Source organism: Limanda limanda, chromosome 13 (assembly GCF_963576545.1).
Source record: "Limanda limanda chromosome 13, fLimLim1.1, whole genome shotgun sequence".
Lineage (NCBI taxonomy): Eukaryota > Metazoa > Chordata > Actinopteri > Pleuronectiformes > Pleuronectidae > Limanda > Limanda limanda.
In genome coordinates this window covers 10,949,040-11,092,913 of record NC_083648.1, presented here as the reverse complement: position 1 = coordinate 11,092,913, position 143,874 = coordinate 10,949,040, and the positions used below count along the sequence as shown (strand labels likewise).

At 41.9% G+C, this 143,874-nt stretch overlaps 7 protein-coding genes across 10 annotated transcripts; 3 read left to right on the top strand and 4 right to left on the bottom strand.

The window, feature by feature from the left end:
* Window positions 1-46,627: 46,627 nt before the first annotated feature.
* efcab14 (EF-hand calcium binding domain 14) lies at window positions 46,628-54,360 on the top strand. The gene is made up of 9 exons (XM_061083801.1): window positions 46,628-47,323; window positions 48,275-48,423; window positions 48,574-48,719; window positions 49,445-49,543; window positions 49,624-49,731; window positions 51,708-51,860; window positions 51,947-52,055; window positions 52,142-52,282; window positions 52,866-54,360. The coding sequence occupies exons 1-9, from the start codon at window positions 47,148-47,150 to the stop codon at window positions 53,042-53,044; spliced, it is 1,260 nt and encodes a 419-aa protein (XP_060939784.1). The 5' UTR covers window positions 46,628-47,147; the 3' UTR covers window positions 53,045-54,360.
* A 126-nt stretch (window positions 54,361-54,486) lies between these two features.
* On the bottom strand, window positions 54,487-55,706 carry znf830 (zinc finger protein 830). Its single transcript, XM_061084718.1, has one exon. It carries the CDS (start codon window positions 55,638-55,640, stop codon window positions 54,582-54,584), a length of 1,059 nt encoding a protein of 352 aa, XP_060940701.1. The 5' UTR covers window positions 55,641-55,706; the 3' UTR covers window positions 54,487-54,581.
* Window positions 55,707-55,807: 101 nt separating this feature from the next.
* LOC133018069 (ankyrin repeat domain-containing protein 13C-like) lies at window positions 55,808-65,281 on the top strand. Its single transcript, XM_061084363.1, has 13 exons — window positions 55,808-56,584; window positions 56,725-56,766; window positions 58,084-58,188; window positions 60,242-60,327; window positions 60,537-60,582; window positions 60,742-60,808; window positions 61,000-61,144; window positions 61,245-61,376; window positions 62,069-62,230; window positions 62,339-62,418; window positions 62,558-62,656; window positions 63,709-63,809; window positions 63,902-65,281. The coding sequence occupies exons 1-13, from the start codon at window positions 56,236-56,238 to the stop codon at window positions 64,030-64,032; spliced, it is 1,545 nt and encodes a 514-aa protein (XP_060940346.1). The 5' UTR covers window positions 55,808-56,235; the 3' UTR covers window positions 64,033-65,281.
* Window positions 65,282-66,483: 1,202 nt separating this feature from the next.
* LOC133017697 (serine/arginine-rich splicing factor 11-like) lies at window positions 66,484-73,515 on the bottom strand. Of its 2 annotated transcripts, XM_061083850.1 has the most exons (12): window positions 73,218-73,515; window positions 72,152-72,285; window positions 69,653-69,768; window positions 69,248-69,325; window positions 69,108-69,145; window positions 68,864-68,997; window positions 68,624-68,702; window positions 68,414-68,533; window positions 68,241-68,330; window positions 68,042-68,125; window positions 67,200-67,365; window positions 66,484-67,114 (listed from the first exon to the last, which is right to left on the bottom strand). In XM_061083850.1, exons 1-12 carry the CDS (start codon window positions 73,337-73,339, stop codon window positions 66,923-66,925), a joined length of 1,353 nt encoding a protein of 450 aa, XP_060939833.1. In that variant the 5' UTR covers window positions 73,340-73,515; the 3' UTR covers window positions 66,484-66,922. The 2 variants fall into 2 exon arrangements, with proteins under 2 accessions (XP_060939833.1, XP_060939834.1); XM_061083851.1 differs by lacking the exons at window positions 72,152-72,285; window positions 73,218-73,515 and adding an exon at window positions 70,000-72,118.
* Window positions 73,516-75,981: 2,466 nt separating this feature from the next.
* rpe65a (retinoid isomerohydrolase RPE65 a) lies at window positions 75,982-79,698 on the top strand. Of its 2 annotated transcripts, none has more exons than XM_061084882.1 (14): window positions 75,982-75,992; window positions 76,310-76,392; window positions 76,490-76,640; window positions 77,178-77,285; window positions 77,417-77,558; window positions 77,663-77,810; window positions 78,144-78,225; window positions 78,305-78,437; window positions 78,534-78,673; window positions 78,744-78,873; window positions 78,958-79,072; window positions 79,171-79,265; window positions 79,348-79,459; window positions 79,553-79,698. In XM_061084882.1, exons 1-14 carry the CDS (start codon window positions 75,982-75,984, stop codon window positions 79,696-79,698), a joined length of 1,596 nt encoding a protein of 531 aa, XP_060940865.1. The 2 variants fall into 2 exon arrangements, with proteins under 2 accessions (XP_060940865.1, XP_060940866.1); XM_061084883.1 differs by having other exon boundaries at window positions 76,310-76,396; window positions 76,494-76,640.
* Window positions 79,699-81,004: 1,306 nt separating this feature from the next.
* Window positions 81,005-86,111, bottom strand: LOC133017726 (RING finger protein 11-like). 2 transcript variants are annotated; one of them, XM_061083889.1, is made up of 4 exons: window positions 85,932-86,111; window positions 85,466-85,614; window positions 85,006-85,175; window positions 81,005-84,004 (listed from the first exon to the last, which is right to left on the bottom strand). In XM_061083889.1, exons 2-4 carry the CDS (start codon window positions 85,586-85,588, stop codon window positions 83,833-83,835), a joined length of 465 nt encoding a protein of 154 aa, XP_060939872.1. In that variant the 5' UTR covers window positions 85,589-85,614; window positions 85,932-86,111; the 3' UTR covers window positions 81,005-83,832. The 2 variants fall into 2 exon arrangements, with proteins under 2 accessions (XP_060939872.1, XP_060939871.1); XM_061083888.1 differs by having other exon boundaries at window positions 85,466-86,111.
* A 2,379-nt stretch (window positions 86,112-88,490) lies between these two features.
* Window positions 88,491-138,391, bottom strand: cacna1eb (calcium channel, voltage-dependent, R type, alpha 1E subunit b). The gene is made up of 48 exons (XM_061083995.1): window positions 137,985-138,391; window positions 132,933-133,193; window positions 129,734-129,839; window positions 129,179-129,318; window positions 119,080-119,183; window positions 118,611-118,769; window positions 117,424-117,614; window positions 117,247-117,350; window positions 111,256-111,371; window positions 109,593-109,646; window positions 108,537-108,617; window positions 108,154-108,363; window positions 107,913-108,025; window positions 107,556-107,668; window positions 107,337-107,468; window positions 106,927-106,996; window positions 106,391-106,508; window positions 105,923-105,990; window positions 105,396-105,463; window positions 101,798-102,568; window positions 101,113-101,333; window positions 100,763-100,877; window positions 100,547-100,676; window positions 99,060-99,119; window positions 98,817-98,923; window positions 98,286-98,297; window positions 97,628-97,724; window positions 97,381-97,541; window positions 96,865-97,002; window positions 96,327-96,528; window positions 96,061-96,225; window positions 95,370-95,480; window positions 95,190-95,270; window positions 94,810-94,929; window positions 94,635-94,700; window positions 94,160-94,251; window positions 93,886-94,060; window positions 93,665-93,792; window positions 93,189-93,285; window positions 92,928-93,033; window positions 92,681-92,788; window positions 92,493-92,593; window positions 91,869-91,975; window positions 91,690-91,789; window positions 90,355-90,459; window positions 89,836-89,971; window positions 89,548-89,711; window positions 88,491-89,015 (listed from the first exon to the last, which is right to left on the bottom strand). The coding sequence occupies exons 1-48, from the start codon at window positions 138,389-138,391 to the stop codon at window positions 88,491-88,493; spliced, it is 7,116 nt and encodes a 2,371-aa protein (XP_060939978.1).
* Window positions 138,392-143,874: the final 5,483 nt, after the last annotated feature.

The window sequence follows — 143,874 nt, the reverse complement described above, 5'->3', positions numbered from 1 at the left end:
AATTCACATCCAGGAGCTGCACAACTTCAATAAATCATAATCCCACAATTGAGTCCTTTTTTCAAACATCTGACAATCTGGAGAATAGCGACTAAATTTGCCTTGTGGAAGAAAATGCAAAAATCCAAAGGCTTTCAATTTAAATTGCATCAAGGGCAGATTAACTCAAATCTACATTGGGGGGTGATCTTTTGTGGCCGACGCAACTTCGTGTTAATTAAAAGTCTGCAGGCTACACGACTCAGAAATAACATTACACACTACACACAGGGGCTGTGTATCGATTTCCTTCGCAACAGTTTCAAACTGCTGGAGGAGTCCGTGGGCCCGGTCCCTGACATTCTGCCTCATCCTACCTCGGGAGTGTAAATAAATGGGATCGATTCCCGCAGAGAGGTAAGAAGCCAGCATCTCTGGAAAAACACTCAAAACATCCGCTTTTTTTTAAAGGACTACTTACCGCGGTGCTCCGTGCCAAAAATATGGATGCCGGCTCGCAGTGTGAATTTTAGATTCAAACACCAGGATCCCCCCACCCCCTCCTCCGGTGTCCTCTCCTCCTTCTACAAGAGGCCCCCAGAAACTAGGAGACGTCTGGGGCTCGGCTGCGGTGCTCACTGCGCACGGATGGCGGGGTTTCCCGTGGCGGGGATCTGAGCTCCTTCCAGCCGGCACGTCCGACCCCGGGCCGGTAGCTCCATGTCGAGGTGGATCTGTTCAAAAGTACCGAACGCTGCCTCCTCCTCCTTCTCCTCCTCCTGTGCAGACTGGATAAAACCACGGGATCACTTCAAGGAGACACGTCGTTCCCTCCGGTGCTCCTCCTCCACACGCCGTGCAGTCAGTCGGAGCTGCAGCCGGGACTGGAGGCTTGCGAGGCGGGGACAAGCGGAGCTCCGGTCCCCTGCTCTGCAGCAGCTGGCTGGGGGAGCTGCCCGGAAAACCCGGAGCGGATCCACGGCAGAGCGCGGACCGGAGCCTCTGGGTGCTAATTATGACAGCTCCCCAGTACAGAGATGGTTCACCCCAAAAGTGAAGATTCACCCAGTATCTGATCACCACTAGGCCGATGGAGGTGTTTGAGTCCTCTAAATGCTTTAGGGGTTTCAGCGTTGCAGCCGAATCCAATACAGTTGATGTAAATGGGGACCACGTCTTACTTCCCACCCTATACTGGTCCTGTGGTGTCATCCAAGTGTCTGAAAGCCTCAACATTCAAATTTGAATCAAAAAACGGCTTCATTTTCACCATGATTTAAGCCTGAGTGTCCGCTACCGAATGGAGATGCTAACGCACACGCCCTTGGGCGAGAGCTCGTGTGCATTGTGGGCGTGAGAACATGACCGCGGCTCCAGAGGAGGATATCAGTGGACGTGCAGGCAAAAGATATGGTGTAAATGATGCTGTTTCCAGTCAAATTTCAATATCAGGGCTTACAGACACTTGGGCGACACCACATGGGCAGTACGGAGGCATTTATGAGTCCCCAGTTACTTCAATTGTATTTGATTTGGCTGCAACGATGTTTACCCCTGAAACTCCAATAGTTGTTTTTGGACTCAAACACTTCACTCACCTCTCCATCGCCATAGAACTGAGTAGATAATGAGTGAATTTTCATTTTTGGGTGAACTATCCCTTTCAGCCCTGATATTAAAGGTCAGGTGTGTAAAATCTAGGTGAAATGGATCTATTATAAATATGAAATAATCCTAGTGATGATTTCACTATTGTGTTTTATCTAAGTTGTACTAATTGTTGTTTTCTTTACCCTCGAATGGTCCCTTTTTTATTTAAATACTTTAAATTTACATTGTTAGTGGGTCCTCTCTCCTGAGGCCGCCATGTTGTCTACAGTAGGCCAGACTGGACAAACTAAACACCTTTTGAGTTTTTATCACAACTAATGGCTACCACAGGTTCTCTGTCATGTTTGGAAGGGGAGGGTGAGGTGAGGGACGTTCAGCTGCAACATGCAACTTCTATACACTTTAAAACCTCTATCTCATGTGTTCACATCTCGTGTTAAGGCACAAACAAGTGCTGCTGTATTTCAGCCAAGTTTCTGGACTTTAACAATCCACGTTTGATCGTCGTGAAATCAGAATTCCCCGCTGATCAATCAGGAGAACAGTGTAAAGAGAGCGAGAGTGCTCATTAACAAAAACGTGTTACTGAAAGCAGCTCATATAAAAGACACACTTATTCTAATTCTCTTATAAATTCAGTAGTGCAGCCAGTAGTTTGTATCTGGACAATTACTGTAATATAATACAGAGAACAAACAAAACAAAGTACTGGGGCAGAAAGAAGATTTGTTTTAATCGCGTGACTCCAAAGTCTTTGTGGATAAAGTAATAAATGCAAAAATGCCTCCTAACGATGTGAAACTCGTCTTTTATTACTTTTTTCGAATTAGAGGAACTCTGTATAACAAGGCCGAGTTATCACCGAGGGAAACTTGAAACTCATTCTATAACATTAGAATCAACCTTAGTGCCATCGCGCCAGCAGCAACAAAGTGAATATAAACGTATGTAAAGATAACTGAATAAAAAGTGGAGGGCAAACAAAACCTCTATTACTACAAAGAATCACCCGTTTCTGAAATCTCTTCAAACGTTGCTGCATCTATTTTTTACACGTGATTACTGATTTATTCATATTTTGTCATTGTTTAAGTAAAAATGCAAATATTGTCCTGTCCAGCTTTTTAATCATGAGGATTGTCTTCTTGTCTGATTTGACAATTGACTGAATATTTGTAGATACTCTGATAGATGCCACATTGAGCTTTAGATGAGCACTTTCTAGTATTTTCTAGATCAATCTATGAATATAGTGGTCTAAAACCATTCATTAATAATGGAAGTAACAATGCAGTATAAAGAAGGCGTGACGTATAGTATGTAGGATTGTAGGTGTGATATCATGGAAAGAGCCAATGAATGGTGTTTACAGTGGGATGATTCTGGCTATGTCATGTACAGTATAACTGCCAAGCGAGTATGTAATATGTTCACAGTAATATAATTCCTGGGGAGGAAAATGTCAGGGATTAACCCCCAACCTCAACCTTGTAAAAAAATAAATAAATCCAGAAGTCCTATAATCAGACACATGCACCTAAAGTCCCAGTATAATCAGTTCGTCAGAGCAGATGCTGACACACGTTTCGGGTAAACATCCATCCATATGTTCGTGGGAAAGATATTGCAATATTCAGCGCCTCGCTTTGAAATTTACTCTTGTCGACATGGAAAAGCATCTGCAGCGGGATTAAACTGCGGCGCATTACAATCCTTCACTGAAACCCTGGATAATACTGCTAATAACATAGTCATGGATATATTTAAATATGGGTAATTTCATTTACGTCCTTTGTAAAAGTGTCACATGTTAAAACCTCTCTTGTGAATTCACAGCATGCATGTGAACACATTTCTATATATTATATTATATATTTCTTATACGCAAAGCCTTTCTTTCACAACCCAACTGCAATGTATGGATATTTAAATATATATATATATATGACTTTATATTTCACAAATGGAAACTTAAAGAACCTTCAGAGCGTTGGCAAGTTTTATCTTCTACAATCACTTCTATTTAAACATTTCACAGATTTTTTGTCCCAAAGTAGATTTGTATTTTTCCTCGTGTTCCTCGCGGCAGTTTTCTTTTAATCTCTGTGTGGTATGAAAATCAATAGACAAACTCTTAAAACATGTTTTGCAACATTATTTTTTTCCTGCCTTCTTACTATTGGATTCTACAGCGTGGTTTGCAAATTGAATAGCTTGTATAAACGTTTTGCTGCAAATGGGCTGTAAGATGAAAAACAACGATATATTCCATTGATTTCACATTTTTTGCTCAAAACTCAGGCTGATTTCCTCATATGACCTTTTTTAGTGCTGTGAATATTCCGTGAAACAATCTGCATTACTCATCCTTGAAGCTGGATTATGTTGCCTAGTTGATATTTTTGAGGCAAAAGGAAATAAATCATAAACTGCTAAATGTCCCACTGGAAAATTCTAAGATTGTGACGGGATATAAAGAGAATGTGCATTTGTGCGTTCGTGTGTTGAGGCCAATACGAAGTCACTATCTCGTGCTGCACAAGTCCTTATAAGAATATTTTGAAAATGACACACACATTTTTCAAACCACATGGTCTTTATCTTGGGTCGTTGTGTTTTTACTGAACAAAAACAACACTGTTATGCAAATAGCTTTGTATAATGTATTGCCACAGTTTCCACAGTCTCTTGGCTTTAAGTGAGAAAAAATTATCCAGATGCAAAAAAGGAATTTTCTGTTGCACTGACCCGGCCTCCCTCTTTCTTTTGAAGCCCACCATGGCTCCTTTGTCGGTTACAATGGAAAGGGGGCAAAGTGAATCCTGATTTTACGGTCGCGAATGGAGACCCGATCGGCGACTGACTCGAAACCTCCCCCCCAAAAAAACATAAAACTAAAACTGAGATCACTGGCAGAGATTCGGCTTTTGTCGATAAAATTACACTTCAAAGCTGCAAAAAAGCCCCTTAGGATTTTTTAGTGTAAGCTGCAAAACATTAGCATCAAATTGCCATTTGTGAACAAATATGATATAATCTTAATGACAACGTGGACAACAACATGTTTGTGTAAAGATCTTTAATTATTCAGTCATGATTTGTTGACTGTTGACAGCTGCGGGCTACATACGCTACTTCTGTCTCGCAAATACAGCAACAAGAAAAAAGAATGTATTTCACAGTGTTCTGATTTATTTGTCACTACGCACAGGCTATCATTAGAAATCATTAGACCTGTGATATGCCATCGCCGTGGAGCACACTAATGCTTTATGAGATGTGTAATGTCAACCTGTGCTGAGCTACCAGCTGTGTCCCTGTTGTGAGCAGAGGGATCTCAGCACAGCCACCTTTCTGCTCAGGAAACATGACATTTTTGACGAGCTGTCTGAGCTCCGCCATTAAGCCTCTAAATATCCTGCGAACTTTCTGTTGTCGTTCGTCGACAATCAACCCACTGGAAGGAAAATGATCTGCTCAGCTGGAAGCAGGTTTATGGCAACATTTTCCTCCGTTTTTTTAAATTCAGCCCCATGCAGCTTTCTTTTGAACATGATATTTTACTGTTAGTCGGAGCTTTCACTCTTCCCCAACACAATTACTATTTTTAGATCCTTACTTTTCAGCACTGTAATAAAAGAGCCACCTCGGTGGAGCAAATGCAGGCGAAAGACATATTTGCCTGAGAAAAGTCCATCTAAGAACAAACACTTTGGAAATATTAATATCCTAAATATCACTTCACTTTTCGTCCCTTCATGAGCCAAAGCACATAGCCAGGTCAGTGGTCTCCGTTACACGTGGCTTCAATAAAAACAGTCCCCTGGCCGCACAGGGGAAATGTGAATTTGGGTCAAATTCACCAGGTGGAAAGCGAGAGGATTATAGTGCAGAGCTCGCCTGCTTTCCGTGGCGTAGTTTTACATAATAAAGAATATCCAAGTAAAAGAAAACAGATGTAATGATGCTGATCCACTGGCACATATTCCTATTTAGAAAAACAATGTTTATGTATGGCCTACCACTGAAAGTGTAAACTCTCTGTTTCACTTGAACTGACCCAGGAGAGCCCGGCTCGCTGGGGTTTTGTTCATTGTGGTCAGTGCAGTATATATGTAAATACACACAGCCGGCCCTTGTCTCTGTTTTTTCTTCCTCGTTTTTTTGAGGACTGATGAAGTTCTCAGAAAACGCTTGGCTCTGCTCTTTCGCAGCAGCCTGTCGTTCCTGCCTGTGTTCGCCGTGCAATCTAAACCCGGCGGTGACAGCACGAAAGGACTAAAAGTGATATGCAGTTTTTGCTGCTGACTCGTGTAGAGAGTATAGATAAATTTTACTGTGTGAGATCAGACTTTATTGAAAGAGGAAACTTCATGCTGTAAATTATAGGTCTTTATGAAGCTACGGTTTAAGCCATGTTGAATTTATAGCAGTGACGAAACAGCACGCTCCCTTGTTTCTCCTCCCTCACACTTGAATCCCACATTTGACCATTGTGATTTCTTCTTTAATTTGTGTTAATAAGCACCGGGGAGAATAAATGAACATGTATGTATATTACGTCACCTACAATTCACAGTGATTGCTATGTTTTTCTTTGCGCTCAGTAAGACAAAATGAACCCTCCTATACTGGTTTATCCTGTTCAGCACCAAGTGAAGATTTATGTTAGCTTCATTAGTTATTCATCTATTACAGTGTCTCATACATGGCAATGCTACACACAATGATTTGATATATTCATGCTGCTTGTTCTTTCCAGCAGAATCTCCAGACGACGACAGGCCACATGCATTTAAATGCAACGTCATTTCCATTTCTTGCGAATCCAGACTTCAAATGTTACGATGGATTATGGGAGTGATAATTAGATTTTCTTTTTGATGGCAGAGTTTTTTTTGCAGCCACAGCGACCCCGCAGACAGACACGGCCTCAGCATTCAAATTCCTTCACCTCTCTACATGGTGCCTTTGATTTTAGTCCTCTCATGCTTTGTGTGTGTTCCCCCACCAAATGTGCCATTCAGATTACGGACAAAAACCTCATGTAATAACGTGTGGTGTTTCAGCAAACATTCATGCGGTAAATAAGAGGGTAGCTGGGAATGCTGTGGTAAATACTGTAAGTCCTGAGTCATTATTAGGTGGTTTTGCTCATTAAGATCAAAAGCCGCAAATTCAGAGGCAATCTCAGACTTTAAAGGGGAGAAGCCATTTACTGGAGGGAGAAAAAAAAAATCAAAAGAACTAGACCGGGTTTCCTGAGGATTTTCTCTGGGATTTGATGTCTGCTCTTACGCAGACAAACAAATTCAAGGGTTTTTTTCCTGCATCAAGCGGGAGCCGATTGTTGGCTGCATCCATTTCCCAGCCTGTTGGTTAGAGCAGTTTTCTATAGTTTTGTAATCATAGGGAAGCCTGAAAAAGGGTGGGAAGTATCATGATCTTTATAGAAATGCCGGTTCCCATGAAGGAGCAGGCTCGATTACAAGGCTCAGCCGCAAGTGTACTCCACCACATTCATGATAAGACGATGCCTTAATTCAATGAGGACCTGGAGAAATGGCTTGCACCAGCTCTTCAAATCCTTAGATTGTTTGTACAGACCCATCTATACATCTTCAGTTATAACGAGAGCTACAGCTTCAAACATATTTACTAAATCAGGCTTCACCATCAAAACTAAAACTGTCACAAGGAAAAATCTCAAGCATCCATCATCCAATCAGAGGAGGTCAACATATGCAATGTAAATTCCAAGAAAAGCAAATTTAGGGAACAAGCAAAATGGATAATTACCAACCAATAATGATTATTACTTATTTTACCAATACATACATTGAGAGAGATATGTTTCTAAGTTGTGCAGTTTAAAATGAGTGAAAAATATCCAGTTATTGTTATGCTAAGCAAGGTGACAGAGATCACGGGGTCACATCTGTCGACCATATTTTTCTTCTCCTGACTGAATAGGTCACAAAATGTATGAATATGTCAGCATGTGTTAGCTAATGCTAGTTTTAGCTAACATTAGCTCTTCAACAGTTGGCTACGCTTGTTGTAAATGTCTAGGCTACTTTTAGAAATCTCTTTTAATTATCTTTATGTAAGAACTAGTTGTTAAAGTAATTGCTCTGCAACCTGTTTTAATTAAGTGAATTATAAATCTCCCTAAATGCTGACATTTGCATATTAGCAGGCTAAGTTTGAACTTACGAAAACCTGGCACATCCACAATCCATGTTTGTCTGTGAGACAATTAACTAGAAGATATACTGCATGCAAAATGTTTAAATTCAATATCCCGAGCATGGAAACATAGGTATATCGGACATCAAACTAAATAACTATACACACATATTTTTTATTCTTTGCAAAATTCCCTCAAACCAATGTGAACAGCCACAGTATATACAGCACTGTCAGCCATAGTATAAATAGCTTGCTCAATTATTAATTAAGGCCTTTAAAGTTCCTTTGGAGGATGCTTTAGGTTCCAGGACCATACGATATATTCTCCATTCTGGAAGTTATGCAGTCCTCCCCCCCCATGAGACTTGTGTCGGCTGCAGACTTTTCTGACAGAAGTTATATCAAGCATAAAATCTGACAAGCAACATGGATCCAGACTTGTCTCCTCTCTAGATCTTTTTGGCTTAGAAAACCGTGCTTTTCCTCCGTCCTTGGGACGGCTGTGAAAATGCTCTTATATGGGTAAAAAGCTCCGAACAAATAAATGTAATGTACCATAGTCGCTGCTTTCCAACTGTGTGATTTGCTCCAAAAATATCGGTACGTCTCAGCCCAAGAACAAGCCTATCTGAAGGAGGCATCTCAATCCATGCGAGAGCATTTTAAAGCACTCGGAACATTTGTTTCAACGCAGTTTCCAATGGTGAATGTTTATCTTAGGGTGTAGTTTTAAACGTTGTTGTTGTGCAGCGAGTCTACCCTCCTCCACATATAGGCTCAAACACCGAAAAATGGAAACAGATGCTCATTGTTTCAGTGTGAAAAGGCAGCGAAAAAAGGGACAGGAAGAAAAAAAACTGATTTACAGCGTTTAGTGATTCCACTCACTGGAAGCTGATGGTTAGGTTTTCTTCACACTGTTGTGTTGTTCACTCGCCAAGCCAAACCTTTTTTTTCAAGAAAAAATACACACAGCGGAATAAATCTATATACCACTAAAAACATCTTATAAATAATTACTCTGGCAGAAAATACTGTAGCGGAATAAGGCAGTAAATTTGTTTAAATAACAACATAAAGAGGGTGGTTAACTTTGTAGGAAAGAAAAAAGAAATGGGTCATCTTTGCGTGCCAGCAAAAGGAATCCTGTCAGTCAGGCAGGAGTTCTGGGACTGCCTCTATTTATAGCACCTCCAGCTCAGACGCATACCATACAGTTTAGCTCTGACACAAACACAGACGCGATAAATAATAAATCCACCAAACAGGGAGATATTATCCTCTCATGGGTTGGTTGGAAGTAATTAATTTGCAAAGCAGCTCACAGGGAAAATTGGGTGAAATAAACCCTTAAAGCAGAAACACCTCCTTTCTAGGATAACCTTGTCTTACAGTTCTCATGAAGTACTCTTGGTTAGTTCTCTGTCTAAATAGCCGAAGCCGAAAACATATGGGGCTTTATTAAATTTTTTAAGATAACCTATTGCTCTTGATAAAACACCTTGTCATTGTAATCAAGATTAAATGATAGGAGGTGTAAAGGGCCTGGAAACCCTTGGCACAACAACACATGTGTTTTCACTTATTATGCCCAATTAGATCTCTTGTCAGAGCTAAGTGTGCGTGCACAGACTCTATGGCCACGTCAGAAATCATGCCCTCGTTTACTCCTTCACTGCGACTTATGTAACAGATACTCAGTTGTTTACTCTGTGGTGAGAAGTAAATAAGACATTTTGGGACATTTCTAAACCAGCATCCCTGACCGGTGTGATGTAAGTGTTGGTGTACAAACCACAGATATCACACTTTGTATCCCTTGCAGAAACATTTTTGAGGTGGCCTTGCTGTGCATTGATTTCCCTCTCAGAATTTGGGCACTGAAATAAAATGAATAGAGCACTCTCTCTTAGTTGCCTCACAGAAAAAAGTTTGCATGTTTGAACCTGGCGAGCGACTGGGGACTTTTCTGCAGAACTGTTAACTGGAGACTGTAAATTGTCCATAGGTGTGATTGGTTGTTTGTCCATCCATCCATCTATCCATTCATCCATCCATCCATCCAACCATCCATCCATCCATCCATCCCTCCTGCCCAATGTCAGCTGGGGTTAGGTCCATCCCCCCTGCGACCCTCAAAGGATAAGATGGATAGATGGACATTGGTAACATCTATTCTCCTCCATTTTTTCTCCGTTAAGTAAACATAAGTACTGTGACAAAGGCCTATTCCAGACAAAGCCTCATGCAGCTTTGACATGAGAAGAAGACCTTTCAACCAGAAAAGGTGTAATCAAAAATAATGTCATCAGAGGCAGTAGCAGTGAGACAGCAAAGGTTTTCTAGGACATAGTCACAACTGTCACCAACATTTTCCACCTTTGTTGTTCCAAAGTGCATCCACCCAAACAATAAGTGAGCTAATTGTTTAATCTAGAACAGCACAACATGTCTCTGCCATCCCCGACTTTGACAACCTCTGTGTAAAAAGTTCCTTCATGCTCAAGTGAATGTGTTGAGAGGACGTGACTCATTTCTTGCCTGCCACTCAGTGGTTACAAGCCATCAGCTCGGCACTGCTCCTTTCTGCACGACGTTGGCTCAAATGATAATGATAGCATTTCACAGCCGCAGGTATGTCAGCGTGCAGAGAGTGTCGCCAAAAAGAGGCTATTGCAGCACAGCTTTCAGGCGGTGTGTGCTCTGAGTGCAGGCTCTTGTTATCTGAAATGCTACAAATTGATGGAAAATACAGGAACACTGTGCTACCTGGTGCGAGCGGAGGCCGAGGTATAGCATAATATTGATTTGATAGCTCCATTATTTATGACATATGTGTGAGGTAAAAATACACTGAGAAGTGAACATGGTTGGGGCACCTTATATTTACCATGTTTCAAAGAAAGTTATGTTTTTAATACAAGTGCAACAAAAAAGATGTTTTGTTGGAAAAGTTTTCGCTGGCTGGATTATGTTTTTTTTTAATTTTTTATATGAGTGAAGTGTTACAATCTATGCAGACACCAGGGGGTATTTAGCACGGGTTAAGGCACAGTGGGGTGGGACAGGGCTAGCGTGTAGAGCGCACAACTGTCTCACCAGGGGTTGGAATCCAGAGTCTCGATTAAGGTAAAGGCAACTTTGAATGAGGTTCGGGAAAGATTGTGGTTTTGTTTCAAAGTAAATACACACGTTGTGTCCAAAATCGCTGCAAACTCCATAACACCAGCCCATCCCTCCCTTAGTGTCATAAACATCAAATTGATTGAATAATACTACAGGTGGATATTATGTTGCTTGATCGGATATTTTGACCGAAAGCATTTCACTGATATGTATCAACATATTTGTGATTTGCCAAATACAGAAAACATATCCTTATTATGTTAATCTGTTCGCAATAACGTTTCCTACAAAATGCTTTTGCTGTTGTAGTTTAGTCGTGGCATCTACTTGTAGCTACCTTAAAAGCAAAGGACTTGAGTGAAAGCTTGTGTCCTTGGACAAGATGCTGACCGACAAATTGCCCCTCATAGAACAAAGAAGTGCTGCTAATAGATGCCCTGTATGAATGTGTGAATGGCAAAACTGTACTGTAAAATGCTTTTAGTGGTCAGCAAAACTAGAACAACTCTATTAAAATACCCCAAAAAATGTTTTTGTTTTGTCATGTATCTTTTGATGTTACGGATAGGATTGTTTCCATCTCTCTCCTAACCATGCCATGTGTGGAGGTCTGTGGAGGCACTACTGTGGCAGGAGACAGGAACAAGGCATCATGACAGATACTTTACACATGCCAGACTGTTAGACGATAGAAGACTGTGAGACAACGATAAAATGTTCATATTAAAAGCATTAACCCCTCTCCGGGCGCCAGCCTGTCTGACACTGGCTCAAATTGATTCCTAATTGGGTTTGTATGGACTTTGGATCTACTGTTGATGAGCCCAGTGAAAAGTGGACATCTCCTGCTTCAACTCGGGCTCTGCAGAAATGCGATAACACAACGGACCTGGCTCGGGGAGGAAAACGACTTCTGATAATAATAAAGAAAAAAAGTAATTATGAAAGAGATAATCTGCACATCTTGAAAACAGATTTATAAGAATGATCCATCATCTCGACACAGAAGAACAAAGCTACTGACTCAAAGGGTTGTCATTACTCATCACAAGTCACAACCAGTTGGCATTAACCAGCTGTGTAGCTGAATGTCTTTTCGGGAGACTTTTTTTTGGGGGGGTGGCAATAAATCACTCAGAGTTGCTGTGGAATGTAAGCCAGTCCTCTGGAACAGCTTGGTCTTGGTAGAGGTGATTTTCTGTTTCTAGGCTGACATTCCTCATTATCTATTTTGGCTTGCCGTGCGTGCAGACTGGGTCATCGAAAAGATATGGTTAAAAACTGAGCATGAGTGGGAGAGGGGCCTGAATTCTCCCCCGTGCCCTCCTACTGCCCTACCCTCTCCAGTGAAGCTCAGCATGCCTCGATTTGAAGGGGAAGGGGGTAGAGGGTATGCCCCTACCTTCGCCTCACTTATGAGTTTTTTTTTCTTCTACCTCGGCCACAGACGAGGCTTGTTACCAGAGCGAGCCGACATGGTGGAGAGCCACGCTGCAAATCTTTATTCAAGCTGAGGGGAGAATCTGCTGTGGATTAAGTCCTGTCCACAGCCTGGTCTGGTCTCAATTTGACTGCTTTAGTTCAGTCAGACTGCAGGGGTGCTTCTGATTACTGTCTGTACCTTTGAAGGCTCACTCCAAATCCAATAATTATAGTCATAATAATAATAATAATAATAATAATAATAATAATAATAATAATAATAATAATAATAATAATAATAATAATTACATTACACTACATTTCATTTAACTGACGCTTTTATCAAAAGCGACTTACAATAAGTGCATTCAAGATGTGTAAACTTTCTGATGTCTGGATATCGATGGGGAGCTCATTCCAGCATTAATAATAATAGTAATATTATAATAATAATAATAATAATAATAATAATAATAATAATAATAATAATGCAATGTATGAACAATTTTAAATAATAACACATTTGATACTGTAGGCTATAGAGTTGCTGATAAAAAACACACACAATGGGACTGAATGGTTAATGCAAAATACAAATTATAACCTTTACATTCTTTATGATGAGCCAGTGTGTAATAATACTATTATTCAGATCTATCATTAATATTATAATAATAATTATAATGCGATATACAAGTGACTGTTGCAGGATTGCAATTCTAAGAAAGAGATGCTGACTTTAGGTGTAATAAGCGGTCAAAAGCACAGCCCTAAATGGAAGCAGGAAATGGTGGAGCAGGTGTATGACTCAGTCACTTGCCTTCTGAAGTGTTTACAGTGCAATCTCCCCCTGTAGGTGTCATAAACTGGCCAAGGCACACTGGGCTGTGCAGCCTGCTGGGGTGGTCCTGCACCAGCCCCATGGCAGGGTGGGCTCACGTCCTCCTGCAGGCCCCCTGGGCTCATCAATGTCGCTTTGCTGCTTCTATTCTGGTCTCAGGGTGAAGAGGAGTAAGTGGCTGAGGGTTTGGGTGGGAGTTTAAAAAAAAAAAAGAACCTGTTGCGAACAAAGGTATGTTCAAGGCCCATGGTGGTCTCTTCGTTGTCAGAGCGCTGAAGTGCATTCGAAGCAGGCGCAGAAGAATTTACAAGGTGATGCCGCAAATCGCTTCCGTTTGACGGGGGGGATTCACCGACTGATTTTGCACAAGGGTCAAGTGTGAGCCGCAAAAAGCCTCAGTGGAGCGTCTGGCTATCTGGCAGGAGGAAGTGGCTACAAGGACGTCGCAGCCTCTAAAGCTTATCTCCCTCCTGGATCTAGATGAACAGATTACCACACTATTGTTATGTCTTCGTCTGTTTAGAAATGCCTTAGTCATTTATCATTAAATCAGACATTCACAACCACGATTGTTGCCAATAAAGCAAGATTTGGGTGTTTTCCCAGCAGTGGGATTATTGTTATATTAATCTTTGTTAAGCCATTTTTCATCCGTGCTAAACAAAGGAGCGAAGAGACGCCAAGTCCAAATGTCCAAATGTTTCTGTTAAAAAGACTTCTCTTATGATTATTTCAGTTTTTAATGCAACACATTTTCAAACATGAGAATATTATGTTATAAATATACCCGATTAATTCCTATGCAAATAACAAGTAGTAAAACTGCCAACATGGTGCTGTCTCCACAATCTGTTCCAAATTAGAACTTACAAGTTGTACGGGTTTCTTTCTACTCTGCAGACAGAACATTCCTAAGTTGTGTGATAACCCAAACTCTACTGCATGATGTGACCACTGCTTTCTTTATATGCCATAAATGAAAAGATTGTGATCTATTTGTTCCTTTACATCCCTCAGTTGGTTCCGTGACTTTCTTAGATCCTCTCTGTAAAGTCAAATTTGGCTTTCTTTTAAATGCCCTTTTATTGCATTCCTGCGATGACCAAATTCCTCTTGTGCTTTAATGGGTTACGATCCTCAGTATTTTCGCTGAGAAAAAGCTGCTGCTGCCAGATTTGTGGCCTGTTGTGGTCCAAAAGAACAGCACCGCGGGGAACTTCAGAAAAACTCACTCACATTTCAGTTTTTAAAATACAGTCTGGCCTAGGGTGGGAGGGGAGGACAGCATCTCCCAGCCCAATATTTCAAATCAGAGATGGAGTGGTACTTTGCTGTGGAAAGAAGGGGGAATCACCTCCCATGGAATAAAGCACTAAATAACACGGAGCCCCCGAGTACGATAGGCCGGCTGCGTGTTAGTGGGTGCACATGGTTACCGGCTGACACTCCAGTAACCCCTTGACAGGTGCTAAAGTCTTATGTCTCTGAAGGGCAGCTTAAGAGTTTTCTGCCTTTTTACAAGCCCAGCCTTGGTGTGCACACCCCACACATGGCAGTGTTTTACAGTGCTTAGGCAAATGGCGAGACAGGACTGCAATCCATACCGCCACAGTGTCAACGGCGTGAACAGAGCCGCGTTGGATGTTTGGATATATATAATCATTTACAGCTTATTGTACAGTACACTTTATTGTATTATATATTTTTTTGAAGTTTTGCGTTAAGCCAGTGTTTATGTATGTTCTGGAGAACCCTTAAAGGACACTGTAAACGGAAGTTGATCTCGTCCTTTATTCATAAGCATGAAATGAGGTGAGAGAATGGAGAAGACACGCGGCAAAGGACCGGGTCGAAATTGAATGTGCGGTCACTGCAGGAGGGCTCAACCCTCCAGGTTCCAGAAATTTAAAAGATGGCTTGTTGAAGTAGTGTACATGCAGAAAAACAGCCTTCTTTGGTTTCTCGCCCGGAGTTAGATGGGAAGATCAATATCACTCTCGTGCACAGCAGGCTAAACATGTAGCTGGAACCTGCAGCGGCTTAACTTAGCTTAGCATAAATGATGGAAATAAGGGGAGAACACAAACCTGGGTCTGTCTGAAAGTGCCAGCACCTCTAACGCTCACTAACACATAACTATGTATAAATGAAAAGTCGTGGTTTAATTTTTCAGCATTTGAAAAGTTTATTTGAATGGATGAAACTACATAAAACGTCTCATAGTGGTAGGTTGACTACCTCCAGCTAGCTGTTTCCCCCTGTTTCCAGTCTCTGTGTTAAGCTAAGCTAACAGTTTCTTGGCTGTAGCTTCATATTTAATGAACAGATGTTAGTGGTATCAACCCTGTCATCTTACTCTCTGCAAGGAAGCCAATGTGTGCCTTTCTCAGAATGCTAAAAAGCAAATCCATGTCAAAACCCGAGCTGTGTACTTTTGGCTCTATTCAGCTTCAATTTTTTTTTTTTTTTTTAATTGTGTATATTTTCACAACATAATCAGAACCTGGAGGCTGCAAACCCCTGAAAGCACGTTTTCACACAACACATACTGTACAATGGGAAGTAGCTAAAGAGAAAGATTGTGAATTGTGAGAAATCCACCAAGACTCTTTTCGTTCGATATCAACCCATTCAAGACTAAAGTGCTTTATTGTACACTAAATGTGACTAGATAAAAACTAAACATTACATTTTGAAAATGTTTTTGTTGACTCCAAAAGAGTTATAAACTGTGGATAGTTGCATAGTCATGTGTGTATTCATTGTCTGAACTCAAAGTGTCTCTGAAACAGGACTTGTACAGACTCCTCTAGTGTACTTGTCATACAGTACATGTACATTATATGTAAGAGAAGCAAGAAGAATCTGGTATACATTGGCACACATTGATTAGTTCCTGCATGGGAACCATCTCGGCCTCTAATGTTGCTCATTGGAAATATGCTAATGAGATCCGTCACGATTGCTGATTCCCTTTGAACTTTTTATTTCGTCACGGGCTGTCTGAAATCACAGAGGTAGAGAGCAGGAGGTTTTCTGCCGCGAGCCCACAGCCCCTCTTCCACCATCTGCCGGACCTCATTTCATTTGAATAATAAATGATAGACTTTTTTTCTAGACTTTTTTTTTTCCTCCGCTACAGAGAGAGGGAGAGGCTTTTCGGGCTCCTCACATGTTTTTGCAGTTCAAGGAAAATAATGGCTACCGGCCATGATGGGGGATTGTTGTCTCTCACTGTAAAGCCCGGCCCAGGGTCCACAGGCCACACCACTCCGCAAGACGCTCACCAAGCCAGCAGCAACAGCAGCAGCACACACAATTTACACTGGGGTTCAAAGCTGAAATGTAATTCTTCAAAGCTTCATAGTGAACGGATCGGATTCTTCTTTTATTTTGAGAAACTGCACATGAATTGAAGAGCTTCGACATCCTGTTTTTCTTGCGAGAACAAAAAGATACTGAAAAGTATTTTCATGCTGGGCCAATTCCCTCAAATGAAAAAAGTCCTGTCCCTAAGAATAGATTTTATCAGCATGATACGCTCATATGGTTACATTCTTGCTCTTGATGGCTACAGGATAAGAAGAGGAGCCTATTCAGTCGTTGGTTCATGACAATTTATAGACTAGTCATCCAGTGCAGAGGATATGGAACCTACCTGTGGCTGTAGAGCTGATGCTGGAGGCTTTAACTTTTCTTTCGCTTGATAAGGTTCCTTACTGTCAATTTACAGAGTTCCCAGCTGGAGAGGTGCTGAAGCAAATCTAATTCAAACTTTTCAAACTCTGAGACACACAGCAGTGCCCCAAATAGCAATAAAGCCACTGGCCTCTGCCCTATGGTAACTTCCCATCTCCACACTTTATAACCCCAGCTCTCAGTGTTTGGATTGAAACATGTGCTCACCAATGGATTCAAATAGAGTCAATAGGAGCCTCTTTCCACTTCAGCAGGCAGCATGTGGATTTCAAATAGCAAAGCAGTGTGATTAGCATGCACATATACTTGGTTAGAATTCAGTCCATTATATTTCCACTTCATATGAAACAGATTCAGGATATAAATGATAACAGGATGCTAATCCTCCTTTTTGCCAAAGACCAAACAAATGATTCCAGAACCTTTGGCACATACATTTTCTTTGGGGGAAAATATTCTACAGGACTGTAAAAGCTGCAGTATTTATTCAAAATAAAGTCAGTGGCCATTCTGTCAAAGATAATATGGAGCGAGAGCGTAAATCTAGTCCCCTGCTGTGCCCCTCCACTGGCTTTTACAATGCTTGACCTCTGCAGGTTTCCAGTAGCCTGGAAACAGGGAATGCCCTTGACACAGGAGGTATGAGAGAAGAAAGAAAAACTAGCTGAAACCCGGGGGATCAGCGCGGGCAGTGAAGCAGGTTGTTCCATTTCCCCTTCGTTTAAAAACTACTGCCAAGCTCCGCGTAGGCTTGGACCCATGTGCCTGGCCAGGAACAATGAGAGCCGGCAAGAATTAATGAAACAATTATCGGCAAACCTCGCAATTAACCAGCTCTCCCAATTCTTCTCTGCATGAGTTCCTGAAAGAATATCAGTTTGAGTAAAATACACATAGGTGCCATAATAGAAAAACACAGACGCTAATAGCCTCAGATGGTCTCTGGGGCTCCGGGGACTCAGGGAGGGGCCTCCCTTCCCTTTTCTTGTTTCCCTTACTGATCAAAACTATTAATAGTGATAATAGCTACGCATGCTTCCCAGCTGCTGCCCTGCACTAGAATTTCAATTAGCCGGGTGTTTTAAATCTTTCATTATCATAGCTAAAGTGTGATCACTGGTCTCTGCCGAGGGACCCTCCTCTGACGCCAACGTGGTGTTGATCACTGGGGAAAGCTCGAGCCCTACTGTGCAAACATTCTGCGTTGTCACCTTTGATCAAGTGCGGGCGGAAGCGTGAGGTGTAATGGAGCTAACATGAAACAGCAGGGGTTGCAGCCGATTGCAGCATTTGGTAGCGTTTTGAATCACTCCTGATCCCGAAACGGGGTTTCAATGTAATGTGACACCTTGGTGCAGCACGTCTGGGTACCTGGGAAGTGTAATTTCATGGTGAGCGCGGCTTGTTAGCTCGACCGGTCAAAGTGCCAACACAGCGTAGCATGCTAGACATCCGTTCTGTCCTAAAGACGCTTTCAACATATCTAGTTAAAACTGAGACCTGAGACTATCTGTTCTGGCAATATTACATATGATAATTGACTTTAAATTGAGTTTTGATCATATCATACACTTACGCTACAGATGTATGCACATATGTAAGTGATATGTGCATAGGGTTGCCAACCGTCCCTTGAAAAACGGAATCGTCCCGTATTTAGAAACAAAAGCACCCATCCCGTATTGAGCTCAAAAGGGACGCACTTTGTCCTGTATTACTGTGAGATTTAAAAAATGGTCAGTAAAATGCCATATGAATGAATAACAGGGCGCTTTATATGAACATTTACGGTAAACTTGTTCCCAGGCAATGTCCTGCTCTGGGATCAATGAGCTGACAGAATATTCACACACGAGTACGATGATACATAATAAGCTCATCCCATTGGTCGAGGAGGTGCTGTTGCTCGCGGAGAAGATAGTGGAAGATAAAAGCAAACACCTGGGTGGAAAATGTGCGCGGAAATATCTATAAAGCGCACTGCACAGTGTGCGCAAGACAGGTTTCTGTTTAAGAAAGATTCTTATTTTATTCAGTTAATTTTGTTTATTATTAAAGTGAATTGTTGGATAATAATTAGTTTTTCATGTGTTCATGTCACTCAAAAATATGCATCTAATTCAATTCAGGGTCAAACAGTTAAAAAATCGTTTTACTCACAAAAAATGGGGCTTAAAAAAATTCACCCCCCCAGGAAGGGTGAAGGCAATCGGGTCGGCCGGCCCTGCCAATGAGGTGTCCCTTATTTATTTTTCAGGGAGTTGGCAACCCTATATATGCATGTTTGATGGGAAAAAAATGCACCTAAACTGCTTAATATACTGTTACTCTGTCCTTCAGACAAAGCAGCTACAGCAGTGGACACATACACCAGTAAACAACCATGCAGACATTGTGTTTAATGCCATGCAGTCAAACTGTTCAGGTGATTTAGTCTTAACTATCCTTTAGTTCTGTGTTTCGTCTTGCTTTACTGTTTTCGATGAATCTGAACCTCTCTACCGCGCCTCCAGGTTCATGGTCTCTGTGTACGAACCCAAATTGAATCGCGAGTGTTGGCACACATTTGTCTGACGGTCCAGAATTATAGTATGCACACTGGATCCGGGCAGGAGGAAAGAGAGAGAGGGAGATCGAGAGGGCCCCCGGCAAGCTGCCCTGGCTTTGTTTACAACAAAAAGCCATTGTTTGATGTGGTTGCGCAGCCGGCTCCAAAGCTCCTGCTCCCACAGGATGTGCTCTGGGTAAAATGCCAGACGGAGGCCACTGCCGGATGACTTCGACCTCGCCATACTGGGACTCCGAGCAAAGTCGTCCCGAGGCCTCCAGAGACTCAGGGAAATGTATAAAACAATGACTGTTTGATGGGTTTTTGTTTTGTATCTACTAGGAGAGAGTTGTGCAAGGGACACTGTCTGTGTGAGTATCAATGGAGTTTACATGTTGGTTGGTTTTTTCAAAGAAAAGTTGGGGAAGTAATATTCATAAAAGTGGCAATTCCAAAAAAATACTTACCTGTATTCAAAACTTACGTAAGCAAAAAAAGTATTAGCAAAAAAAAACACAAGTAATGGGATCTGTCATTGTTATATGTATTGATGGTATTATATTTTACTATTATTGTTATGTATAAATATTAAATCACAAATATAGTATGTATTATTCCGTTGCAGTGGAATTAATCCAGACGGCTTAATCTTATAACAATGCATTGTTTTTCATATGGCTTTTAAAATTGTCACCGTCAGCTATCAAATAAATGTTGTTTAGTAAAAAAGTATAAAGAGTTATATTTTACTTTGATACGCCGCGTAAAATAAAATATCTCACAATCGTAATATGTACTTTGTTTCAAATATGTGGAAAAAACTAATTTTGCAAATCAGTGGTGACATTTCCATTCCACATATTTTCTATTCACAGTGTGCACTCCCCAGAAACGTAATTCAATTCCTTTTTATTTGCCACTCACTGGAAGATTTCTCTCTCAGTCACGCTCTGCCTGACGCTTCCTTTCTCTCCCAAATCATCAGCCCAGCCCAGCCACACGCCACCAGTTTACAGAGAGCCCTCATTGTGTTTATGATACAACTGTTCAATCGAAACAAATGTGGGACATGCAGAGGATGTGCCGCCAAAGGAAACTGCAAGAAATCCCAAAGCTTTATTAATCTTTCATCACGCACAGTGTCCTTAAAGCAGTGTCCGCATGAAGGCCAAGCTCGACATCACATAACGAACAGTGAGAAAATGGCTCCCAAAAGAGCAGAATTACAATATAAACAAACGACACTGGCATTTTTATTTGAGTTGCTGAAGTGGCACAATAAAAATAGGAGGTAAAGGATAATCGTGCAGCCTACACAGGTGAAGCATTTCAAGCTAAAGCTCTTTAAACGTCTTCCAGCTCTGCTTTGCGGATGTATATTTTGAGTGTAAATCCTCTCAGAGCCGTGTCTTGATGTTTGTGTATATTTCTGCCAGTGACGTGAAGTGGAGACGGGGCTTCGGTTGCATAAATAAGGAAGGACAGGTAGGGAAAGGAGAGTCTCCTGATACGCCAATCAAGATCTGGCGTGGCACGCGGGCCACAGCCGGTAACAGGAGCTGGTGAATGGTGATAATCTGTGCCTTGAGCGAGACTGGGCAAGCAAAGAAACATGTGTTGGCGAGCCAAGCTCAAATCCCCTCTGACCTTGCCCCCTTTCCTGCTGCAGGATGCCATGAAAGGGAGTGTTGATGCCTCTACTGCCCCCCAGAGGAGCGGGCTTCATAGGCAGGAACTGGGAAGCATCTTCAAGGCTAATCTTCAAATACATCACTAATGGCTCATATGTTGCTCTAAGTCCGTTTTGGCTGATGAGGCCTGAGTTATTAAACCCAGGCTTCAACGGCGTCGCGTAGTGAGTTACTGCTCTTGGAAAAAGGATCTCCACAAGAGGTTCAACATATTGTAAGTCACAGCTTTTTTATGCAGGATCCGTTCCTTTAATTTTTCATGTCAGCTGAAGCGCAGACCGAGCACTAAACCCCAGAAAAAAATGGACTACCTGTAAAGTCCTTGAGGAATCCCAGGAAACAGTCCTAAGTGGACTGTTCAGACATGAAATATGTTCCCTGCCCTTCCTCTTAAGATGTGATGTTTCTGGCAGAATTGGGGGAAATGTAGCACCGGCGATGATAGAGGAAATAAAAATCACTGACACAAAGAGCATCTGAGCACGGCTGTCCTTCCTTTCCTTCTTTCTCACAACATACACGTTAGTCAGGAGAGTCTGGGGCCAGATGTTCCATCCTCCAGCAGCAGTCATGGCTGGAATTAATAGACACTTAAACACACACAGCTGTGAATCTTTTTTTCTTCTACTGCGGCATCAAGAAAAACTGCTGGTGTGGCCGCGTTATTTCATCTCACCGAGAACAAGGCAGCAGACAGACAGCGCCGTATGCAAAGTCAATAGAGAAACCACATTGTTCTGTACGGAGCTGGTGACCTTGCATCTGTTTCGTGTGGTTGTTAAAGAAATATAATGCACACATGAAGCCGCGCTCACTGACATCTGATTGATATCTCATGTGGATGCGTTTGAAAGGATGAACACAAATGTAAGCATTGTGTCAAGTCTGTATACTAACACAAAGGTTTCTGTTTGAAACTGTCGTATGTAAAATAATTGATTTGCTTATTGTTGACAGAATGCATGAATTTCTTTATGCAGAAGCACTTTTAATACTTCCTCCTGCACCCTGATGAGTCAGGGTAAATCTATACACTGAATATAAATAAGATTGCTCCTGCCGCGCTCTGTAGTGTCGATCTGCATCTCCTCTCTCAGCGGAAGCAGACTCTTCACGCTGTTGCAACAGAAATCTGGGAGCCTGAACTGTCAGTGACCTGAGCGGCGAGCGGCTCCTGCTGAATCTGGGAGCCTGAACGTGTAAGTGTGTGTGTGTATTTACATCAGACTTGTAAGTCTCACCAGGATCCTGTTTTGCCACATGCTGTCAGGACAGCTGGCTCTGAACTTGTCATGACAACACGAACCACAAACAAGCTTTTCGCTTCATGATCAATACACAATCGGCTGCTGTGCAACCGGCAGCACCACGCTGCCGGAGCAAGCCAGCTTCAGTCAACACCTCCGTCAGCCCTCGGCACCTCTCCCCATTAAAAATGATCCCAAATTAAACGGCTCAATCACATACAGTTAGGAAATCATTACTACAGACAGAGATGTTGATATAAAAACTGTCTGTCAACATTTTATTAACAATGTCTGCGCAATCTGCTGCAATTCAGTACAACAGCATGAACCCTTAAACGGTATGAAGCTCATAATATTTAGTTTGTGTTGATGGAAATGTGCAAATTCATTATATTCTTATCAATGATATTATAGTTAAAGCCCTTATTTACACACATGAGTGCAAACTATGGAACTAAATAGACTCAATGCAATAACATATCAGTGAATTAACATTTGTATGACAGCATGATACGTAGAATAAGCCGTGTTAGACTAAATTATGTGCATACAAAGATTTAAAGAGATAAATATTTCCTTTAACTCTCAGCAGGTAGGTCAGTATTTCACCTGATTAGAATTAGAAACAGTCTCAAACCACTGCTCCAACACCAGGGGGCGGGTTTTTGACTAATGATTCATGTAAATGTCTCTGCCATGGTATTGAGGGAGGGCTGTTGTGCCTGCAGCCTTGTAGATGGGCTGATGCGCACTATTCCCAAATCTCAGCGTGTTGTGCAGACCTGTGCGTCAAAGCAGGTCGACTTGTTGTTTTAACTTGTCAGGAGATGCGTTCAAGAGACAAAAAAACGAACATTAAGTTGCCGCATTCAAAAATAAATGAAACAACCATGGGAACGTATCCAAGCAACACGTGTAGATGCTTTCCTACCCGCAGCCGGGAGCTCATTTACTTGCTGTAAGCGAGCGTTTTTCTTCTTCTTTGCTTTGTCTCCTCGATGTTTCATAGATACATCACAGCACAAACGCTGCTTTAACATCGTCCCAGAAAAGCTTCAGTTGAGTGAAACTCCAGAAACAGGAGGATTGTTGACGACCTGTTTGCCGCAGAGCTGCCGGGTGGTTGCTTCTCTTTCTGCTTTTTATCTGGGGTGTTGTGAAGTGAATAACATTCTTCCAACATTCAGAAATAAATATGTAAATATGTCTTCAAGAACATAAGACTGGTTCTATCCCCCTGCGCATCAACGTAGTTGCACAAGTGGGTATTTTTTCATCGAAGTGTGTGTGGATGTGTGTGTGTGGGACAGTGTGTGTGTGTGTGAGAGAGTGTGTGAGTGTTGTGTGTGTGTGTGTCTGCAGGATATCTCAAGATGTTTATCTTTTGGGGGTGATTGGTCAAAGGTCAGAGTCAAGGTCAACCAGAATATGGTCTGAAAAACTAATTTTTCAAGATATCTCAACAAATAACAGAGCTCCAGAAACATTGAATGTAATAATATGATATATTAAATCACTCAACAAATCCTCAATTGTTCCAAAATGATTTTTTTTCCTGGTATCTCTGGAACCTGTACGACAATACACACAACCTTAAGCTTATATTTGTGATAATATGGTGTAGGAATGACCTCATCATGTGTGATTATACATTAACTTTTAAACCAGAGACATGATCTATATCTTATTTAGATAAACCATCATTTGTCATCACAAAGGATAAATTATATCGTAAGGGCGTCATTACGAAATGTCATTACATTATGTTTATATAAAAAGGTTAGCATTGCCTGATCGGGATATCATGCATCACACCTCCATTGCTTTTCATTCCACACTGTATTTGTTCATCTTTCTCTGCTAGATGAATTCATCTGGTTTGTTTCATTTTATGCGAAGGTGCCGTACAATAACTGCACACAGCACCAACACAACAACAACTTATAATACATAATAAGCCAGGATAAATAAATTAAAAATAAGAAATTATGAATATTTCCCTTCTTTGTCGTTCTTTGAGTAACTAATTATGCCTGGTCTGTAAAAAGGTAATCGCAGGTGTCACCGAACAACAATAGAGGGCTCCTGTCTCGCCAATATGTGCATTATCCTGCGTGGATGTATTTGACAGCTCCCTTGCTCTTAAAAGTACAATTAGACTAATTATATAGGACCAGCTTTCAGCCGAAACTGAAGAGAACCTTGAATATCAATCAGGCTTATGGAATCATACGTCAGAAACTTTGAAAGAGAAAATAAGAAACTTTATTATGAAATTTGTCTGAAGCTAGGCATCACTTTTGCAGTCAGAGTAAACCCATGTCAAGCAGCAGAGCAATACAACATAAAAAGAATTGATGATACACAAATCTCTGTGGAACCACATCCATATCAAAGCAAATGATTATGTGGGCAAAGCCTTGTCCGATTGCAATAGCAGCTAGAGAGGAGATGAAAGTACAGTGTACCATGTGATGCCTACCTACGTGTCTTTGAAAATGCATTGAAACATTGCATGTGATATATGAGGTCGATAGCTTTCCCCTTTAAGTGGTGTCAAAGAATGTGAGACAGGGAGTCAAGCAGGACGTTTTGGCATCAGTCAGGTAGCAATTAACTCCCACTGGGCTGACAGTGTTGGGCAAGACTGCAAAGTTAACTGGTTGATAGTGAGGGAGGTAAGGAGACGGATGCATAGCTGGGCTGTGGTTGAATAGACGTTTTTGCAGCAGGTCTGTGCAAAGCAAAGGAGACTTTAGAAGTTACGTCACTTCATATTTCGGTATTGTTCACTTATTCTTGTGGTTCTTAAAGAATTTGTTGGCTTATATTTAATAGATGTGAGTTCTATACGGAAAATCTACAGAAGCTGTTGACATTAATATTCACTGACACGGATCCTAGATCAAGCATAATTTCAAACGGCCATATGCACGCACAACATTCAAGCGTTAATGTGCGGTTTCTGCAGTGAAACTGTGGAATTCTCTGGACAATGATTTTCAAATATTTATGATATGACGATGGCTATTGATTAATATCTCATTTGAAAAGTGATTTGTCAAAGGAAAAAGAAAGAAAATATTCTTTATTTGTTTTGAATGAACGGCAAACAATGTAAGATTTTTCTTCTTCGTGCTTCTTTTTCGTTTATCGAATGTGTATAAGTGCATTGATATGTAAACGATTATTGGGATAACAGTCAGATAAACAAAATGAATGAATTAAAACAATCTAATTTTTTTGACACAACTTAAAATAATCAATTAAATCAAGTCTAAACTTAAAAATGGTTAGCACAGGTTTAAACATCTTAGGTTGAGCTGGGTAGAATATTCCCATTAAGTTAAGAAAGAAAACTCTTCTTTGTAATTTAGGAAAACTAGAAATAATGGATTTGCTCCACCTTCAGAAAATATTAATGAAACGGAAAAAACATTCTTTGCATGGAGTTAAAGTTGAAAACTTTATCTGATTGAATATTTTTTTATGTTGATCCAATCCTCAGCCTAAGAGCTGCTGGGATTCTCTAAGGAAAGTGGCTTTGGTGCTTCCCATCTCCTTTAGGAAGCACTGGAGCATTCTTTACAAAAAGGAAAGTGGGTAATTCCAACATTTAGAGTGATGCAACACCAAAGTTGCACGAAGGCAGACCCATTTAAATGTAAAAACAACAGAGCAGCTGTTTTATGCTTGTGGCACGATCCAAAACTTATGGAAATCCTTGCACGATTGGCTGAGCTCCAAACCATAAATACAGATTTCTCCTCTTTCATATCTGTCCAGTTAGAAGTAACGTTGAAGAGCAGGCATATTGAATTTCTTTCTCAAACCATCATCATCAATAACAAAATACTATATGCATGAATGCTGATTCAGTGGCCCCTTCTGTTTTGGACGGGGAACCTGACCTGAATTGTAGTTTGTTATCTTTTCGTTGGTTTACAAAAAAAAGAAGGGCTTAGTGTAAGAGCATTTGGACTCTCTTAGCACCACAACTCTCTTTTACCAACTCCTTATGAATTCCCCTTAACATCTTTCATTGATTTCATGACTTATATCCATTGGGGTTAAGGGATAATGGTTGGGAAAAGAGATTTTTGACTTTCTGACCTCAGCCCTGGATTAAAAGGACAAAATCATCCTTTGTTTCCATGGCTGTGGATTCATTAGTCTTCTGTTCTCTGTTATTCTCGACTGCAACTGGAAATACATGAGAAAGAGGACATGACACTAAAGCACATTTTAATTGAATTGAAAAGGAGTAGAAAATGAGACTGAGGGAGGTAAGTGCTGCACGTTGATGTCCCCATAGAGTCAGTTGCTTTTCATCTTGCATCTTGCTCCATGATATTAGGGATTAGCAAATCAAATCTATTTAAAGTATTTCACTCGGATAATATTACATTTGTCACGTTTTAGGAGGAAGTGCATCTCATGTTTCTGTCATGCAGTGACCACAGACTTTTGTTGGTATAACCAGGACATGCTGTGTCATCATTTCTCAGGAGATACTGTGTGATTTGTATTAAAGGGTTAGGGTTTGATTCATCCTGTGATTCAGATGGGAAGATACTCATCTTTTGTTCATTCAATCAGTGTCGGTTTACTCTCGCTGGTGGTTTGGAAAGCAGGGCTGGTGTGAGGGCGTTGGATTTGATTTGATCAAGAGCCGCTGACAGATGAAACTCTGCAAGATGTAAGAAAAATATAAATGTTCCTTTGTATTGCTTACAATCAGTGTGGCTAACAGCTAACGTTGAGGGGAGTGAGCTGGAGGTAAGGGCAGTGGAATCTGCCAATCCTGCATTGGACCTGGACCCCCTCACCCACAGAGACAGCCACCCCATCACTGCCAGATGATCCCGGGGTTCTGCACTACAAACCAGGCCCAACACTCCAGCCAGAGCATTTTTAGCCTGAATTTGACCATGTGTTTGGTTCATTTGAGCTGTGACTGACCGCTGCCCTTTGTGTTTGCCGGTGAGTTTCAGCAGGTTTACAGTCTGCTGCCTGTGGTCGGGCTGGCTGTGCATCACATCAGAAAATAATGGAAATCAGCAGATCGGCTGAGCGACCTGTTCTCGCTAGAGCTCCACACAGAAGTGGGAGGGAGGAGATGTGAAACCGATGGGAAATGGGCTTTGGTGCTTAAAACCTTAAATACATCTTCTTATTGATGTCAAAAAGTCGAATGAAAAACAGGTTAAGTGTAAAATGTGGGCGCTTTAAATAGAGCTGGAGATAAGCCCCCTCTCTCTTGAGTAAAGAGATGTGCAGCGCTGTTGCCTTTTTCCCTTTAAATATATTACTGACATTCATATGTGTACAAATATACGATATAAAGTTTATCTCCTACAAAAATGTTGAGAAATTTATGATAATATTGACCCAGAACTTTTAAAAATCAATAAAACATGTACATTTTTAACCGCTCCTTTCCTGGGGGCGATGCTTAATTAGTGTGTAGCATATAAACGTGGTCAGTTTGATGATTTTGTAAAAAGAAAATGTGCCTTTTACTCAGGGCATTGTGTTCCATGGGGAAGGAATGCTGCAGAAACACTTTCACCAGGTTGCTGCTCGCACAAATGCCGCGGTAATTATCAGGGTCTAATTTATCTCCCCTTACGTGTTATAGGGGGAATAAGCCCCCCGGCTCCAGATCAAAGGGAAGCCACCTGACGGAGGAAGAACTGGAGCAGGGTCTGTCTCCGCTCAGGGCTGCTGTGTTTCAGCATCTATGTCCTGGTGACGTCAGGTCCAAATGCTTCATACTGGTGTTCAACCATTCTTCCATTGAAATAAAGGAAAGCAGGTTTAAATCTTTTCTTTTTTTTTTGTAATTGTTGAAAGGATTTTCCATCTTTTTTGAATTAGTTTCTGTCCATAATTGAGATTGTTGGGTGAAATCTGCTCATATAGTTTGGGATCCTGTGGGAATTCTGTAGGAAAAGTTATTTTTTTTTGATTGTTTAAGTTGTTCCATCTCCCCGTGATCTAATTTGATCTAATATCGATAACAGTGAATGCACTAATGAGAGGGGGGGGCTTGTTTCAGAGATGGCATAGTCGACTGCACTAATCCCAAGAGCTGAACTATATGTGGACCAACCCAAAGAGTCCCTTTTCATCTTGCTTCTAATTAATTTATACCATACTGTATACAGACCCTAGGAGGGAAAGAGATGCACTTGTTCTTTCACCATTTTGTTCACAAGCAGATCATGCCTGTGCCAGTGGTTGGTGGTAGAGGTGAGGCGTGGAGGATGGATCAAAGACGTAGCTAGAATACATCATGTCAGAATTACATTCCGCTCTGGCATTTTGGCTTTCAACTTATACTTATACGGCCTGGTATAGATAGATGTTTTGATGGTCTGGGGATGTGTTTCTATCTTTGAGGCAACCGTTTGGGGAAAGACCATTATTGCGTTTGCTGAGTAAGAGTTCGACTGGCCCAGTACGTTTGAGATGGACTGGAACCCGCATGCAAGCCAGAAACATATTGTACAACATCACTCACCGATGCTCTTGAATGCAGCCAGGCTCGTACGCAAGGGTGGAGCTGTGAAGGGATCCTTTGTCAGTTTAGCTGAGCATTGGTCGAGGCGAGGGTAATCTTGAAACAATGCTGTCGGCTACATTAACCATAATCAGCTGATCATATTGTATACAACAGATGTGACTCATTTCACATGGTTGCTCAGCAGCAAATCCAACAAAACGTAATGCAGCGCTTCATAGTATAACAGAAACAGCAGGTGCTGTGTCAGATACAAGTGTTTTCTGCAGGAGAAACGCGTGGTGAATTGTTTAGAACAGCTCGCGCATTGAATTTTGAGGCTTTTACTAAAGTAGAATGCAATGTATTGATCGGCCCGTAATAGACAGACAGAATAATCTCAGTATTAGAGGTAGATAACAGTCGTAAATGTGCCAGTGCGGTTGTAGAGAGGTTCACATAGCAAACAAAGGGAAAGTTGTTAGTGTTCATTGGCCCGGCATCTCTGCAGAGGCCTAAGGATAAGCCCTAAGCCAGAGCACAGCCGATAGCCAGGGGTGAGGTGAAAGCTCAGACAATGGTGTGGCTAGGCTGTGAGGCAAGCATCCTGCAGCAAAGGCAGACTACACCGGATAATGTGTCACACAGCAGTATGTTGGTGTTGCGAACAACAAGATCCTTATTCACACTGTCAGGGGAGGCTTCATGGAAAGAATGAGAAACTGCGCAGAGAAGAGTCTGAGAGGGGGAAGAGAATAGCAGAGCGGGGGATGAAAATCTCTTGAGTGGGATCTTAAGAATAGGTTAGTAAAGGTGTGATGCTGCTGGCGCAGAGAATACATGCAGATTCCCTCTGTCATTCCCTGTGATGGAATTGGAAGGGCTGGCCGGATAATATAATTGGTTCCAGGAGCGGTGAGTGATGCAGGGAGGGACTTAAACGTACCCCAAGAAACCTGACAGTACATGCCGGAGAAAGAAAAGAAAAAAGGAAAACAAAATAAACGCAAGTTGACAGGCAAAGTGGGGGACAGTTAGGCTTAGTGTTATTACCATGACAAAGAGAAAAGAGCAGAGTGTCTACTCCCTGCACGGAGGGTGAAGAGGTTTAAGGACAGAGCAGCAGGAGATGAGGAAGTGACACACTGGGCATGTGTGTGTGTGAGTCTCTGTGCCCTTGTGTTAGCCCGCGGATGTGTGTGTGTGAATCTTTGTGTGCTCCCTGTCGCTCTCTGTCTCCCTCTGTCATGTGTATGTATGTAATCATACCGCTTGCAAGGCGTAGCACTTTGTCTGCTCTGATATTAATACTCTCCAACTAGAACATAACTAGGGAGGCTGGCAGAGGAATTTCACCACTTCTAACGACAGAAATGATTTAGTATGTTTGTTACATGCTCACGCAGAGCCCGAAGTGGTGTTACAGATTGAATCAGCTGCAATAGAGACAACTATCAAAGACTGATAACTCCTGAGGGGCCCTTCGGGCATGCAGGAGACTGATTACTCCTCTGCAGGGCAAGAAGTGACATCATCCCTGGCTGGAAGCTGTTAGGAGGAGGGCTAGCAGAGAGCATGCTTCATATACCATCTTCCACTGCCTCACACATAACTCCGGGCATTAACAAGGATCGTGATTCGTGTCTTTACACACTCGGCTGTGCCGCTTTACATCAGCCGGCCCCATCAAACCGAAGAGGACAGGGTTAATCTCTCCCCATGTAAATGCCCAGAGGCTCCTGCAGAGATGCAACTTTTCGGTCTGCGAGCGATCCTCCCTGCCGTATATAATGACACGGCCAGCTGAATCCCTCTCTCACATTCCCCCCTGTTCAATATTGAACATAGCATAATTCATTAATAAACAGCAAAGGAAATAATTGTATGAATCTGCATCAGAGTGCAGCCAGTGAAGAGTTTCATTCCAAGATTAGATTTCCACACGGCATAAAAACGTTGCTGTTGACAACTGCTGCACGAATTACATTCAACACAGCAACAGGATTCAACCATTTGTTGTGTTTTTCAGGGTTTTGAACTTTAGGCAGACAATTAGAAAAATGACGTGAGTGGATTTTAAATTTAAATATAATTTCACATTAAGATCAACAAACAGATATGGGAACAACTGCAAATACTAAGTGGTTGATTAAAGACTTAATTAAAAAGTATGTTCTGTTAAATATTTTATTAGCTTTTATTATTTTTATCTCATCAAGCTTTGGGTTGTGGGGGCTATGGAGCAACATGTAGTTTGAGAGCTTATCAGACGCGACAAAATTCCCCCATTAGCCCTTTACTAAGTTATACAACATGCATCTGTCTTCGTGGAATAATCTTTATCCTCAAGTGCTTGTGTCTGGTTTCTTTTCGAGGACCACGACAGAAACAAGTCCTGGACGTTACTGTATCATCGTTGACATTTTGTAGATTCGATATGTGATTTATGTATTAAGTAGCTATAGCTAAGTAGCCACTGTGCTCAATGTGTTTAACAGTTACACTTAACTATAAGTCCGCCAAGTTGATATTTATAACCAGGATATTTTAAGTGTTTATTAATGAATACACAATGTTAGTCTTTAAAATGTAATCTTTCCAATTAAGACCATATTTAGTGTAATTGTGTGCATTTTAATATATTGTCGTTCATTTTCTCTCCCAGATGATGTAATTGTTCACAAATACATTAATAAACACTATTATTATGAACACGCACATACACACACACACACACACACACACACACACACACACACACACACACACACACACACACACACACACACAACATATAGTGATTATATAAGAACATTAGGAATGTGTTGAGGTAGATGGGGAAATAATCAACGTATGCCACTAGCAAAAAAACTAGAAAAATTCAACGAAATATAAAATACTATAATATAATTTTATCACAATTTTAGTGGACCAAAATTAAAATTGAAAACAACTTTGAACTGGTTATTAATGCATTTATTTATTTATTTATTGTCTGAAAAACTGTTTACTACATTTGATCAGAACCTTTCGTGTTTTGTCGAATTGGCAAAAATATAAAAATGACTCAATATTGGGCAAGAGTGGCTACTTGTGCAGGGCACTCCCTTCCTGGGTTATCTATTATGTTAACTAATGTGGTGCATGGAGGATGGCTGGCTTGTCCCCATCTGATAGCACTTTGCAGCCCTGCATAAAAATGTTATTACATTTTCAAAATCAAAATTGCACAGTTATCACCAGCTGTGACAAACACAGAAGGGTAATTCATTTTGTCAATTTCTGGACACAATTATCTGATTAGGCGTTATGTGTTCTTGTCGGTCTCTGTTGTGCACATGCTACAGAAATACACTCACCAAAATGTGATATTTTTCGCCCACCTGCACAGATTCTTGCGGCTGATATGTTCCACCTGTATGGATTTTCTTGCCCTGGGTATTAGCAGAAGCCGAAGTTCTTTCCACAACATATCGCCCAAGACAGACGGGTTAGGTTTTTTCCTAAACTCTCATTTTTGAGCACCACACAGTGTGACGAAATCCACTCCACAAATCCAAGTGTGATCCGCAGAAAGTAAGTACGAACAGCAGCAGCACATTTGAACAGAAACACTTCCCGGTTGGACTTTTCCAGATTGACCCATCAATATGAATTTCAGTGTATACGCCAAACTGAGCACCCAGTGCTGCTTCTGCACTGATTATACAGTAAACACCGAGAGTTACAGGACACCCATTACAGGAATTATGTTACTGGGAATATGACAGGTGGTGACAACATGGGGCGGTATGGATTTTAACATTGGGGTGTGCACTCACTGCGGGTAACAGACCTCCACAGTTGTCTTAACAAGATACCTGACACTAATATCAATCAATTGGGCGATGTTGTGGTGTACTGATCATGTTTCAGCTCCTTGTGGCTAAAGTGAACCCCCTGCACCCCCCCGACTTGCTAAACAAAGTTAAGCGGCATAGTGCACATTGCATACGAGTATCAGAAGACAGTTTACACCATAGGCTGTATGGTTTACACCCACTGACAGTTCAGTCTCTAAGTGCCCCAATGTTTGCCCAAACACAGGATGGTGGAGGGACGATCTGGAGGGTGTGAACAGACGAATGCGTTGTGTCATTATCAGCATAGCATGTAGCACGGAGGTGGCACGGTGTGAATTATACAAGCAGAGCGACATTTAGGAAGAGAAGCAGGGCAGGAATCATGTTGCAGAGTCCTGGGGAGCCTCGGAATAAGTGTCAAAGATATTTCAGTCACAATTATCGTGTTTGTTGAAGCTATTGTGAATAACTTATTATTGACACTCTAGTTTATGATTATTTTGATCATGAAGAAATGAATCCACACCTCCTTTCACAATTAAGAAGAACTATGGTTTTCTCGGAATTTTTGCAGATAAAACGCGGTGTGAACAGCAAAATTGAATATTGCAATATTTTGTACTTTTGTTATGGCATAACACATTTTTTTCAATTTCTTTTCAACATAACTTTCATGAAAGTAGATTTTATTGGCATACTTTCTGTTTTAGCTTGATGTACCTAATAAAACAGAGTGTAGTTATAGAGTTATGTACATGCACTTTGATTCTGTCTCACAAACTACATTCATAAATGAGTAATGCTAAAAAAATATAATTATACTATTTAAGATTTTATTTTCTTAGTTTTATTATAGTCTTTTCATTTTTATTTTAGTGTAGATATACAGTTATCCCTTCTCAAATCAGCAGATTTGAAGATGCCATTTTTCAGTTTTATTAAATGTACCTACTGCTATTAATACCAGGACTAATACAACAGTGTGACAGAAGTCTGCCGGAGGCGTTTGAAGTGTTTTACTCTTTTACCTGTGAAAGACCAAAGGCTATTTTTGGAAGGTTTTACTATAATATAAATGTTAACTATGACAAAGGAAATAGAAAAAATAAAAATAAATCATCTTCACTCTATTCCGTCTTACGTCTCATCACGCAAAGGCTAACCTTCTTCTGTGGCTAAAAGGAGGTTATGACAGAAATCTGCACCACCGCTGATTATTAAACGTAGCTGGCAAAATTACAGAAATGCAAAACCTGACGTTAAGGAGAAAAACGTTTGACATTCTCTTGGCTTTCGTGTCGATTTCTATAAGCTGTGATCTGCGACGAACTATGAACAAGAGCAGAGAGGCAGCTCATAACCCTGAGTGACAGGGAGCCGTCTGACTGAAGCCTGTATCTAAAAAAAAAAGTATAAATCTCAGATCTCTCTCGTGAAAGCTTTTCCTAAATTTAGGTTTGGCCATTCCTTCACCCTGTAATCAGTTCGCAATCGTCAGGCACATCCGAACCATGTGACCAACACCTGAATGGTGAACGCCTCTTGCAGCAGCAGCAGCAGCAGTTTGATTCAAATCCAGTTTGAGACTCGTAGGAAGATTTCACTTGCTTTGCCAACTTCTTTTGTCACTTCTCACCCACATGACAACAGCGTAGAGACAGTGAACATCATGACCGTGGTTGAGAAACACGCAGATTAATGGTTAACACTTTTGTAGCTGTGATGAATTGAATTTTTTTTTTCATTTCTCACCCTGAGAGGAAAAGGCAGAGTCTCTCTCTCTCTCTCTCTCTCTCTCTCTCTCTCTCTCTCTCTCTCTCTCTCTCTCTCTGTCTCTCTCTCTCTCTCTCTCTCTCTCTCTCTCTCTGTCTCTCTCTCTCTCTCTCTCTCTCGTCTGTTGTTGGAATTTCCATGGAGTCCAAGGTTCCTTGTGTTTGACTCTTGGGCATTGTGCCAATTGCAGGAATACAGTAGGTGAAAAAAAACACCAAAAGAAATGTGCACATGTTTGGAGCCTTTAGTTCACACAACAAAAGAGGAACATGTTTTCATACAATCAGACTTAACACAGAGACGTAAACACCGCGGCTGCAGAGAGACCATTTAACTGAGCTCTTGTCACTTATTTATACTGTAATCCAATTTATCAAGGCTTGCCCTTGAATAAAATATATGTTTACATCGAAAGCAGTTTACTGAGAGTTTTCTTTCATTGTATTTCATATAGAATGTATAAGTAATACCAAATATTCCTAGGGGATGAATAAAGTTTTAGAAAAGCTCCTACAGCAGCACTCTTTGTTTTATTAATTCATCCTTGAACACACATTCAATGATCTGTTCAGCGGATTTCCACCACACATTTTTCTACATTAACTTACACACCTGCATCGTCTCCTCACTGACGTTCCTATTCACTGTTTTCACTGTATGTCAGTATTTCACTGTACAGGAAGCAGCACATTAAAGCCTCAGAGATAATGAATGGATGGATTGTCTGTTTTTGTCCATCAGGTCTTGAAAAACCTTCATGATTACAATTCTGAATCGTTTTGTAAATGTTAAAGACATTTCTTCTACAGGATGGAAAATAATGTGATAAATACATTTCTTATTTGCTGCCAGCGATAGAAGTGGCGCAAAAATAGTATAATTAATCAAATATAATAAAAAGTCATGAAGAAATTATTATTATTAAATTAGAACTAGAAATCCTTTTCATTTGATCAAATTAATGATAATCTCTTTGATTATTCATTTTGTAAATGTCAGAAAGCAAAGGTTAGTACAATCTTTTTCCCCATTTTATATACGTCTTTTGGGGGGTAGTTCTTCCTCTCTCTTTTCAAGGGTCAAAGGCGGAGTCTGTTGCACCTTTTGAAACCTACGAGGTGATATGTGAATATGGGCTGTATATATAAAACTTGACTGATTGATTGGGTTAAAGACATATCCATCTGAATTTCCAAGCCGACGTCCTGTCAAATGCCGTGTTTCATCCGAACCAACAGTCCTAAGCTCAAAGAAGTTTAGTTCATAATCATATAAAGCAGAGAAAGGGAGAACAGCTGGGACATTGGAGACTCTGGAACCAGAACAGACAGACTCACAGCGATTAATCAATTATGAAAAATGCTGCCGATTCATTTCTTATTGATCAACCAATCTAAATGAAACGATTCCGCGATGGAGAATGAATACATATTGTATCTCCATTAAGAGTTTTCACATTGAGACATTGTCAGAGTTTTCCGATAGAAGCAGAGGATGTCGACCAAAGGCAGCAGTTGGGGTTCTGCCTGACAGCGATGGTCTATTTCTGTTGCTTTTCAAATTAGATACACTGGAGGCCTGATTTCTGTCCCCTATGGAAATGACCCGCATGGTGTAATTTAGGAAAAACGCAGTAGACGCCATGAATTCTCCGCCTTCCCCCATAATCCCTCTTGCTGCAGATTGTCAGTCGAGTCTGAACGAATCGTCTGCACCGATTCACAGGAATGGTGGAGCTGCTGTGTCTTTATTGTTCATTTTCCTATAATCCACTGGAGAAGACACTTTAACAGCTCAGTTTGAATAAAACTGGCTCTGTAAACTCTTTTCTTTATATCTTATCTCTGCCGAAATCCAAGGATACAAATCGTTTCAAGAGATTTTCTGCGTCTTGTATTGACTATCACATCACCTGCTAGTTGTAAATCGAAGAGGGAGAGTTTTCGATTTAAAGACGGAGAAGTGGTTAATGGAAGGAGCAGATTCTCTCATTATTGTGTGGCTCTGTATTTAGAAGGAGATAAATCCAGCAGAGTTTGCGCTCAGGCTAATAACTATTTTAAGTCCCAATAAAACCCAAACATCTGATATGACTTAGATAGAGACTTGGCAAGGGGGAGCTCACACAAAATTCTGGAACACTTACGACAGAGTCTTCCTGCTACAAAATCCAAACAGACATTCATAATCACCTTTCCCTCATTTTATTTATTTATGTCTTATTAGTATTTGTGCACTGCACAAACGCTAAATCACTCATTCCGCAGGCAGTGATTTATCGAATGTAAATATGGCAAGAGAGCAATTTGCACTGCTCTGCCAACGTCTTCATCAATCAGACCTTTTATTACCTGGATTTCATAATAGCGCAACTCCACTACATTTGGCTACTCTGTCTTTTAAAGCAAATAAACATGTGTTCCGCTAAGTTTGTTAATTACTTCAATTGCAAAAATGTGGACCAAGTTAACCTTGAGAATAACAGCTTGAGATTTTTTGTTGGAAAGGAGTCCAAACACAAGGTTTGAAGTAAATTCTTTGCACATGGCGACGAGCACTGGGATTTAGAACTGAAAGATGTCGTCTTTGATAACGACAGTTCTCAGATCATTTTTCACACTTGCTGGCTATTGAATTAAGTGATAAATCTCCTCTTTTTTAAAAACTGCTCTAACAGCCAAACTGAGTTCAAGGTTTCAACATTCACTTATTGGCATTTGTAACCAATTCAGTAGTAATGATTTTTTCTTTAATTCTTTTTAAATTACAGTGTCTTTAAGGATGTATATTTACTACAGAAAATAAATGAAACCTGAGCAGTTGTCAGTCATCTACACTTCAAACTGCCAATGACCCTCTGTGCTATAAGAGTGCGTTTAATGAAGATCAGCACATCTGCCACTAGCTCAACCTCCACAAACCAATTGAATCCTCCTCTTTTGTCTTGTGACTGTGAACACATTGTAAACAACCCCCCTCACGAACCACAGGTATTCTGCACCAGGGCACACTTTGTCCTAGTGGGAGGTCGCACACACATTATCGGCCCTAATCCTCTTATTTCCTTTCTCCTTTCAAAAATGTGTCTTTTCCTCTCGACCTCATCAGAGGAGCCAGTATTTCTCCTCTACGCGCCGTCTGGCAGCTGCATGCGCGCTCGCACTTCATTTTGCGGGGGCTCCATGAACCTCAAGGTCCGGAGAAACACAAATAACACATGCTGCAGAAAATAAAGACAATCCTTTCCCATGTGCTACTCATCTGTACTTTAGGCTGAATCACACAAAAAAGAGAAAGATCTGGCTGATGGAGAATGCTTTGAAGGTTTTAGTCATACCCCAATGTGCTGGTTTCCTTCTCATGCGCCTCGTCAAGGTTTCTCCCTTGTGCGTATGGATCGTAGTTGCTGGGAGAGGATCTGCTACAAAGAGAATTGCAGATCAACCACAGCTTGACAGTGGATGAATACAGCCAAGCACAAAGAGCCTAAACAGCGCTGCCTGCACCTCAACATGAGTAAGAAGCTAATTTGATTTAGCATGCGATGGATGGAAAATTACGATGGTACATAACTATTTTCTTTCTGTTTCATCTGCATTATCTACAATAAAAACAATTTTTTTTCGTAACTGGGGCACACCCTTACTGAACGCAATAAAAGTGTAAATATCATTAGAGGCGTTACAACATCCATGAAAGTGAATGTACAGACTGTGAATCAGAGGCACGTGGCTGTGGTTTTGCAGAAGAAAGCAGGCAGAGCCGATGCTTTGCAGGAATAAGCGGCGCAGAGGGTGCTTCTGTGATTGTCCTTGCTAGGCATGATGGCTCCAGTGTCTCATAAACAGACGACCCTCCTGCGCTTTTCATGCATTGGACATCCCACAAGCCTCCAGTCAACAATGGCTCTAAGGGGGAAAAAAAGGCAGCTCATAAATGGTCGAGACTGAGGGAGACTTGCAGGGATCTGGCGAGCGCACGAGCGGACCACAAACAAGCAAATAACAGCACAGTGAAGCTTTCACATGCAGGAACAGCACGATGTCGGAGACACACAAAAAGGATATTTTTTTTCAATCTTTTCCAAACACATCCGTGTCAGTTTCAGCCACTACGATGACTTTTTGAAGGCAAAACTAAAATCTATTTTTGCCGCTTTTCCGTTTGTCTACACAGGAAGAGACTCGGGCTGGTGGACTGGCCTCATTTCTCTCTCACAATGTACAAACAAATTCACAATTAGAGCTAAAATACTATAATAAGACTTAAATGATTCCTTGAGCGTGTGCATGGATATGATTAGACCATTATTTACGGTGAAACCCGCTTGATTTCTCCAGTCAGGTGCAGGCTGCATTAACACTGAGCAGATGTTCCTGTCCGTTCAAACACCACATGTGTAAAGTCTTTGTGAATGAAAAGGGCAATTTAACAGCCAGAACTCAGTTACTATCAATGAGTCTAGCTTTTTGAATTCCCACACTTACAGTTGACATTTTGTGTTTGACTTAGTAGAATTATTAATTAATGTTAAGCTGAATAATTTACAAGGGCAAAGTATTCAGTTAAATCTCTAATCTCTTACAAAGCAGTTAATACACACATACACCTATTTGCAAACACGTTTTTTTGTTTACTTAAGACTTATTATTAATTATTTTCTTTCAGTAATCAGGAGGAACTTTGTGCAAAACATATTACTCCTTCTCTGAAACAGTCTTTCACTAAAACATCCAGACATTTAAATTAGAAAAGTATTGTATTTTCTAAATCTCTAAATATTTGTGTTTTTAGGGAAATATTTAATGTTTTTACTCCACAACCTTTATTCCACAGCTTTTGTTACACCTTAAAGATGTTGAAACAATTTTTTTTATATATATGTATGTTTTATATTCATGTATGTATAAATGTATTCCTTCAGTTGAAGCTTCCAAGTGGTTCAAAGTAGACTCATCTTTAACAACACATTAATACATCAATAGTTATAACCCAGTTATATCTTGTGTATCTGAGAGGGGTCACTATGTTTAATAAGTACTTGACTTTAGGTACTTTTGGTAATTTTTCAGCTCAATATTTTACATTAGAGACATTTGGAATTCAGGACTTTTACAACCTGCTACTTATGGTTGTCAAGGAGACAATAACTGTAAAAGACTACTCTGAAAAAGACTGCTAGTACACACACACACACACACAAACACAAACACGGATAATTTCAGTTACACATACTCTACGCTTTGGGAAAATTAGGGAATATTTTGAGGAAAATTGGAAATACCTTGTAGGTAATCGAACAGATATGTGCCAATTCCCCAAAATTTTGAATTACTACTACTACTACTAATAGTAATAATTATGAAGTTTTCAATTCTAATTTTTAAGTCAAATTAATAAATAATTAAAAAAGCGTGTTACTTATAACATGTTGTCATGGAGACAATTACATACTGTAAATGTCACACCGTGAGTACACACACACAGACAAACACACACACACACACACACACACACACACACACACACACACACACACACACACACACACACATAAACACCAGTATATGCAACTGCCAATACAACTTACAAATTACAGAGTGTGGAGCAGGATGTCACATTTCACTCTGTGTCTTTGAGGAAAAACATAACTCCGTCTGCATTTGCCTTCGAGAGGTTTTTTTTTCTGAAACCACTCGGTATGCAACAGACAGATGTAAGCAATCGTAGATTTTGAAGGAGAACCCCAGGGAAGACTTCAATAAGAGAGAAGACACTGGACGAAACATGAAGGCAAACAATAATTTATAGAAACTACATAATTGAATAAAAATACAGCAATGGAGAGTTTGTACACTGAAAACAACAGTGAGGAAAATCCCATCAGCTCGGCCGGAGCCCTTCCTGAGCTTCAGTAAAGGGAGTGTGATGTGGCGCAGGCTGGATGTATACTTTATAAAATAGCCTGAGTGTGAGAGGAATCTAGGCCAGAGCGGAATTTCTGTTTACTACTATTTACACCCTGCGTGTACTCTGAGGGGCTTGTGGGGGAAAAACAGGTGCAGTATCTGCAAAAAAACCTCCTGTTCCACCTTAGAAAAAATTAGCATTGTTTTTGTCTTCTACGATCTGCGGATAAAATCGGTTCCTGCTCCATCCCGCTTTAATCACTCACATAAACAGTTTTTAATCAAATCTGCAAAACTTCACTGAGTTTTTTTCCCCTCCAGACGCTTTGCTACCCCTCGCCTCCATTTTTTGATTTCCTCTGCATGTCAGATGTTTCGCTCTATTCTCCTCCTTCTGTTTGCCTCTTTTATTCTCCTTCTATTCATTTTTCTTTTATTCTCTTTCCGTCCTCTCTTGACAATGCTCCGAATCAGTAAACATGCCGGAAAACATTTATTTGGAAAAACAGACTGCAAAAAAAACATCACATAAGGACTTGTGCTGTCCCCTTTTCCAGCTTCTCCTCAGAAAGTACAAGTTAAAGTGAGGAAGAAGAAGTGGATACCTAGTGCACTGAAGACATTACCAGGAAAAAGAAGGGCCTATTTCACAGACATGGATTAAACTAATCCTGGTCTAATACACTGAAAAAGAGAACTTGGGCTGTCTGTCTGTGAAACCAATCCTTAAATCTCATTGAATTTAAAATGTCTGATGTTTCTGCCTTACGCTCGGCTGTACCACACAGTTTGGGAGACCTGTAATAGCCCAGAGCTGGGTCGTATAGGTTTCCATGTTGACTTGTATAAAACGTTTACAGCAAAAAATATACGTTAAGACAATAAATTCTAGATGCTCTGGAATTTTCTGCACATTTTGTCTGAATTTCCCATAGAATTCAGCCGGCAAACATTCTCCCCGTCTGACTCCTCTCCTCTTTCTCACCACTTTCATTTGCTTAATGTATTAATCTATTCTCTTTTATCCATTTCAGATTATATCAGGCCTTTGCTGTATCTCTGCAGAGGCAGCCTGTACAGTGAAGTGTCACCACAGTGAGCTTTCTGCCAGTAGACGTGGAGCGAATCGTTAAATCTTGACGTTTCTGTCCAATACGTTTTTCTTACGACACTTACGACACTTCTACGCAGAGGGAATTACAAATAGTTGCGAATTTGTCATCTCCCATCTCCGTCTCGGGCTTTTACACTGAAAATATTTCCAAGCCACACTCACAATGCGAATGTTAGAATTGCGTTATCATGATTACATGATCTCAGATGCATTTTGCTCCATAAACTCAGCTGACTGTGTGTGTAGCTGATGTCGAGTCTGGCACTTTGTAAAATATTTAGGTGCACAAGCCCTTTATGATAATATGACCATTTGCACAAGATGCTGCAGTAAATATTACAGCAGAGAAATGATCAATGATGACCGCTGTGCTGGATATGAATAATATTTGCATTGCTGCCATCGGATTGAGCCAAGCCAGCGATTCTGAGCTCATGTGTCCTTGACTCCAGTGTTGCCTTCATGCTGCATGCCTAGGATTCTTTGATGTGAGAACATTGCCCCCTGCTGATTCCACAGCTGATTTTTTTTTTATGTACAACATCTGAAGCCTCCACAAGCTGACTGACAGGAGACATGTGGGGTGGGGGGAGGGGGGGGGCACTCAAATGCTGCAGAACGATCACTCTTTGCTCTGACAACTTTTTTGTGGGGTCTGTCTCCTCTCGTGTCACTCGGCGAGTCGAATGTGCAGCAGAAAAACGTGCCGCGTTCTGGACATGTTGTTGATATTTGTTTGCACTTCACAAGCTCAAGTGGTTTGGAGGAATCGCACAGGATAAAGTTTGAAGACGTCTAAATAATTCACACGCATCCCGAATAAATATTCATCCCAAGGCCGTAAACATGCTAATTGATTCAGAGCATCTGAGCAGCTCTTATTCTCACTGCAGCAGTAAAGCACAAGAGAACCTGCAACTTCATATGTTTTCTCCAACTCCACATTTCTCTAGAGCATTAAATATTGATAATTAAATGAAAAAACAATCAAAGTTAAAGTTAGAGAGAAAAACATCCATGAATTTAATTCATTCAGCTTAACCCTTGAAATCTCAGCTCAGCTTTGTGTCCAGGTTTTGAGTCAAAAGAATCTTGATTGTTTAATGAAAGAAAATGACATCAACTTTTACGAGTGAGGCCCTAAATTTTAGATATACTTAGTTTTGCTTTAGAAATTAAATGTATTGGTTAATTAATCAACAAATGATTACGAGGCTAGCAAGTTTGTTGATTCATTAATCATTTATGTGATTTTACTAAAACATAAAAGTCCCAACTTTACCAGAGTCCTGGATATTAGCAGGCACTGGATTGTTTTTGGACAAAACAAGCTTTTCGAAAACATCTCCTTGGGGCTTATGAGTTTGCGTTTTAACCTTTGCAAACATTTTCAGACCAATTAATAAACAATTATTATTTAATTGGGAAGATATTCTGCTGATTAATCAATTGTTAAAATAAAAGTTAATTGGAACCCAAAGTTGCCATATCTGTGTTTCTGACATTTTCAGTTGACATACACACTGCTGAACAAATGTAAGGTGCAGGACCATAAACCGTCTTGTCATTACTTATAATCTTCAGATTATTTTCTTGAATAATTTTTTGTGTGTGAAATACCAGGGAGAAAGGTAATCGTTTTGTCTTTAAAATGTTTTTTTTCTTTTAAAGGTATTACCGTCGCTTGAAGGAAAAGCAGCCAAACTTTCAGCTACTTCCTGATGATCAACTGATTGATTGATTAACTAACTAATTGGTGACGCCTTGGCTGTGATTGGTTGATCTGGTGGAAATAGCTCATATGTGTTTACAGCAGCACAAATGATGAGCAGGTCATTGCTGTGGTTGACGATTCAGAGATCTCAAGCAGGCTACTGACAAAACAACTCCCCTCCAATAAAACTGTTTGTTCATGTTGGGCCTGTATCTCAGTTCTAATATGATGTTTGAGAAAAAATGATTTTGAAAGGACTGTAATAACATCCCAAACAAAAAAATGGACAGAGAGCGAATACTGGCAAGAAGTGAAGAAAGAAGCTTTACTTTAAATGATGTGTTTTCTTGTGAAGCACCAGGCGGCAGCTGTCAGAGATAAAGTTCATGGGCTGGAGAATGTGTCACAGCTCTACATACCGAGAGGATCCCGTTTCATCTGTCAGCCGGGAAAGCAAATATTTCATGATGAAACTCTCATGTCTGCTTGTTGAGTCATCGAACATAATGGTCGGAAGACGATAAAATTACCTGGTGGGAGAAATTGGTATTCTAATCGCAGCCCTGCTTCCCACTGATGACAATTTGTATTCACGCCGTGTCTGGCGCGTTAGAAGAAAGCCTTCAATTAGCAGTCAATTCCATTCACTATTTCCTATCATGCCAACGCTATTAACACTGGCTGTCAGCACCCGAGGCAGCTCCCTGGCCGACATTTGCAGGAATCACTCCTGGTGAGAATATGAGTAACCCTGCTGTGAACAAAGTGAAAAAACAAGTGTTTTGTAGTAATCACAGTCATGGGCTCATCGTGCCTGATGCTCCCTACCTCGTGGCTGCAGATGTGAGGAGCCATAAGTTGAAGTGTCATCCTTTCAGTCTTAACCCTGGATGAAAAAGCGAGACTCCGGCGCAGACATGAAACACCTCCGATGCTTTGATTTGCAGCTTTCTGCTGGCGGGGGTCTGCGCAGGCCCTCAGCGTGACGCATGTCCCCTCACCAGGTGTTCCTATAGTGGAGAGCAGCCTCTGATTGATTGTTGCTCTGCTACCTACATGACACCGTTGGATCCACAACAAATGCATCCATAACAATACAGTCCCCGCTTCCCGGATTACAGTAATGTGGTAGAATAGCATGTTCTGCACGCAAGTCTGTGGAGGCTATGATAATATTAGCTTTGTATTTGTCTGGGTGGCTTCCTGCTATTATTGCGAACTGACAAGCATTGCCATGAGAAATTATTTTTTGAGGGATAATAAAGCATCAGCAGTCGGCCTCATATCTTGCAGCTCAATAACCAAACTCATACTGGGAAGCTGAGGAGCATCTCAATTCCTTTGTGTGTTTGTAAATTGGCCCAGTGTGGCCATTTTCATTCAATGTCATTATTACCAGTATTGTGCTGCGGCAGTAAGAGGGGGCAGGCACATAAAGGAGCATATTTTCAAAGCCAGGAGCAGGCCAGTGGGAGTCCCTTTTCAATGGAAGCGAGCTAAAGGCCAGACTGCAGAGACCCCCACTTCTACTTTTACTTCTACTCAACTCCTGTATCTTGCTGGGTCGGCCCAATGGCGCTCCAGGTGAGCTCGATTGCTGGAAGACCCCCGCTGGAATTGGCAAACTCAAACAAAACAAAATGTAATCCCATTTTTATAAAATGTGGTGCAATCTCCAAAACAAAATGGCTTAAAGAGCACAATGGTCTGAGGACTAACCTTTAGATATAACAATACAAGTCGGCTACAGCTCACTACATACTGTAGTTACAGCAATAAGACTGATTTATTGTTGAGGGAGTTTATTATTGAAAAAGAAGAAATATGAGTTGGTTCTATTGGCTCCATTTACTGCTTTTCCTTTTATCCACAGATTGATTGATTGATTGATGATAGACAATACTAATTGCTGCAGCTCTTAAACAAATAATTGATAAGCTGATCATTTGTATATTTATTGTAATATTGATATTTTCCAACATCAATATATATCACAATCAATGTATGCTACATACATATAGAATAATTACAGCGATGTAACAAAGTAACTTAACAAACCTAGGAGTTTGGAATTAGGCAAAATTAAAAAATCTTGTGCAGTAAGTTACCTTGACTTTCAGTGTTTTTCTAACTTGTCCTCATTATAGTGTATACATTTTTAAGTTACAATGTACCCACTGTTTCCCAAATACTATGTAAGCCTTGCAATATAGTTTTTTATAGTGTAACTGTGCTGTTGTCCTGTGCTGGTGCCAAGATCAAGATGAAAAATCAGTCTGACAGTTGTCTAATAGCCAAACAACCCACTGTCAGTCCCCATGACAATATCATTTATTTCCTGCTGTGAATGTTAAATTGATTTCAGTGTTTGTGAGGTTTTGAGAATTCTCCTTAAATCATTCAACAGTTTGACACCTCATCTGTTTGTGTTCGGTGATTTTGCACGAAGTGACCCACTGCTTTAATTCTGCTCAGTAGAATAATTACATTTCTTAGTCATGAGGCTGACTTCAAGGTTCAATGAAGTAATAAAAAACCGAAAAGTATTCTATTGCAGCTAAGTTTGTACGATTATTTACAAACATTTAATCAAATTATCATTTTAATGATTGATTTGCTGATTGTTTTCGTGACTAATGTACTTATTAGTTTTCATCATTCTGAAAACAGTGAGATATATCATCATGATTACAGAGAGACCAAAATCACACATTTTAAATACTAAGAGACACAGCACAACCACAAAGAGACACTTAGAACCTGCGCAGATACCCAAAATGACCTAAGAGACACTCAAAATGACCCAAGACTCAGAAAACAACTGCAAAGGGACACAATATAATTACTGAGACATGAAAAACAGACACAAAAGGACTACAGGGACACTACAATTGACGAAAGACACACAAAGACACACTTAACACCTGCAATGATACCCAAAATCACCTAAGGGACACTCAAAATGACAGAAGACACACAAAACAATGATTACGACGTGCAAACGTGACCAAATATTGACACAAACTACCTTGAAGATAAACAACAAATTCAGAGACATACAAACAAATGCAAAGAGATACAAAAAAAAAAAAATAGACACGTAACTTGACCACAGCAACTGCAGAATGACAAAAAGGGGCCACGAAAAGACACCTACACAAAATGACAGCAGAGACATGTAAAAAAAACCTTCAGACACTAAAGCCACAAACACAATTCGACTCCAAATGACAACAGATACCTGCAACACGTCCAGTACCAGAGGTGTGTGTGTGTCTGGGAAGGTGATGGTGTTGTGTTGCATAGTGTTGTGTTGCATGGTGTTGTGCTGCGTGTGAGTCTCTGGCCCAAACACAGGAAGTTGTAGCTCGTCTCCTGCACCAATCAGGAGTGAGGTTACTCGGGACGCCCCTGCCCACACAACACACAGCAGCAGCATCAAGCAGCGGCTCATACAGCTCCTGTAGCGTATTCCGGTTCGGTGACCCGGTTTACCGTGGGTTCTATTCGTCTATCTACACGCTGTGTGCCGGGTTCCCAGAGGGACTCACGTCGCACCGGGTCCCTACGAACCTTCTCCCGGAGGATGTGACAGCCCGGTGGCGTCCTCCAGCCGCTGTTAGCCTCCGTTAGCAAGGCGCTAGCTCAGGTAACATATGTGATCGCCCGGCTGCTCGTCGTGGACAGTGAGACAAGAGGAGACAAGAGGACAGCACCGTGGTGTGGACGAGGTGAGGAGTGAATTCAGCGACCACAGTCCGATGTGTTTATCTCCGACACCGCATTTGCGTGGTTGACATTTTCAAGCTAGCAGCTCGGACGCTCGGTTAGCTTAGCCGCTAGCCGCACGTCAACATCCAGCAAACTGGACCAAGCATTGGATCTAGTCGGGTTCAAGTCGGGCTCGGCGGGTTCGCTGACGCCGCAGAAGAAGATGAAGAAGAGGAAGGAGCTGAACGCGCTGATCGGACTCGGGGACAGCAAGAGGAAGAAGCCCAAGAAGGGCTCCGGGCACCGGCTGCTCCGAACCGAGCCGCCGGACTCCGAGTCCGAGTCCAGCTCCGACGACGACGAGTTCAACACCATGAGCGAAGCGGCCAACTTCGGGAAGTGAGTGGTCCCTGGAATAACACGAGTGTGGAATTTGGTGTTTTAATTCTCTCCTGGTTAAAATACACATAACTGTAGTTTCTAAAGACTTAAAATATCCAAAATCATTATTATTCTCAAGAGTAAATCAGACTACTTGGTTAATCGACTGCAAAAAACACCTGTTATACTTATATTGGTATTTTTCTTTGTCATGTGCAAGTTCATGATAGTAAGCAGGATTTAATTGTGTTTTGGATGCCACTAAAATCCATTACCAAAGGTTGTTGGAAGCTACATAACTGGATTTATTTTCTGGCATTTAAGACACAACAATGATTTAGTTCATAGAGAAAATAATAACTTCCACTCAGGCCCAGCAGTCCCCATTGTGAATCCACATTTAAGTTATCTAGGTCAGGCTTTTTAATTGGATCAGCAACAAAGTGAAAACACTCATTCTAAATTGAATGAAATATCCATTAACTATTCTTTGAGAAATCCATGAGAAGTTGAAAACTTTATCACACAATGTTTAAGACAGTAAAGCGTTAGGGAACCGCCCCCTAAACCGGATCTGCAACAAAATTTTCTGGATATCTGTTGAGTAGGTTTTTGCGTATTCCTGCTCACGATCACACAAACAAATACAGAAGAAAATCGACCATTGACCAAAGTTATAATTATTAGTGGTTGCTTAAGTAACATAAAACAGTTGGTACATCTTACACACTAAAAAGATTGTCAGGCCTTGATTTCATCCAAATTCAGAATAATCTGTTATACGTGCAGCTTGAGTATTATATGATGATGCAGTATGCGCCAGCCCATGTTTTTAACACCAGTGTTTACCAGTAGAACTCATAATTCCCATGACAGCATGCAGTCTTCTAAAAATATCTCCCTCATTAATAATGAAAGAGGCTGTGAAGCAGCAATGTCTAACGTTACCCATGTTCCTTCTTTTCACAGGAGAAGCTACACGCAGTGCTGCAATGTGTGCTACCCCTTGTTTCTGTTCATCATATTAGCTGCATGTGTCATGGCCTGTGCTGGACTCATATGGATGCAGATTGCCCTGAAAGAAGATCTGGACTCGCTGAAAGAAAAGCTGCACAGCAGTAAGACAAACATCATTCACCAACACTTACTTTGTGATGGTCATAAAAAGCTCAGTGCCCTTTGGACACTTGAACCTGTTATATACCTGGTAAACACAGTCCTGCACTCATCTGTTTTTTAACATTGCTATGAACTTGTTTTTGTAACAGTGGAGTCCAGTCAGAAGGTGTCATCCACTGAAATACCAAAACTCAGCGAGGACCTGAAAAACAAGCAGAGGAAGCTGGATGACATTGAGAACGGGGACAAGGGGCTGAGCAAACTCTGGTCTAACCTGACAGAAATGAACAGGAAGGTGAGTTTGAAGTGTTGCCTGGAGGGGCTGAAGCCACCTATACATTCACAGTGTCACAGTGTATGAGTCAGACTGATACGAGTTACATGCACTTTGCTGCCGACAGTCCCTTTTTAAATAGATAACAAATAGAATAGAAACGATGCCAAATTTAGTAATACCTTTTATTTTTCCTACATTAAATTGCAACATGGTGCTGTGCAAGTGAATGGAAACCAGCTACTTCATAAATCGGTTTAAGAAGGAATTTGCATGTAATTTTACTCTCTATTGCTGCGTTTCCAAATCAGTTTTAGTCTGAAGTTATGGGTGGAGCTCGTAATACAATGACCGACTGTATAACTGTTACACAAGGCTTCCATTACACATATATTTGTAAAGAGAGATGTCACACAGGACTGAGTTTTTAAACACCCGAGTAAAATATTGACCACCTCAGTGTTGAACTGAATGGTCCAATCTTGGCATGTTCCCTTAGAAGCATCCTTTAGAAACATGTGATATCATGAATATAATCAGAACAGCCGTCTAGGAGGGAATCATTGTGTTGGATTGTGAATGTGCGATGGATCCATGATATTAGGGAAGACTGAATTTTAAGATTGGTGATGATCTCTAGGATTCGCTTGGAAAAAAAAGTTGTTGATGTTGGAAGAGCATTGGTCTGATTGCTCAACCCTACTCGGAGTTGTAACTGAATACTTTGTATCATTTGACTCCTGCAGATCAGTTTGTTGGACTCGGCCGTAAACCATTTGAAGGCCAACTTGAAATCGGCCGCTGATTTGATCAGCCTTCCTACAACAGTTGAAGAGCTTCAAAAGGTAAAGACAAAGCAAAATGGATTTAAAAGAGAACGTTTTTAATGTCCCACCTGACCTCACAAAGTATCTTTCTTTTCCAGAGTGTTGCTACAATCGGCAGCACACTCACAAGTGTCCAGCACGACGTGAAGACGATGCAGTCTGCTCTGGAAAACCAGAAGAGTGACGATGACTCAAAGAAGAAAACGGTAAATACAAGTCGGTGATGATTTAAGTGTTTCTTTTTTCCAGTGAAGACTCAACTACCTTGTTATAACACAAGGTGGGTGTTCCCTCCCCCTGTTTGTGTAGGTATATGACTCTGAAAAATGTTTACGCTTGGCTGAAGTGGAACAATCGCAGCGTGAATAAAATCTAAATGTTAGAAAGTAAATCATAAATGTGACTTAAATGTTATTAAGAATTCACTGGCAATCTTTTAATTATTTCATTTTGTCAGGCTCTCTTTTTCTACTATAAACCCACTAGAGATCCTGATGAACTAACTCTAATGTTTGCACAGCACATGTCGATGGAAATACATGATACTCTGATGTTTCTTCTGCAGATTTTTTGAAATCCTGTGAAATGTTTCCGTTTATCTTGAAGAAATTCCACTTAATGTTTTATTGACTAGGATATTAGGGTTTGTTTAAAAAAAATACATATATATGTTATCCCCAGCTATTGTTAATGTTTATTTACCAGCCGTGACAGCAGCTTCTGAAACAGCAGGTGGTAAAACTGCATCCTAGATTAACTTTCTACAACAGGAACTATGACAGAGGGCACTTCGGACTTCAGCAGGTGTTTTTTATGTCTGTAGACAGATCAAGTCTCAGAGGTCATCACAATTGTGCATGATCCAGTCACACAACTAAAGCGTGTTGTTGCCTTAAAAAAGGAGTCCAGCACCTGAAGAATGTTTATTCTTTTGTTTCCATCTGTTTATCTTTGGGTGTATCTTTGGCCCATACTATCATTCATTTATATCCTACAATGAATCAGCGTCTGTGGCTGTTTCCATTCTTCAGTCACTGCGTTGATAAATAAATGAAGTGAGACGGAGGAAGTCTGTGAGAATAGCCTGAGCGCTTCAGAGAGATTTGTCAGACTGTGTGTGTGAAACTATTGAGAAGTCAATACAGTGTTTTGGCCAGCTGACAAACATCACAGAGAAACACAAGCTATGTTGCTTTGTAAGTAGCATCGCTCTGCACGCTCTGGTTTCTCACACGAGCAAAGAGGATGGATTTTTCATGAGCCTGTGTCAAAACTGGATTTAACTTATGTTGTTTGACAGCTTGTCTTTTTATATTTTCCTCTCTATGTTCTCGGCAGATATAGCTGGAGGCTGTTTATCTCCCCATTCATCATTCATGTTTGAACGTGTGGGGTGTGTAAGGAAAACAGAACAGTACATTGTGCTGAAGCAAACACGCTGAATATCTTGATCTACTGGTCTTTAATTACTTATTTGCATAATGCGCCTCCTTTTGGCATGTTTATCTCACTGGGAATTGATGCAAATCCACTTACATATGGCAAAGATGACTCTGTTGCTGATGGGGTTCATTGCGTAACTGTTGCATGCATCCAAACCAACATCAGCAGTGAACTTCTAGATTAATTTGTTGTGTTTTTGCAGTTCTTGTCAGGCTACATTGAAAGTCCCCGGGTTAAGAGGGTCCTGTCATCTCTGGGATCCATGCATTGGGTTTTTATTCATGATACATGAAACAAGTGACACTCTATTTTTGGGAGTGGAGATGCTTTAGTTTTTGGAGTGAAACTAGGGCGAATATGTGAAGCGTCTGTGGATTGTTTCTTATTTTTAACAAGCACAACAGGATGTGGGAAAGAGGAGGACCAAATAATTATACTCTTGTATATTTATATATATTTTTAACAGTGAACTCAATTATTACGGGATGTTGGGATGAGTCGCTTGAATGCTGAGCTCTCTGAAGTCTCATTACTTAAGGTTAGAAGGTACATTGTCAAATTGAATTTGTGAACATGTATAACAAGGATTCACTCTTAATTGTCTTCCAGTCTAATCTGCCAAAAACATGACACCTGATCCAATATTACATTTTTCATAATTGCACTTGTCTTAGAAGCAAGAAATCCCATCAAACAGTACATTTCTGGTAGATAAACTTTTTTATTTTTTTTGTCATAGGACCTAACAGACCTGAAGAAAGAAGTGGGTGAGACTAACAAGTCGGAGGAGCAGCACCACGTGTGGACTGCTGAGCAGATCCATGTCCTCCTGTCTACAGTGGCAGATCTTCGTCAGAGAGTGGTCTCATTAGAGAACGGGTCCAAACAAAGCGTGAGTCACGGCTTACTCTCTGCATTTTAAGAATTAAGCTTTTGTGGCAAGACAGAGAGTAAAAAAAACATCCATCTCTTTTACAGTTAAAGGATGATGACGCAGCAATTCAACCGGCAACCACGAGTGAGACTCCAGCAGCTGAGACGGTGCAAGAAGCCAGTACGACTAAAGCAACACCTGGAGATTTGCAGGGTACAGTGTTCAATCAAGCAGGCTGTCACTGGATTTGACCATGTTGCAATTTTATCTTTTCTTATTACATTTGATCTCATTCACAGAGATGTCCACGCCACTGCCGGAGCCGCACACAAGCAGACGTCCACGCTTCTTAACTCCTAAACGCTCCAAGAGATATGCCCACAGAAACAAGACAAGATGCTCAAAGAGGGTGTCCCTGCCTGGTGTCAGCTCCCTGAAAGGTGCACACTACTACTGCACACTGTTTTATCTCAGCATTCGTCAAAGGAATAGTGTGACGTTTCTGGAAAAGCTTTTTTGCTCTCTTGCCAGGATTCTGATAACAAGTTAGATACCTGTATTGTAAACAAACAGCTATAATATCAAAAGTCTGCAAGTTGTGTGGCAACTGCTCCTTGACGACCAGAGTTCAAGACATAACTGCCAAATAATAGACACAGTTCCCTGAGAAGCAGCAACATGCCATTTTTGCACTTGTTTTTTTCTGGCAACATTTTCCCTATAGACAGAGCTACAGCAAGTATCACCACTATTTCACATTCAGGGTCTCAGTTCAGCAAGTGAGACTTGAGCAGGAACATTACACGTGGCTGCAGGGGGCGCTGTTGCTAAGTAAACGTTACACAGTGTTGCTTTAAATTTACTGCACAGGTATGAGAGGGACATAGATCTTCAAATACATGCATTTCAAAAAAATATCTAACTTTTACTTAAATGGCTGCAAGTTTATGTGATTGTGCAGCGACCACATCGACAACCTGCTTTTTTTCCTTTCAGAATAAAAATACCTGTTTTTATCCACAGATTTGGAGGACATCTTCCAGCAGGCAGGTGTCGGACATAGTTTACGCGGATTAACTTACCAGGATCTGAAGAAAGTATTTGGAACATCAGCACCTGATGCTCATACCTTGGACTGCTTTGACCATGACGGGGACCAGAGGTTCTCCCTGATGGAGCTGAGAGCAGCTGTGGGCCTGTGAGCACAATGTCATTGACTGCAGTGAACAGTATTGAAGCCCAGTGGGGTCAGGGCTGTTCCGAGTTCCTGTCCCGCTTCTGTAATTGCTGCACTTTTGTGAACTGAATATTTATCATACTGATTGTGGAACAGTGGCACTGGCATGCCCACACTCACCCCCCCTCCCTTGCTTCAGTCCATCTCAGCACGATCTCGGCCCCAGAAACATTAACATTTTAACATTACTCCATATGCAGAATATTCAGCTCTTATTTTAGCAAATCTATTGGTTTGCGTCTATTAACAATGAAAAGAAAGTGTGATTTATTTTGAATCGGGTTTTCCAGTCCGTTCTCAAACTTGCTGTTAATCTGCGCCTGTGTTTTGTTCTTTTTAACCATCTTGATGTAACAATGCGTTTAGGTTCTTGAGAGGCTGTCATCACCTGGTACAACTCAAACAAACCTTATTTATAGAACTCCGCATAGAATTTTATGAATGTTTTCAAATGACTACTAGAAACTGACTTATTGTGAGGGTGGGTTTTGTTTTTAGACAATTTCCTAACTTATCTGAAACCCAGTCCAGTATCACAGTAAAGGTTTTTGTATACTCTTTTCTAAGCTGAATCCAAGTTTTCAGATTTCTTCTTTCTGTTGAGTGTTCATCTCATTTATCCTCAGTTAGTTGTGATTGTGTGTTTAGTCCAATTGTAGATTTTTTGTTTTTGTGCTTGTTGTTGCAGTTTTCAGTTCTTTAAAGATGTGAAGGGCTATGAACACTTTGAGTCACCTGGAGAGAATGGTGAACTGGTAACTCCTGAGGCATATGTAGCAATAACAAAATACGTAGATGTTGCTGGATAGAAATTGCAGTAGACAGACACCGCTAACCCACGATGTGTAACAGGTAGTATAAGAAGCACTGATTATCACTCTTTACTTGATTCATTTAATACATTTTTATGGACCTAATTAAAGGTGCATCATTTATATGACAAGTTTGTTGTAATCAAACATTGTACTGTCAAAATGGTGCAAACGTATCCTCTGCCAATTATCTTTTGAAAGGGGTTGAGTAGGGAAAGGTTTTGCAACGGCCTCATTGTATATTTAAAAAAAATAATTCTGTTGTGCTTTGCATGTTGCTTATAATGTAACATGAACAGATCATTATCAACAACTTGTTTTTGCAGGACAATGGTTAGTTGAGCTGAGAATGTTAAGTAGCTTTGGCCATCGTGACTTAGATTTGGGATCATGCTGCTACTGACAGAGATTTTATGAATGTGTGTTTTTTTCCGTGTCAGCATCAGTTAATAAAGACAAAGTTAAAAGATTTGTTTCTCGTGCTTTTGAGCCACAAAGTGAGAAGCCTTAACTTGTGGAGGTGCATGTTTTGCCAGAATCACCTCATCATTATTAAACCCAGTTTGAAAATATACACAAAAAAGGACGACACGAGTTTCCATTAACAAACATATTTACAGATTTAGAGCATGTACAAAAAAATATCTCAAACACTTTGAAAACATTTTGGACAAAATGTTTAACAGAACTTTATGCCAGTGCCCCCTTAGCCCTCCAGTCCCCGGACAGAAGGCCCAGCAGCTCCTCTTCGTCCCCCTCTTCATCCTCAATCATGTCCTCGGTCTCCATTTGTTCATCACTCCTGGACAGAGGTTGTTTTTTCACCACATCGCGCTTGTCCCTCAGCAGCTCAACCCTCTTGTAACACTGAATCTGTTCATCGATTTCGTCGATCTGTCGCTCCAGACGTCCCTCCTCGTCGTCCTCAGCCACGATGGCATCGGACTTGGTGTTCACCTGTCTGATCTCCTTCTGGAACTCGTCCCACTCCTTGTCCATCTGATCCTGGGGAGCATCCACCTTGCGCACTTTCGCATCTCGCACCGGGTCGTCGAAGAAGCCCTCCGGCAGCGCCTCGGCCATCTCCATCTTGTTGGCCTCTTTCTTGTTCTGGCTCTTCTCCGTCACTTCTGCTTTGTGGATGGATCCGGAATGGGAGACGGAGGGTGTGGACGGGATGGAGCTGTCAAAGAAGTCCGATGGCAGCCCTGCAGCTTCAGCCTTCGGGGCAGCAGGCTTTGAGGTTCCTGCTTGACTTCCCTCTCCAGCATCCGCTTCATCATCATCATCATCATCTCCATATACTCCAGCCAGGAGACTCAACCCTGCAGATTTAGGAGCAGAACCAGCTGCCTTCTCTCCGGGTCGCTCGAAGAAATCCCCCGGCAGCCCGGACTCAGACTGCCCCGCGGCCGCCGCTGCTGCTTTCGCCTTCTTCCCTTTGCCGTCCCCGCTGTCCGGCGCCCTCCTCTTCAGCGGCTGGCTCGGTGGAGGCATGGGTTGACTCTTCGCCACCTTCAGCTCCGCCACCTTCTCTTTGTGCTGCTTCCCGAGGACGTGAGCCGGCCACAGCAGGTCGGACTTCACCTGCACCCCGCACAGCACGCAGCTCAGGTGCTCCAGGCTGTTGTACTTCGCGAACGGGGACTCGACGCGCTTCTTATCCGTCGTCTGTCTCTGTTTCTGCCGCATCAGGCGCCGCAGCTCCTCCTGGTTCACCACCTTCTTCACCTTCTTCGTCGGTGCCATATTTTAAGACCAGAAAACACACAGGGTGAGCTAGCTAGCTGCTCGCTAACAGTGCAACACGAAAGATACCCGCGTCGCGTAGAGATGACGCCACAGCTGCGACCTCCTCCAACTCTCGTCCAGTCTGGGAAACCTCGCGATACTAGCCAGCTAGCAGGGGACGTTAGTTCCGCAGGTTCATCTGAATTTGTCTGAATTTGGCCACAAAGCGAATTGACTCGATGCTATTTTTAAAAGCAGGTGACGGAGATGACGATGTAGTCGTTGTAGCTGCTTGTTCTCATTCATTCCCGCGTGTTAATTCCGTATGTGCGTTTTTGTTTTTTTTTAACGTTATTCTCTGTTTGCATCGCCGCACCCATCGCATCCAGGTTTCATTGTGAGCTAAGCTAGCTACTAGCGGCTAACGCTAGCTGCGGAGCCGGGCAGCAGGTGTAACGGTACTTGAACGCATCACCAGCTAAAACAACACGCGTAGCTCAACCCCTCGGATTTAACTCACATTAGCTTTTATTGCTAATGCAGACTAGCTCTCGTTTTTTTGAATCCACCAGCCTTGTAGCGCAGTTATTACAGATTCATAAGACCAGTGACCATGACGGGCGAAAAGATCCGCGCCCTGCGCAAGGACCACAACAACAAGCCCAACAAGAACGAGGAGAGGAGGGACCCGCACGACGAGACCTCCAACGAGACCATCCCCAACGGAACCGGCAACCTGTTCAAGTCCAACCGGGCTTTCCAGAAGTCCGTGAAGCCCTCCCCACAGCAGCTCAATGCGAACAACCTCAGCGGCACCGTGGTCCATGACAACAACCAGAACCCCATCATCCTCACCAAGGAGGAGCTGGAGTTCCCCGTTCACGAGTGCGTGTTCAAGGCAGACGTGCGTCGGCTCTCCTCTCTCATCCGGACCCACAGCATCTCTCAGAAGGACGTGCACGGTGAGATATGGGCTCCTGTTGTGCTTTCCCTGAGTTCATTGTGTTGGAAAGCACAACACAACGTATCTTTACTTGTGTGTGTGTGGGGGGGGGTTAGTTGTTTGTATGGATGTGTACTCATTGTGTCTCTCCTCTCTCAGGGAACACACCTCTGCACCTGGCTCTGATGCTGGGCCACAAAGGTAAATATTAACATTCGCGTGATCAAATGTATTTAACTTAGTAGGGCTGGACTGAAAAGGCTGAAAAATGTCAATAATTATGGCAAAATCATTCAATAGCAATATGGCAAAAGCGCTATATATATTGATTTAATGCTATTTGTATTTATTGATGAGGTGTAACACATGGTTGATCTACATCTCCTTCATAAAAGTGTAATAAATGGTTTAGAACCACAATCTTCACTCTCGACCAAAAATCTTTAAAGTCTTAAAGTCTTTAAACTTAACAAATTTTATGAATGTGACATTCATTGTGGTAATTATCAATATGGACTCATGATTAGTGGTCATGTAGACCTGTACCCTACAACTTGTTTTTCATAGAACCAAAAAGGAACCGAATGCTTCTGAGATGATAATCTACCAGACTCGATTTGAGCCCAGCAAATTGCTCTCAATCTGCTTTGTGTCTGGGTGGCATAACACTTTTAGACACCCTCATTAAAAGGCCATTTTTAAGCACAGTCAGGTCTGCTATTCTTGAAATAGCATCTGTACTCCTGCAGCGCTCAGCGTGTATTTTCTGACCTCTCCAGCGGAATAACATAGAATACGTATAAAGGAGGTTAAGGAAACTGCTATAAATTGCAGATTACACACAGTGCAGTCAGAAGATATACCATCTTGATCAAATACAGGTTCAGTGCTAATTCATTAAGACATGGTTTAGTGATGTGGTGTCCTGCCTTTATTTAGATTAGATTAGCTGCTCTACTTCTCAGCTGATTTATTCTGCAGATGTGTCCTTAATTGATTAGAAAAATTGGCTGCAACTAAGTAGTGGATGCTGATGCTGATTCACCAGCCCCTCTTGAGTGTGCCTTAATTTGTAAGAACTAACTTCAAATGTTGATCCATTTGTAGCCTGTATAGTCATTTCATCATGATTATGCACACTGGAGATACTTATCATTATTATTATATACATACTCTAAAAGTTAAAAGTAAATAAATGCAGAAGATCTCACAGGGGCAAATAGGAAAAGCATCAAAGATGGGATCCCTCTTGCAGAAAGTGAAGTCATAGCTTCCTGTAGCTGATGCTGACTGTTATGAATCCTCAGTGAACAGGAGTTCTACGTTTATTATCACTTTAAGTTTATTCGTCTGTTAAATCTTAGTCACCTTTTATCCAGACTGTGTTATAAAGTTAATATTAAAAGATCGACATTTACTCATAGTTGTGTTCTTTAAAAAAAAAAAAAAAGGTTACAAAATAAAAACACGTTGAGTGTGCCCAGAGTATCTGTGATCATTTTCAACTTTTCCTTTCAGAATGTGCCCTCCTGCTGCTGGCCCACAATGCACCTGTAAAGATAAAGAACGCACTGGGATGGAGTCCTCTGGCAGAAGCCATCAGCTATGGTGACAGGCAAATGAGTAAGTGATGTGAACAGTGCTCCTGCATTTTACATACTGTGACATGTCTCTACTATCTCAGTGGGATTCCTGCAGTGATGCATCCTCAAGGTTTGGACAGTCAGCCGACTGCTGTCTGATGGAGTTTCTTCTGTGATACGGAGACAAATTCGGTTGAACTGGTCAAAAATGTAACCTCATTCAAGTTACAGAGAAAATCTTAAGATGGCATAATGCTTATAATGTATAGATTACTAGTGAATTCCAATTTCTTTTCGTATTGGCTTCAGAAATTCTGCAAAAAAGGAACAGGGCTGAATACTGTTGGTTATCACATCATGAGTGTGAATGTTTGAACAACCTTTCATGAGCCATTTAATAAAGTATGTGTAACCAAAGATGCAACTGCTGTCTGGTCAGTGCAGCTAAAAAAGCGGGATGTGATATTTCTGTCAGCAGTCGTCATCCAGATGGTTGGAACGGAGCCTGAACAATGGCTTAGTGTGAGGAAGCCCGAGCTTACAGCCTGATCACCAAACAGCTTTTAAATCTGACATCCAGTGAAAACAGTCAAATGGCATGTGAAAGGCACCAGCTAATACCTCAGAGATTCTCTTTTCTGACCCTATTCGGTCGCTTTGTTAATATTTTTTGAAATTTACTAACGATTAAAGAAACGATGAAGATGTGTATGTCCAATGAATCGTATATCAGTTTTTTTGACTAGGCTGAGATCACTAGTTTGAGTTGTCGCTGTTTGGCTGTGTAGATAACAAAACTGTGAACTATCAGCATCTTCTTCTGTTTCCTCCGATGGAAGCTGTGAGGCTCAGCAGTTTGAGAGATGACCCCCAGCCTTGTTAGTATGCGTCTCAGCTCTCCGTGCCTGCTGTGGCAGGCTGGCTCGGGACTGAGACCAGGAGTTTTGATCTGAGAAGGTCACATCACTCACATGGGTGAAGGGGAGGCAGCGAAGCAAAGAGGGGGAGGGGGGGGGGGCTTGCTGCATCCACAGCATCCGCAAGGACATGCAAAGAAAGTCAAACCGGAGCGACAGTGGGGTGTTAGGGTTTAGATCTCTGGTCAAATAAAAGGCAGCACACTGCTGGTGATCACCTTGTGAGAGGGACACATGCAGAATAATGTGTCTTTAATATCGGTTGCGTGCGTAACAGCTGCTCATGAAACACTGCAGTGTCCTCATCAGTCATCACCTTTCGCTCTTACACATGTGCACAATGCGTCAGCAGCTTGCTCACTGTGTGTGTGTGTGTGTGTGTGTGCTCAATGACCAACTCCCTGAGCACAGCTAGTGTCCTGTCAGCACTTCTTTCTCCTCAGTCACGTCCAGTATTTTCACCCTGGTCACAACGACCAGGATTCACCCTGGATAGGCTGGTTTATTGGGGCTTTCAGTTCATATCGTTAAGTGGTCGCCGCTCATTTTGTGAGAAGTAGCTGATCCAATCACTGCCACTGAAGCATAGCTAACTCACAGAAATGAGATGAAGCAGAGGAGTGATGCTCCCTCACATATTAAACCGTAAATCTCCATAACGAACAGTGCGCCTGCTTTAACTGGGGACTAGTTAAATCCCATTGACTGGTTGTGAAACGAATACACAAAAACTCAAAGCTCTCCGTCGCTTTCTCTTTCTCTCTCAATGAATCTCCTCTCCCCCATAAACTGAAATCGAATGTCAACTCTTCAGAATTGGATATTTTAGAGATTCAAAGATATGAAAATGTAACAAATGGGTAAAAAAAAGAAGCAAAGGTGATGGAAAAAAAAGAACTGCATATAAATTGTGATGCAGCAGCTCAGTCTTTGCCAGGTTGCCGGGAGGATGGTGGACTACGAGACACTGACAGGAAATTAATTGAACAAAGCAGTTTTAACCTCACAGAGTTGAACCAATTGCGTGCACTCAGGTTAGAGAAATAAAGTGGGCTGAAGCAAAGTGACTGGTTGTTTTAAGGGTAAATAAATTGAGAACATTCCCTTTAATGTGAAGCATTATATTGGTGTGAGTGTGTGTAGCTGACCATATTTTTTTCTCCCCTCTTTCCTCAGTCACTGCAATACTGCGCAAATTAAAACAGCAGTCCAGGGAGACTGTGGAGGACAAGAGGCCGAAATTACTGAAAGCCCTGAGGGAGGTGAGGATCACAGCTGGCGTCACGTTCCCAGATGTTGCCGCCACACAAAAGACACGTGTGCAAATGACATCATTCTGCATCGGTTAATGTTTACACACAGAATGAGTTTGAAAATGTCCTCAGACTTCGGTTTGTATGTTGGTCCCTGAGGTCTTCACTGTGCTGTATTTTCCTCAGTTGTTAATTGGAAATGTGTCTGTTTTCTGTAGCTTGGAGACTTTTATCTGGAGCTGCACTGGGATTTTCAGAGCTGGGGTGAGCTTTCCTATTTCACACAAACAAAATTAAGACCAACTCCAATTTGAACTCACTTCGCTGACTCGTTGTCTTTTCTCAATGAAAAAAACATGAACAACCGTGTAATGTCAGCCACACTAGAATCTATTCTCACGTATTCATTCATCTATATTTCAGTGCCTCTGTTGTCCCGGATGCTGCCGTCTGATGCTTGTAAAATCTACAAGCAGGGCATCAACATAAGGTAATAGAGCAAATACTTCGGTATATTAAGTTTGTTGCTAGTACTAATGAAGGATACTTGATGCACTGAGTGTTTGATGCATCAAATGTTCGATATCCAGGTCGAGGACTTCTTTTAGATCTAAAAAGTAGGACATAACAATTTCCACAGCTCTCATCACCCTCTCGTCTCCTCTCTCTCTTTTAATTTAGACTCGACACCACTCTCATCGACTTCAATGATATGAAATGTCAGCGTGGAGATCTTAGTTTCATCTTCACCGGAGACGCGGCCCCCTCCCAGTCTTTTGTGGTTCTGGACAACGAAGCGAAAGTGTACCAAAGAATACACCACGAGGTGAGTGAGGGGAGGAGCCACACATCTGCTTCACCGTGTGTCATCAGGTGTTTAATATGAACAGAGAGACCTGACTCTCCTTTGTTCTATTCTCTCCAAGGAGTCGGAGATGGAGACTGAAGAAGAGGTGGACATTCTGATGAGCAGTGACGTCTACTCGGCGACTCTGTCGACCAAGTCCATCAGTTTCTCCCGCAGTCAGATCGGCTGGCTCTTCAGGGAGGACAAAACGGTGAGGCTGATGATGTTATAGTGCTGGACACAGAATGTAAACACAATGTGAAAACTACATGATGACAAACGGTTATATAGAGTGGGTTGCGTGTGACAGTGAGTTATGAGTAGAGTCAGAGTAAATTGTAATCCAGAGTTCAATTCTGTTTAGAGCCCTGGAGTGATGAACTATATCCAGTTTTCACAGCAATCAATCAAAAATTTAAGAATAATGGAAAAATAAGTGACTAGTCTTTATATAATCCCAAAACCTCCAGGCTTTTTTCAGAGTTCCCCAAAGAAAAGAAATTCTCAGTGATATTTCTCTATATGGATTTTGTAGCACAGTCTTACTTATTTTGTCAATTGAAATGTTTTGGAGAATCGGATCCGGACAGTTTCCAGATCTTTGCCTTTCACATATGAAGAATGCAGCAGGAGATTGGTCAGGTTCAGGTCAGACGTGTTAACAAAAAGAAAATGTCATCCACACAGTTACCCTGCCATATTCTCACATGGGCTCACTTGGACATTCTCCAGACATCCAGACAAGGGGGCTAGGAGAAAAAGTTTTCCGAAAAGTGTCAGACCAACTGTCTCGCACATTTGCATTCTTTTACATACAGCCCCTACAGAGAATTCTGATAGGGATGAAAGAAGATGGAGAAAATCAAAGACTCAATTCTGAAAGCTCGTCTTTTCTCTGTGCAGGAGAGAGTTGGAAACTTCGAAGCCGACTTCTATTCGGTAAACGGTCTGGTGCTGGAGTCCAGGAAGCGGCGGGAGCACCTCAGCGAGGAGGACATCCTGAGGAACAAAGCCATCATGGAGAGCTTAAGTAAAGGAGGCAGCATCAGTGAACAGAACTTTGAGGTGAGATGAAAGAACGCCACCGTCCCACCGTGATTCACTAATGATAAATGATGAAGGCGGGAGGATGATTGTGATTGTGCCAGTGACTGATGAGTTCTTGTCCCCCAGCCTGCGAGGAGGCTCTCTCTCACGGCTCCAGCACCAAACACTCTTTCTTGGGAAGAGTACATCACAGCAGAGCACGGAAAGTAAGCATCTGGTGTTTTCTATGATTTAATTAGACCTCACCGTGATTAGGAATTTATTCAGGGCAGCTACGAGAAAAATTGCATTAACTCTGAATTTGAAATTCAAAAGCAATGTCTTTGTGTCTCTTCCCACCTCCAGGCCACCTCATCTTGGGAGAGAGCTTATGTGCAAGGAAAGCAAGAAGAACTTCAAAGCTACTGTAGCCATGAGCCAGGAATTCCCTCTGGGCATCGAGTCGTAAGCACATCCCTCTCCCTCCTCAGATCTATTTACAAAGCTTTCTGCACGCATTGATCCTGGGTGAATACACCCGCATGCACCGGGGAGTTTAGAAAAAGGCGAGTGTGGAGAAGAAATAATTCAGATCTGATAATCGGGCCAGGTACACATGAGGACTTCACTGAGTGGATCCCTGCAAAAATTATTATTATTATTTATTTCTCCTCCCTATTCACCGTGTCATGTGTACATTTAGATTTCTTTCATCTAGACCCTTTTTCTTAAGCTACTCACAAATAATTTGTGTATTGATTTTCTGCAGTCAGAGTGGTCTCCTGAATGTGAATATATGTTTAATGTGAGAGACAAACAAGATCGGAAAAAAGCAAGTCGTGGTTTGTTGAGTAGATGACGAGGTCGGCTTCAGACAGGATGTGGTTCATAATGGGTTACACACATCACTGTGATATGTTATCAGGACATAATGTAGTAAATTGCTTTATCTCCTCTACTGAATGAACAACCTTCGCGGAGGAAGCAATAAAACCTCATCTTTTAATGACGCTAATGTTTTTTTAATATGATTTGTTTCCCCTTTGTATCCTGAGCTTTTTAAAATCGTGTCACCAAAGAGACCAATGCAGCCATTGTACAGATGTTATGAACCAGAACCAGATCCTCGCGTGTTGAAGAGCTTGTTACTGTAGAGACTCTTTTACAGCTGCTCTGTGTTATAGAGAGTTTTATAAGTGAGAATGCTGACTTGACTTAAAACTTCAGCTCGCTCCTTTAGTATATTATTAACTATGTAGCTATAAATATTCAACAAACTGGAGCAATTATTCAGTTAACGAATTAACCCATCAAGAGAAAATGAATCAACTATTTTGATTATCAATTAATCATTAAAGTCATTTCTAAAGCGAAAACGTTATAAATGTCAGTGTTTTATCTTTACCCAAGATCTCAATGTACAATGTTCTCCTTTGCTTTGTTGATATTTCGGGAGGTTGTCTGTACTTTTATAGCTAAAATAAACTGCTGACTCACTGACTTTCCGCTGCCTGCAGGTTACTAAACGTGTTGGAGGTCATCGCCCCGTTCAAGCACTTCAACAAACTCCGAGAGTTTGTTCAGATGAAACTTCCGCCTGGGTTTCCAGTCAAACTTGGTAAGTTAGCACCGGTCCACTAATGTGTTCCTGAGCTTCAAGAGAACCATCACTATCTAATTTGATTTCTTCTCTGCCTCCTATTCCCGCAGACATCCCCGTCTTCCCCACCATCACAGCCACTGTCACCTTTCAGGAATTTCGCTACGACAAATTCGAAGAGTCAATCTTCACCATCCCCTCTCAATTCAAGGAGGATCCCAGTCGCTTCCCAGACCTCTGACCAGTACAGCCCCACTGACACGAACAGGAAGTGGCCAGCGAGTAAATATGTTTTGGGGGAAGTGGGAAACACAAAAAGAGGGAATCCTGTATTGTTGAGCTGGTCTTATGATTAAGTTACTGTCATCCGCTACTTAGTGTTTTTTGTCGATGGATCCAAAGCAAACCGATGCAAGCAGATGTTACAGAGCGCCATCTCGCGTGTGATTTAAAAATGCGTAACAGCGGTCGTTTCAGCTTTCATAGTACTCGCTGTTACATCTGCTGCTCACGCTGCTGCCGTCTGCTGTGAACATCCTCAGAGAACCGGACTCCTCATCCCCATTACTACAGTATCTAGTGTAGCTCATGTTTCATATCCACGGACTCAATTCTCATTTATGACACTGCACTGACACGGCCATCTGTAAATACTACACGCCTCATCAGAGAGAATCAAAAGTATTGCTATAACCTCAAACTGAGCTTAATATTGATTTAAATGATATGAATTATACATGAGTATATATATATATAAAAAGAGATAGATAGATACTCAAAGGAGTAACACTGTGTAGCAATACGTTTCCAGTACATACGAATGTTTTCAACCAGCTGGGAGAAGGTTTAGCATTAAAAAAGAAACCACATTCTTTACTGTTCAGTATTTAAGCCTTTTTCCCTGCGCAGGACGCAACCTCCTGTGTTTTCAGGTTCGCTCATGTTACCTCTCGGCTGTCTCCATGTGCGTCGTGTTCGTATGAATCCTGTGCTCAAGCGTGAATGGATTATTGTGCTGTATCAAAAGTTCTTGTGTTTGTGTGCGGGAGAGAACCCAGGTGGGATATCAGGTCAAACTGTTCTTTGTTTATTACAGCACTGATATTAAGTATATTTAAGGCATGCTAATGGCTGTGTCGGCCGACTGGATCACATGCATCTTTAAGATATATTCCCTGTTCGTTTCTTATATTACCTGCAGACTTCTTGGTATTTAGATAAAAGAAAAATTGTAACACTAACACTTTGAAACACCTTTTAGTGCTTATAAAATCTCTCCTTGATGGTCGTCTATAATTTCTTTTCTGTTTGTTTGTGTTAAACCCAAGGAGCGTAAACTAAGCTGTGAAGTTGATATTGCTGGATATCCCAAAAATGCCCAGATGGGAAATAATCTGATCCACTGAGTTGTCTCTGGCTTCAGCTTATATGTACTGCAACCATACCTACTTCACTTCCCTTTAAATAAAGCACCAGCATCATGTTTCAAATGACTTTGTGCAAGTATGATGAAAAGACATTTTCTAAACGCAAAACCATGAAGCCTTTCGGATGAAAATATAATGAAATTAAATAAACATGAACTACACAGGCACTCAGAGCGCACACCTCAGCCCAAGGCCCAACTTTCCCCTGGAATTCAATCGAGCTGCACCAGCTTTCACACTTCAGTCCCCTAAATATGCCGGATTTCTTTCATCAGGATCCATGAATTGTTAAATCTTTCTCCACAATCTCTCGGGATAAAAGAAGTGAGAAAACAATTTCTGGATCCACCTTAAAATTTAATGGGTTCCTCTCTGAACCATAACGCGACCTTCAACCACGTTGCGCTATCTTCCATCCAGTCGTTTTTTACGTAATCCTGCAGACCAACAAAGGAACGGACGGAAGGGGGGGTAACCTCATTGGCGGAGGTAATAAAATGTTTAACAAGAGCAGCAGAGGAAGCCAGCAGCCAGCAGGGGGCAGCCTCAGGACATCACATGGAAATTAAGCAGCAAAGATCCAGGGATTTGTTGTAGATTCGTGCAGTAGATGGTGCAGTAGTGAGGCCTCACCTAGTCTGTGCATGAAGAAGTCAACCTGAGAATCTAAACTTGAACGAGGACATCCAGAGGGGGACAGAGAGACAGCTCACCTTCAAAGTAAAAGTTCAGGAGGCCGGAGGTTTGATTTAATTATTGAGTAATAAGTGACCCTTACTGCTTGAGCAAGTTGATGGGAACAATATGTAATTCATTTGATCACAGAACATAAACTAGAAGGTTTTGCATGAATTTTCTTAACTTTTAAGTAAGGCTGTCAGATATATGTAGTAAAGTAGGAAATACAGTATTGACGGGTGTTTCTGTTGAGTTTGTCAAACCCTTTGGGTTTTTCAAAGATAACCACTGGTACTTACAGGAAAATCAATATTAATACATGAAGCACAGACTAAATATTTAGTACTTTTATCATTTAATATCTTGATGTGATGTGGGTTAGGACGAACCCAACCCGCTTTAGATTATAGATATTTATTTAGCTGAGTCGTCCACTAACCAAAACAGCAGTGGTCCGGTTCCCTGGCTCCTCGAGTCCGAGTCGGTGAAACACTGAACCCCAAATGTCCCATAACGTCTAAGACTTGAAAGTTACTATTCAAATATAAAAAGAGTCCAAACAGTAAATATAAATGACACACTGCAGATTGTGGTTAAAGTGGTGAATTCAAAGTCTCTGTTCACCAAATAGGCTTTATTATAAAAACAAATCCCTGATAAAACATCAACACTTTCAAATGACACGAAGCAAAAGTTTCCGAACATATGGGGGGGGGGGGACAAGGCCTGAGCGTCACAGCACATCACTGAACAAAACATGTAAAGATACAACATATGAAGAAGAAGCTAAAGAAAGCAAAGCAAGCCTACCTCCAGTTTCAACTAACAGCATCCGGCGAGGTTAAACACACGCGGGCACTTTAAAGCAACGTGACAACGCAGGAGAGGGACCGACAGGCCGGGATCAAACATCTCGGGCCACACTTTTTCATCATTTCATTTTGGATAAACTTCAGTGAGGAGAAAACAAGTAACACTAAACAACCAAAACAGAGGGATAATGTGGGACGAAGCAGGACGGGCCAATCAGTCACTGACGTCCATGTCTGCTTCCCGATGGTCGTCAGCACCGTTAACTTTGGCCCGTTTAACGGAGCGCGCTGAGCCGTTACCTTCCACCGACCGAGGGGACTGAGCCGAGTCGTCAGAGTCCTTCCTCTCCTCCCTCTCCTTCGCGCTGTCATAGCCTTGCTCCTCTTCGTCGTAATCCCTTGTGATCTGTGACAGGAAACCGACGGATGTGACATTTTTAACATCTCTATCTAGATGATGATGCATTAGAATGAAAGATACTATAACCAACCTTAACATCTCCTGCGTCACCATCTGATTTCCTCTCGTACTCTCTTTCTTTGTCTTTACTTCTCTTTTTCTTGCTGCTGGAGTGATCGTGTTCCTCGCGAGTACGATCTTTATCACTCCTGCGATCTTTCTCCTTTTCCTTGTCCCTTTTCTTCTCCTTCTTGTGCCTGTAGAAGGAAATACATAACCTGTCATTGAATACCCAGGATTCACTCATGCAAAGGAACTATACATACATTTTGGGGCAGAATATAGAGAGCGGATCCAGGAATATTTATTTCCACTTTCGACAAACATTGCAAAATAGGGTGTGTTCTTTTTTCTTTGGACATTTTCACCAATTTCTCAGGGAATGATTCATGGATATAGATGAAAAAAAGATTTAGGGGACTGATATCTGAGTGTGTGCAGTTTGGTGCAGCTGGATGGATTTGAGGAGACTGTTGGAACTAGGCAGAGGTATTGAAGTTAATCATTGAACTTTTTTGCTGTGGTTGTTTTACAGACATTGCTCTCTTGACAGTTTAGTTTTTGAATTAGTGTCAGAAAATCCAAAAAAATACATTTCATATAATGACAGAACCAAACCAGACCAATCCGTCTGTATTTGGTTAATTTGTAAAATGTCAGTGTGAACTAAATGTGCCAATATTTTCTCCTTGGTTAAAGTCAAATGAACAGAACTACAGATGTAAAATAAACCAAATCAAACAGACAATCACACTCTGTATCTGTTTTCACTGAAAATGACTAACGTTAAAGCAGCAATTACTTAACACAAACAAAATAGTCAATGTATAACATCAATGTATCATCTACAGAAGATCCACACCACACGCTGACCTCCTAGGAGATGGAGACTTGGAGCTCTTCCTCTTCGGAGACTTTTTAACAGGCCGACTGATGCTGCGACTTCTCCTGCGTCTCCTGAGAAGCACAACAAGACGTTAAACTGTGGTCAACACTGACTTCTGACCTGGAAGCAGAAGAACTGTTTAACAACATTGTGCTGGAGAACATGAAGAAGCAGGTCTGTGCTCACCTGTCTGCACTGCGTGACCTCCTGGCTGTACTGTAGCTTTTCGGCGGTGTTTTGTTACTTCTTCGCCCAGTTTCCTCTTTCTTTCTATCTCTGAAAATAAATGTCATGTTTTAATATTTCTGACAGGCTGTGGATCTGTTGAGGAACAGAAGCCTTTTACACAGTTTATCCACCTGGATTTGCTTTGTGATCGCCTGCTTCTGTCCCTGGAGCGGTCATGTCTCTTGCGTGGGCTCTTTGAGCGCCTCCTGCTTCTCGAGTTTGATCGACGCTTTGATCTGCTTTTGCTTCGCCTGCAAACAGACGTTCAAACCATTTAACACTTTTGTATGCTGGAAAAGTTTCCCCTTTCAACTGTTCACAACATAAATGGTAGATTTCACCTGTGCCTTGAGCGGGACCTGGACCACTTCCTCCTGGACCTCGACCGGGACCGAGAGTGCTTCTTCTTGCTCTCCTTATCTGCAGGACAAAAAACAGTCGTCGTTTGCAAAGATTTTCCAGGTGAAAAATACAGTAACCTAAATTATGACTGCATCAATGCAGCGTAGACAAAACAGACACTATCAGAATGCTAAGCCAACTCCCCAGCAAGAAAGTCCTTCCAACTTCAGTCCACTTACTTCCAGGTTCAATAGCAGCCGAGATAAGCGACTGTGCTTCCCTCACTCTCTTCATGGCCTCTTCGATTTCTTTATTAGATGTCTCAGCCTTCAGGTGTTGATTCAGGTTTAAGCCGGCAGCCAGAGGGTTCAGTCTAAACACAAGAATATCCATTACTACAAACATCAATGTCTTTAATTCATCCTTTCAAACTCCTTCAGGGTCGTTTACAGACAACAAGGACCTTTCTTTATACAAACGTACTTTGGATCCGTCATGAACCGTAACAGCTGATCAGCAGCCTGTGAAGAGACAGGGCCAACATGAGCAGGTGTATTATCAAATGTACTGCATATTCATTTAAATAGTAGATCTTTGGGGGGAAATACTAATCCCTGTCTCACCTGAGGATTCATATTAGATCCTCCGAAGCCAAATGCAGCCATTGCATCCATGGACACACCAAAGGGGTTCCCTCCCATCTGGAAGAAAAATGAAACAAGTATGTAGAGGTCATTTAGTTTTGTAAGCTTCTTTTTCATGTCACACAGGTGTAGAAATAGCGATACTGAGAGATATGGCCATGGATAACTATTTCTTTAATCATAATTAGTCTCCAATGATACATCTCACAAACCCGTCCTGTGACCCATAGGAAGGGTCTAGGACCCAGGTTGGGAAGTTGGCAGTAAATCAGGAATTACAGAATAAATGTGTTCAACTAAAAGATTGATCAAATCATCTATACATTTCATTTTCCAATGGTCAGAGAATTTGTACTCGTGGGTACAGTGAGTATTAAGTCTTACAGATTGATTCCCCATAGGGTTGGGCGTTGGAAGAAGTCCTCCTCCCGGCAGAATTCCTGCGACGGCATTTGCTGGCGCCAACAGCGACAAAGCTTTGGCCTCGTCCGGAATAGATCCTATCAGGAAAATAAAATCAGGCATTAGGGAAGAACACAACAAACTGTAGAGACACATTTTGAAGACAAAGAAAAAAACAAGTGTTCGCACTGCATTTCTTCAAATTAGGATCAACATGGTAGACTTACAGATCAGTTCCCTTAATTCAACAAAATCATCATCATTGCAGTGACAAATTATTGCTGGAATAAATCACACTACTCCAATGAACACTGCCAAGAATATATCACCTGAACGTGTTTTTTAAGTCATGAACCAAACGTTAGCAAGCACTGCTGCTTCTCCAGTTGGGTGTGCCCTCAATTTTCATTTAGAGGTTTACTGAAACAAGCGACTCACGTTGGCGGCTTCGCTACTAAAAGCACAGAGAGAAATCGAGATACACACAACAAAGAGAAATTTAGGGATTTGGGGGGGAAAAGAGACACTATACAGGCTAACAGTGTCTACTTACCAAAACACATTTCAGAGGATAAAGTGTTATTCACTAAATGGCAAACAGAATTCAGGGTAAGTAGTGTCCTCTGTTACATCATCAGTCTGACATTCTTACCTGCTGTCACTGCATCAATTAACCAAACCTGGACCGACGATGACTCGTTTGATTTATCTGCTCTAACAGTGCATGATTTCTTTTTTCTTTGTAACAAGATTCTGATTTAGTTTAAAAATGACCCAATATGAACAAATAAAAACACCTCACAATCATCTCACAGCAAAAAACAGCTCTTTCACATAGATACAGACACACAATAATGACAACATACAAACAAAGAAGCACACTGGAGAGAGAAATTGCTGGAGGAGACAAAACTGTTGGATGGTATTTTCAGCGGGGCCTGGTATACAGGACTGGCTGAGCCAGGAAAAAGAACTGTAAAACACAACAACAAAAGAAGAAGACCACTGTTAAAGAGAATATGGAACCAACATTGTGTCTTGTCGGGTGGGTGGGTGTCTTGAACAACGTATGACGAGATGGGGTTAAACCGTTACATTACTGTTTACCTCTTTAAATCCCAACCTTCATCTGAGTCCGTGCTGTGGCCTTAGCCTTTTTCTACCAGACCCATACAACTGATTGTTGTTATGTATTTTATTTCAGATGTAAATTTAAACATTTAATTAAAAATAATGAGGCTGGGTATATCGTCTTTTTAGGTTACTGCAGACTAAAATACTTGCAAAGACCCAAACTTTGTCTTAAATAATCAGTCTGTCGATATCCTGCCAGTGGCTTGAAGCTAAATCCAATTCAATGCCACTGAAATCTTCAAAAGCAGATATATAATTACATTTTTTATAATAAGCTCAATGATTTATGAAAAACATAAAAACCGTAGCACTTTTCTGCAGGCATTATTCCAACAGTAGGTAACAGGACTATTTTCAGTGGCAGACTCATAGAAAGTTGGTGCATGAGCCCAAGGATTTACAGCAGCTGAATGGTGCCTGTGTCATGAACCCAAAATAAACCATAGTGCCAGCATTTAATATCACCCAGTGCAACAGTGTGGTTCCCTGATATGATTTCTGTACCATTGTGTTTTTGTCTTTTCATAGAATTTGTTGACATCAAAACATGAAGAATATTTCTAGCCTCATCTGTTCAGGAACAAAGCTTCGGCCATAAAATTAAATCCTGGCTCAGCAACATTGAAAAGTAGTGCACGATAAGCACCGTTTCAGGCTAAGTCCTTGATTGTCCTTTATTCTCTAAACTAAACCACCTAGAAAAGATAAATTGGAGAGAAGAACAGAGAAAAGGGGAGGGCAGAGAAAGAATAGAGGACACAGAAGGAGAGGGGTGGGGGCTTGAATGGTCGTTGGCCTTAGCAAATGTCTACAATCCCCTGTTGGCAGGCAGAGGACCACTTTCATCAACGAGGGGGCTGCTTTTGCCTTCTTCACTACAAAAATCACTCACACACACACATACACACACACACAGATAACAGAGAGAAGTTTATCAGGATAGTCCAATATGGCGGGGATAAAAAACATGTGGTTAAGAATTTAAATAACTTTACTTCTGTACTTAGGTGTCTGCGGCGCCCACAGTTTGAGAATATTCAACTGCTATCTGTCTGTAAGGCAAACTTTGGTATTCTGCTTTCTAGGTGCAAAACAAACCATTGTTTTACAGAATGTGCCACCGCAGGATACCAGAACTCTGCCAGTATCTGCTGGTAACGCTTCTTAAAAACAATAGGAGGGAGGAGAATTACCAGTATCATTCACATTATCTCCAAAGCGTCAAGGTGACTTGTACACTTCAAAAAATGGCGCAGATGAGATTGTTTTTACTTTATTACATCGGCACAACTCATGCCATTCAATCAACAAGGACCACTCATACGCAGGAATAATAACAAGACAAACCTTCAGCGAACGGGACCACAATCAACGCTCGGTCCACAAACACGGTGTTGGTCAGATGCTGGGACACGCCGACAGACTCCGGCTCGTGGAACTTGACGAAGCAAACCCGAGACGTCACCGGCATCTGAGAATCACTGTGGAGGAAGTCAAACGTCTGTTAGGAAAACAGGTCAAACAGGCTTTCTACCACAGACATTAAATAGGGATTTATTGGCCTGGAATTCCTTTCCTTAGAGGCAACGATCAAAAAACCTTCTCTCATATTCTGGCTTCCTGTTACAAAATGTTAGGATTCATGGTTTATCCTATTTAGGTTCTTTGCATTTCTGATATAGGTTCATAAAAAACAAGCAGTCAACAGACCTCACTTCAGATTGTCTGGCACACTTTTTCTCAATTTATCCAAAACATCATGAGTAGATTAAAAACAGTCAATTCAAATGACTTGTGGTCTTGTATGATAATCAGAATGATAAAATCCTTTGATCCTTGGTTTGATCCTTTGTATTTTTATTTTAGCCAAACCACAAAACAAGTATTTAAACCTAAACTAAAACATGTAATCGTTAATAAGATGAGCATCTAACTATTCAACTGACACTTGATTGAAAGATATATTTACAGAACAATTCACTGAAACGAATTTATATAGATAGATAGATGTACTCATACAGCAAAGTAGCAATAAAGCAGATACGAAGAATTACAATAACTCAAATTGAGTGTAATAAACGTAAAATGTAGCAAAAACCGTAAATACTCGGAAAATAAATGTATAGTATTAAGCACTAGAATACACAGTAACGTAGTTAATATAATAGAACAACGAATACGCCTGTAAACAAGAGACTAAACACAAGAGATGAATGTACGTTAGTGGATCACGATCGAGTCGGAGTATCGTGGATCTGGATGTAGCTAACAACGGGCTTGTTACTGTTAGCATCTGGTTAGCATCTGGTTAGCATGGGCCCTGCGTCCCGCTTCAAATGCTGAGCTAGCCACCAAGCTAACATGTGAGCTAATCTCTGATATCTGGGAACGAGCCAACACGAAGGGAACTCACTCTGGAGGAAACAGCTTGAGCTCTTCGATGGTCCCCAGGAAGCCGAACAGCGTCCGCATCTGCTCCGATGTTGTGCTCGGAGACACGTTCGTCACCTGCACCACCTTCGTGGTGTAACTCATCGTCACGACGGGAAACGGCTAAAAACAACGACACTAGAGTAAAAGACCACCCTTCAGGAGGAAGTCACCAGAGTCCAGCGGCGGGGGGATCCGCGGGTTTGTGTGTAGTTTGCTCGCCAGGTGCGAAAAACCTCAACTACAACAACAGGCTGTTGCTCCTCGCCGCCATGTTGAGTTCGTCCCGAGCAGATGGCGCATGCGCGGGGGGGAGGAGCTTCTGTAAACTGCGAAGTCCAAAAATGTAAAAAAAACTGTATTCGTCAGTTTTGTTGATCGATTTAAAATACTCAAGATATATTTGTTTGGTCTTAATTTTAAATAATTGTATCCTTTTTTTCAACACCATTCTCTTATTTTTTTTATTTCGTTCATTTAAACTGGATTTACATGTATTTGTTTTATTGCTAACAAGTTATTATTAATGAGTCTTATTTAACAGATTTCATTGTGAAGCACTTTGAGCTGAATTTTATGAAAGAAAGGTTCTGAATAAATAAAATGTATTAATTTTTTATTATTATTATAGTAATTAACAACCAGCAGAGGTCGCCCTTCCTTCTCCAACACGCAAACAAAGAGGCCAATGACGACTGGGATAAGGCATTTGATAATAAAACTAACTGTGGAACATCACATCAAATACAGTGAACTCATGTTTATTATATTTCATTCAATATATAAAGCATGAAAAATTATGCTGTTACCATTAATACTATTATATAGTATGAACACAATATAAAGAAATTGTTCTCAGTTTAAGTGAGTACTTTTAGTTAGATACAAGTTTGAGGTACTTCTACTTTACTTCTCTTTCTTCTATTTACTTCTATTCCTCTATGTTTCTGAGGTAACAGTCTTAACTCCACCACTTGGATAACAGCTGTAGCTTAATGTGATGCTGTTATAAATTACACTATACCCAACAGTCGGCAAAATAAATAAGAAAAAATAAGTTGGCTGTTTGAAAGATATTTGGTGAATATATATAGTGAAAATTATTGGAGTTCTTTTACTGTAAAAAAGACCAAATGTTTAATTGTCCCAGGCTCATAAATGTGAGTATTTAAGCCTTTGAGCTGTTTTCATTTGTATTACTTTTGAGGTTTGGGCTTTTGGTTGATTTACAAACCACACAATGACTCATATATTTGGAGAAAAAAGAAGGATATCAGCAGATTAATACAGAGTTGCACAGGGAGAAGTCAGGGACAAAATGCACTTTGTTTTTTATAGTCTATTATATCACAGTTTTATTGGCTTTTTCATAAAATATCTGCCAAATTCCCTGTTTTGTGGCTCCTGCCTGTTTTAAATTCTCTGTGGGAGCAAAGATAACTCAGTCTAGGTGCGACTGATATTTTCCCAGCCTCTCTGCATTCTTTACCACTGATCCTTCAGTTTAATTTAAGAGAAGAGAGAAAAAGCTTTCAGCTGCATGTTGCTGGTTAAAGTCAGTCCACATGTGTTGGCTTGGGGGAGCCACACCACAACCCTGCCACTGACGAAACTCTCTCTACTAATGGTGTTATTTTCCCAGGAGGAACAATACAGCGTTTGTCTCCAGGCGACGTCGAACATAATCCCTACACCTGGATTAGGCCTGTAGCTCCACCGAGACAAGCAAATTAAGTCATTTTGTGTTCCAACTAAAGAACTGGGCACATTTCATGCAGTGTAACAGTCATTTCACAACAACACATAATTATAGCAGCAAAGGCTCACTGCTTTACCGTTTCACAATAGTTTACAGATTCTATGACTCAGAAAATCCTCATTTAATCGAAAAACGAGGAGGTATTTTTGTCCCGAAATAGAAAGAGGGTGGTTTTTGGACAATGTGGTTTTAATCCCAGTTGGTCTGTTGATGAATTCCTAACTATAAAAATCTAAAAAGGAGCAAATTAACACAAAAGCAGCCTGTGTACTGTTAAATGTAACTTTGAATCTAGCATGTAGATTGAACATTAATTCACGTCCAGCTCTGTAGTTTTTAGTATTTGCTTCATGCTGATTTGTTGTCCTAAATCAACATTCTGATATACTGCACTTAGTGTGACTCAGCATTACTAAAAGCACAACTTTTGAACAATTGTCTCAATTTAAAAGAAAAGCACACATGCAGCCGTTATATTGTTAAAAATATAACTTCCATCACAGACATAGAGAACATTAATCCATGTCTAGGTCTGTAGTTTATTGTATTGGCTTCACGCTGATTGGTTGCCCTACATAAACATTCTGATATATACTGGACTAAGTATGACTCAGCATAACTTTAACTTAAAGCACAACCTCTGAACAATTGATTCAATTTAAAAGAAAAATCACATGCACCATTGCAACACCTTCTCCCGAACATGTTTCCCTGTCACAAATGTTCTCGCTATAAATCCGGTTTCAGTGGGGCGACCCATTGAGTCACCCAGTACAGGATATTGGCACAATGGGATTCTTGTTCATGGTGCAACATGATTGGCCGGGGGTAAAGGTTTACGCCGCAGATTGCAGCCACCGTGAGGGCGACCAGACAAATAAATACCCCCAATCCACAAGGGGGGGGATCAGAGACTTTCCAGTTCAGAAGTGAGCAGAGGTTTTTCTCAAGAGCTTTGTTTTGTGTGCTGCCACAACCAGAAGGCAACATGGTCAGCAGGTGAGTTTCTCAAGGTTTTCTGTCATTTTAGTGTAATATTTTAAATTTCATATTGATCATCAAAAGATAACAACCTGGCTTAAAATATTTGAAAACTGTGAACATTCAGACAAAAGGACAATGATGTTTTGTTTAGAAGTTTTGACAACTTGACCCTGTGACCCTGAGTGGTTGTGATGGAGCACGTGAAGGATTTGAAAGTTCACACTGAACTCTGCAAACTGTGTGACCCGATCCAGATTATGATGCTTTTTCGAGTTTAATTCACTTTAATTCACTTCACTGTTTGTCAACGTCTTTCTGCTTTCTGACGACAGATTCGAGCACCCAGCTGGTGGATACAAGAAGATCTTTGAGACGTGTGAGGAGCTGGCTGAGCCTCTTCCAGCAATTGTCACTGGTTTGTTTGCCTCTTTTAGACACAAAAAAAAAAAATCTTTGACATTTTTTATATAAATCTCCAATTCTCAATTAAACCTACTGTTGGTATTTTACAGGCAGGATTCCTTCCTTTCTGAAGGGAAGTCTTCTTCGTTTGGGACCTGGACTCTTCGAGGTTGGAGATGAACCTTTCTATCACCTTTTCGATGGCCAGGCCCTCATGCACAAATTTGACTTCAAGAACGGACAAGTTACCTACTTCCGAAAGTAAGACTTACACTGTCGTGATTTACTGAAGGGCTAATACGTTTTCCAATTATGTTTTTTTTAAAAATTATTTTGGAGATTTTATTGAGTTTTAAAGCAACTGTTGGTTGCGAAGTTGCATCTGCAGATTGAATATACCACATGAGGGAGGTGAGATTTCAGATATAAAGACATGTAACACATGAGAAACAAATGATTCATTGTCGGATCAGTTACTAAATCACTATGGCACATTTAAGGAATGAGCAGTGAAACCTTTAAAGATTCATTCATACAAACCTTCATCTTACACCCTAATATGGCCATTAGCACTTATTCTCTGTGTGCTTCTTCATCTGATCTCTTACACTTTATCTTGTCGAACAGATTTAGTGCCTTGTTCTTACTTCAAGCTCTCCAGCTGTACTGAAGCTATAGATATGTCCCGCAGTTTTAAGTCTCTTTTGATGAAAGCATCTGCCGTTTGACTTAATGTAAATGTAATGTTGTGTTTTTGAAGTGAAAATATAAAAAATTTCAATCCCTCCTCTGTGTCAGGTTTGTCAAAACAGATGCGTACGTGCGTGCCATCACAGAGAAGCGTGTGGTGATCACTGAGTTTGGTACGTTTGCGTATCCTGATCCCTGCAAGAACATTTTCTCCAGGTGAGTCACTGCAGAACTCAAACCCAATTTTATCTTTGTCCATCGTGATGTATTTTCCTCAGGGTTCTGTTCTCCCTTTCCCTGCTGACAAACATGTGTCTGCTTTCTAAAATATGTCATTTCTTTTCCAGGTTTTTCTCGTACTTCAAGGGTGTTGAGGTCACAGACAACTGCCTGGTGAACGTCTTCCCTATCGGTGAGGACTTCTACGCTGTGACGGAAACCAACTTCATCACTAAAGTAGACCCGGACACCTTGCAGACGCTGAAGAAGGTACATCAATACAGAAATATCACAGAATTTGTGACAGTAAAGATGATCTGATGGACATTTCTCAATATCAAAGCAGATTAAAATGTCGTTGTTTTTCTTTGCAGGTTGATATGTGCAACTATATCAACATTAATGGAGTGACGGCCCACCCTCATATTGAAAATGATGGCACGGTGTACAACATTGGAAACTGCATGGGCAAAGGAGCCACACTGGCCTACAACATCGTCAAGATCCCACCAACACAGAAAGGTCGGCATTGGTGTCACAGGGACCAAAGAACTTCATCAGAAGGGACCTCTCCTTAAAGCTAGTTGTACCATAAATTATACTGGTTTACAACTGGAAAAAAAAGTCAATCTTGTCAAAGTTAGTTAAAAAAAAATCTGGATCTCCAACAAACTAAATTAGTTCTTTCTTGGCCCATGACCCATCCCTTTACCAAGTTTGGTAAAAATCTGTAGTGTAGTTGTTGTGTAATCCTGCTGAGAATCAAACAAACTGAGCAACAGACAAACAAACAAACAGGGGCCAAAACAACTTATTACTTGTGTCAAACATCCCAACCTCTCCTTTCTTTCTCAGATAAGTCTGATCCCATCGAGAAGTCCAAGGTGGTGGTGCAGTTCCCCAGCGCCGAGAGGTTCAAGCCCTCCTACGTGCACAGGTGTGTAGTTTTTAATCAATTTGATTGGTCCTCGATGTTGCCACAGAGAGTTGTAATGGCTTCCCCTCGTTAATTTCAGCTTCGGCATGTCAGAAAACTACTTTGTCTTTGTGGAGACGCCGGTGAAGATCAACCTGCTGAAGTTCCTGAGCGCCTGGAGCATCCGAGGCTCCAACTACATGGACTGCTTTGAGTCCAATGAGAGCCAAGGAGTAAGAACGAGGAGTAGATCCACGTCTTTAGTGGTTTGACCCTTTAAATTATCATCAGCCCACCTCCCGAAACTAACAATGACGTACTCTTTGTAGACCTTGTTCCACATTGCCAGTAAAAGCCCGGGCGAGTACATCGACCACAAGTTCAAAGGAGCGGCCATCGGCATGTTTCACCACATCAACACCTACGAGGACCAAGGATTCATCGTTTTTGACCTGTGTGCTTGGAAAGGGTGAGTGGCTCACTTCTCATATATCAAATTTGGTTCACCTTTGTTACTCACCATCACTTCTTTCTTGCAGATTTGAGTTTGTTTACAACTACCTGTGGCTGGCCAACCTGAGAGCCAACTGGGACGAGGTGAAGAAGGCGGCCATGATGGCGCCCCAGCCAGAAGTCCGCAGATACGTGATTCCCCTGGACGTCCACAAGGTGAGTCACAGGTCTTACTCATCCACAATTGCTTGAGATGGAGTCGATGTTTTCTCTTCTCATGTTGTCCCGGTGTGGATGTAGGAGGAGCAAGGGAAGAACCTGGTCAGTCTGCCGTACACCACAGCCACAGCCGTGATGCACGCCGACGGGACCATCTGGCTGGAGCCCGAGGTGCTGTTCTCCGGACCTCGCCAAGGTGACCACACAACCATCAAACTTTAATCCGACACGTTCATTTTTAATTGATACAGCAAAGTATCTTCACCATTTAACCATATAAATATTTTTTCCTAGCGTTTGAGTTCCCTCAGATCAATTACAGCAAACACGCAGGGAAGAACTACACGTATACCTACGGCTTGGGTCTCAACCATTTCATACCAGACAGGGTATGTTCACGAAAGGCCTTCAGTTGTAAAGAGTGTGTCAATCAAACTGCTCCAGTGACTGTTTTCTTGTCCTTGTGTGCAGATCTGCAAGTTGAACGTGAAGTCCAGGGAGACCTGGGTTTGGCAGGAGCCAGACTGCTACCCCTCAGAGCCCCTGTTCGTCCAGACTCCTGATGGAGTGGACGAGGATGACGGTGCGCCACAAGCACCATGAACACAGTAATCTTTATTTCCACGCTGTCTACGACAAAACGTGTCTAATGCTAACCTCCGTGATGTGTCGACAGGTGTGCTGTTGACCATCGTGGCGGCTCCCGGCGCCCAGAGGCCAGCGTATCTCCTCATCCTCAACGCCAAGGATCTGTCGGAGGTCGCCAGGGCAGACGTGGAGTGTGACATCCCCGTCACCTTCCACGGGATGTACAAACCCTAATGTACCGACACTCTCAGGACGTCCTTGGCCCTTCAAAGTCGAGATCAGGATGTCCCAACTTGAACATAGTAGACTTCATATCTTTGGGGAGCTCAGCTGGCTAGGAGGGCATGTACGGAGGCGTGTGTCCTCTGCGGCTGCAGGTTCTAGGCCGACCTGGCCCTTTCCCCCTTTCAAACTTAATTCTGTCATATTGAATAAAGGCTTAAAAGTCCTGTCCTTCAAAATGTCAATATTGGTTTAATAAAAGAAATGGATGGGTTCACGTGATGTGTCACTAACATTTCATTTTGGAGAAATAAAATAATCAATATCAATAAACGTCACTGTTCTGTATTGATGTGTCCTATGGAGTTTTAATTAGCTACTTAAGGTAGCAGTGGTGCTGTTCTTCATCTTGGGTCTTGCCCTGTGAAAGTGAATATTTATAGGATTTATATTTAACAGCAAATTCGTAAAGTTCCAGACTCTGATCTTTCAGTTCGAGTCAGACAAAAATATGTTATCTTTTCTTTTTGACGACTTGATCTAAATCTGCAGTTCTTCTTTATAGAATATAACAAGCAAACCTTTCTTCAGATGCACCAACTGAAGCTTCAGTTAATCCTTCAGGCTACATTCTTCAGATATTTGCAGAGATTTAATATGTCGCCACACAAAATCTCATTACGGCCACATTTGAATAAGCGACCTTTCCATGTCTGTCCTCATTGTGTTGCTCAAAGTTAGTCTTTGAATCTAATCTAAAAAGAGTGAGCGCCCGCAGATCTCGCTGTGCCGCAAAGCTGATTAACGCTGAGAGAAAAAAAGAGAAAGAGAAAGAATATGTTGCAATCTATTTTCTCATTATGTGCATATAAATGAATGCAGCCCCTGTGTATGATGTCATAAACCCACCACCCTTCAGATTCATTCATACATTAACAAAGTGTCCATTTGGTTTAATCTTTCGTCGGCATCACACGCAGATTTACCTTCTGATTATTTTATTTTTTTAATTACAAACATTTTGACTCACATGTTCTGTCTCCAGCTGATGCAAGACAAGGAAACAAAGCTAATATGGCTTTGGCTGGCTTGCTCCATCAGTCCAACAGAGCCCTGATTACACGGTCACGTTTCCTGCGCCGCTGCCAGGTTTTAGGATTTCATTATTGAAATGCTCAGAGAAATATTTTGCAATCGTGTGCTCAGTAATCTCACATCTTAATAATCATTGGGTTACAAATCGGCCTCTTCACAAGCACAGATTGTTTTCCTCCTGTTGAAATGCCTAACTCCTTTTATTTGTATTAAACAAAACCAATTTCTCTTTGTGTTTATTTTTATTTTTTTACATGAGGGCTTTACAGCCTTTGGAAAAGAACAAAAAAATAAGATTACAGGAAATATTCATTTTCAGAATAAACTTAAGCTGAAAAACACAGCAAAGGGAAGGCTCAATGGAAAACTTGATATCTCAGTTCAGACTATCACACCATAAAGAGAAGTCGCTCAGACGCGGAAATTCGGGTGGGACAGAGGTTTGCACAGCCAGGCTTCAACCAGTGTAATATAGTCATATACTTACTGTCCTAATACACAATGGATGTTACACATGTGTGGGAGATGTGAAGGTAAAAGATAAAACACAAGTTACAGAGATAAAGAAAAGCCACACTACCACATACACAAAAGAACCGTTTGACTTTTGTAACTATTCTGCTACACTGAATTGAAACAAAGCAACACAAGCATAATTGTAGAGTAACAAGAAAAATGTGACAAAGGGATGTGGATTCAAACTCTAACATTCTGGAGTTTTTCTTAAAGAAATAGTTTGACATTTTGGGAAATACACTTATTTGCTCTTATTTCAAACAATAAATATGAAGCTACAAGAAAATGAGCTTAGTTTAGCTCAAAATCTTGAAGCAGAGGGAAAGCAGCTTTAACCTTTTGTTCAAAAGTCAATATCAAAATGAAGTATCCTAGCACCACCACAACTCAGTAATTAATATGCTATACGTCATTTGTTGAATGTGTAAATGAAATGTAAAATGTAGAATTTGTCCTATTACACGGAAATTCGGGTGGGACAGAGGTTTGCACAGCCAGGCTTCAACCAGTGTAATATAGTCATATACTTACTGTCCTAATACACAATGGATGTTACACATGTGTGGGAGATGTGAAGGTAAAAGATAAAACACAAGTTACAGAGATAAAGAAAAGCCACACTACCACATACACAAAAGAACCGTTTGACTTTTGTAACTATTCTGCTACACTGAATTGAAACAAAGCAACACAAGCATAATTGTAGAGTAACAAGAAAAATGTGACAAAGGGATGTGGATTCAAACTCTAACATTCTGGAGTTTTTCTTAAAGAAATAGTTTGACATTTTGGGAAATACACTTATTTGCTCTTATTTCAAACAATAAATATGAAGCTACAAGAAAATGAGCTTAGTTTAGCTCAAAATCTTGAAGCAGAGGGAAAGCAGCTTTAATCTTTTGTTCAAAAGTCAATATCAAAATGAAGTATCCTAGCACCACCACAACTCAGTAATTAATATGCTATACGTCATTTGTTGAATGTGTAAATGAAATGTAAAATGTAGAATTTGTCCTATTACAAGTTTTTTTTGTGTGTAACGTCACACAACTCCATGTAAAACCAAAATCATACAATTTTGACATTACTTTCTGTATCAGGATTAATAAACTGTTGTGGGTTGGCATATTTTCATATTTACCTCTCGCTAGTTTTTGCTCTAGCTTCTCTTCCCAGTCTTTACAGTAAGCTAAGCTAACTGTCGCTAATTCCATTCTCGCTGCACAGACGAGAGCGGCGTCAATCTGGTCCGGCTCTTGGTGAGAAACTCAAGGAGCCGATCTAATGAAATGTCAAACGTTTCCCTTAACGTCGAGCAAACCTCTGTCCCTTTACTAACACATAAAAACACACAAGAATCCAGACGTAAGCAGAGCAAAGCGGAGGCTCACGCTACTGAATCACAGACTTCATGATATACATCGTCGGGCTTACTTCAACGTGGTAAGTGACTACTGACAGCTCTGACAACCTGTTTTATCAGCTATATAACTGTTGCATCTCAGGAAACGGAGGAATGAAGTATTGATAGTGCAAGGTTGTAAGGTACATATATTAATATATTGTTTTAGATACTGTCCTATACGTAAAGTGCAAATCTCTGGATCAGATGAAACGTGTGTGTGGGTGTGCAAGCATTTTTCTAATGTGGACTCACTGATCCAACCTGCCCATGCACGAATGAGCCCTTTACACTGGCTGCCATTTACTTTACACCCCCTCTGGTGACACATTCATATTACACATCGTCATCATCTCATTGCTTCAGCTCAAAGCTTTTTTTAAAAGTCTGATTATTTGAAGAAGCCAAAGACAAATATGTGGACTTGACCTCCATTATGACTGAATGTGTACTTATAGACTTTGGGTGATTTCTGTAAAGTGCGTGCATTCTTTTTTTTGTAATCTTCCTTTTTTCTTCTGTTGTGTGTTCACACATTTCCAAAGTGTGGGGTCTGCAGGAGATCAATACGCCGAAGTCTTTGCTCACTGTTGCCACGGAAACATCGACTTTAATCCAACAAACTTCTAGCGACACCCTTTAACGTTTTGGTCAATAATTAAGTTAACCTACTCGTCCATTTACATTATGATTAACCGGGAATGACGGTGAAATGGTGTCAGCTGAGGAGAAACACCACTGAGGCCGGCTCAAGTGGAAATGCAAAGTCATAAACCCCCTCCCCAATCACACAGGTCGAAAAGAAAATCCCATGTGCTCACCGTCAACGCAGGCTGCGGCTTCGACACAACAAACACACACAAACACAATCATGGAGGGTCGACTTGAAACAGTCTCTCACTGACTTGTGTAGCTGATGTTTTTAAGACCAGCTTATTCTGACTTGGGGGACATGGAAGGCCAACATTGGGTGAGTAAAATTGGTAATTTTCAAAGTGCAATACAACAGCCAACCTATTTTTTTTTTTTCCCCCCAATTCCTCAGGCTCTATAAAGAGGGCAGTTGTAGGGTTTGTGTGCGGGGTCGGAGGGGCCGTGTTTGATGTAAGCGTGGGGGAGGAGGGGGTGAAGAATCAGTGGGTCTCGTAGGTGGAGAGCAGGGCGGCATCCACAGGCTCCATGCAGGAGGGGCAGGTGAAGGATCTCATCAGCCAGTCGTCTATACAGTCCGTGTGGTAGATGTGCATACAGGGCAGGAACCGGATGGGGTCGCCGTACACAAAGTCCAGCATGCAGATCACACACCTGAGGAGAGAGGAAGTGAAGGGGTTAAACACGTCACGTCCCAGATGTTCAACATTGTCGTGAGTTTTTATATAACTTCACAGCTGTCAGTAGTAGCTGTGTAAAAATACACATTACAGCTATGAAGAACTGGAAAGTAGTCCTTTAAATAGATAATTGAACAACAGGAAGCTCAGAAACAATATTGACAGTTCTCTGATTGATTGATTTAATGTTCTCTGGTTCTGTCAAAGTGTCGATTAGCTGCCTTTCTGTTTGTAAACGTGACAAAACAAATGTCGAAACTATACCAAAAACATCACACTAATTTGGGTTTTATCTATTACAGACTAAAATATATATAATCAAAATTGATCTGAGTGTTAATCTGCCTGAATAGAACTGAAACTACTGGTTGCTTCTCCTCTGCCATTATAACCACATTACAAATATTGTTAATGGTATTAGGGCTGCAAGGGGTTAAAAAATCTAGGGCAGCTTTACAGGTTAAACAATATATAATCTCTCTTTCCAAGAGCCCAAGACACCTTCAAATAACTTGAATTTCCAGAGCTTCACATTACAGTGACATTAGAATAAAAAAAAGCTAATAATGGATATTTAAAGCTTTAGTCAATATTAGCTGTACAGTATTAGCTGTCCAATAATGTAGAGGAGTTGAAGGCTGGTGTTATATATTACTGCTTTGTTTCTTACATTGTAGAGAGGAAAGGTGCGGGGTATTCAGCTGCAATATGCAACTTCACCACTAGATGTCACTCAAATCTACACACTGAACCTTTAATCCAATTAATTTTAAGGCAGTGTGTAATTCTGAGGAAGAGGGATGAACCTTTGTGGATTTAATTCATGTCTGGAAAGGATATTAATTTAATTAGTCTGCTGTTGATTTATCAGCTGATCATTACAGCACACAACTACTTTGCACAACCATTTTACCCCAGTCTCAAGTGCTTCTCCCCCTGTGGATGACCTCAGACGCAGTAATGGGACACACTCACTCTCTGATCTTCTTCTCGGAGCCGTCTTTTCCTCCATCATAGACGCCCTTCGGGAGGTGCTGGATGAGGCCGATGCGCTGAGCTATGCGAATCTGCTCCTCCTCTGTCAGCTGGGTGGCCAGACGGGCCTGGCTGGGTGTGGGGTGGTAGATGGGAATGTGAGCCTGCTCCTGGTCACACACAGAGAGAAACAGAAACCAACCAAATGAACACAGGTTATCCTCCAAATACCAGCTCACTTACACAGAGGTGGAGTGGGAGGTAGAAGCAGCTGTCTGGTCTGAACAGCTGTTCTGGGACGATGACACACACCCACTGTTTGTTTAGGGAGACAACCTGCTGTGTCTTGACATATGGAGGCTTATCTTACAAGATCTGAGCTGACAGTTTGTCACATATGTGTCAGAAACGTGCATCAATAAGCTCATACTTCAGCATGTGTGTGTTTACAGCCTCTGACCTGGTACGGAGGAGGTGGTTCGAGGTCCGGATCCATCCCGTCCCCGAAGCTCGCTCTGTCCGACTGGGATTCATGGAGCAGAGAGATGTCGTCCGACGTGGGAGACTTGAGACAGTTGCCCATGTCTTCGTGTCTCCGCTCCCGTCCTCCTGGCCGACGTCAACAACAAAAAAAGACAACAAAACAAAAAAACTAAAGCAACCTGATCTTCTTGTTGTTGCTAAAGTTGCTCTCGTTGGCTAATGTTAGATTTGTCCTCGTACTCCTCCAGAAACCATGAATGTAATATCAGAAGACACCAGATACATGGCTGAGAAACCGCTGAACGACAAAGCACAACATCCGGACTAGTTCCTGTCCATGTTTACACGGGGAAACAAAACAAAGAACTCCTTTGCTAACGACAGCTAGCAGCCGAGCTAGCTACTTTTGTTGTCCTACTTCCGTGACGGGAATCAGTCATTACTTTGTCAGAAGCGTGGTTCCGGCTAAATGTCCACTTTAACGGAATCAGTAGTTCATGGGCTGTGTGGACAGACAGAGGAGCCGAGAAGACATGTCCTCCTTATTAACTTCGAGAGTAGGACGCTTCAGTTTGCCTCCTCGCTAGCTGCTCGCTCCTTCTTCACCCAGACGACATGTTATCGGTCCTTTGTATATGACGTCAGTGGGGTGAATACGCGCCGTTGATTGGATTATGTCTGTGACGTAGGTCCCAGACAGCACCAAGTCCCGCCCATGTTAATGACGACAACAACAAAGGAATAACTGTTTTACCAATTAGTCCATTGTTATGAAAAGTATCTATAATTCAATTAATATTTAATAATGAATATTCCACAGCTAGGTGAATTTAATAACTGATATATATATATGTATTTGCTATGGATGTGCGATACATAGACATTATTGTTCAATTTATTGCAATAATATACCATATATTTATATAATTATTGTTTTAGATAAAGTCTTGGGGAAAAAAACTCTGTTTTCTCTGCATGTCAGCACTGAAACATTTAGTCCCCAACAATTAAACAGAAAAAAAACATCACTTCATTATAGGAAAGAGCGACATCAGTGAGAAATTAAAGTAAATAAACACTTTTATCTATTATTTTTGCTTTTGTGTGTTTATGGGTTGTTGTGTGTTAACCCTTTGATACACAATATGGGTCAAAAGTGATCTGTATTTATTCTGTGTCTTTGCTATATTTGTGAAATAAATGTATTTCATTAAATATCTTGTTTTTGATTACCACAAATCATTACTTTCCTTTTTCCTTTCCCACTTTTTGAACACTTTTACTCGCTGCGGAACACCTGCCATACATTTCACACAGCTGCTTTTGCACAACTGATGCACGTAAGTCTTATATTACAATCCATTACTAGTGAGAACAATATTAACAATACTAACTAGCTGTTGACAGATTCTTTTCTAGCTAGCTAACCATAGCCAGATCAACAAATAAAAATTGGAACAGAAAAGTATATACTTAATAGGCAATTCTTGGTCTTGATTCTGAGTCTGAATTCTCTGATGCTGATATCCTGCTCTCCAAAATGAATAAGGCTCCTTTGATGATATTGAATATGAAGAAATGTCATCAAAGGAACCATTCAGTGTATACAGTTATCAAATACCACCAATATCACTTTAATAATATAACTTTATAGAAATCGGGAAAAAAATGTATTCATTGGCAGTGGCAACTTGAGGACACCTTTATTTGTATATACAGCTATTGTACACATAAAAACCCACAAATTATTTGCATTCCAGGAATTTATGATACAAGTCTCCATGTTTTTGGTTAAGTGAGTTTCACAGAATTGGCCCTTTTCAGGCAAACAAGACAAATACACAAATCTTAAAATGAACTTTTTTTCAACGATTCCCTTACCTTTAAAGCTCATCAACTGATGCTGTTTAATATATTTTTTTCTCTAAATGTTACAAACAGCACAACTTCTCTGTACATTATTAGTAAGCAATAGAGTAATGTTGATTTGTGAAGCAAAATGTGTCATGGTGTGTCTACAGTGTTTCTACAGTCATCGTCCGGAATGGTTCATACAATATTCACAAGGAAGAAAAAAGGTAAAAATAGATGAGAGGTTGGATTTGAAATGATGTAAAATGACAGAAAATTAAATGTTAAATATAACTGTTTGAAATTTCATATTTTAAAGGTGCAGACTGGTAAAACAAAAGTAACAGGCTGTTTTGAAGGATGAGGAGGAAACTTTAAAGGTATTCAGTTTGGCGGAGGCATGATTTAACGATAACACTGGGAGTAATAACAAATAAGTATATTTTCTATGTTATTCTATGACTTTATTCATATCTCACAAATTATTATGTTCAATACCAAAAAAAGAAAAATGTCGGGGAGAATCAGGCAGTTTTACCCCCCTGCACATTCATTCACACTGTAAAAAAATCCAGCATTATTGAGTATTAGTATCCACATTGTCTGGTAAAGTATCCGATCGTCTCTGCGTGATGGCTTATCGTATTGATCTGGTCTACTAAATGGAAATGGTGGGATGATCACAAACTATTAACAAAACCAATTATTTATAAGAAAATGTAGTTACATATTCACACACCCCACAGACAAATACTGTTCAGAGCAACACTGAATCATTTAGAGACATCTTCAGAAATGAAAATACCTTATATTGACACAAGTGACAATTTGATCCATTTATTTTGTGTATTTTCTGCATCCCACGACTATTTGAGATGTGTTATTACTCTCTATCATCAAGTACAAGTCAGGAAGTAGACCTTATTTATTGTCAGTGTTCTGTGTGAATTGGCAACTACAGTTTCAGGAAGTATTGTTCTTCGTTGTTTTGGGTTCACATTTGACCAAACATCCAGAGGGCTCTATGCCTCAATGCACTGATGCAGAAAGAGTCACATTGACCTTCACTCTGTACACTGATGCACAGCATCCTCCTCCAGCACCTCCACTGGGACCCCCCCCCCCCCTCTCCCACGCTGTGCCTCCCGTCCCTAGCACCTGTCGTCCTCCTCTGTGTCACTGAGAGGATCACAGCCTGCAACCGAGGCCGTCTGCGCCAAGCGCTTCCGGAAGTGTCCGTTGGGGACCTGCCAGCCAGTCCGCAAACGCGGGCGGGCCGAGCTGATGGTGTTTGAGCGTCCCAGGCTGCAGGCCACAGCCGCCTCGAAGGTCAAGGTCTCCATGGGACCTGAGGGGTCAGGGCTGTGGTCCCCGTCTTGTGAGGCCAGGAAGGGCTCTGAGGGGTAGCGTCGAGGCGGGGACGGTTGTTGGCCGGAATCGGCCCGTCCTGCTCCTTCACCCCCCTTTTTGGCCTCCCTGGTGGGCTTGCCTCGCCTCGTGGTCTCTGGGCTGCCCTGTTCGTCCTCGTCTTCACCGACAGAGGCTTGTGTGCGACCCGCGAGCGGGGAGTAGGAGATGTGAGGGCGAGACCGGGTCGGGGTTTGCGATAATGGTCGTCGGCCACTGGGGGTGCTGGACTCTGAGGTGGAGGGCACTGGACTGTCTGAGCTGTTTCCCTGAGGATAAGAGGCACTTGGATCAACATATTCTACATATCTGGTATCAGTTTGAACCGGTTATCTTAAAGTGTCCAAGTAGAATGGTACGTCAGAATCCAATCAGATCCTCTGCTCTATATTTGTTACTCGTGGTGTAAGGACGATGTCTAAAATGTATTATTCTTGATCGTGGCCACAAGAATGTTTTTACAGAGTAACAGAATAATGACATCACAGTGTCAGAAAGTCAATGATTTACAGCCACAGTGACTTTTTGGCAAGATGCAGATCACTATAAGTGGATGATTCAGTCAAATGATTCAAAATTTTGAGTGTTTAAGGAAGGGGAAGGACCGCCAATGTGTTTTCAAATTTGCGAACATGGCGGCTCAGGAAGGAAGACATGTCAGCTTAATTTCCACATCCCAGGAAAAAGGGGCACGAGTGAAAAAGTAAATTGTAAATTTTTAAGTCAAGTGAGAGACACAGAGATGCTGTCTTTCCTGTCCAGGTCTGAATCCCTGGGCTGACCTGAGTGTTTCTGACCTACCTGTTTATCTTGGGCGTGTGCTCGCTCCACACTGGAGGAGCACGAGGGCCGCTGGCTCCTTTCCTCTGAGTTACAGCGAGACGTGTCCGGTGAGAGGAGGTGGCAGCGCTCCTTAGAGCGGCCACGCTCCCTGTCAGCCTGCTTCTTGTGATCTGACCGGGAGACTAGTGGACAGCACAAGACAACAGAATAAAAGAAGAGGTGAGTGTAAAGAATGTAGGTGGAACCACAGTGTGACTTAGGGTTAAACTGGGGACTGCTGTGGCGATGTCAGATGAGCAGACTAACCAGCAGCCTTGTAGCTTTTGTGACGAGGTCGATACAGTCGTTCGGGACTTTTCTCGTCCTGCCAGAGACCGTTGACCCGCTGATCGGCAATAGTGGACACTGAACGCTTCATAGACCCACCGGCAACCTCCGTCTCCTTGTATGTGAAAAAACACGTGCAAAAATACAAGCACAGCGTAGAACTCTCAAAACATTATACAGACTTATTTAAAAAATCCTGTTCAATTCAGAAACTGTGTTTGCAATTCATTTACATGCTTTACATGAGTCTTTCCTGTATTCTGGAGATGAAATGAAGAGGTGGGGGTCAAAAGCAAGGCATCAGCATTCAAGTATCACACCCCATTCTCACAATTCAGCCTAAATCAAACTCCGAATGCACCGAAGGACAAACCAAATCTCTGCTGATATAACTCTCTCGTGCACGTAAGGACAGAGGAACAGTGGCATGAGAGCCCATGCAGCCACTGCACTCCCCGAGGTCCAGCCCAGAGGCCGTGTCGTGGAAGATGTGTGTACCTGCAACTCTACAGCCAGCCGAGGCATGGAAGAGGCCCGCACACACAGGCCCCTCCCTACTGGAAGCTCCAGAGGGGCTTCAATCCCCCCACTGCACTCGCCCACCTAGGTGAGCACAGAAACAAGAGAGGAGGGCAAGGAGAGACAGAGCACCAGTCAGGCTCGTCCCCACCAGGACTGCCTCTGCATCCAAGGCAGGTGAGAGAGGGGGCAGCCAAGCCAGTTCAGTACTGAGGGCTCATCTATCATTGTCATCACCATGGCCATCCAATCAAAAGCCATTCCAGCCAAAAAAAACGGACAGATCAACGACTAGCAACAGAGATAACTTCACCTCCAGGAAGGAGAGAAACAGAGTGAGGTTGTGAACGAGGAGGAAGAGCGAGAAGAGACGATAAACAAAACAAAGAAAAGATGGTATCGACATCTCAGCTACATGTACTCATGCATATTCGGGTCTTCATCGCTACACAAACAGAGCCAGACAACAACCCTCCAGGGGTCAAATGCATTCCTCTGCACACCAACATGTGGGGATTTCAGAGCAACGTCCCATCATTCATCTAGCAGGCAAAGGGGACCAGTAAATAAAACCAGACACAGCAAAACATCAACAGTGTGACAGTCCGCCTCCACTAATCCGACCTCCCAGGGACTACAACGTAACCAAAGACAGGAGCACAGAGAGTCAGCGGTGCCGTGCTCTGCAAGGCACTGGAAGAAAAGTCACAGCAGTGTCAGAAAGGTTCACATTTTCTACGGTTAAATGTTTAAGTGGTTCCCAACGTGAGAGAAGAACAAATACGACACGATAATTTAATGTAATGGGCTATTACGATCCATACATTTTCCTCAAAAGAAAGAAAGAAGACAGGGTTTCTGTTTCCTTAAGATGTAAAACTCATAATTTAGTTTAACTGCTCACAACCATGGATAAATTACTGAAAAACAAAACGAGAGGTGCTAGTGAGCCCCTGTTTGAAATTATATTTCAAATTCTGTGGCTCCTAATTTGGATCTCAGACTTTGAATATTCAGAATCTGCTAATCAAACCCAAACCAACAGGAATTTTCCCATTCATATTACAGCTGAATAGCAGACTGAGGCTACAGGAAGGTGATTGAGATGCAGTAAATATGAGTGAAGCAATTTATATGAAAACAACAGAGTGGCTCTGCTTCAAAAACCACATAACATTTTATTGAATTCATTTTATCGATTTTATTCTATTACTCGTTGTTTTTAATGGATGTAAACGAAAATGTTTGGAGCCACTGCTCTAAGTCACGGTTATGGTATTAATGTTGTTTACTCATGTTCACCCTCTTCCTTACCAGAGGTTGCTGTTGACTTGCGTCAGTGTCGGAGCTTATCGGCCGCAAAAACAGATCCTGGGGGGAGATGGGGCTCAAGGCCAGGAAGCCTCCTCTGGTCCTGTAACAAGACGGAGCACAAGAATAAGCAAACGCACACAGAGCTACACACAGTGTTTTACACACATTCGCAGACTCACAGGGCAGAACCAGCGCTGTGGGCCATCATCGGCAGAGGCTGGGTGCTGGAGAGGATGTCCCCTGGCAGGGCAGCGGCATCCAGACACTTGAAAATCAAGCTACTCTTCTGAAATTAGAGACAGAAATACGAAAAGGTCACATACAGGTCAGCCCATTTCACACCAGTTTCATTTTCAAGTGAATTTGAGCAGTGCAAGAAATATCTGATAAAACAAACAGCAAAGATTTGATATGAATCTCAATTCAGGAACTTCTGGATATTTTCATTCCTCCCACCTCGATGTACGCTGTTCTGTGTGGTCACTATGGAGACCAGAGGAAAGGTTGTGCGTTTATATGTATGTCTCTTTCATTAATAACTAAATGTAGAAAACCTAAAATTACAAAACTGGCATGGCACAAGGTCGATTTCATACATGCTAATAGAATTTTATTCAAATAGAGCGTTTCCAGTCTTATCGACCACGGACCTTGTAAGAGCCACAGCCACCAGGCTACATCTGCCAAGGCCGGACCAAAATGTTGAAAAATGAATTGCAAACGTCCCTTAATCTTTACCCACACCGACACTTAATGGATTTAAAACATGAACTCCAGTGTCAGAAAGTGGATCTTGAGCTGACCTGAGCCTCCAGTTGCTGCCTGAGCTTCTTGGCTTTGTTCTGTTTGAAATAGTCCATGATCATCATCGAGGCGTAGATCTTCCCCACGGTCATGTCAGCATCTGTGATGGCAGACACACTCGAATTAACCGTCACCATTTGCCGCTCAACATTCACACTGACTTTTCCTTCTGTTGTTCCGCTCAGACCTTTGTTGATAGGTACCAGGAGGTCCAAGTTCTTCTGGGGAAGATACGGCCAAATGATGCTGATCTCTTTCTGCAGCTCAGAGTCATAGGCCACACGATCCTCGGAACCTTTCACATTCGCAATCAGGCAAATAGACGGATGTTATACTGATGCCGTGAAAGGGGAAAACAATATTCTGCAAATCATGAAAATAGTGAGGAGCTGCTGTCCGAAATGCGAGATTAAATCCATTACATGCCCCCTGACCTCGGGCGATCTTGACGTCTAAAGCCGTGCGGATGAGCGACATCAGGGTGGAGGTGAAGTGGACGGACATGTCCTCGTCCACGGGCATGTTCATCAACACCAACCGCTGATCGAGAAGACGAGAAGCAAATTCATTCAAAAGTTATATCTACTTTTAATCACATCAAGGTAAACTTTTACTACAGTTTATCGTGTATTTATATTACACAAAAAGGATTTTACTTGAGTTTTCAGTTTTTGAGATGATCACCCTGTCAGTACCTTGTATGCGATCTTAGCAGGACATTTTTTTCCCAGGCCCAGAGGTGGAGACATGTGTGTTAACATCTCGTACATGGCCGTGTAGTGGATACGACCACTTCGGAAGAAAAGAGAAGCAAGAGGTGGAGAGGTTAATGAAAGTAAGTACAAACATTATTCATATTACAGGTAGGTAACATTTCGTAGGTCGTATAATTCTTGTTTGGCATTTGTAACACGGTGTTTGAATATTCAATATTTCACTAAATGTTTTTATTTATTTTCCAAAAGACTATTTTATTATATTCTCGTCATCTTCTCATTGACTTTGAATGAAAACTAGCTTGTTCTAACCATGTTTACTCATTGCAATTTAATGTATTTCACACCCTTTGGCTGCCCTCTGCTGGATGAAGGTAGAACATTGATCATCTCTGTTTAAAACCAAATAAAACTGAACATGTAATAAAGCAGCAGTAAAATAAATCAAGTCTCACCACGCCAGACGATCATATTCCCCCCAGACGCGGACAAACTCGTCCAGGTGATGGGGGCCGAGGATCGAGGAGTCTCGAGTCAGGTACTCAAAGTTATCCATGATCACAGCCACGAACAGATTCAGCATCTAAAGAGGAAACATCGAAAAGGGGCTTGAGGAGGAAACCCCAGCAGAAATGGAACATGCAGAAATAACACTGGGTTTTGTTTGAGGACGGACCAGGAAGGAGCTGAAGAAGATGAAGGAGACAAAGTAGCAGTAAGCGAAGTCGGTCCCGCAGCCTCCCAAGTGGTCTGGAGACAAGGTGAGGGGAGACATGGAGGGGTCCGGTTCACACTCCCGACCCGACAGACAGGAGAGCATGATCTCCTGCCACGACTCTCCTGTCGCACTCCTGGTGGTTTATGGATTAAAAAGAATATGAGATCAAAATAATAGTCACAATGAAACTTAAATGTCCATCCGGCTGTAAACACATCTCTGATGAAACCACCTGAACAGGAGCATCAACGCGCTGAAGAACGTCTTGAAGTTGTTGTGCTGATTGATGTGACTCTCATCATTCAGCTTGATGTTACCAAACACCTGTAGACAACACACAATGATTAATCTTGCCTGTTTTATTGGATCCTCATTAGCTTCCACCGTAGCAATCGAAACAGTTTCTGTGGTCCACACATAAAAAATAATAACTTTCATACGTGTCATCACAGCAAGGTCAAGGGGCAGTGAACAAGGAATTACTTAAATGTGCCCTTTACTGAATCAGGAATAGTCAATGGATGTTGGACATATAATTGGCCCCTCAGTGTAAATTGTGGCCCCCCGATTTAGAAAAATCCCAGATTCACCCCTGAGCAAAGGTTAAAATGAAAAACAACCAACATATGAATATATAAGAGCCACATTAGTCTGTCATGTCATTTCTAATATTAAGGAGTTTCATATCAGCATTAGTGAAAGAATACCTGCATTCCAATTATGGCATATATGAAGAAAAGCATCGCAATGAGGAGACACACATACGGAAGAGCCTGCAGGCAGAAGAGACAGCAAAGAGAACTGGTTCAAAATCTGCGATCAAGACAAGAATATTTATTCTCTGACATTGCCTGAAATATTCATAATAATCATGTGTCCGACCTTGAACGATTGCACGAACGTCCACAGCAGAATACGGATGGTGTAACCTTGTCTCAGCAGCTTGATCAACCTGGCCGCTCGGAAAAGCTTCAGGAAGCTCATGTTGATTGTGTTCACCGACTGGGACGCACATGGTTGGAGAGAGGGTGACGCAAAGGAGAGAGAGAGAGAGAGTGGCAGACAGAGGGGAGAGACAGCATGTAAAACACAGATGGCGAAATTCATCACAACATGACTTTACTTGTGTCTGGAGGCCGGGATCATAACACTCGTGGAAACTGGAGGGAAGAATGCTGCATCCAGAACCCGCTATTTGAGTCTTCTCTCTATTTTAGCTTCACAACAGTGTGAAAACCACCGGCGTCTTGGCAGAATCTTACCTGTAAATCCACAATTATCTCAGTGATGCTGCCAAGAACAGTGATGAAATCAAAAATATTCCAAGTATCTCGAAAGTAGTTCTGCAGGAAAAGACGAAACACATACAGGTTCCTCATTAGTTCATCCAGATGAGACCTAAATTGATAATTTATCAATTATCAATGTGTCATAATACTCACCACTAAACCAAATGCCAGGATCTTGAGCATACACTCCATGGAGAAGAGGACAGTGAACGCTGTGTTCAGGTGTTTCAGGACCATATCATACGCTGCCGGGGCTGAGTGATACTGAAGAGAAACAAAAATAAACAATCTGATATTTAATAACACATTAAAAACCGTTACATTTAGCTGGATTTGATAACTTCACCTACACACAACACTTTTAAAAACAATCACATAGGATTTATACTTTTAAGCCCATAAACAATACATTTAGCACATTGAACATTACTTCTGATTTGATTCTAATATTCATTTATAGAAGTTTATTGAATTTGTATTGTTCACAAAGCTGTTTGGTTTCAGTTGATTTCATTCTGATGTGAAAATATCAACTTTCATTGCCTTGTACGTATTTTTGTCAAAGTTCAGTTATAAAATTACCAACAGAGCATCATAAATATCAGTAATATATCAAATATTGGTAATAATTCATTATGTTACAATAACAAAGTAATTTGTGTTTCTGAGGTATATGTATACGTATAATATAGTTCTACTCGAATTACCTCAAACAGAAGAAAATAAATATGAACAAAAAGTAGATTGTCATTGACGGTGGTGATTCATCAGTGTTAGGGCTATAAAATGAAAATATGTTAAACACAAGGTTGCTCCTCTGCTGATCAGCCAATCGGTTGTTCACCTTCATCATGAGGACCACGGTGTTGAGGGCGATCATGACGAGCACCGTGTACTCAAACGAGGGCGAAGCCACGAAGTGCCACAGCCGGTACTGGAAGGTTTGTCTGTTCTGGGGCATGTAGCGGGTCATTGGCTTGGCGCCGATGGCAAAGTCGATGCAGGCCCTCTGAAGGGGAGAAATGTAACACAACAGACACACAGAGGATGATCCTTGATCCATGTGTGTGTTTGTGTTTGTGTGTGTGCATGAGTGTCACTGCTTCCCACCTCGTTCTTCTCCAGACTGCACTCCTGGATCATCTTGTCACCCTGCTCCTGGAAGGTGATGATGATCAGAGCCACGAAGATGTTGACAAAGAAAAACGGGAAGACTACGAAGTAAACCACGTAGAACACTGACATCTCCATTCGATTCCCACGACTCGGGCCCATGTTCTCCTCTGTCACGTCAGTCGAGTGCTGCAGGACCCTACAGATGGAGAGAAAACTCTTACTACAGATTCAGTCTGCATATCTTTAACAAAACACTCCTAAAGGCAGTATAACAAAAATTCAAACACAGGTTTTGTCAGGCCATTATGATCTTGACCTTTGACCTTCAACCACTCAAATCTAATCATTTAATTTGTGAGTATAATTGAGCATTTGTGGCATATTTGAAAGAATTCTCAAAAGGTGTTATTAAGGTAAAGTGTTCATGAGGCTAAACAAGGTTTTAAGATTCAGAGACCTTTGACCTCATAGGTCACTGTGGCACTGTGGCCCCCAAAACATAATGCGCCTGCTCGGTGGCTTTTACACTTACTGAGGCCATCCCTCCCCAGTGGAGACGGTGAACAGTGTGAGCAGGGCCCAGCAGACGTTGTCGTAGTGGAACTCGTGTCTCCTCCACTCTCTCCTCTTCAGCTCCTTCTTGTCTCTGCTGTAGTCAATGTAGAAGCCTCTGCAGGGAACAGAGCAGCCCAGCGGCAGTTAATCACTGATGAAAGTGGCAGTTTTAATGAAGAGTATTATTTTACCTCCTCCCTACCTCCGCCAAACAGGTCATATTTTCAACCCTGTCCTTTTGTTTGTAGGTTGGATGCTGTGTGTTTGTGAATGGTTTATCAGGGGTGGATGCAGGAGTTTTGGTTTTACTTTCTTAAACAATTTTCTCATAGAATAATTCATGGATCGTGACAAAAATCTGGAATTTCTTGGAAACTGATATCTATGAGTTTGCGCAATTTGGTGCAGCTTGATTGAATTGTGAATTGTTGGACCTTGGCGGAGGTATAGGATCTAGTTAAGGTCATTTTGCGGTTGGGATGTAGCCACTCACTGGCATTCCTTCTCTGAATTCATGGAGCTGTCGGTGCAGTAGAAGAACTTCCCCTTAAAGAGCTGCACGGCAATGACGGCAAAAATGAACATGAAGAGCTGATACACGATGAGGATGTTGAAGACGTTTTTCAGGGACGTGACGACACAGTCAAACACAGCCTGTGGAGAAGAAAACCAAATCTGTCAGAGGTCGGGGAAATAACAAACAACAGACAGGAGAGTGTTTGCAGACGCTGACATCTTACCTTGAGTTTAGGAAGTCTCTTGATGGTTTTAAGAGGCCGCAGGACTCTCAGTACTCGGAGAGACTTTATTGTCTTGATGTCTCTGCCTTTGTTGTTCCTGTTAAACATGGAAACACAGCACTCAGGAAAAGAGCTGTGCAGTTCAGCAAACGCACAAATGCAACGTAGTGAAGACACATTTAAAAACAACGGTGGAAAAGACAAAAACACAGTAAAAGCATAAACGTCAACACGAGTGCATGTAAAAATAAAAACACACAATGACACACAGAACGGCACTTTGAGTTTGTTTGTACGGAGGCCAGCAGGCGTCAAGATTAAAAACATTTTCATACTTCCAGTAATTTGACTGCGTACATTATAAATAGTGTAAGTTAATGATGAAATTGTTTAAGTGAAAAGCCTAATGAATTCTATCAAGTTCATAACAAAAGTAATATAATTTGGTGTATTAATTATGTAATTTGATGCCATAAATAATTGAATATAAAGAAGAAATTACGTTTTAGTTTTTTACACATTTTTCCCCCTGATACCTGTCGGACTCTGTTGTAGAAAACACAACTAAAAACACATTAAATACAAAAAAATTAAAATAAAAGGAATACGTCACAAGCGAGTGTGAGAAGTTTACATTGAGTGTGACTAAAATGTTTACCCCATCACATTCCTGGAAGCCCCAACAGTCACACAATCCCCAGGAACAACAGAGAAAAGGAAATTGAGGCATAAAGAGAAAGACACGGTGAACAAAGCTCAGAGGATCACAGCTATATTCACAACAGAGAAATTCACATGTCAAACAACAAAGAGAACAAAAGGATTGGTTAGTAATCTGTAACGCTCACGCTGGGAAAGACAACAGAAAGAAATATATATATATATCGTGGCGACTGTTAACATCAGTCATGACACACTCCCTCAAATTACACAGAAATCCACGTTTTCCTTTTGTTTCAGTCGGAGTTAGACGCCGTACAGGAGCTTGCAAGCCTCCACATTTGCAGCTTTTGAGCTGCCCAACTTTGACAATGAAGCAGACTGCTTTCTTTTTCTTTTTTTTTGTTGAAGTGGCAAAAAGTGCCTTTGAGGGAAGGTTGTTTATAACAATGCTGTACGCTCGGGAAAATGATTTGCCGCAGTGAGTCAGTCATTAGTCATCGACAGGCAGCACCATATAGTGACTCACGTCAGAGCAAAGGCAATCAGAGCCCCCACCACCACGATGAAGTCCAGGATGTTCCACATGTCTCGGAAATAGGAGCCGTCGTGTAGGATGAGGCCCTGGTCTATCATCTGGAGGACGCACACGCCCACACGCACACCAAACGTGAACACGTTAAACACACAAACACACCAGGAGTCGAGAGAAAACGAAGGTATATTCTTTATAAGTGTCACTGGCAGAGGGAAGCTGGTTTCCGTCACCAACCTTGATGATCATTTCAAAGGTGAACACTCCAGTGAAGACGTAGTCAAAGTAACGGAGGACCTGGATATAAACAGAAAAAAATACAAATTGAAAAAGTGCCAATAAAAACAGTCATTTTGTTTATTCCTTAGAAAATCATTAAGACCTTTCAGGAGCTGTTTAATCTCCACCCAAAACTTTCAATTCATTACCAAGGAAATGTTTGTTTGTTTGTTTGTGAACAAGATCAGAGTAAAACTACTTGACGGATATCCACGAAACTTGATGGAAGAATGTGGTATTAGCAAACCCATTTGCAGACCAGGGTCATGAGGTGGATCGAAGATGATTTATTTTGTCTTTAATATTGCAATGTTTCAAAATTTTCCTTGATTTCTCAAAGAATAATTCATGGATCCTAATTTTTTCATTTTTCCCCACATTTAAGGGACTGATATTTATGAGAGTTTGAAATTGGTGCAGCTTGATTGAATTTGATGGGTCTTGGTGGAGGTATACACTCTACTGAGTGACACTCTAGTTCCTGGCTGTTCTCAATATTCTTGTGTATACTGTCTTTTGTTAGTTTACCAATGCTAACAGTAACGCTTACACATTACATACTCAAAATCTGCTCAAACACATTGATAATGTTCAAGCTCCAGAGGACAAAACTCAAAACACCTCGGTCCCATCGAGTCAGAGCCATTAGCCCTGCAGGTGCTGAATGAGTGGGTTTATTGTAGGTCAAACTATAACCATCATTACTGGACTGAATACGTTTATAGAAATGTGAAAAGAGGCGGCAGTATATTCTGAATGTGCTTAACTCAGCACTCACAGGTATGTGTTCGGTGCTGTTAAGAGGTGCTCCAGAGAATTAGATTTTAGAACACTTCAATTACATCATGAGAATCACGAGTGACAGACTGGGAAAAGAGAAATCGAAAGAAAAAGAAAAGATCCGGCTTTAGAATACTTTGAAAAACTAGAACCTTAATTGATCGCATCGTCTTTCAGACTAGGTTTTAAACGCAGCAATCAAATTTGTAACACAGGCTTTTATCTAAAGGTCTATTAGGATGATAACGAATAAGAAATAACTCAAATTATAGGGCAATACAAAGTAGACTTTACCAGTGTTTCCTGCCTACTTACTATGCATGTTTAATTGGTTACTCTTGGCACTTTCCTTGTGACAGAGTTGTGAAAAACAAACTGCACAGTTATATTTACCAGACAAAACTGGCGATTCTCACCTTGTATGTGCGTGAAAACCAAATGTGTCTCCACACTTTGTTGCTCACACAATTTGGGAATGTTTTAAGTTATTTTTGAGTGTGACTGAAACGGTCGATTCCTTGAGGATAAACGTCTGTTAAAGTAAATTACACATGACAATTCAGCCTCACTTCTCCAATGACCAGGTGAGCTGAAGTGGGAAAATATGGATTTGAACTCTGACACTTTGGTACAGCTGTTTGTGGAGAGACGTTTTAAGATCCCACCTTATTCCTGTCCGAGCTGGCGCACACGGGGTCCTCAGCGGCCAGTGCGATGCTGCTGGCCACGATCACAAGGAGGATGCTCATCTCGAAGTAACGCAGATTGACCACATAATGGCAGATCCTCCTGATACTTTGGATCAGAGCATGGGTGAGCAGAAACAAAAGTAAGACAGAGCAGAAACAAAAGATGTGACAATCAGTGATTTGGTGGCTCACGGGTTGGAGGCCTTGAAGATGATCATGCTGTCTGGGGCGATGGGTTTGGGAGGAGTTGGAGGCTCCTCCTCCTCCGTCTCCTCGGACTGGTACGCCTCCAGCTCTTTATTGTTCACTGGAACGCAGGCAGGAGTGGGAAAGGATGAGATAAAACAGGGTGGGAGCTCTACATAAACCGCTATGACAGAGAATAATGTGAGTCACCAGTACAATGGATTCATCAAAAAATCAGGAGATAAGTGCAAATGTGGCACTCAGATGTCAGAGACACCTACACATGGTGATACAGATGCTAAATCCCCCTTCATGCTGCACAGTGATGAGTGGGACTGCAGCGGAAACAGCGCTACCTGTCATGGGTGCGAGCTCCAGCAGCGGCTGTGCAGACATCTCGATGGCCACGCTCCCCTCCAGGTGGGACCTGTCACGTTTGATGGGGGCCGGGCAGTTCTCCGCCTCCATGGCGCTCACAGTGTACTCTGTGGCCTCCAACGCCGACTCCACACGGCCTTCCCCATGCTCGGACCAGGAACAGTCAAGCTCACATTGAGGAGGATCAGGGATGTCAGATCTGAAATGGGAAAGAAAATAACATCCCTGAAGTTAAATCAATCTAACATGAACATTTCCTATAGAACGTACGGAACAACCGATCAGCTGCACTGTGTTGAGCTCCAGTATATTTATAAAATGCTCTTTTTGTTGTATGATTATAGAGAAAAATCATTTTAATCTGAAATGTCAATGGATGGATAAATCTAACTGTCTATGTGTTGTTATTATTGTGGGAATGTGGATTTTGTCTCCAGCCTTCTCCACTGGACACACGTTAAGAAGGAATCTTTTCACAGCCAGTTTGCAGCACATGTGTGGAGGACTTGTGACTAACACTTTGAGATAGAAAAAGTGTTTAAACAAAAACAGAGACTACAAGGTGCAAATGTCCTCTCTGGATATATCAAGTAAAATTTTCAGATCAAGTGGATTAAGTCATATAGTATTTAATAGCAGATCAAATGAGACTTCATGTCTTACCTTCTGCAGTCATCTCCAACATCTGCATATGGGTTGACGATGCAGGTTCCACCATCCTCTTGGACCGACCCTCCCTCCGCCTCTGTTTTCTCCCTCTCCTCTCTTTCTTCCTTCTCCTCCCTCTCGTCCAGTATCTTCCTCTCCTGGCTGAGCGAGCGTCTCACCTGTGGCACCTCATGGGGCGTCTGAGTGCAGTCCAGACTCTTGGCCTCACTGCGAGCCTCACGGTGCCGGTGGCGTCTGTGCCGGGCCCCTTCCTCCGGCCCCTGACTGGGCCTGAGCTTGCGGGCCATCCTGTGCCTGCCTCCGCCTGTGGTGCGGTGGTTGGCCCCGGCTGTTTTCTCCTCACTCAGGCTCACCAGAGGCTCAGCCCCTGGAAGCTCAGGGATGGGGATGGAGACGGACATCGGAGGCTCGGGGATGGGCATCCCAACTGACCTGGGAGACTCTGGCAGCTCACCCGGACTGGTCTGCAGGGAGAGGGTGGGGACATTTTGGCCGTTGGTGGGAGTTTCACTGGTGTCCTCTGTAGGGGCGGCACACAGCTCCTCCCTGCTCGCCATCTGGCGGCGTTTGCGTAGCTGGTTGGCTCTCTGCTCCCACACTGACATGTTAACCTTTCTCCTCCTCTCTCGGCGATTGGGGAATGCTTTGACGCTAGTGAGAGGCTGCTCGTCGGGGGCCCCCGGCACACCCTCAGCCTCGTCTGGAAAGGTTGGACGACCTCGGTGGATTGCACGTTTCCTGTATAGGTAGGGTCTTCTTCTACCACTAAGGAGCACAATATACTTCGAATCACCATGAGGCAACAAGAGACTCACAGTGTTTTGCTGACAAGAAACATCAAGACTATTGAAAATCTAGCAAACCAGTTACATACTGTATATATATATATATATATATTTTTAAATCAAACAAAAACAACAGCTGCAAGAAAAGGAGAAGTCTTTTCTGTGAATTTATATTGTTACGTGATTAGAAACACAAAAAATTCCCATGGACAAAATTAGGAAAATACTTCAAGCTGAAAAGTACAAATACATCCAAAAACTGAAAGAAATACCTGAGGGGTAAAGACAGATACAGAGGAAATGAACAAAACCCACAAGAACAAAAAAAGGAAAAGTGCAGGGTTAAAGTAGAAACATAGTGTGAGAAGATCTAGAAAAAAATTCTACTAATCGAGTAGGAAAACTCAAGAGAGAAAATCTACGTGACAAGGATTCATTCAATTATACTTACTGGTATTCAGACTCTTTTGTTGTCCATGTAATCAATGAGTGATTATTTGAAAACAAGACATTAGTGTTTTACAACATACACAGAACATTAGTTGTGACACAGAACAAAATTATGGTTTGAACGGGTCTGAAATCAGTCGTTTAGGTTCAAATGTTAATGAAGGGGAACTTGATTTAATGTCCATCAGTTGTGAGGGATGTTTCGTGTTGATTTTTACGCGGTGTCATTGAACACAACATTTTGGTCAGTGCCACATAACAGGCATAAAACAAGACAACATGATGGGACCATCAAAACACTGTAATGCACATTAACACCAGCATCTTGAAACTGCAACGCATACAAGACGCACATTCAAATATGTAACAGACAAATGATACGTTCAGTGTAAAGATTCTACGCTGTTACGTGTTTCATTTCCTGTGGACCTGCTCTCATTGTAATAATTTAGTTTTGGTTTTATTTTCTGTCTGCAGGCAGCGATTGCTCCCACTTAACAATACATGAAAATCAACTTGCAGAGGCTCAAAACAGCTTGAAACTAATAATTCATGACATGAATCCTCCTTTTGGAAATATTATTTAGAATGTTTTTTCAAACATCCAAGGTTTGAGCTTTTGTTGCCAAAAAATGTTGTTTTTTCTGTCTAGTTTCTGTCATTTTTCAGAATAGTTACAGTTTGAGAGGTTAGACAGCATTGAAAACATGACTTATATTATTATATATTTATATTATTTTATCAATACGGTTGCAGTGACAGTGGAGAAACAAGCAGGAGCTGCTGAAAGACCAGGAGGCAACACTAAGGTCCCCAGTGTGGTATACATTTTAAGAAGGTTAATAAAGATGGACGACATCACTGCACCACAAAAATGATAACAAAACATCTTGATCAACCCCTGGTGGCCGCCTGCAATGTCTTAAACCGTGCCTCCTCCATGCCGGTGGATGGGACATGTGCCAAACTAAAAACTCATTAATGTATGTTCAAGTGTTCATATTCCCAGTTTGTTTGGTTTTATTTAGTTACTTGATGCTATACCACTGGTTAGAAATGTCAAGATTGACTGAAACTGACTCATTATGAAATGCATGAATCAGCGGGACTTTCATACCACGGCTGCACGCCACGCACCGACTCTGCTGCCAAATGACGTCACCAGCCAAGATGGCAGATCCAATATCCAAGATATTTTGGCTTCATTTTTGTGCAGTGGGAGGACTTGTTGCAATTTTGACTTATATTCTACGGTTTTCATCACTGCTACACTTACTGCACTTAATTTGAGTTGATCAGACACCTATGTGATGAATCACAAGCAAGTTTCAAGTTTCTGCAAATTGTTTTTCATACAAATAAAGGGCCTCCAAGAGAGCAGGAACAACACAGTCACTGATATATAAGCAAATACTTTTTGGGGAAATAACTGCTATTAAAGTAAATACACTCTTGCTTTTTACATGCAAAATAATGAGTACACTCCTTTGAAAAGCCAGGTCAGTCACTCCGGGTCAGTAATGCCCCCGATAGTTTCTTTTCCCTCATTACGACAGCTCCGTTGCCACAGCGGTGATATTCTGATCTCACAAGTCGTACTGAGACTGAAAGCTTGACCAAAATCTGACACCCTCCAAAGTGTGCCTCCTCCCTGCAGAGCGACACATTGAGACTCCCCACTGTTCCCGACGTCCTCTGAAAAACTGCCTCCTGCCCTCCTCCTGACTTACTGGATCATCGGACCTGTGGGGAGGCCACCGGGTCACTCGGAGGAGCAGGAAGTTCATTACCAAAAGAGGCTACTCATAACCAATCACAGGCCAAGGCAGAAACAGATGGCGTCTCAGTGAAGCTGCAGAAGCAGTCCGTAAGGGGTCATGCTTTTTTCCATCAGGCACAGTCAATACACATTCATTATCGTGTCATCAATGCCTTACACATGCGTTTCTTTCATTCTTTTTGCATTCACCATGCAGCCCAAGGAACCGAGGAACTCACTGTTTTAAACATTTGCCTGTTGCACGTTTATCAGAGAATCCACAAACGATGGAGTCTATTGGTTAAGCTCTGTTGATTTCAGAAAACGTCCTCCCTCCAATAACTGAAGCAGCATGATGATCAAATTCACCACCAGTTTTCCCACAGCACCTGTATCTTAAGTAAATCCCAGTTTGATTACGCTGCATGTGCAGGTGCTGCATAAAGGAATTGTCCAATTCAAAATTTTCCATTTGCTCAAGAGGAAGGCGGATCTGAGACTTCCACACTGGAACACTGAGATTTACTTAAGGGCTGTGAACCCTCGGGGTGTCTCATGTTCAAATGATGACTCTGTAAACTGTTCATGGATAACTTACTCAGAGATCAGGCCATCCCTGCCTCTGGCATATCTCTGGTTGAAGAACTCCTCTTCCTCCTCTTCGTCCTGAGGAAGACAAAGAGTATATGGTTGTCGAAGGCTTTATGGTTATTCATTTTACACATCATGTTTTTCTTAAGTCGAATAAATGGATGGTTTTGATTTGACTTGAGAAAAACAGTGGGTGTTGAGTTTGAAGGATGTGAGCCTTGGAAGATTCTGTCAAGTTGCATTATGGGACATGTAGGATCAAGGACCATGACAGTGTGACTCATAACAGGGGAAAAAAGTGAAGATATGTCAGCATCTCCTTCAATTCTCATCTGTCTTTTTTTCTATTAGCTCTAAATCTTTGTGTAAGTGCAAATCTAAATAACTGAAGTATGCTAAGGACACACACACAGTGTGTCATATTGAATCTAGACAGAAGCTTAACTTACTTAACTCATAAAATTCTCTGTGTACACAAAATTATTTATTTAATGTTAAAAATAATGTTTGCATTAAAGATCAAACAGTGCAAACCTTGGTGAGTTCCTGTGCGTTTGCCAGATTATCCACAGCGATGGCCAAGAAGACATTCAGCAGTGTGTCTGACAGGAGGGCAGTTAAGAAACACACACAAACAAAGACACACTTGTATAGAGATTTATGGTAAATAAACTTGATTTTCAGATTTAATAGGAAACTAATAAAAGGAAGTATGTAACCATATGTTGCTATTTTATGTTTTGTCCAAAGTAAAACAAATGTAGTTAAAAGCAATACCGCTTTTAAGAAATGTAGCATGAAAAATCAGAATGAGAATAAAGCCCCATTTCATTAGTTTTTGTGGAAGATCCCGTAATATTTGACTCAAGTAACATGTTAATTGCATGAATATTTCAGAAAATGCTTGTTTTACTGTGCAGTTTTTCACATTTATTCCAGTGTTTATACTGTGTAGAGTTTGAGATGCCACATCTGAGCTCTCTGATCACTTAACAAGGATACAGTTTCCAAACAGTGTGAGCACAATGAAGTAGATCGATGACCACATGCCATACTGCACTCCTCCCTGCGAGCGGATCCCATCGTACATCACCTCGTTCCAGTCCTCACCAGTCAGAATCTGTCGGCAAATAGCACATACTATTAAAACATTATACATGTGTAATTACATTGCTCGAATCAGATCCAAGAGAACGTTGGTCTAAAAATACACCAATCAAGGGACATGTCCCTGTCTACGAATCAGCTGAAGATGTGGTATTAAAATGGCAGCGAGATAAGTAATTACTACGTGTGCTGATCAAAACACTTGTTCTCAGTGCAGTTGGTTTTGTAGATCTGATGTGGATTTGTTCACGTTTCACTTGTCTGATATTCATGTGCGCATATGTGCGCATGGATGTGTGGGATGATAGCAGAGGCAGGGGGCGGAGAGCGAGTGAACAGAGTTGTTTAATCTGCGCCTGGGGTGAGAAATATCCCAGGGTGCAATGTGTCATGGAGAGCAGGCAGAATGAGGGGATCTGTGGGAGCCAAACCTGAAACACTGTCATGATGGCAGCTGGAAACGTGTCAAAATTGGTGGGAGTGTAATCTTCAAAGATGAACCTAGAGGGAAGGCAGATAGAGAAGCAGGGTCAGATATGACCAAGGAAGAAAAGGAGGAGGAAGAAGAGGAGGAGGAGGTTGACGAGCTATTTTCATCCGGACATGTCGTTTCCTCTTATTCTTATCAAAGAGGCCATTGAAGAAACTGCTGTACATTTTACAGGGTGTAGATGCCATTTGAAAACGTGTTGTTTTTAAAGTAGATATAATCCACTGTTCTCCTTGAGCCCAGTTCAGCCTTTAAAACAAGGCAAGGCAATTTAGTTTATAAATCATCTTTCATACACAGAGGTAGGTTCAAGGTGTTGTACATAAACATACAAATCCAGGTTTTACTTACCTTCCTCCAAAAAGCTGCATCCCCAACAGAGCAAACACCACGATGAAGAGGAAGAGGAGGAACAGCAGACTGATGATGGACTTCATGGAGCTCATGAGGGAAACAACCAGGTTCCTGAGCGAAGCCCAGTACCTGACAGAGAGAAATCACACATATCCTTCTTTCAAATATACAGTTCTGCGAGGTGGTTTTGTTGAAATGTCTCGTTGTCCCACTCACTTGGTGATCTTAAAAATTCTCAGGAGTCTCAGTGCCCTCAGTACGCTGATACCAAACGACATGCCGGGCCGGAAGAAGCCCCAAACCACCTCGAAGATGCTGCCGACAATAACCTGCAGGAGACGTCAGACACATAAATAACCTGAAAACCGTTTATTTATCTTGAGTAGATGATGGTAGCTGTGGGCCTTTTTGTGTCCAATCATCACTTCCATATTTGTGCGTCTGGAGGCCTATCATATATGTCTATCAAATAAGTATTTTAGGATATTTAAATGTAGGGTGGATATTTTAAAATAAGGGTTAGGGTTAGGGCTAGAGTCATATGGTATCAGAATAAATGATGAAGAATCTCACCCCACAGTCGAAGCAGTTGAAAGATGAGTGGAAGTAGAGCCGGAAACCCAGACCATACATTTTCAGAAACATCTCAGCCAAAAACAGCCCCAGGAAAACAAACTCTGCATAGTCTGGTGACGATTAAACAAAAAAAGAAATTAAGTCCAAGGAGAAAGAGGCAGCTATGCATTCATCAGACACGACCTGAGTTTTTAAACTGTAGTTGACAAACAAACAGACAAACAAACATGAGACCCACAGAGGAAGATGGTCAGCCAGTCGGGCTGGTCGTGGTGGACGATGGCCACACAGATGGTGTTCAGAAACACCAGGCTGAGCACCATCAGGTAGAACGTGTCCGTCTTCACCATGCGGCGGATGGAGATGCGTAACATGCGCTCTTTACGCCGCAGGTAGGCAGCTGGGCCACGCCGGCCACTGCGGAAGTTCATCCTCGATCGGGACATGTCTGAGAAGAGAGGACAGAGAGAGACGAGGAGTTCGAGGAGGTTTAGGGAAAGAGGCAGAAGAAAAAAGGTGAAATACACAGAATGTAAAGACACTACAGAGCTCAGAGAAAGACCAGGAAGTAGAGACAGAGGCCTGCTGTAAACTTTAAAGACTGAAATGTTGTCCACTCACTTGCTGTGGACATGCTCGCTAACTTTTCGTCCCCTGGCGCTCCTCTACGTGCACCGGTCTTCTTACTCGCTCTCTTCAGAACTAAAAAGGATCCAGAAAAACTTAAGATTAGTGAATCACTGAGTAACTGAAAATGAAATCATTAAATGAGTGATACCTGGATGATTACTTAAAATGTCTTACTCCCTATTTTGCATTAAGACAACATATAGTGAGTGGTTTGTGATGCATTGTAATTAAAAGTGCTATTCCTCCTCCTACATGTGTTCATCCATAAGTCAAAGCTAGTGTATAATCAGGGTCATTTATATAAATAGATAAGTCAAATACGATAGTTCTGGTAATATAAAATATGTATTTATGAGATGAGTTATAATTATTGAACTAAATACTATGATGATCTGAATAATGTGGATTTTCAGATTTTCATTTTTAATTCATTTGTAGGAATAGAGTAAGAAACTCTAAAGTTCATCCTCCAGTTATATAATCATCATTACGGGGTATTGAGTGTCCACTGATTTTGACAAAATGTGAATAAGGCAAAGGGGTGTAAATAATTTTTGTGTGTTTGTGTGTGTGTGTTTGTGTGTGAGTGTGTTTGTGTGTAATGTGGTTGTTCATTTGGGGGTCTCATTGTCAAACACAGTAAACTCTCACAGTTTATATAAAGAATATTTATGATTGTATATCGAAGCAGAGAAACATTTTAACACATTTGCATTATGGTAATTTACGTGAAAAGAAAAAGAAGCAAATGTTGATGATTTCTTGTCGTCACTTTAACAATTGTTTAATTCCATTGGTGAAGTAATAACTGTTGCCGTGGTTACCTCCTGTTTAATATACTCTATCGAGCCCAGTGATTTGCTGAAGTGCTCAAAACGTTGACTAGGGCTGTTGTGTAAGTTGAAGTATTGACACCAATCATGTGTGTTATGAGTATTTTCTGTGCCATAACATCTACTAAAGATTTCATACGCAGTTATAAATAGCGGTATTAGGTCCAGGTGTTATCTGTAGGGGTGAGTACAAATCTGAAACGTGTGAACTCACCGTCTAACTTCGATCTCCCTGAACTTTTATTCTCCTCCGCGAGCATCACCTCCTCTGTAATGCAATACAACTCGAGGTTATACACAGACTTGTTTGTTTTCACCAAATCAAACATTCAGACATGGAGATATAGATTTCAGCGTTGGATTATTTAGGACGTCTGCAAACAGTTAGAGGAACTGAGGCCAAACTGATGAAAGCTCAGCTCCGTGAGGCCAGTGTGACCTCCTTCAGAGAGAGAGAGCTCTTCTGCTCTCTTACATACTCCCAACCGCTCCCTCTCGCTGAGTTTTCTCTCTCTCTCCCTTCCCACACTCACCCACATTCATGCACACTAAATATGCACAGCAGCTCTCACACACAAACACACACACACACACACACACACACACACACACACACACACACACACACACACACACACACACACATGCATGTAAACACACAAACACAGAAAAGCGCGTGTGTGGATGTACATGCGCACAAATTTGAGTCAGTGAGTCAGTATCACCTTTTTCTCACCCTCTGCTTGCGTGGGAGACTAGCAATGTAGATTTCTGTGTGTGTGTGTGTGTGTGTGTGTGTGTGTGTGTGTGTGTGTGTGCACGCAACTTCACTCTACTGTAGGTCCAAAAACTCTGCAGCAGTGGGAAAAAAAATTCTAGACCGGCAGGCAAATCACTGTTTATACAGTTTTCACAGATTATAATGTATCTGTATAAATGTACCTCACAAAAAATAAAATTGACATTTCTTGGCTTCGAAGGGTTCAATGACAAAAAAGGTGAGAAATACCCCGGGCAAAAGAAAACAGGGAAAAACAGGTAGAAAGTTTAAAAGTCTGCACCTCTGAAGCTAAATGATTATTTTCATTTGGTTTATGGAAAACTAACCTATTAAAACAGCAGTTTACAGGGCGTCATGTACTTTTTGCTCCATTTTACATACAGTCTCACTCTGAGAGGTTTCAATCTTTTCCTGAAATGTTGACCTATGTGCTTAATATGCTATTCGATGAAAACCTTGTGACTGCTTTGCACAGTTGTTACACAAATTTATGACACTGTAATTTACTATTCATGGGAAATAAACAACATCAAACTCATCCGCAGCTCTTACACTTTAAACTCTACTTTTAGATAATTTCTCCACCATCTAAATGTGTCTGATGGTGTTCACACATCAGGTTTTATCTGTTGTGATCAAAGCCTTTCATGACGAGAGCAGACAAACCATCCGTCCAATCATCAGATACATATACTGCTTATCCTTTAAGGGTTGTGGGGGGAGCTGGAGCTGACATTGGGCCAGCGCCAACCATTCACACCTAGAGACAATTTAGAGTCTCCAATCAACCTATACAATATCCAGAGAAAAGCCAGAGAGAAGAGAACATCTAAACTCAGCACAGAGAGGCCAAGCTGAGATTCAAACCGGGAACCTTCTTGCTATGAGTGTCAGGATTTCAAATTGAAGTTTCTCTCTGTGTCTGACAGAATTCTTAACAATAAAGATAAAAGTAGTTTTAGCTAGATATTAGGCCTTGATACGAGAGGCATTTCTGATCAGACTATCACTGCCCAGTCACTCACTCATTTACTGACATCACAGCAAAATAACAGATGTTAATCTACAGATGTGGAGTTATTCTGCTGCCCAGTACCTGCCCTGTCTATCCAGGCTCGGTAGCCGTTCAGTTCTCTCTCCGTCTGCTGCTGGCGCCGCAGCTTCATGAAGGCCCGCCGGTTCTCCACCCTCTCCCTCTCCTTGGCAAACTCTCTGCAGACGGGAGCATGAAAACAGCTCTCATAATCCATAATACACACAGAAGCTTCAGTGTCCCACATAGTAGGGCGGATAACAGCAATTTTTCACTGAAATTGTGCAAAATGTGATACAAGCACCAAATTTGGCATGGTGGCTCCCAAGGGTCTACTTAACAAATTTGCCTGACGTGCCATTCAAAAATCCAAGATGGCGGCCATTTTTCAGGATGAACGCCAAATGCGTCTGCCGAAAATGGTTTTGCTCATAGAAATGCATGTACTTGATGGATTTCAATGATCTTGGTGTCGATTTCTATATTTTCTTGCATGCTGATTCTAATTTTTCTACTTTCAAAAAACACAAGTGAATAACTTCACACTTTTTGGCTATTTAGATCAGTCTTTTTCTACATTTTCACCTGCCTGAGGAGCGTTTTGCTATTTTTTACTATGTGTAAGTTTTAAATGTATAGAACAGTATTTATTAGTAGTGCATAGGGTGTAGGGTGTAGTAGTAGAGGTAATGCCTTTGTTTCATCAGTCAGCCACATCCTCCGGATGGACTCCTGGCACTAGTCCTCTCTACTTACCTAACTCTCATCTATGGCTCCAAGATGTTGCTAGTGCACGGTACGGCTCTGTGTTTGAGGGAGTATGCCATGCTCCAGATGCAAAGTGCATGAAGTCACCAAACCAGAACCGTTTGATCCATGATGCCATCTTTCTAAAGGAGTGATTGTTGGCACTACTTGTGACAATTACTGCTTTGAAACTCATGATACAGGTTGGTAAAAGGATAAACCCTTTGCCCTGGTCATCAGAATGGCTTCGAACACCAAATGTGAGACTGCATCATGGCAGACAAACTGGACCAAGTGTTGCCTCTGTCAAACAGAGAAGAGCGAATGCCTAACATCTCCACTTGCAAATCCTGCCAGAAGGGGAGAGGATGGATACAGCCTCTTAGGAAGGAATATTCCTCTATTTCGTGCAGTGAATGCGCTACCGATCAAGATGGACCCACGAAGGCTTGATGACAGCAGTGGGATAGAGGCAACCCTGAGGAAAAATCAAGCACAGTACCATGCTAGCTGCAGGCTTCTGTTCAGCAACACTAAGTTACAAAGGGCAGAAAAGAGAACGTCTCCTGCGACGGATGAGAACAGCAGCAGCGGCAGCAGCAAAATACCACGGAGAATGTCAGACCCCAAACGGATAGAATGTTTCATATGTGAGGAGGAGGGAGATGTGGATGACTTTAGACAAGCTATGACCATGAAACTCAACAAGAGAGTCAACAAGTGTGCAAAGACTCTCAATGATGGAAAGCTGGTTGCCAAACTAAGTGCTGGAGATGTGGTGGCGCAGGAACTGAAGTACCACAGTGCATGCTTGGCTGGTCTCTACAACCGAGAACGAGCTCACCTGCGTACTGACGAGCTGAGGGAAGCAGAAAACTCTGAGGCAGGAAAGAGGGAAGCATATCCAATTGCCTTCTCTGAACTGGTAACATACATCATTGAGAAAAAATCTGCAAGTGAAAGTTCAGCTCCATCAGTCTACCGACTTGCCGACCTATGTATGCTCTACAGGCAGAGGCTGGAGCAGCTTGGCATCAACAGTCCTGATGTTCATGCTACCCGACTGAAGGACCAGCTGCTTCAACACATCCCTGATCTACAAGCTGAACATCATGGACGTGATGTCCTACTGGCCTTTAAGAAGGATGTAGGGTCAATTCTTGCACAAGCAAGCAAATATGGAGAAGCCATTCATCTTGCAAAGGCTGCTGGGATGATAAGACGTGAAATGCTTCAACACAAATCACAGTGGAATGGCACATTCCATGATGGGTGCCTAGAAGATGCTGTACCATCATCACTGCTTCAGTTTGTTTGCATGATTGAGCATGGAGCAGACATCAAGTCACAAATCCAACATGGAGCCTCAAAGTCTGACCTTGCTATGGCTCAGCTCTTACAGTACAACTGTTTTGCCAAATACAAGGCCGGATCTCATGTCCACAGACATTCCAAGGACCGGGAGACCCCATTTGTTGTGTACATGGGCATGTCTGTGTTTGCAAAAACAAGGAAGAGGCAGCTTATAGACATGCTCCATGACAATGGACTCAGCATCACCTATGATAGAGTCTTAGAAATCTCAGCCCAGCTTGGAGAAGCTGTTGTAGCTCAGTATGTGGATGATGGAGTTGTCTGTCCACCAGTGTTGAGGAAGCAGGTGTTCACAACGTCTGCGGTGGACAACATCGACCACAACCAAACAGCGACTACAGCTCAAACTTCGTTCCATGGTACCAGCATGTCTCTGTTCCAACACCCAAGCCCTGAACATCCTGGTGAGGAACGACAGCCAGTGAAGCTCAGTGGAGATAACAGGGTGAAGAAAATTCCTGAGCTTCCTGAATCATTCACCAATGTTAAACCAGCATACCTTACTAAGAACCCAAAACCTCCAGCTGTGCCAAGCCAATTATACCAAACACTACACTCAATCCAGCCACACCTGAAGGCAGAGTACAGGTGGCTAGAAGAGGTGTCTGTCACTGAGAGTGTGGGTGATACTCTCAGTATCACATGGGCAGCCCACCATGCATCACAGAAGAGGAGTCAGCCTTTTGAAGTGAGCATGACATCACTGTTGCCTTTGTTATGAGACCAGGCTCATTCGGTTGCAACAATCAAACATGCCATGGGGAAGATTCGAGATACAGTGGCTTTCCTTAACCCAGGGCAGACCCCGGTCATAGCTGCTGACCAACCACTGTTTGCACTAGCAAAAAAAATTCAGTGGCAGTGGCCTGAATATGGAGAGGACAAATTTGTTATCATGTTTGGGGGACTTCACATAGAGAAGGCTGCTCTTGGTTCCCTTGGAAAACTACTGGAACAGAGTGGCTGGACCAGTGCTATTGCTGAAGCAGGGGTGGCCTCATCTGGGACAGCTGAGTCATTCCTGACTGTGTCAAGTATCACCAGGACAAGATTGGCCCACCAGATCACAGCATGCAGCCTGTTTAAACTGAAGAAAGAAGCCTACCAAGACTACTGCTCTGAGGAGACTGGCAGACCAACACTCACCTTTGAAGACTGGTGTGATCAGCGGAGACCTCAGAGTCCACAATTCCAGTTCTGGGATCTGGTTTTGGACATGGAACTGGTCGTGCTCCTGTTGATACGCTCCTTCAGGGAAGGAAACTTCGACCTGTACCGTGAAGCACTCTCAGAACTGATCCCCTACTTCTTCGCGAATAACAATGTAAATTATGCTCGTTGGCTTCCAGTTAATTTCAGAGACATGATGTCTCTTGAGAAGCAGCATCAAGACGTAGCCAGAGAGTTTCACAAAGGAAAATTTTTTGTCCACAAGTCCAGAAGAGACTTCTCTGCCATGGCCATTGACCAAGCCCATGAACAGAACAACGCCGCCATCAAGGGTGAAGGAGGAGCCATTGGACAAACAGAGGACCCAGGGGCACTTCGGAGATGGATGGTGGCTGGACCTGAAGTGAGTCATCTAGTATGTGCATATGAGGCTATTTCTGGTGTGAAAGACGCAACCTTCAGCACCAAACACCATGAACAGACCTTAAGTGCCCAGACATCTTTCATTGAGAAGGTGGAGGCACTGTTCAGAGTGATAAAAGAGATGGGCAACCCTTTCCAAGAAGAGTCTGCTGATTTGCTGGTGCTGGACACAAAGAACATTGCAGATCCAGCACTAGCTGAACTAGTTGGTAGTCATCACGAGAGAGGCAAGGAGAAGTTCCAGTCATTTATGGAGGCCTTGGAGAATGAAGAAGAATGCACATTCTATCAGCCAATCAAGAAGAACAAGGCTTCTTTCTTCAAGCACGAGCAGGCAGCCAGCAGCTCCAAGGAGAAAGTGCTTAAAGATGACTGTCACTTGTTCTCCCGGCTCTTCATCTCCTGCCAAAACAGACAGTGTGACTTGCAAGAATTCTTCAAGTATGAGAACCAGTCAGCACCTGCATCTCTCAGTGACAATGGCAGGCTTCGTATGTGCCAGAAGTCATAGCTAACTGAAATTCTTCAGGCACTGGTGATGTTGCCTGACAGCGAACCAGAGGGAGACACCATCATCATTGATGGATCAGCGCTCATCAATTCCCTGCCTCCACGCAGCCCAAAGACTTTCGATGACTATGCAAAAGAAGACATCCTTCCAAGAGTGGAATCCTTTGGCACCAAATTCAAGCGAGTCGATGTCATCTTTGATGTGTACAAGAAGTCTAGTCTGAAATCTAAAACCAGGTCAAAAAGAGGTCAGGGGATCAGAAGAAGAGTGACTGGTACCAGCAGGACCCCAACAAACTGGAGAAGCTTTCTGCGGGATGACAACAACAAAACTGAGCTCTTCCACTTTCTCGCAGAGAAAATATGTCAGGCTGGAACCACAAGTATGGTCATCGTGAAAAAGGAGAAGATGTCATCAGCAACAAAAACAGATCCCTCGATGCTTTGGCCCCATGCTGTCATGAAGAAGCTGATACCCGTATATTTGTACATAGAAGAGATGCAACTGCAGAGGGTAGCAAGTCACTTGTCATCAAAGCCAATGACACTGACGTGCTCATCATAGCAGTGTCTAAGCTGCCATCCCTGCAGAGGCTTGGTCTTCAAAAAATGTGGATTGCCTTTGGGCAGGGAGCCAATGCTCGATGGATACCAGTCCATGAGGTAGTTTCTGCAATAGGACCTGAGAAAGCCAGTGGGATCCTGTATTTCCATGCATTCACGGGCTGTGACACGGTCTCGTCTTTCCATGGGAAGGGAAAGAAATCTGCATGGCTGACATGGGAAGTCTGTGATGAGGTTTCTGAAACCTTTACAAAACTCAGCAACTGTCCAACAGAGGTTTCTGAAGATGACCTGCAGAAGCTGGAGAACTTTGTTGTCGTCATGTATGACAGATCAAGTTCAGCCACCGGTGTTGACGAGGCAAGGCTGAATCTCTTTGCCCGTAAGGAGAGGTCCTATGATGCGATCCCACCAACCAGTGCAGCCCTCATGGAACACGCAAAACGCGTTGCTTACCAGGCTGGTATCATATGGGGTCAAGCAACAGTTACCAATCCAGAAGTCGTCAGTCCTGCCGACTGGGGATGGAATCGGAAGGGAGACATATGGCAGATCTGTTGGACAACGCTTCCACCTATTGCAGCCAGCTGTCAGGAACTGACCCAGTGTTCCTGCAAGAAAGGCTGCAACCGGAGATGCAAATGCTTTCGTTCAGGGCTCACCTGCACTGCACTCTGCAGCTGTGTATGTCAGCTGTAGTGATACATATACAGCAGTGAAAGTTGTTGCCAGTGTGTGGACCACTGTAATAGTTTGCTTTGGAAGGACGATTTTTACAGTATTAAAGGTTTTTAATTATTATTTTCGATCTTGTTTCCGTCCAGAATAACATGATTCCAAATGCTAAGTACGTTAATGCAAAATGTGTATATTTAATGTTTATATTGTGTAAATAAAGTATTAGGAGTATTATTTGATGTGTTATGTTGTTATTTTATATAAAGTGTTCATTTTCTACCATTTACAGTATTAGAATGCTAGTGAAAGTAGAAAAATTAGAATCAGCATGCAAGAAAACATAGAAATAGACACCAAGATCATTGAAATCCATCAAGTACATGCATTTCTATGAGCAAAACCATTTTCGGCAGACGCATTTGGCGTTCATCTTGAAAAATGGCCGCCATCTTGGATTTTTGAATGGCACGTCAGGTAGATTTGTTAAGTAGACGCTTGGGAACCACCATGCCAAATTTGGTGCTTGTATCACATTTTGCACGAATTTTCTATTATCTGCCCCACTAACAGAGACAGAGTCTCACTCACCCAGACAAGACTCCCAACACCAGGTTCAGCACGAAGAAGGAGCCGATGATGATGAGAGGGATGAAGTACATCCAGTTCCATGTGAGACCCAAGGCATCGTTGGTCTGAAAGCCAAAACATTCATTAATTCACGACAGCGGTCAGCGTTTCGTTTGTCGACCGGATACCTGAGCTCACATTGTAGAGGACGGCCGTCCATCCCTCCATGGTGATACACTGGAAGACGGTGAGCACAGCGAACAGGATGTTGTCGAACTGCGTGATGCCGTCATTGGGCCCGATCCAGGTGTCGTTGCAGTCGTACAGCTCCGGACACTTCCTCACTCCACACGCAAACGCCAACTCCGTCGAGTCAACCGTTTCATTATCTGCAAAAGAGAAGCACGGAGTAACTGTTACACTGGTTTGATTAGTTATATCGTCAAGGTGCTTTCTTTTTTGCAACTAAATGAGTCTCATCATCCATTCTATGTTCTATGAATGTGATAAATAGAGAAATAAAGTTTATCCGTGCCATTTTTTAATCTAAGTTGAAGACGTAAACCAATCGTGGGCCAATATGCAACTTATGAGAAATAATTTATATTCTTATTGGTGAGTGTAGATTTTCTATGAGAACAACGTTTTAATTGTAATAAAAATGTCACGTTTTTTTTATAGGGGATACGCTTTGTTTTGTTTCCTGTTGTGAACTCATTCAGGTCTGATATTTCAATCCATCTCCCAGTTGTGCCGGGCGATGACAGTAACTGCTATGGTGTGGCGGGTGATTACAGAGTAGTTGTGGACTAATTAAGCAGCAGCTAAATCAGCCGACAACTACTCTAATAACACGCCTGAGCTTGTTGCTGCTGCTGCTGCTGCTGCTTCAGTTTCTCAAATACAAGTTTTCACTCCCTCTGTTTCACGAAAGAAAAGCATAAACCTAACATTTGGAGTGGCAAATGGTACATCTTCTAAAAAGCAAAGAATGAGTATATTTTTCTATCTGGATCAGTGTTGTGACAAAATCAGGTGCATGTGAGGACAAGACGGGCCCAGGAATGGTGAGGTGGTTAATTAACATGAGGATGGATGGATAGTTAATTAGCATCCCCTTCAGCATAGGCGTTGATGTCCACCCCCCTTTTTTTGAACTAGTTATTAACCAGAACAATGACACGCACTCAGAAATGCAAGGACCGACACAGTGATATTCACAGGCTGTTAGGGAAGGTTTTAAAGATGTATTTTTCTCTTGAGCCAACCGAATTAGTCTAACACTGTCCGTAAAGTATACACAATAAAAAAGCGGTTGATCGTCGACCCTGTTTGCATCTCAACAGAAAGAGTCTGCAGGTTGTGTGAGTGTGTGTGGATCGTACCGAGGATGTAGACCGAGGGCAGGCAGGTTTGGTGGAGCTTCCCGCTGTAGAACTCCAGGCCGATGATGGCAAACATGAGGATGGCGAAGAACAACAAGAGGCCGATCTGGAGCAGCGGGATCATGGCCTTCATGATGGACTTCAGCACAATCTGCAGGCCTGAGGGTTTTTTCACAGAGAGACGGACGTTCCATCACAGACTTTTTAACACAAGCATAAAGCATAACAGTCAAACTCCACTCAAATAGAACCTAAAAATATGTGGCACTAAAGGACAAGTAGAGACCATCATCATGTACAGTCAGTCTTGTTCATCATCAAGTGTTGCTCTATTTAAACATGACTGACTCATCTGAAATAACAGCATTAGTGACGGGTAAACATCCAAGCATCAGGAGAAGCATGTGCATTAATATATCAGTTTGTTTGACCTTGACAGTGCAGTATATAAGAGAAGGAGCCGACTCACTGGGGATCCCGGAGACGAGCTTGAGAGGCCTCAGCACTCGCACGGCCCTCAGGGTTCGGAGGTCAACTGGGATGTTCATGTGAGCACCGGCAGTGGCCAAGATCCTGGAGGAGAACAAACACAAACAGAATATATATAGAAAAAATTATTAAAAGTATAATTTAACAAGATGCCCCTCATTCCTCCTTTAGGTGTGGGTGACCGGGATTCTCGTAAAACGGCGACTTAATTCTCTGATTTGATTTGTGGCCTGAATACTACAGCGCTGTCATCAGTTTATTATTGGTTTGTTAGGGGAAACAGATTACTTTACTTATTATGGCCTGAAAAGAAGATAAAGTAAGAGGGTTCAGATATAGAAATCACAACAGGGACATATAAAAGCCTCTCTATCCTTTCTGCAGGTTCATGTTTTTGTCCACATTGTGTTTCATATTTAATTACAAAAATATTTTAAACGCAACAGATGGAAGTAACTCGAGGTCATTTTTTGGAGAAGTTTTTCATTTGTAAGGAAAGAGGCAGAATTATAAAGTGTTAATGGTTGATCGTGCCGCTAGTGAGTAATGCAACATATTTATTCAATGCAGCAGACGTGTGCGGTGAAACACAAAGAATGCACAACACACCATTCACCTGGCAGGCATCTCTACTCACATCTGCCCACGCACACGTTCACGTTCCCCCCCACCTACACACAAACACTGGGAAGCAGCATCATGGGCAACCAACAGACCAGCGTTCACCAGAAACATCATGTTTGAATGTTTTTCTTGCCGCAGTGGCTCAATCAGGGTTTGTGTTGTTTTCATCGGAGATAAGATAATGTTGATAATTTTCAAATGACATGACGGGAAACATTTTAAGCCGGGACAATTTGGTGGCCCTGAACACGAATGCTTGCATTGACAAGAGCATAAATATCCACTGCTAATTTGCTGTGTAATATTTTCACTGAGCTGTGGAAATTATCCTAGAAATCATGATTATTGTTCCACGTTTGTCCATCTCTCTCTCTGACACACACACACACACACACAGATACAAATATACAAACCCACAAAATCGTTGGAAGGTGTTGGGAAGTGTGGGGGAGGGTATAAGTGTGCTTGTGTGTGTGTGTGTGTGTGTGAGCAGGGGGTAGAAAGCACATGGCAGCAACTCAAGTGTAAGCCCACGCAGAATCTCTCCTGAAAGCAGTGGGAGGGAGCGAGGCCGAGCGAGTGAGTGAGTGAGTGAATGAGCGAGGCCGTGTTCACGCTGATGCGGAGGAAACCTGAAAACGCTGTTCAAAGCGGTGAGAGCTCATTGTCCAGAAGCTGTTCTAAAAGTTGACCATCAAAACTGAACGCTCAGGATGACAGAGTGAGCATCTTTCCAGCGCCGTTACAGTGGAGCATCGACTGTAAACAAAGACACACTTCCACTTCCTCCCAATGAACAAATGAAACCAACATATCCTGGATACAGATGCTGTCATCCTGTGCTGGTGATGTCATCTGAAGCCAGAGTCTGATCAGTAGTGATTGGAGTCCGTGGAGCCGCAGTATCAAGATCCTGAATACCTTCAACCAATTGCCAATCAGTCTTTTTGGAATATTTTGGAATTAAACGTTTATCACTGAGATAAGAACTACATAAAATAACAGAAACCATCGCTATAAAATTTGTATTTGGTGTGACTTGTTTTTAATTTGTGCCATGTCCCATCTGCTAACTCGGACAGGGTGGGAGAAAATGACTATCAAGATGTGTTGGCTTCACTTTTAAGGATCTATCATTTCATCCGTCTATATATTGTCTATATAATTGATCCAAAAACTGGATCATGTTACATTAAGTGTTTCATGATTTTTCACTGGATTCATATCAGTGTGGGATTTACACCTCAGTCTGGATTTGTTGCTGTGCTTTGATACTGTGCATGTGTCAGGAGTGTTTGTTTCTACACACAAACAGCAGCACAGCCAGTGGTGGAGGAATATTAAATTAAAGTAAAGTGAATAAATGAAGACGACAAACACTAAAACACAGATTAGATGTTTGTTTTTGTATCTTTTCTCTCTTATTTAGTGGCCCTGCGGAGGATATCGAGTGAGTGAGTGAGTGAGTGAGTGAGTGAGTGAGTGAGTGAGACGCACAGATTGAGTTCCTGAAAACAGCCTTCAAACCACACAGGGAACAAAGCGGACAACAGCAAAGCTCCTTCAAGGCTGCGCTTTGAGCACAATTCAGCAGAGGCTCCCTCAAAATTAAAGCAAACATTGTGTCTGACTGTGGTCGCCCATGAATCATCACACATTGAAACACAATGAGGTAATTTTCCTTTTTTAATTTAGAAAATTGTTTTCTGCAGATTTTAATTTATATTTTACAGTTCACATGCTGTTCACTAATTTGCACCTATCGTCATTAATGTTCTCCAGAACCAGGGCAGTAAAAAGGCAAAACCACATAATGAAAAACACCTAAATGAATCATCTCATTTAATGAATTTATTACAAAAAAAAACGACTGCTGTTTGAGCATACGGCCTTTGTCTGAAGACAGCAGTGAGATGTTTTTTGTCAAAGACATGGTTCAGTAATTAATAATATTTGCATTTGTACAACCGAGAGAAGCATAACCACTGGTCCTGATGATCCAACAGCCCAAAACTGTACGGTCAAATTAGGAATTAGCAAACATTACAAGAAAGGTTTAAAGTTGAATAATGAGACATAAAATACACATGGAGTTCCACAGGGTTCAATACTTGGTCCTGTTTTATTTAAACCTGCAGTGCAGAACTTTGTAAACCGATAGGACATGAGTTTGATTGGATAGGAAATGTGTTCTAGAAACTAACTCACACAAAGGCAATTCTGATTGTCCCGATGTCTATTGCTGACAGGTTAAAAAATATAGGTTATGAAATGAACTGTGTCCAGACCCAGTAGAAACTTGAGCTGCAGCCACCAGCCACAGACAATGGACAGAGCCTAACACAGTAATTTACTTGCATAGTCTTTCAGTGTGTTAAAAGAATATGACGAAGAATATTTATCACTAGATGAACAATTAGCCCCAAAACCTATTGACCTATAAACATAAGACCTCTTTGTTCCAGTACTGACCAGAAACAAGTCTCTTCAAGTTATTACTGTATGCAAAACACATGTGAGACAGTATCAAGGTGAACCCCTACACTGGCCCTCTTTAGAACAAAAGCAGATTAAAAGTCCAATAAGTTATTTTGTTTTGATGTCTCCATTTTAAATCTAGATTACGGTTCTCATTTAGTTTTATTCAGTCTTTTGAGTTTTATTTTCGCTTGCTTTTAAAGTGGAAATCATTCCTTATATCTAGAGTTGTGACTGAGAGTCCATTTTATATAAAGAACTCATAAGTACAGACAGAAAAATGTCATATCGTACAAATACTGTCATCAGAGATAATTAAACTTATGGAATAGCTGCACACGCATCACTCTTCCTACTCAGCTCTGTAACAATCCAGCCACGAGTTTGAGGCTAATCTCTTCCTCGTTGGCTTTTTAAGCGAAGCTCTGTTCTTCAGTATTGTACCAAACTGGCTCTGGAGAACATGAATTCATTACATGCACAGAATGCAGCCTCTCCCACACACCTCCACCTACACTGAGAACACGGCCCAAAACTACAGTAATCAGCCGCATCACATTGCTCACATTTCAGCACAGCTCTGGATATGGTAATAAGCAACTGAATCAACATAATGCATAAACAAATTAATGTCTGAATTGAATAGGGAAAAACATAAATGATGTGTCGAATGCTAACATCAATAGCTGGGACTAAATGGAAAAGGCGTTTACTCATTATTAGTCATAGCATAAATCGCTGGGTGTATGTTTTTCATAAAGAAAACCCACCTGGGACCGAGGGCTATTGTTTATTCAAATTAATTATACAAGCTGACACAACTGCTGCATTCCTTAAAAACACCAGGATTAATAAACATGATGTTGACGAGACACTGGGAGTTTAAGGGTTGTTTCCTCATTAGGTTTTGGTAGTTGAAATCCTTTTTTTTTTATTTGACTCAAGGTTTTGGGTTTTACAGATGGGCTGTCGTAGATGAGACTAAAACATCCGCAGAAGTCAAGAACTTACACTCTTGAACATAAAGTTGGATTAAACTTGCAAATGCCCAAGGCCCCCAAACTTCCAGGATCAAATTGCTGCAGCGTATAGTTTGTAAAGTTTCTAATTTTTTATGCATTAAACTTAAGAAATGTTAGCTGAACTCTTCAGCTGTGTGTAAATCACTTGATAGGAAACATCATTTAAAAGCAATCGGCCTCCATAGCTTCCGGAAATGAAAATTATATGGTACAATACATTAACTTAAATGCTAATGCTTGTTTTGTTGTGGCACATTAGGAGACATTTGTATATATATATTTGAACGAGTGGGGATATTAACTGATATTATTTTTTGTTATTTTAGTGTAAGTGTAAGTTCAGATGTGTCGACTGCATCTCAAATCTGTTACTCTCCTCTACACACATCTTTCTGTCTGTTAGCAAGGCAGCAGTACACCTGGGCATTGACCTACTGATATGTTAATTTACACTTGGGTGTGAGTGAGTTTGACCCTGTCAGTGAAACTTGATTTTAGACCTCAAATCTCAGCTGTGTGTCAAAATCTTGTGTCAACACCCTAATTATTTTGTTAAAAATTTTTTCTCACATGGTATATCACTATATAAACAAGTGTAGTTAAATGATGTGGTTTGTTTTTGTTCTGTGTGAATTAAACAAACTAACTACTATGATGAAATGAAATTGCAATTAATCTACGACTGGATCCTGAATTTTGAACTTAAAATCTGCTTAATCGAATTATGACAAACACAATATTCACCCTGGTTGGGCCTGTGCAGTAGTAATCAAGCTGAGGAGCACTGTTTGTCTTTTGGTAATTATAAAGTTGCTGTGTTCTGCTCTGTGCTCTATGTACTTGAAGGGAAGGAGCGCATTAGGGTACATACAGGTACAGAAGACGGGGGATGGAGTGGAGTGGTGAACTGGGGTCCATCTAGTTTTTTAGCCCCTTGGCCACCTGACCTCTATCCGGCCATGTGTGCACTTTTGATGCTGCAGATGCAAACTGCTTTGTCGTGTGAAGGCCGCCACAAAAGAGTGAGACTTTTGTCACTCCTGTGTGTCTGTCTTTGTGCCAGATGGCTAATGATTCACTCCCAACTCCCACCCAGTTGTATTATTCATTCTGTCTAAAGAGCAACCATTTTAGCTAAATATCACACTTTGCAAGAGGGACAGCAGCCGGGGGGGCAACACAGGGAAAGCTAATTTCCGTCACACCACCTGATGGGAAACCAACAAACACACACACACACACACACACACACACACACACACACACACACACACACACACACACACACACACAGACACACACACACACTCACACACACACACACACACGCACACACGCACACACACACATTCACCTAGAGGTATGTGTGCAGCTACAGCTGGGATCAGAATCACTTAGGTCTGATGAGGGAGTTATCAGAACATAAGTAACAACATGAGGGCATCAGGTTCTGTGGAAACGATTTGAACCTGAAGTCTTATAAATGGAGTAATGGGCACACGAACACACACACACACACAAACACACAAACCCACAAAGTCATCTGGGAGACATCGTATTGCTAATCAAAGCATCAGATCCACCTGAGCCAATCTGCTTGCCGCAGGATATAATTGACCATTTTAGGAATCCCAGTGATTTAAATTGATGTGTGGGTGAGTTGTTCTTGACTCTGTGTTTTTTGCTACACACACTTGCGCTCAGATTAAGGATTTTAATTGAGCTCAGCGTCCCAGCAGATTCACTGGTGGCAATTCATTAATATGAAATGGAATGAATGCCGCCAGCGCTGGCCCAGTGGCCTCGATTTGATTCCCAACCGGCCTCTATATGACACATGTGTGTTTTCTTTTAAGTCTGACTTACTTGTACTGTGCCACCGGAGTGAGAGAGTCGGTGTGTGTGTGTGTGTGTTTGTATGTATGTGTGTGTGTGTGTGTTTGAGTGAGAAGGGACAGGAAAGCAGCACATGTGCGACCAGAAAATGTGTCAGATAGGAGGCAGGAAACCAGGTCGTCAGTTACAGATTCCAGCTGTGACTGGAATTGGACAAGATGCTCTGTGGCCTGCACAGTGACGACTTGGTGCTTTTCACACAGTGAGTGACACGATCCGTTGTATCAGAAGAACTGAACTTGAATATCCGAGTTCACAGAAGCAGCAGAAACAGCCACATTTTGAGCTGAACTGCTTTCTTTTCAACATGCTTTTATACTAAATGTGGAAAAATTAAGGTCTGAGATGAGTCCATACTATAGCTCACTAGCCATTACCTCTCTGGACTCTATATACCACCATGAAGCCCCTTTTACACTGTTAAAAAAAAACATCTTTTGTGTGCAATGGGAATGGATACAATCAGCATTTGCTCCCGGGTGCAATGACTTTGCAGTAGACATGAGTTTTTACTGCTCTGGCAATGATAGTCAGCGATGGAAACACCATGTTGAACAAGCTAATTTCCTCCTGTTCTACATTATTTTGGCGGTCCAAAAATTCACGCTGCACCTTTTCTAATTTGCCTTGAACTTCCGGGCGTTGGCGGGTAAATAGCTCTAAACCAGGGGTGTCAAACTCATTTTTGTTATGGGGCCACATACTGCCCACTTTGATCTCAAGTGGGCCAGACCAGTAAAATCATAGCATAATAGCCTCGTACCCCCCCCTTTTTTGTCACCGCCGCCACCACACCCCTCTGCCCTGGATTACGTTGCGTCGGACCCTTCTTGGAACACGGACCTAGGAGTCTATCACACGCATTGAAAGTGAAAGGTGAGGGCAGGCGCGCGCCGGCTGAGGTGGGATTCCAGCCCCCCGGGGCTCCGTGCACACCACTGCGTACCCCCTGAACCACTTTGCGTACCCCGTACTCCAGTTTGGGAACCGATGGTCTATGGCAGGGGTCACCAACCTTTTTGAAACTGAGAACTACTTCGAAGGTACTGAGTAGTACGAAGGGCTACTTGTTTGATACAAACTTCCTGAATAAGAAAGTTGCAAAGATCACATTTTAATAATAATAATAATATATGTGAAGAGAATGTCTTATCACATCAATTTAAATTATTTCTCGCAATAATCATTAACAACGATTTCCACAACAATAATGGTAGGAAACAGATATATTAAAACAGGCTTTATTTTTTTGTTAAGCTGTTTCCACTTGGCTTAAATTCAACCTTATTGAAGTACTTTTGGTGCTATTTATCACTACATTCCTCCATCAATCTGTACTTTTTCAAAAAAAGAGAAACAATAAATTAAATTAGAATCACTTTGTTACAACGATGATGAAGTTCAACCAAAAATAACACATGCATGTGACTGGGGTGTAATGTTTCTAAGTGTCTTCTTAATTTGTTGGGTCTTATACTGTCAGCTGCCAGAGTTTTCAGACCTAAAATATACACTAGTCTCTCCTCATCCCCCCCTTCATTCACTGTGAACCCAAGAGCAAGGCAGGCTTCATCATACGTTATTTTCAACTTGGTTGGCGGTTTTGATTTTTTTTTTTTTTATTATTTAAAATTAAAAAAAAAAAAAAAAAATTATTATTATTATTTATTTTTTTTTTAATTTCGAGCAAGCCTTGCATCCGGCGGGCCAAGCTGGACCCCCTGGCGGGCCGTATCCGGCCCGCGGGCCGTATGTTTGACACCCCTGCTCTAAACGTTTGTCTACTTTATTTTTATTTTTGTACATCTTTCATAGGTATAGTGCAAGATGCAACACTGGCAAGACAGCGAGGTGAGAGAGCTTCTCCGATTCTGAGATTCTTTCAAACAGAAATGCAGACTCCCCCACAGGCAATGGGGAAGGGGTCAATCTGCTTTTTGGGGGTTTAGCTCTGTTTAAAAACATTACTCATACCTGCTAACTTTCTGGTGTAAAAGAGGTGATGAAATATAGAAATAAGATATGAAAATAGAAAAATAGATATGAATAATATAGATATGAATAAATGTTTATCGCTTCAAACCGTTCTTCCACATGGTGAGGGAGCTTAAATCAGATTTCACTCACAGCTCTAAAAACCTCACAAAACTGTCATCTCATTTCATCCCATTCCTGATTATTAGCCCCAAATTTCTGTTTGCAGCAGAAAGAAATGTGTGACCTCGACACTAACTGGTCTGTAAATGCTTATGTGCCTTTTATGTAACAGGCAGATCGAGAGACAGCGAGACGGAAAGAAATAAGAGATGCAGAGAAAAGGATACAGATAGAGAGAAGGATGTGGGTGTCAGGTTGATATGAGATGTCAACATGCCGACAGCAATCCTCCCGCAATCCTGAATACTGTACACTTAGCCATGAACAGCTCACCACTGGTAACAATGCTTAACTCCTGCACAATTATTTCAATAAATCCAATCTTACAGGGAACAAACGAAGCTGCTCATTACGTTTGTTCTTTGTTTTGGCTCTACCTTCTCCTTCCTCCCCTCGTTTCATCCCTTCTTTTCTCTCTCTCTCTCTCTCTCTCTCTCTCTCTCTCTCTCTCTCTCTCTCTCTCTCTCTCTCTCTCTCTCTCTCTCTCTCTCTCTCTCTCTCTCTCTCCCTCTCTCTCTCTCTTTGCATAACATCTCCAGCGCTGCATTCACATTTAATTCACAGAGGTCCTGGGGGCCAACTGAAGCAGGTTTTAGACACAAGTGCCAATCCACTTATCCGCCCACCTATTGCTGACTGCAAAGCCTGACTGCGCCATGGAAACACACATTTCCCTTGCATTTATGTTTTGTCTTCCTGCAGATGATTGTAGCACATGAATATACATGTTTGTAAAGGACAAATCACAGCGACGTACAGACCGGCCAATAGGGTCAACCATAGCTAACCATCGAGCTGCAACGTCATCAGGTACAACATGTCGGGATTGGAATCCTGTAAACCGCAGTACGTGCATGGAAAAATATGGATAAGCGCCGACACAAGCGGAGCCGCACGCATGAATGCGCCAACATAACTCGACAATCAGCGTCTGAAATTAATCATTTGGTTCACTAGTTGCCGCGTGGTAAACTGAAAATGAATGCTGTCAAAACTAATTGCAGAACCAGTTGCTGAGCAATAATTTAAAACTTTTTTTTCCCCACTCTCTCATACAAGCAGTGGAGTTTGTAATTCATCATGGAGTTCAACCAAATTCAAAATTAAAAGAGAGGAGGCGCACACACACACAAACACACACACACACACACACATACACACACACAAACACACACACACATACCCACTTTGTTATATTTAGAATTTTAATATTTAAATGCTACTTTGCAAACCTTCAACTACAATCTTTTATTTCTGATGTGAGTTCGTAATGATCAGGCTCACAATGTCCGTTATTTCTCCTGTCAACAAATGAAACAATGATTTGTTGTCTATAAAACCATTAAACAAATCAAAGAGACACATTGTTGCACTGGGTGACATGAGACTTTTTGGACTGTTGTTTTGAGACTTGTCAAGATGTTTTTGGGTTGTGGACGTTTGATTAATCTTTTGTTGGACTTTGGCCTGAGCTCTCAGTTGTGGCTCTGAGATAAAGATTTGGGATTTGGGTTTACCACTTTTCTTCATGAGTTCTGTGTTTCCTGGTTTTATTTTGAAGTCCGGATGTCCTTCATATGATTTCCTGCCTGCCTTTGGGTGTTTCCCTCCAGTTTTGATTATTGCCTTGACTTGTTTCACCTGTTTGTCACATGCTTTACAATTGTGACATCCTGTCTGTCAAATTCAAGACTTTTTGGAATCTGTCCTCATGTGTAATTTGCTCCTTGCCGGTTTCCGGTTGTGACAGTTTTTGAATTAGTCCCCTAAAAATTCAGCATTTAAACTTATAAGCATCTTTTATAATAAAAAAATATATATATATATATATATATATGTACACACTCTTAAAGGACTTGTGAAAAGCCAGGTGTTGAAAACCTATCCGCTGATGTCACTCACCCACTGAGCACGACTATGAAGTCCATGACGTTCCAGCCGTTCCTCAGGTAGGAACCTTTATGGAAAACAAAACCGAGGGCCACCAGCTTGATCCCCGCCTCGAAGCAGAAGATCCCAATAAAGTACGGCTCTGTCTTCTCCTGTGGGAGAAATGGAGCAGGATGGAAAGTAGGACTAATAAAGCAACAGGTTAGAGGCTGTAGGGATGAGAAGCTCAACTGATCTAAAAACTAATATTCGTATAGCCATGAACCATAGGGCCATATTCTAACAACTACAGGCTAAGATGTGTTTTGCAAACATTGGGGTCCAGTATAGACTCAATGTTTACTTGTATGTGCTGCAGTTGAAAATACATTCAGACAATGCCATGATAGATTACATCTGAGGTATACAGTGATGGGAGAAGTACATAAATCCTTGTAAAAGTCCTCCATTCAGAATGTTTTTATGAAGATTTTCTGCCCTTTACTGTAAGTTTGCTAGTTCTGCATTTAATAGCACGAAACCTGTTTGTGTGTTGAGGTTGTGATAAAAAACAGATCTTGTTCTCACCAGTCTTTTTGCCATGGGGGTTTTATCCTCTCCTGGGAGGTGCTGCTCCAAGGCCAGGACGACACAGTTGGCAGTGATGGTGGCCAGGATCATGTACTCGAATGGTGTAAAGGCGGCAGAGTTAAGGAGAGTATTTTTTGCAAAACACAAGAGGCACAAAAGAACAAACAAAGCAAACATATAAAGACATAAAACAGCTCAAATGTATTTTTTGGAGGCCAGTGTTACAGGGATGAGGCAACTTAAATACAGTTCATCTTTACAGGAATAAGTCCCATAATATAATACAAGCTTTACATGTTCAATACACTGATGACTATAACTGTTATTTACTTTTTTTAAATTGCATAAATATATCAAAGTACGTGTGTGTGTTTGTGTGTGTGTGCATGCTTCAGTGGATTTAGGAAAAAACATAGATGCATGAATGATGACATGACAAATGAATTATAGCACGGCTCATATTCTCTGGCACTGGAAGCAATCTGTAAGAGAGATTGCAGTATCCATGGCAACCAGCTTTTTAAAAGTGCTTTTCATTTTCAAGAGAGAGAGAGAGAGAGAGAGAGCAGGTTAGAGAGGGAACAAGAGAGAGAGTGAGGTGAGCAAGAGAAGTCACCTTGGTCGTCCTGGTCTTACAACACAAACTACATTAAACTGTTCTCAGAGCTCTTTCCACTGTCCAAAGTGGGCAACACAGTATGTGGTCTGCGTCCATGTCCTTGTCCTTGTATGAAAAACTTCCATGTAGTACCAACTAACAAACAAACAATCTGACCGGGGTGAAAAGAATAATAATTTTCTATTAATTAATTAATCATTAGAGATGTTATACTTCATGTTCAGAACACAAGTGTCTGAATGTTTTCTGTGGCTGAAAACCGTTTAAAGTTAGTTCTGGAAACTTATCGATACACTTAACATTATTTCTGCCTGGTTTCTCCACCTTCTTCATACTATTTAACTTTAAAAGAAACATCTGTATATTTGTGTGTGTGTGCGTGTGTGTGTGTGTGTGTGTGTGTGTGTGTACGTGCATTGGCCCTTGACACTAGTGTGTGCTTGTGACTTTCAGTCCCTCGGAGTTCCCATGAGGCAGCTGCTCCCTGTTATTAATTTTCCTGGCTCCAGTGAAACGGGGTCAGTGACTCACAGAGGAGAGCTCTGATGGTTCCTCTGGGACCGACACTGCCTCACACTGACAGGTCCACTCCTGCCATTGAAAGCAGTTGAAAAGAGAACGATGGAAAGTGGGAAATGAGAAATGTTCCACACTGTTACTTCTATTACAACCCATTACCATGCAAACAGATTATTATGCATTGTGTGTGTTTTCGAGTGTTGTAGGACACACACTGCTGTTAACCATCTTTCACACAGTGCTGCTGTTTTATTCATTTTTCTAAGCCTGCCACCACGCAGCAATTGACTAACATTTTTTTCAGAACAATATGATTGTTTCTGTGGTTTTTACATTTTGACTGAATGCGATATAACATAAGATACTTGAGGCAACACGACTACAACTGATCACTTTCATTATTGATGAATCTGCCACTTTCTCCATCATAGGTTTAAAAGAGCGAATAAAGCTTCAAACACAAGTTCCTAATGCCAAATGAGACGTTTTTTAAATATCTCATTTTGTATAACCAACAATCTATAAGATTCAAGAAAAGCAGCAAATAATGTCATTATTAATTATTAAGCGTTCTTGTTTGAAAAGTGGCTGAAATGGTTCTCAAAATATGAATTTTCGGTCGACGACTGATTAGTTTTATTTCCATCTGTATGTGAAGTAAGCTGCTTAATAAAACATCTATTTGAAACTACCAGAACATTTAAATAGTTGCAAAGTATAATTTTTTGTTAATTAATGAATTATATCTCATTGTTTCTGCTTCATTACACACATTGTGTTAGTATAACTCACAGGGAAGCTGGTACAGAGATGGAGAGAACAGACAACTGCTAAAGTTGTGGAAGTTGTTCAATGGATTTGTGCAGCAACACACAGTCAAAGACTATCGCTGTGAATTCATATGAATCGTTTTTTAACTTGCAGCCTCGGAGCCTGGACACTCTGCAAATATCCGGGCCTCACCCGGTCGATACTCTGACATGTGTTGCTTTTACAGCCCACGATCCGCCGCAGCTCTACTGCCCAGCTCTCTCCCACATGCCTCTGCCTCGATGATACCGACAGTCACATTTCTGCGCTGCCAGTGGCCAGCTAGTCTTGACCACTGTAGCCCCCACTCCCACACACCCGCAGAGCCTGTGGTTAGGTAACACTGGGAGACTGGCATGCTGCACTGGAGGGGGTGTAAGACAGGAGGAGCAGTGGGTAGATATGGCAACTGAGGGATGTTATTGAGCTGGTATTTGCTATGAAAACATTGAAACATGCACACAGTTTGTCTGCAAGTCCACAAATGATCCTGTGGGTAAATGAGTAGCACTGCTGGATTTGAATGAAATCAGAGATTGTGATTGAACTTTATATTGATTTGCTTTGAACATTAACTTCCCTGATCATCTTTGTCGGCTCAGTTCAAGTTCACTATAAAAAGAAGAGTGTTGGTCGATGCTGCAGCAGGAAGCAGAGGAGAGCTGCCTGCTGGATTTGAACTGACACCTACTCATGGCCGGGTTCATATTCCAATGAGCACTAAGGGAGAGGAGATGTGCCTACATGCCACCCCCACAGCATGCAGCTCTGCTTCTAATGATCACCACATGCTAACTCTCTGTCTGCTGCCAGCACCGGAGCACATGGAGCCCGCCGATGAATAGAACCAGGGCAAGTTACAGAAGAGATTAAAATCAACCATGTGGATGGAGTAAGATATTGAGGAAGATGGTGATTTAATCAATGACTGGAAATCATGATAATGCAAATAGGTGATGTAAACAAGTAGGAGGCAAGGCAGCTTTAGAAAAGACCCTGAAAAACATTAATGTTATATTATTGTAATAATACTGAAAATGCACTTTAGATTGAACTTCTTTAGAGATTCAGGAGAAACAACCGGTCACATGCTGCCTGTCACTGTCCATGGTGCTGAACTGACAAAGACACACACACACACACACACACACACACACACACACACACACACACACACACACACACATACACGTAACTTACGACCATGAGGGGCTCACATATAACTGGTGTTTTTCATAGAAAGGATATGGCCACTCAATGATCTTCCTCGCGTATTTCCTGATGATGTTGTTCTCTGCGAAGATGAAGAGCGACCTGTTGACGGTGAGGCAGTTCTGCCGGTGGGGGACCGGGTTGTACATAGCCATGGTCCGGGCCCGCTGCGCCTTGGCTTGTTTCACGGAAGCCGACAGAACCGCCTCCGGGTCCTGGGGGTCCCCGCCTTGCTCCATGTCCCCGTCCCCGGAGTCCATCGTGGTGGCCGCGGACTCGTCTCCGAACCGAGCCATTCTACAAAGAGACGAGGACGAGGAGGCGCTCGGCTTTAGTCAGTTGTCACCACAGGAAGACTTCTAAATAATGAGAACTGGATCTGTGCGTAAAAGGGTCCACCTTCGATCCTCTCACAGCTTTTCGAGTGCCAAGATTCCTCCCCAAAAAGTTGCCAATTCGTATAGCTCCACATCCACAAGGGGAATCAGATCATTCAGCTGCAGGCTTATATTTCAGGATGAAAACGACTGCAAACACTCAGCAGCATCTCTGTGATCCCATCGGTCTAACTGCGCGTTACAATCAGCTCCGGGTAACTTTTACGCACGCGTTCTATACTCGAAAAAAGAAAGAAAAGAAGATCCACCGAGTTCCTATCTCACAATTTTCTATCAACATCCAAGCTCATTTGGAATCTGATCTGACAAACCGGCAGCAGCGTCATCAATATCTGCCACCAATATCTCAACACACGCTGAGATCCGAGGGAAGTGTTCGCAAACTTTACGCATCTTCTCGATCCGGTAAACTTAAAAAAAACAAGCCCCGGGTCTGAACCTGATTCTTAAAAAAATTAAAAACGCACGAAGCTCTTCTCCGATCAGTGCGTAAATGTTGTACGAGACAATTGCGGGAATCTTACAATCATCACCTGCTGGGGGAGAGGAGAAATGATCACGCATAAGCGGCGGCAGACCCCCACTCCCTCCCTCCTCCCTCCTCCCACTGTACAACATTTCACGATGGCGATTTGAAAAAAATGCATCTGAATGAAAGCTGGTGGAGAGGAGGGACATGTGTTTTGTTACCATAGCAATTAGAGTTTGCTGGTGATGAACAAATACCTTTTCCCTTTAAAAAAATAAATAAATAAAAGACAATATAGCCTATATACAGAAGGCTGTGTGGGTATGTGATTCAAAGAGCAATTACATAAAGATGTTTGTGGGTGCTGTGGAAAGATAAAGGGCAGTGGAATCCATTTAACACTACATCAAAGAAGAAGGGATAGTGAGAACAGGCAACAAGTTTGAGACAAGGCAAGAAAATTGAAAAAATAACCTTTAGCTCCGTCTGAATGAGTTCGACTGATTTTCCTCCACAGCCAGTGTCATATTTTACATTTCATATCCATCCAGACAGACTTGCACTATTAAAACATTTAAAACTAGGCCATTGTTCTAATATTGGAGTAAAAGTCTGGAGTAAAAATAGAGCATGAAATAGATCTGAGGGCTGCTCCCTTTTTGAGGGAGAGGAGAAGAAAGCCGGGTCTTTCTCTCACTCCGTGCCACAAGTGAGACCTCATTAGGCAACTGGGCTCTCTCGCTCCATCTGCTGCTCTCTCCCTTCCCCACTGCCTTCCCGAGGATGACCACTTCAGCCCCCACGGACCTGATATCCTTCAGCCAGGGGTGGGGGCTTGTTTCTTTTAAATGCATAAAGCTGCTGTTTTTCACATTTAAAACACACCATTGCAGCTTCAGTCCAGATCATAAGATGTCACTAGACTCCACTAGTGCAGGTATGTGACGCACAGACGGGCAGTGGGGGGGGGGGGGGGGGGTTGTGATTGCGATCCAAGAGAGAGTGACAAATTCATACTTGGCAAACAAGTCAAAGTCTGGGGGAGACGGTAGGGAGAAAAAAAATTAACAGGATCTATGAATAAGTCCCAAGCCGAGCTCCAGAAACCCCATGCCATGATTCTGCTAATGTGCATGAAGCAGGCGGGAGTGTCACTTCATGCAAAGCAGGAGAGCGACAAAAAGGCAACAATGACCTATTGAGTGGAGGATGGTTTAAAAATAGCAGCAGGTTTTCAATCAGCACGTCATGTGTGCAGTTTGCTGGGAGTCAACACGAGTGTCTGTGCAGTGGTATCTCTCGTTCAGTCTTACATAACAACGCTTAAAAATAAAAACTCCACATAAATATTGGTCCATCTCTGCAAACATTCGGTTTCATATTTTCCATCTCTCTCTTTGCTGTTGTTTCCATAGCGACATAGCTCTCTCTCTCTTGCTTTCCTGCTCCGTTCTTTTCATTTCTGCCAACAAAAGCCATGTTGCACAAAGGAGCAACCTCTTCCTACAGAGATGTGGTTCTCCCAACACACACACACACAAACACACACACACACACACACACAAGGTCATCACACATCTCCTACTTTACGTCACAGCACTGATGACCCACTGCACCGCACAGATGACCAGATGTAGTTTTGCTTTTGTTCGGCTTTTGTTCGGCTGCCTACTCAAAGGGTTTCTGAAAATAGCTTTGTGTAAACTGTCAGCAGAAACAGCAAGAACGGCTCGTATCAATTTTCCAAGGCCTGAGCAAACTTTGAGGGAGCAGATCTCGAGCAGAAAGGGTCATGATTAGCGGATTAAATGTACAAAGGGGCACTGAAAAACAGACGTGGTGGAGCACAGCAGCTTGAATTTTAATGTCCTTGGTCCAGCAGAAAAGAACCAACATCTTTAGAAACACAAGCATCAGGAGAAGATAGCTGAAGCGAGGCTGCAGGTGACACGCGCTGTGAGTTAAACGTTAATGGGTGTACTTTGTGCCAGGACTCTGAAGAGCGTTTATATAATTGCAGACAGGCTTTCACCCAACACTGACTGGAGTGGTTTTAGCATTTTATTTTTCTCTCTGTTCCCTAGCAACAGACATCCTCTAGTTCTGAGTTATGTGAGTTTGATTCGACCAATAACCGCTGCTTACAGCACAGAAGATCTGTGCCAGTTTACCTATCTGCATCTGGTTGTGGTTTTCAGAGCAATCGCCCGAACCGGCACCGAACAAGCTCCAAATGTTGAGCAGCTACAGATGGACCTCAAGGAAAAGTTCGAGAGTGATATAAAAAATGCTTTTTCAATCATGCAGAAATGTTATTTTTTTATTTTTCTGAACCTCAAACCCTTAAGTCTGACAATTTTCCTCAATATTAAATTTGTCACCATAAAATCCATTTAACATTTGAGGACAAATTCAACAATATCCAACTCTGCTGCAGCTCTACAGGCATCATCTGCTGCCTCGCTGCTGATCCTCTACTCTGAGTCCCTAGCACCCCCTAATGGACAAACAACCACAGTGCATGTACAGGAGTATTTTGAGATCAGTGTTTTGCTCAATGTTAGGTCAAATTTTTCACATTTCAGCTTATTATATGCCATAGATGCTCATTGTGGTGACATTTAATGGCTGAAAATAAAAAAGTAAATCATGTACATGTTAGATTAATGCTGTATGTGTAACTGTACATGTGAGGAAAAGATGGAAACCATAAGAGAGGATGACAGTACACCAGTTAAGTGGACCTGTAGTGGGTGGTGGAGGTACAGTAGAGTAAAGAGGGATCAGAGGATGGATGGACAGATGAGGAGGAGGAAGAGGAAGGGTTGGTGGGTTCGGGGGGTCATGCTGATGGAGTACCACTCCACATTCAAGTGGTGGAAAGCAGATATTCAGAGCAATGTGACGCCGGAGTTGAGAAGTTCACAAGCAAGCACCCTCAGCCCCGTCATTAACAACGCTATCCGGCATCTGATTTCAGTAAACCAACAATGTTACACAGGCAGGGACAAAAAAAACAAGAAAAAACATCTGATCAGCTGACGAAAGCAGTGGGAAAGGATTTGGTGATTCATTGGTGGAACGATAACAATGCTTGTGACAAAAGCCCTGTATCTGCATGCTGCTTGTATGGAGCACCCTTTGTAATAAGCACTTTGTAGCTAAGCAACAAGTTAAAAGTGTTGAGTTTCATACTGTAAAGGTTCATCATTTGAACCCTTGTGTTAACAATGCTCCCCTGCAGAGTTTCTGACCATTACTAATACGATTTTAGGAGTGTGGCCTGGTTTCGATGGTTCCACTTTATTCGGCTGATCAACAGTCGGTGGTAGTAACACAACAAAGTATGTAGAACCGAGCCAACAAAGGCAAAGAAGAAGAAAATTGCTCACTAGTGAACATGGATGTAAAAAGTTAGGTTTAAAATTTTTCCAAAATGCTCTTCAGAAAATTATTTTATCAAGAAAAAATGTATTTAAAGCTTCTATTAGTCCTAAAGGAGCTACAAGGTGTTTGGTGAGAAACTAAGAATCTGCTGATTTGTTTACAAATCACTCCACAGGTCTTCTTTAACCTTTTTTTCTTTAAAGCTGTGTCATACATGTTTTGACCACTTGGGGCCACAAGCACCGGTCACACCCACTGCTGAAGCAAAGCGTACGTAAGATTGCTCAGTAAATCTAAAGGGAACTGCAGAGTTTGTGGTAATTAACTGTGGACTGGTCAATATGAAGGACACATTCACACATATCCACCTAATCCAAAATATTGATCAGTGCAGCTTTAAAGAAGCAGTTATGTGCTCAGTATATTATTGAAGCTATAGGCTGTCGCACTCCTATCGTACATTTTCATGACCGATTGTTTGACACATCATAGAAGGAGAGGCACAGATGTCAACATGTGTTGGCTGGATTCCATTTCCAGTCCTTTAGTATGCAAGGTTTACTGCGACATTCATGTTGATACTGAGCTTTCTCTGCTTTGACAAGTCAGAATGTCTGCCATGAAAAAGGTCTATTGACTCTCTCTGACTTCCCAGCATGCCTTTGTGATGGACCCACAAGACAGGTTCAAGAGGTTGAAAACCTTCACTGCATTTACAATACATTATGTGTTTCTTCTAGCCTGGCACTTTCATCCTCCCCCGTGGAGATTAAGCATCTTTACACGTACAATTTAAAAAGGACTCCTTCGCCTCAGAATCTCTTTTATACTCACTCCCACTCCTTCCTGAGGGCCTGCGGCGTGCTCTGGATTTTGTGAGCCTGGTGAGCCATGATGATGTCCTTCTGCTCCACGAGTCCCCCACGCCGCCGCTGCATACCATGGGGGCTCAGAGATCCCGAGCCCTGATCAGACGAGCCCTCATCGTGACCGTAAGGCACATCGCAGCTGGCCGCTCGAGGTGGCAGCCCCAGGTACTCGGGGACGGCATGAGGGACCTGCAGGGAACTGGATCGGGCTCCCTGGGCGAGGCCGTGACGCGGAGTAGGGCTGGGCTTCCAGTCCTCGGGCTCGGGGAGGGACAGGGAGGACTGGGCATGTGTCCCTCTTGTTTTACCACAGCTGGATGGAGAGTGGGTGCTGGGTGTGAGGGAGAGGGTCTGGTCTGAACTGGTGAACATCTCGACAGGGGTTGGTAGTTGGTGGCTTCAGCATAGTGCTGCAAAAAAGAAAAATTAGAAAGAAAAATGTATGTGTTTAGTGAATGGTAAGCAAGATAATAGTAGATGAGACACTGCTCAGAAAACAACTGACATAATGTCTGTAATCTTCTGTAATCTACTGGCCACTAGTGGTGTAGCTCTAAGGATGGCGATGTCTGCCAATTTGGTCCAGACTGAATTATCTCAGCAACTATTAGACTGCCATGAACTTGTTCCACAGATAATAAAAGGCATATAGAAGTTACTTGTTCTGAACAATTAACTTTTTGTTGGAAGGATGAAATTTGACCTTCACTGTCCCCAGACGATGAATTCCACGTCAAAAGTGATTCCCTGATTTTCCAGTTTGTACCACCAGCAGGTCAAAATCTCTCATCAGCATCAACTCGACATGGGAAACCTTTTCAACCTTCATGAATATCAGCTCACATCATAAACTGTATATCTGTTCACACTGAACCTCTCACATGATGCAAAACGTATCTGTAATCTGGCTTCATGAGTAAGTGTTATGATGTTTTATCAGATTGGTTTGTAAGCACAATGTGAATGTTAGCATGTTAATATTAGCATTTAGCTCATTCAGCTGCGCTACAATACAACTCATAGACTGGATAGGCCAGTAAAGATGGACAATATGACATCTTTCCAAAAGTGAAGCCAATGCGTCTCGCTAACCACCATGTGGCTGCCTGTGGTATAGCTCATAAACTCTGCCTCCTCCATGTTGGGACATGGACCAAACTAAAAAGTCCAAGTACACATTCAATTCCTTTTTCTCAGAGATGGTTTGTGTTATATTAGGTGGTTGTTATCCCACTGGTGAAACGTCTTGATTGACAGCAGAGACTAACTCACACTCGGTGGAGCCTGTGTTTCAGTTGGACCTTGATGGCAAGATGGCAGCATTCTCATCCAGGATATTGTGGTTTCACAAAGACAAAGAGACGCGTCATACACAGTCTAGAGCTTCACAGAGCGGCTATGGCTGTGACTCATGGTCTTCTATCTCTATAAAGCCAATTACATTGTCAGCCAAGTGACCCTATAGAACTGGTATTTAACGACTGAACCATTCAAGCCAAGCAGTCTCAGCTAGAATGGGATTAAGCCTTAATGTCATTAATGTATGTATTAAAGGGTGGATAGAAACAGTTCCTACAAAATAAATCCACTTTTTCCTTCTAAACAGTGTAAATTTAATTCAAAGTGAATGCCACCATTTGTCTGTACTTTTCTAAATGATCACCTGAGCCGGTGGGATCTGTGTTTGCAGCCGTGCGAGACTGGAGGAACAAAAGCTTTGAACCGGCAGCCATACAGGAATAGAAACAGTAATGGTACCAGCAGGCAGAATAAGACTTGGTGCAGGTCTATAGCGAAAGTAATGAGGAGGAGGGGTCCAGTTTTTTTTTAAATATCTCTGCTTTGTCACATGCTTTGTTTCCAGAATACTGCAAACAACTCAACATACATCTGCTGGTGTTGCAACTGTGCAGTATAGGATGTGCATAAGTGAAGACTTATTGGGGAGATGAGGCGGTGAGGGTGGAAGAAGCAGCGAGTTTGAGGTCAGCCGGTGCGAGACAAGACGAGACGAGGCTCTTGTTCCACTGAGCCGGAGCAGAGAGGACGATGACTGAGAGTGGGAGAGCTGGAGCAAGAGGCACAGTGACTCACTCATCAGCAGCAGGGCTCCTCACATCTGAACCGAGCCCAGTCTGAGTCTGAGCTCTGCTCCTCAAAAAAGCAAGAAAGCCGGGGGCAGGAGGGAGTGCGAGGTCAGCTTCAACCAGCCACTCGCTCTCTCTTAGCACATCAGGTTAGAATGGTATCAGTCATTTTCTCCAGCCAGAGAAGATGGGATATTAAATGTCAAGGCACTTGAATCAACAGGCACACGGAGAAAGGAAAACAGCAGGATGAACAGAGTAGGATGATGTGCATGGAGGATCAATGACACCAATTCAAACGCAAAATAATAAAATTAATCATGGTTGTCAGCAGTGATTAATTAGCTTTTTACAGATAAGAGCCTCCTGCAGCAGTAAACACCTTATCTGTTTAATCAATCAAGTTAAAGCATGAGCTTCGAGCGCTTTATATTTCTATACGATGCTTTTATATTTGAAGTTAAAGGAAGAGGTGTTTATGTAATTTAGTTTCGACCAAGACTGATCTTCATCAAAAGAGGGTTTATAGAAGTATTGAACTAGGTTCTGTTTTTCTTTAAAGGGTAAAAACACTTGCCTAAAGCTGCTTATTTATTTCTATATAATGCTTTTATATTTGCATATATATAAAGGTGTTTCTATAATCTTCAACCAAATCCGACCAGTATCCTCATCAAAGGAGGATTTAGTTCAGGGCTATTGAACTAAATTCTGATGTTTTATCAACTATAGGTAAACCTGAAGAAACACTTGCTTAAAGATGCTTTTAAATTTTAAATTCATATTTGTAGATGTTGCCTCTGATCTCCTCGTGAATCTTAGAGCAATACATTGTAGATGGACAGGAACAACAGGCAGCTGCTCGTCGAGTATAATCATGCAATGCACATCAGCTGCAGATTCACATTAACAGGTTCTGTTATAATTGGGACGTTATTCTCATTAAAGAGTTCAGATCTTGATGCACAAGTGAAAAAGAAAAAAACAAGAGCAAGAGGAGCAGCAGTCACACTAAAGAAATAGAAAGATGATGATTCAGATGTTAAACTGGTGAATGCAGCGACAGGAAGCAAGAATATCAATTAACTGATTGAACGGATTAATGAATGAAATAGACGGATTTACCTTGATGTGACGCGCGCTCCTCCATCGTCCACAGATGGACCAGGTGTTTTTTAAATCCAGCCTCTCTCACCCGGTCCAGGTTCGGCGGTGTGAGGAGGCTTCAGCGTGGATTCCTCGAGTGATGCTCGCCGCTGTATGGCTATAAATACTGCCGGGTGGCGGGGAGCCAGGGGAGTGGGGCTCAGAGGAACAGGCATGGGGACAGGAGCGAGGCGCGATGGAGACGATCCCAGGCATCCTCTCCTCCTGCGGGCGGGCTGCCGTCAGAACAGGAGCCGCTCTGCACACCAGGGTTCATTGGCATCGTGTGAGTCCACCTCACATGGTTCTAAGTGGATGCAACAGGTCTGGCAGCACGTTGGAGACGCTGTGGCCACCAGGTGCATGGACTCAGGTGCAGTTTGTGCCACTAGATGGTGGACGACAGCCACGTACCTGCCACAGAGCAGGTGGAGGAGGTGTGCGCAGTGAGACTGAAGGACAGAGAGGGAACAATGTTTGTTTACCTGCACCTCCATCCTTTCATTATTCACAAGCAGGGCCGGACATACGGGGTGACCCTGAGCAGTGGGGGGCCTGCCTATGAGAGGATAGAGCAGCTTTCACTTATAACCCTTATCCATTTGAAGCCCATTAGATTCAATAATTGTCTTCATTATTGCAATTAAATCTAGATTAGGTCTCTTTTTTTTTATTTCTTTTATAATGGATGCGACATTTCCTTTATTTCACTGGGAAAAGGATTTACTGAGAAGCAGGACCCGTTGAGAACTTGTATATTGTATTCTAGAACAAATACTAGATTCTTTATCTGGTAAATATTAAATTAATTAACATTATAATTTTCATGTTCAATCCACAAATGTGCCTGTGTCTGGGTAATGTCACTGCTGCCAGTTTGGGATTAAACAAATGTGATGATTCTTGCTTGTGACCCAATTATACAAGAGTCTCAGTAGCAATACAGTGGCAACTCTAATTCAGCTAATGATGTATGACTACAGGGGCCCCCTGGTGGCTGTGAGGCCTTAAGTAGCTGCTCTCTCCTTTTCTGCCCTAACCCTAAGGCAGATATTCCCAAACTGATCACCTTATGACCCCCAAAATGTGTTTAACGGTCCCCAGTTAGCCCATTGAGCAAGTTCACAGAGACATTCACCTACTTGCACATGTTGCAACGTCCCCTGTGATGATGTAAATCAAGCTACTGTGACTGATGTCACTACTGACTGATGTCACATGGAGACAAAGGAAATCAGAAGGCCGATGACTGATTGCTTGGTTTTATTTTAGATGTACGAGTGCGTCAGTGTTTGGACCAGTTGTGGCTAAAATACATAATTGAGGATGTTTTTTAATCTAAAAAACATACAGCGTTAAATATAATTCGGATTTTCGTAACACTCGAATTTTGAAGGGGAAGAAAAACAAGTGATTCAAGCCAACATCACATTATACTGAAACTCTGATGCAACACTGTTTTGTGTATCTCACAGTGTCAGTTTGATTAGCTTCTTTTGTGTCTTTCCCAGGTCACAAACTAAAGCCCAGGATCGAAAAATCATTTTTCCTCTGTGATTAAAACTCGGCCACGATGGTCTGTGTAGTTAATTAAAAGGTCGGCTGTGCTCCTTTTAAACCAATCCCATTATTCCCTGAGCTCCGGAAGAGGTGTTAGCGCAGGGACTGGGAGCAGCGTGGAAACCATCTGCTGCCACCAACACTGGAAGGTAAATGAAGACTTCAAATCCACACACACACACGCACACACACAAGCCACACGCTAGTATTCAGTCTGTGCTGCTTTGCCTATATCTCTTCATCTATTGTCCTGGGATGAGTCTTTGTCTTAATCAAGATGACGTTTTTCTTTCACAGTCCCCTCAGCTTGTGTATTTCCAGTGATGACGTCAAGTTGTCTCTGAACAGAAAAAGATATAGATATCTACAGACGGCAGCATCTCAGTATCTGTTTTAAGACTAGAGTTTGATGAGTATGTGACATGAACAACACTGAGGATTTTCTAATGTCCCCATACCTTATTGTGTGAATTAGATATGGATTTATGTAATCTACAAGAATCATCTATGTGAGAAAATAATGGCAGTCTTCTCCTCCAGGCACGTGGCCAAGTGGATGCATGAAGTGAAGACGCCAAGCTGAGAAACTGCTGCTATTGAAAGAAGAAGAAGAAAAAAAACCACATCAGAGTAAACCATCAGGTGTATGTATGTGTTGGGGGGACGTGCATGCTGTTCGGTGCATGAGACAGTTGGTAGTGAATGGTTGGCAAATCAAATCTGGTCTGGCATGAGGAGCTGCCCTCAGGCAGACATCAGATCTGGTTTCGATGCTTACTGGCTCCGATTTTACAGACGCCTGCTTTGGGTAACACTGTTTAATTTTTCTGGGATGAAAGTATGGAGGCAAATCTTCGTGGGTGAATATATATCCATAAGGGTCATTGTATGAGGGGCTGAAGAGGAATGTTAGAGGAATCTCTCTGCAAAACAGTACTGACATTACTGTTATACAGCCATGGTACTGGTGGAGTGTTTGTAACTAAGTACATGTACTCAGATTAGGTACATGTAGGTTAGTTGAGTCGTTTCTCTTTATGACCCTACTACTACTACTCACTA

What these genes read in the sequence shown, in the direction of transcription:
- LOC133018069 (XM_061084363.1), top strand. Translation starts at nt 56,236, where the DNA reads ATGACGGGCGAAAAGATCCGCGCCCTGCGCAAGGACCACAACAACAAG. An exon ending in CTCTCAGAAGGACGTGCACG is followed by an intron (nt 56,585 to 56,724) that starts GTGAGATATGGG and finishes CTCCTCTCTCAG; the next exon opens with GGAACACACCTCTGCACCTG. An exon ending in TACTGAAAGCCCTGAGGGAG is followed by an intron (nt 60,328 to 60,536) that starts GTGAGGATCACA and finishes TGTTTTCTGTAG; the next exon opens with CTTGGAGACTTTTATCTGGA.
- rpe65a (XM_061084882.1), top strand. An exon ending in CCTTGCAGACGCTGAAGAAG is followed by an intron (nt 77,559 to 77,662) that starts GTACATCAATAC and finishes TTTTCTTTGCAG; the next exon opens with GTTGATATGTGCAACTATAT. An exon ending in TTCCCCTGGACGTCCACAAG is followed by an intron (nt 78,874 to 78,957) that starts GTGAGTCACAGG and finishes GTGTGGATGTAG; the next exon opens with GAGGAGCAAGGGAAGAACCT.
- efcab14 (XM_061083801.1), top strand. Translation starts at nt 47,148, where the DNA reads ATGAAGAAGAGGAAGGAGCTGAACGCGCTGATCGGACTCGGGGACAGC. An exon ending in ATGACTCAAAGAAGAAAACG is followed by an intron (nt 49,732 to 51,707) that starts GTAAATACAAGT and finishes TTTTTGTCATAG; the next exon opens with GACCTAACAGACCTGAAGAA. An exon ending in TGGTGTCAGCTCCCTGAAAG is followed by an intron (nt 52,283 to 52,865) that starts GTGCACACTACT and finishes TTTTATCCACAG; the next exon opens with ATTTGGAGGACATCTTCCAG.
- LOC133017726 (XM_061083888.1), bottom strand. Translation starts at nt 85,588, where the DNA reads ATGGGCAACTGTCTCAAGTCTCCCACGTCGGACGACATCTCTCTGCTC. An exon ending in AACCACCTCCTCCGTACCAG is followed by an intron (nt 85,176 to 85,465) that starts GTCAGAGGCTGT and finishes GTGTGTGACCAG; the next exon opens with GAGCAGGCTCACATTCCCAT. An exon ending in TCCGAGAAGAAGATCAGAGA is followed by an intron (nt 84,005 to 85,005) that starts GTGAGTGTGTCC and finishes CTCTCTCCTCAG; the next exon opens with GTGTGTGATCTGCATGCTGG.
- cacna1eb (XM_061083995.1), bottom strand. Translation starts at nt 138,391, where the DNA reads ATGTTCACCAGTTCAGACCAGACCCTCTCCCTCACACCCAGCACCCAC. An exon ending in CTGGCTGACCATCTTCCTCT is followed by an intron (nt 108,026 to 108,153) that starts GTGGGTCTCATG and finishes AATCGTCACCAG; the next exon opens with ACTATGCAGAGTTTGTTTTC. An exon ending in AGATAATTGTGGATTTACAG is followed by an intron (nt 94,930 to 95,189) that starts GTAAGATTCTGC and finishes TGTGCGTCCCAG; the next exon opens with TCGGTGAACACAATCAACAT.
- LOC133017697 (XM_061083850.1), bottom strand. Translation starts at nt 73,339, where the DNA reads ATGAGTTACACCACGAAGGTGGTGCAGGTGACGAACGTGTCTCCGAGC. An exon ending in TGTGGTCCCGTTCGCTGAAG is followed by an intron (nt 69,769 to 72,151) that starts GTTTGTCTTGTT and finishes TTTTCCTGATAG; the next exon opens with GATCTATTCCGGACGAGGCC. An exon ending in AGGTCACGCAGTGCAGACAG is followed by an intron (nt 68,126 to 68,240) that starts GTGAGCACAGAC and finishes TGTGCTTCTCAG; the next exon opens with GAGACGCAGGAGAAGTCGCA.
- znf830 (XM_061084718.1), bottom strand. Translation starts at nt 55,640, where the DNA reads ATGGCACCGACGAAGAAGGTGAAGAAGGTGGTGAACCAGGAGGAGCTG.